Below are 126353 nucleotides of genomic sequence, written 5' to 3' on the forward strand. Positions count from 1 at the left end.
ATGTTTAAAAACCAATGTCTCTAGTCTGCACCTATCAGAATGAGGAAGAAGTTTTGCTGAAGAATGTGATGGACAAAGAAGTGAACCCTTGGAAAGATGACCATGACATACTCAGAATACGGACAAGCCGTGCTTGCAAGACGTACAGCAGAGCGATTTCAGGACAGATGGAAGATCACCCAAGTTTGCCTTTGCATACTTTATAAAAGAAAGATCTCTGGGTGACTGGTCCCACAACACTGACCAATGAAATACCTACCCCACAATCCCCAAAATTTGCAACTTTATTTTTTGGCAGATATATTCAAAGTGATCATCATGGATTTAAACAGAAGCCACTGAGTTGTGTGTTTTGGTTGAAGCAAGGCATGTACGTTCAGGATGGAGGGATGTCAGAGCGAGGTCTCGCCAGGACTCTGCTCTCACTACTCTTCCCACAAATGCTGCTGGTTGCACTTGGTTCTCTTTAGCATTCTGGTTTCCTGGCAGTAAGAAAGTTCTTGGCTGCTAGTGATCCTGATCCAATGGGCAGAGGTGTGGGAATCTATAAATACTTTGTATTTTGCACATAAAACCAAACCCAACAAAGAGAGACACGGACACTGTTCCTGGTTTGTTAAGTTTCATTTAGGTTCCAGGACCCAGTGCAATGGAATTTGCTCCCTGTTGTGAAGTGTCTCCATTCTCCTCCCATCTGCCTTCTCAGGAGTCTTGGTAAACTTCCACTTTATTTTTTCCTTCAATGTACTCAATCTCACCTTTCCAAACGAACCCTTCTCTCCCACAGCCGACCCATCTTCTGTGGGAGCTATTTGCGGAAATTGAAGACCTCCCGTGTTTTCGGTCCCCTCTTGCCTTCAGTTCCCGGTTTGGGAGAAGGCATTTCCACCATCCCTCCGTAAGGGCAGCTCTCAGATTCAGGGTGGTGTCCAGAACACTCCACAGCAGGGATGTAGCCACTGTCCCACATGCCAGTCCCACACAGCTTACACAGGTCATGCAGGCTACAGGGAATCCGGGGTAACAGGCGAAACTGATAAAGCAAACTCCTCGCCTGCCGTGGGAGAGAAGGATATAACCCGTTAGAAATACAGCCAGAGCTTGGGCTACCCAATGGCCAGCCTGTGTAACACTCACATAAAGCTACACTGGAAGTGTTAAATATTTTCAAGATCTACAATAACCCAGCCATGAGAGGAACACAAATCCTAGGCTCATGCATGAAAGCTAAAAGTGGCTTAGGGAGAGTTTCCAGCCTGGGAATTCAGGATTCGTCAGCAGCACCAGGCTCCTGGCCCTGGATGCTGAAATACTGTCCTTAACCACAGAACTGGTCCAGCCTGGGTTGCAGTTCAAGACTCCCTCAGACTGCCTGCCACCATGCCTCAGCCCTGTTCTGAGGGATGCAAAGCTAAGAGGAATTTCAGTCTCCCCATCTTATTTACTCCCCAGCCTTTCTGCAGAAGCTGCCAACAGCAAGCGGGGGGGGGGGGAGGGAGGAGGAGGATGGATGCATGGGAGGGAGGGTAATTAGTCCCAACTGTGTTGCTGTTTACTGATCACTAGGAACTGACCTGAACCCATCACCCCATTTTACATCCTCCCTCTCTCCCCCGCCCCCCCCCACCCCGATCAGTGTCACGTGATCTGCAGTCACTTCTGGTTGAGCTAGACTGGGAGCCAAGACACCAAGATGAGCAGCAGGGGCCCCCATTTCTACACCCTTGAGTTTGTGTTAATTAAGCTCTCTTGTACAGGGCTGGTGCCTCGCAGACCCCCCTGAAACGATCAATGGACTCCCAACCAAGTCAGTCTAAGGATGGACTCCAAGCTAACCCCACCATCCCACCCTCAATGTCTGCAAGTACTGCAGGGCGAGCGGAAGGAATGGGAGAGAGCTGTAGTGTCAACCCTTGGTGCTCCTGAAAGGCTGACGTGTCTCTGTGGCTACTGGTTCAGCTGACATCAGCACGTTGGCATTTACCTTCCTGAGTACAAGTTCCCCATTCATGTGCATGGCCAGGTTACCGAAATGCAGCAGCATCTGGTCAGTGGCCAGCTGCTGCTCAATGACATCATCTCCGTAAATCACCACGATGGCCACACAGATAAAGAGGTGGAAATAGTCCGTCTGCAAGGAGAAAGCAGGAGTTGGGGATTACAGGAGGGGAAGGTGGAGGACTGGCTAGACTAGAGCTCCTGCTAGCTCCACACGGAGAGATTCCTCTTTCCAAAAGGAGCACCATTTGCTCTCATGCTTGCTCCATTTCCAGCTGTGGCACATCCAAATGGGGGAGCAGATGGAGGATCCTGCACTGTAACTGAGTCACTCACATCTGCTACCTTCAAAGGACAGAGGCGAAGTTTGGACCACGCTTTTCAGAAGTGCCCAGCTGGACATATCATCCAGGGGGCTGATTGTCAGAGTTGGGGTGCTCTGCCCCTTCTGATGAATCAGGCCCCTTTGCAGTGTCTCGAGTTAAGCGCCTGGAAGTTCAGGCATCCAAAATCACTAGTCATTTGTACAAGTTTGGGCCTTAATGCTCGCTTATTTTCTGCACAGATGGAAAGGGGAAAAATGCATCACGCACCACTGAAAGGTAATACAGGGGTGACAGTCACATGACTGCACCAGCCAACCAGCACCCAACAAGCTCCACAGTCCTGATGCTAAGAGTGAGTCTTGTAGAGTTGTCACCACTCTGTCCAAGAGGAACAGTTCCCTTAGGTAGATACTCCCCTAAACTCCCCTCCCTCTCACACACATGCCCTGCTCCTCTCTCCTGCAGGTAAAACAGAAATGAACACCCCGTAATGCAGCCTGCTGAAGAAACCAGTCCAGCTGTCAGTGTCCTCTCACTCCCAGGAGTGGGACAGAGAGGAGCTCAGTTTCATGCTCTCCCTGCCACTTGGTCCTCTGGCTAGTCTTGCAGGAAACCTGGAAACCAGCCTTTGCAAGTCCTCAGAGCTGCAATTCAGGACTTGAGGAAAACAGTCTGCAGCTGAACTTTCAGTGAATCATCGACTCTTCAAACTGCTCAGTTGTGACAGCAGCAAGATCAGCTCACGAACGCAGTAACGAGCCAATCCATGTGCGATTTGCTTTAATTTAAGTTACTTTTGAGGCAAGTGGCAGGGCATCAACCCAACAGATTGTCAAGACTGGAAAATCACGCTTTAAGTGCATCCCAGGCAGATGGGGGGGCGTGGAAGGGAGGCTGCATACCTGCAGCCACACCTACACAGGCTCCTTTTCTGCCCAGCATATAGCACGCCAGCAGCGAAAAGCAGCAGTACTCGGCAAAGGGAACACTCCCGCCCTATCATGTCCTGCACCCATCGTCTGTGGTCTGACCTGATAATGAGCCCAGCATGCTTCCCACATGCGCAAAGCCTCAGCATCCGGAAACTCGCGTTTAAAACAGAGGAGGATCCACCGATGACAGAAAAGCATCTGCAAGCCATCCTCCCCCAGGGAGACGAGGTGCTGATAGAAGCGCAGGTGCACGAGTCGCAACAGCTCTCGTAGGTACATCTGAAACCACAGGCTGTCACTCAGCGGAGCCACCACCTCACTCCCTGGACACTCCCTGGCACCCCCACCCCGTGAGCACAGCAGCAGCTGGCTCCTTCCCATTGGGAGTCACTCAACACTGCACTCTGGAAGTGGGCCCCACCCTTTCCCCTCCACGTCTGTATTTGGGACATTGCCTCTGCTGTTATAGGCCAGACTCGGTGATGCTGTCAGTGGAGACAGGCCTTGAGGCCACCGTGGAAGTTTAGGAAGGAATAGCAGAGAGAGAAGAAAATCTCCATGACTGGTTTTATCTTAATGATGCTAATGAAAAGGAAGCCTGGCAGCTGGGCTGAGGCAGGGAGCTTGGAGCTGGAAACCCAGGAAGGAGAAGCTGGTTTTGGTAGCTTCTTTTAGCTGAGACTAAACACTGGGAAAGTTACTTTACAAAATTAACCCATTCTGCATGTTAGCCATGCCTGGAGCTGTACAGTAACGAGTCACATGTCCCCAGTCACTTCCAGAGAAGTTTGGCGCAGTGAGATGGAAGCTGAATGGAGCCATGGTGACCTGGACGTCACTTCTTGGGTTGGGGAGAGAAATGGTGGGACTACCCAGGATGCGAACCAGAAAGGATTCAGCATTCCCTCTGCAGTCTGAGAAGTCAGAAGTGTCCAGAGGCTCTCGTTTTCAAAAGGAACCATTATGTAGATTAGGCCCAATACTTAGACTTTTGTTTAAAAAAAAAGGGGGGGGCGGTTTATACAACCTTCAAGTTAAAAGAAATGTTTTCCTGGCAGATTTAAAACAAGTGACCAGTGAGAAAGTTTGTGATTTGTACTGAATCTTTCTTCTGCCATGTTTGAAACCTAGAATTCCTTATGGGTAAGGAATGGTGTCCCTAGCCTCTGTTTGTCAGAGGGTGGAGCTGGATGGCAGGAGAGAGATCACTAGATCATTATTTGTTAGGTTCACTCCCTCTGGGACACCTGGCGTTGGCCACTGTCAGAAGACAGGATACTGGGTTGGATGGACCTTTGGTCTGACCCAGTGTGGCCATTCTTATGTTCTTACCTGAATGCTTCAGAATTATGCTACCATCCCGGAACCAGGAAGTGAAACTGACTGGTGGGTTTCCATTGTCCAAGCTGAGTGAAGTGCAAAGGGTAAGAGACCAGTAGCCCCAGAGCAGAGTATGTTAGAGTGTAAAAGATAAATTGAGTAAGAACCATTTACGGTTTACAGGGAATCTGGGATTTAAATTTTTTTTTTTTTTTAATCTGACAATGTCCTGTTAATAGTTGCCACTTACTCAGCTCAGTTCACCCAGGTCGCCTATCACCCTCAGTGCATTTGCTCTCCCTGGACTATGGCTTGGCAAGCTGGGGGCCACAGTAGCTGCCTCGCAAATGGTTTTGTGCATTTGTTTTATGGCATTTTTTGAGGAGGCTCGGAGGGTGTTAAGGAAGGGAACAGAGAACCCACTGCTCAGAGCTCACCAGTTGTTTCTCCATATCTTCATCCCGGGGGGAACTGATGAAGATAGTGTTCTGCATCAAACCCACGAAGCACCAGAAAGTGTCTGACTCATCCAAGACCTCTGCCAGAATGGGGGCAACTAGGTCGGACATCCCCTGGGAGTAGCCAATGGTAGGGTTATACACTGCATAGTTCAGCAAGATTCTCCTAGAGGAGACATTCAATAGGAAACGGTGAGATCCAGGCGGTGCCAGTCACAGCTGACCTCAGTCACCCTCCCCTCTCTACCCCCCCTCAAATAGAGTCAGACAAGATGCAAAAGATCAATAAATCTCTTGCCATTTAAGGACACAACTGGAATCTGGAAAACAAGTGACCCTTTGAGCAGCTCCACAAGACATGGCATCCCATACAGATGCATCTAATGGTGTCTGGGGCGTGCTTTTCTAGTGAAAGCACCATGTCTAAGGCACTGACCTAGGGGATTAGGTTATCTTGGGCTGGTTCAGAAGAGGTCTCTGGTTAGCTGACAGGGATTCTGAATGGCACACAGTAATTGGAGATCAGAATCTAGGCAGAACTCCGAGTCCCCATTTCCCAAGCTGGGGGCTGGCTTCATTAGAGAAGTGGGACAGAGGAGAGGCACATTCAGGATGGGGAAAGCAACACGAGGTGGCTCAGCTGTGAAAGCATTCATGGCCTGGCTCCAAGAAAACTCCAGCGGACAGAGACCCCTTGCCCCACGCAGCTGTGGAGTGACAGAGAACGGGAGCACACGTGAGGGCATGTGTGTGTAGCAACAATGTAAGAGAGAGAGAAGGTCAGAACAGGAGCGGAAATTGTAAAGAACAGAGGAGCCCGAGGGACAAGGGTGCCCTCATGCCCATCTGTGATGCTCAGATCCACTGTGTTCAGCCACAAAACCAACTAGTTACTAAGCACACTCAAAAGCCAGGGTGAGGCATACACAGGACCACATGCCCATGCTCGGGTATTAGAGTGCTTGGCCTTCCACTGGTCAGTGAGAAGCTGGGCACTACATACAACCTGCCACCCGCAACAATCTAATCTCCTGTCACACTCCAGCAGCAGCAGCAATTCAATTCCCAGGCTGCCTTCACCTTTCAGCTCCCACCTCTTGGCTTCTCTGTCCAAATGGGTGCAGGCAGGGTCAACATGGCCAGAAAGAGGTGGTGAGGGTAGGGGAAGTAGGGACGGGGCTGAATGGGGCCCCATGTGCATCACTGGGGGTAGGCTGCCCTATGCATGGTATTTCTTAGCACCCCCAAGGCAGGTGCTCTCCCTAGGCTACAGCGCTCCTTACAGAGTTTTCTCTATATTCAGTTAGATCCCTTGCTTAGGGTAATGGGGAAAGACATTGTCCAGCTTAAAGCAGCATCACCTCATGGTTTCCACATTTGGGTTGTCCTCGCCGCGGAAGAACTGATTGCTGCGGTCAGTCCTCACCACGTCTTTGTCAACCGTGAATTGCACGTTACGCCAAAACTCTTTGTGTTCATCTGGAGTCATCGAAAGCCTGAAAATTAAGCAGCGACTGAGTGCATCAGATAGCCACAAGTGAACAAGGAACAAAGGGCCCAATCAGGAAAGACTCTGGGCATTACACTGGGGGCAGAGACCAGTCCCTCCCTCTCCAGACATCTCTCACCACTCCCAAATCTGCTTGAAACAGCGGCTCATCTGAGCAATGCCCAGGCGATTACAACTGCCACTTTGGGCAAGCCTGCTTCAAAGAATTTGAATGACCTGACATGAACAAGATGGCACCAGCTCCATGTGCTCAGAAAGTCAGCCATGGCAGAGAAGGTCCCATTACCCATCACTCTTAGTCCCGCCTCCCTAGCAGGTGCCCCTTGAGGGCCGGAGGGCAGGGCTGTCATTCAGTATTGGTACATTTTTGATCAGGATCAGAGAGAGGAGATGAGAGAGTAGGGTGGGGCCTCTCTCTGGTCACCTCTTCTGCTGGATCTCAAAGTATTCCCTCCTCTTCTGCACCCTCAGCGCCTCCCTCTCCTCCGATGTGGACTCGTGGCTGTAATACCGCAGCATGAAGGGCCAGACCTCACCTCGGATAGACACATCAATCCCGCCAAAGAAAATGGCCTGGAGGAAGGTGCAAAAGTGGCAATAAATACAATTTTTAAATTTCCAAACACTGCATCGAGAAACCGCCAGCCCTTGAACTGAGGAGAGCAGCAAAGCCGCCAGACAAGTGATGCCTTGATTCAAACTTCTGCAATTTGCACACGTTTAGAGGGAAAGCATTGGCCTTCTATTCCCATCCGAGACACAAATCGGGCTCATTTCAATGTCAATACCCCACCCCCAGAGCAGCTCTACGATTAACATGTCGCTCTCATGTCAAGGCTTAATCCCCAATCCTGGGGACGCTGCATTTCTCTGCACACTTTTCTCTAAGGAGTTGGACACAGTACTCCCCCAAACCCTTGAATTATTTTACACAGGAGCCTTGATTGCTTTCTTTGGTTTGTTCACACTGCATTGTACAAGCATGTCTGGGACTGGACACTAGTCCACTTATTCCAGCAGGCAGAAGGCAGAGGCAGGACAGCAAACCCTCTCTGCTCAGAAAGATGTTCCATTATTTTGCCTCTAGCTGAACTGATTGCAGTCCCAGCGAGACCTCCAACCAAGCAGTATAAATAATAGTCTCACAGTATAAAGACAACCAGTGCCTGCCACAGCAGGAAGCAAACTGCTTCAGCTTCTACTTGGGGCCTTTTCCTCGAAGAAAGAGCAAGCAGACCAAAGCAGCAGCTGCCAAACCCCTCACCTTGCGCAGCTTGTACTCCTCTTCCACCTGTCCAGATTCATTCAGGTGATTGAGCCAGGCAGTGACATCAAGACGCTTGTACGTGTTCTCCTCTGGATGTGTCTCGGAGGACGGCAGCTTGGGGCGGCGGATTGAGAACTGCATACATGTCTTCTCATCAGTAAGCTGCTGAATGGGAGACAGAAGAGCAGCAAAGTTCCTAAACCAACTGCTTTTAAAGCAGGAGACCCAGTTAGCACAGCTCCCTTAGGATTAACAGCCAAGACCCGACGTTCAGGAGGGAAGGTCTGTAGAACACCAGCCATTAAAACAGCAAGAGTAATTGGAGCCATTAAAAATCAGAGAGCCCCAAAACAGCTTCACTTAGAAAAACAGTTTCTTTCCACTCCTCCCCCAGCCATATCCCGAATTAATGCTGCTTACAGCAAAACTTCACTCTGCCAGGAATGGCTGCGATAAATTACATACGATTGGCCAGACAAAGGACTGCTGTTAGGCAAGCCAGAGCTGCACTGCCAGGCTCTTGCTAAGGGCACTCATGATCCCAGTGCAAAACTGCAGCTGACATTTAATTTAAAAATCAAAGGCTGATCACTGCAAAAGTGAGCCCATGCTACTGTAATAAGGAAAGCAGCAGGGGGCTCAGTGAGAAGGAAGGAATTTAAAAAATCACTTTCTAATAAGCACATACACTATCTTAAACAGATAATTAAAGAGCTCTTATCACATATGTATGTAGATTGAGCAAAATATGGCAAGGTGACTTGTCAAAACATTGTTTTCAAATGCAGCATGCCAGGCTTCACAAAATGGATGGGAGACGCAGAGAACTGCAGATTGAATATTGCTGATTTCCCAGCCATCTAGTGGTCTAACACCACCAGCCCCTCTAGCTATGGCATCAAGCAAAGCAGACACCTAAACAGGCCTTTTGGCTAATCACCTCCCTCTCCACAGGAGCAGCAGGAATGGGAGAGAACAGACAGGTGCATCAGAGAGTGGCGATTTGGTCTGCACTTGCATCTCCTAAAATTGTCCAAGTATACCAGAAAGCAACAATGGGTTTGTTGCATTAATACAACACTTTAATCAGCTCTAACCCACCCCTGCCTAAAAACACAAGTCTCACAGATAGACCCTGCATCTTTTGGGACATCTGTGCCTCACCAGGCCTGGTCTTTACCTGGTCTTTGAGATGGGTCTCCGTGCAGTATTTCCATTGCTGAAACACCTCAGACAGTTTATCCAGGCCACCATGGTGAAAGTGGAAGATCTTGTATTGACTCTCCCTGCTAGCAACAACCAGCTGCCCACTGGTGCATGCCTCATCGCTGAAGAGCAATCAAAGGGGGAGAACAATGCACATTTAAGAGCTGGTTTTATGCCCTAGAAGAACTTGGGGTAAGGGTAGACAGCAGGCTAGACTAGAAAACAACGCAGAGAAATGAGAGAGAGAAGAGCACAAACACCCAGCTGCCTCTTGCTGACGGAGGCAGAATGTTTCTGCAGCACAGGGAATGATGTTTCATATGGCCCCAGTGACAGCAGGGGATGTGCCCTCGCCCCTTAAAGAGTGACTCTGTCTATGCCTGGGTAGCATTGCTCCCAACCCTTCCCCTTCCAGTTCAAAACACTTTGACTACATGAAGGAACTAAATTCCTGCCAGGTGCTAAGGGACAGAACCCAGTCTAGCAACACTCAGACAGTATGCACAGAACTGCTTCCTAGGGATGGGGGATCTCTGATTGCAAATGACACCCTCTGAGGGTCCAACACAAAAGGCTTGGGGAGAGGAAAGCCATGCATTTATAATTAGGAAGACGACAGAAGAGGGAAGAGAAGTGAGAGCACAGAGGAGATGGGGGAGGGGAGGTACTGAAGAGATAGCTGTTCCCTCACTCTCAAGCTATTCTTGATCTTCTGTAGACAAGTAACACCAGCACTGGGCACCTTCAAAGATTTCCTAAAGGGCCAGAAAGGATTCTGCATGGAGGTAAGCTAGTTCAGCAGGCTGCCACTTGGATTCAGATGGAGAACATTACTGGAGAAAGGCTCCAGAAGAAACTTTCTGAAACAATTGGTCTCCAGACAACCTAGCTCCCACTGCCCTGACAAGTCTCACACACACACACGTCACTGTGATGGGTGGAGGCAACAACAAGGACAGAAGATCTAGAACTACCTTTCTTACCTAAAGAAAAGGCGAAGGGACCTCATTTGTCCAAGGTCCACTCTGAAGACCCCACAGATCTGCTCTAGGGCAAACACCTTCTGCTGTTCGTCCCATCTGGTGTTCTGAGCTTGCATGTTGTTCTCCTGGAATTGGGCACTGGTGTCAAGGCTGGAAGTGGAGCTGTTTGAGCAGGTCATGTGATTGTCACATGTCTCCCTACACAACAGAGAGGGGTAAAACCAGCAGTACGTTAACCAGAGACCTAGGTTCTGCAATCACTTGACAGTAACTTTAGTTTCTCCTGGCAGACAAATGGCTTTTGCTAACAGAGCTACAAAGTCAGAACACTATGCAGTGCTGAGAAGTCACTAAATGTTACTCCAGATAGAATGGATTTTAAAGTGCATCATCCAGAAGATCACTCCCAGCAGAGCCACCCTACTTGCAGCCAGTGCTCAAAGAGCATGTAGGCTTTGGGAAGGTGGTGGAGACTGTCCACGTCTCCCAGAAATACAGCACTATTGAATGGCAAAATTAAGACAGAGGCTTAACCCTTTAAGATAGAGGCAGTTCAAACCCTTGGAGGGAAATCCTGCCCGTTCTCTGCAGAGAGACAGATGTCTATCGTAGCGTGAAAGGTGCAGTTTGGAGAGCCAATCCAGGGGCACTTGCCTCGCCTCCCCTCCCCATCATGTGTCATAGAACTCAGATCTGCAGGTGCCCCTCATACCACTGTGCATGGCGGCTGATGGCTCCCCTGTTTTTCCATCCCGGGTAACAGGAGCAAAGATGCTTGGCAGGTGACTGCAGCAGCTGCACTAGCACAGAGCGGATAATGTATGAGGGGGAAGGACTTTTTGCCCCACAGGCCTAGAGAAGTCCTCAGTACCGTGTCCAGCTGCTCAGGGCCCTGACCGGGACAGGATCTGTGGGCACACTGAGAAGGCATCACTGATTGGAGACCTCATTTGTTATGGTTTCTCTGTAGCCAGAATGATGAAGAAAAAAAAGTAACAAATGCATACACCTCTGGGGCAGTGCCTCCCTTGCGAGGGCATATTTCCTGATACCCACTTACAAGGGGGCCCACCAAGCCTACTTTCATGTATGCAGACTTTGGAAAATGGTTTCCACGTCCATGCTTGAAACTTTGCCTAGTGAAGTGGTAAATTATAGACAAGCCCTTTAAACCAATAAATAGTAGAGAAAGTGAGTCAGACTATGCTTTCCCACAAGTGAAGAGGCTAGCTGGGTCAACAATACATTTGGCCTAAAGACAGCCTGGGTTTAGATTAACCCTCCCCCCCTCCAACCATGCCCAGCCCCAAAGAAAAACATCACTGCTCTGGGAATTAAGTGAATCTGAAGCTGTGACCCTTGGCTCTTAAATGGCCAATACATCTGAACAGGCTTTGAGGGAGCCCTGAATGGGTTCCACTGTGAAATCATGGTGTGCAAACCAAGGCAAGTGGCAGGTATAAAGCCGCCCCCTGCCATGCCACTTAATGCAATGTTTTCTAATCCACTTCTTTACAATGTAGGCGCCCACTCGGCATGCGTCTGCAGTACACTTCATCAGTCAGCTTCCCAAGCCCAGCTCCACCGCCCCTTACACAGGGGCCATCGGGCCAGTCTTATCACCACCAATGGTTCAGGTCACTGCATTCCAGTGCACAGGTCTTTGAACATCTCAGTTAGTTGTGGGTTAAATTTTGAACAGAGTCCTAATGAGCAGCCTAGTTCAACTGTATGGCTCAAAACCTCAGTGCCCACACACATGGGAAAGAAATCCCCAGCTTCTTCGCTCGTCTTATACTTAAATAAGGCTACAGAATAAAATCTGTTCCATTTTAGCCAGAAGAGTGAGCTTCCCTACTTAGTTCATGTACGTTCTGCAGCTCAATACTTCTGGAGAGAGTATTCCAAACAGAAGTACCAACCGGCCCAATCTAGGGTTTTTTGATCTTAGGACAAGACACAGCAATATCATTACGTGAGCAGAGATAACATGTCTTCGCTGAAGTAAATAGGACAAATGCCTATTTACTGAAAGAAGTCACTTTTCAGGAGCTAGCACTGTTTCTGAGAAAGGCATCTGGCTCCTTCCAGATTTACCTTAAATATGTTAGTCATTAAGGTGCCACCGGACCCCTCATTGTTTTTGTGGATACAGACTAACAAGGCTACCCCCAACACTTAAAAGTAGAGACAGATTGTCACCTTTGCTGCATGCAGCTTTCCCTGATTTAATGGTATTTGGTTTTGTGAAAATCCAGTGTTATTTTATCTGATAAATCTGTGGCATGGACTGCTTCTCAGAAATACAATACCAAACATTAATGCAAAGAAATCCAGGCATAAGACACCCTGCACTGGACTGCCTGCAACAAGCAGCTGGTGTTTATGGAGCAACTCAGTTAAAGCCACAGCTGATTACATAGGATTTTCCTGGAAGAAATGAGACAAACCAGTTTAAAAACTAAGGAGAGCTTAGTTCTGAAACCCTTGCGAAGATGAACTGGTCAGTAAGACAAGAGGATGGAGCCTGCTACTATGAAGACACTTTCCAGTGTGGCTTTCTTATTGCAGAAGCAACAACCCCCAACATTCAAAACACATCAGCACCAAAGAATCAACGCTTAGTACTCCAATGCTGAGACGCAGCATTTACTATGTGTACTGGGCATCATGTTTGCTCCTAAACTGGAGAAACGTCATAAGTCACATATAAAAAGCATGGCACTGCCAGTTGCCGTTACCCACACTATTCAAAACCTGCTGTGACAGGCATCCAATTAACTGTTCCCAAACTTACCACCTGGAGACCTTATTTACAAATATAGCTATTGGCACCACCACATTTGCTGGCATGGTTTCTGAGACACAGCATTTACAAATACAATTAGTCACTGGTTTTTAAGAAGGCATTTCAGCTGGAAACAACCTTGAACATGCAACCAACTTCAGTCAAGGAGAACCGAAGCAGAGAGCATGTATGGATTTACCACTTCTGGACTCCAAAAACCAAGAAGCAACAACTTAGAGCCTCGACATGCAGCAAGAGTGCAGTCCAGGGAGACTCAAATGTTTTTACTGTTTTAGAATACGAATGGTAAGGAGGACACATACTCACACACTGTCCCTTTTATGAAGGGAGAACAGAGGAGCTGGTAAATGCACACATTAATAGACATGACAGATTATGTACTGTATATAAAATACCAAAAATATTCAACAATGATTCAGATTATACATGACTAGTAATTAAGAAAAAACAATTCCATGTTTTATGTTTAGAAGCATAAATGCTCTCCCCTTTATACATCCCAATGATGAATGCATCTAAAAAGACGTCACAGTTTGGTAACGTAATTTTAACAGTGATCTAATATTCAGACTGCTTTTTCCCTTTGCAGTGACTGAATATTAGAGGTACAGTAAGTGTTAGTTTAGTTTGTTTTTTGGGAATCATATAGAACTACTCCATAAAAGCCATGGACATCAGGAGAGAATTTCCAGATTTGTTAGATATGAGCCTTGCACCAGACTGTCCTCTTCAAGAACAGCACAAGCAAGTAGCTGAAGAAACATTCCAGGGAGATATTAGCTTATAGGATCCAATGATTATAGAGACACACCTGATTTTCACACACTGTAATCAAAACAAGTCACAACCAGTGCTATGGTCCCTGAGATGTAAGTGACTTGGAGAAAAAAAAACAACACTTTATCAGCAGCATTAGCAAAACCTAAGGCAGGAAACCCACTGGGACAGATACATTCGTGATTTCACTTAAGCTTCTTCTCCTTATTTAAGTCTCTTTGCTCCTTTGCCTCAGAACAAGCCTCCTTCTTGTTAGTTAGAAACAGCAGGTGGTGATGCACTGCCACAAGTATTTTCTCTTGAGTAATTAGTGATCAACTATGTACACATTCCACCATTTCGGTGTCCAAAACCCTTAGAGAGAGACTATGCAAAGCAACCACCCAGTCACTAGAAGTTTCTAGTGTCCAAAGCTATGCGTCAGCTATTTTTGGGCGCATGATGTCAGCAGAACATACCACTACTACTGCAGCAGTAGCATCTAACTCATTGTCTCATAAAGCACTCAGACACCGACAGTGTAGTGTGATATAAAGCCAGATTTATTTCTGTTGTGGTAACACCCAAAGTTCCTAACCAGGATCAGGGCCCCATTGTGCAAGTCCTTGCACAAACACACAGGAAGGTAGTTCATAAGCTTTTTGAGGCAGGGGCTAACTTGAAGGTGTAACACGTGTAACAGAGAGGGAAAGGTGACAGAGGTTACAGTAATATGATTGTGTGGTTGCAGAGGCTGACACAATGCACCACTGGATTCCAATCTATTCTCTTGTTACAACCAAACCCTGGAGGCTGGTTTCTTGTAGGCATCCAACCCATTGCCACCCCTCTAGCCTGAAACTTTCCTTGTGGAATGTCAGCTCCAAACATGAGGGGAGTATCATGATAGATGAGTGGCTAGTGGAAGGTCTGAGTAACCTCCCTCTCCCCCTGGCTTCTCCACCAAGAGCCCTAATTCCCTCCAAGGTGTCTGGTGGCTCTGCCTACCGGCTCCTCTCCCTACCCAGCCTGCTCTCTAAGTCCTTCTAATGAGGTGAAGAATCTCATGGCAGTATCACTGGCTGCAGTGTCTATGGTACATATAGTTGCAAATCAGAAAGCTACTAGTAATAGCCCCAAGACATCCTGAACCAACTTCCAGAGACTGGATGTAGTAACTCTCAAGCCCAGGTAAAATGGCCTCAGACAAGAGCAAGAGCAGCTGTTCTGATAAAACAGGTCTTTTTTGAATGATACAGTGGCAAGTTGGTGAAAATTGTTAATGAAATTATAAATGTAAGATATGCAGTGGGGACAGATTAGTCATCAGAAATGAAACAGACCTGACTTCATACTTTTGCTTGTTGGGAACAGTGGTCAGAGGAAGGACTCCAGAACTCTGATGGGCACACTGTTCTGGAAACGCTAAAACAGCTGTCACAAAACTTTCTCACTGAAACAGAACCACAAGATGGTATTTCCACAATATTTTAAAATTCATTCAGACTTGGTTGGCACGGAGTAGTAACTAGGTTAAAACTTGCACTAAGGTCACCCTTAGGCTCATAAGATCTGGAACAGATGCAAAAAGCTTTGCATAATCTTAACATACTTATGCAGATTCAGTCCACACTGATCTCTGCAAATGGTTAAAATAAATAATGACTTTCTTTACTGTGATTTTTAAGTTTATGTCAAAATAAACATACACAGACCACAAGGACAACATGTGAGCATGTGGGAACACAGCAGACTGTCAGTCTCTCACTTACTAGGTAAATCCACATTGTCTTTGGTAGAGAGACTTCATAAGATGTCACAGCAAAGTGCTCAAGTGCCAACGTGGATTTTCTGAAACCTTGTTCCATGAGCTATCCTTGATCTGTTGCTTTCAAAACAAATTTCCCCACACTGAACTGCACTAAATGCTATTTAGTAGCTAATTAACGTTCTGTGCTGGAAACCTCCTGTAATTGCACTTTTTTCACCTTTTTAGCCTTTGTTCTCGAGGGAGCTGAAGCTGTCCTATGGCATTTGTTCTGCTCAATCCTAGCTTACAAGCATAAGTTCTTTCCTGACAAGAGAGACTGCCAGTCACAGATGCAGGGGTCATCACAGACCAAGTTGGAGCACTATACTACTGACAAACAGGCTTTGCTTAGCTCAGCGTAAAGGGAAAATAAATTATGAAAATAATTTTACCATTGAAACTCAATTTTACCCATTGAACAATACTTTTAAAAGCTGTGTTATTATTAAACACGTTCAGTGCATGAGCTGTTTGTATTTTGACTGCACTGGCATCGGTTCCTCACTAAACAGGGAGAGAAACAGAGAATGGCACCTTGCAACTAGCACTTGTGTAAGTGGCGATCACTTCATCTGCACAGAGCACAGGAGAAGGCAGCAGCTTTTACAGTCTCCCTTCCCTTTCCTCTGCCCATGAGGACACTAAGGCTATGTCTACACTGGCAATTGAGCGACAAAACTTTTGTCGTTCAGAGGTGCTTTTGTCTTTTGGGGGGCATAAGTTTTGTTGTGGCAAGTGTCAGTGTGAACAGTGCGCTGTCTGCAGGAGCGCTCTCCTGTCGACAACACAAACTCTGCTTGTTGGGGGTGGAAGTATTTGTTGGCAAAAGTGCCGACAAACAGGCGGCTACGTTGCCCGACTTTTAGCAACATGGCCATGTAGTATAGACAAAGCCTAGCAGTAAGATCAGGGATGGGGTTTTGCCTTAGCATTGAAGGCCATGAACACAAGCATGACAAAGCATGTGTCAGTACAGTGCAGCAAAAAGGACTAAAGGAAACCTGACTGTGCCACTCTGCCTTTTGATCAGCACAATATGTTTGTTCTGGAGGAGCAAAGATCAAACAGTTTGGTTTGGTCTAACTGCCCATTTCTCTCCATTAGCTTTTCCTCTCTGAACACACAGAATGCCCAGAGCTCGGGAGAACACACACTGCAGCCAGTGATGTTATCACCAAGAATCTTTTTATGTAAAAAAATCTGCAAGGCTGAGAAAGCAGCTCCCTCCACTCAGTACAGGGGTGCTCCTTTCCTGCCCAAGCTCAATATAAACAGTTGAGCAAGAGGGCTAACTACACTGGAGACTTTGATGCCTACTAATTCCTACCATGATGAAACAGTCGTGACCTGGAGGGAAGGAGTGGTTTTGGCTGGCAATAAGGGCATTATGAGACCAGCCAGGGCTATCTTTCATGAGGGCTCCTAGCTAGTATAACAATAAACAGAAGGAAACAACAAATTGACAATTCTTGAGTTAATGGTTTTGAATTTAAATGAGAAGGAAAAGCCATCAGGGAGTTTGTAGTGGATCCAATCAAATTGGCAGAATTTAATATACACATACACACTCTTAAACACAGGTAAACTTTTCCAAAGATCAGACTGATAAACAGGTGACGTCTGCTTAGGTAAAACCAAAGCAAAGACTTTCTCCGTAGTGGGTAATAGCGGCAGGACTAACAGCTTGATGCTTAGGAATAAAAACACACAGTACCTGAAAAACCAAACATAACAAATCATTTGTGCCATTCAATGATGCAAACTTTACCTTTGTTTTCAAAGAAAGTATTTCAAAAGCTGAATGACAGATTTTGACAACATTTCATACAGAAAAGGGGCACCTCAGGCCAGGACTTTAACTCATTAATAATTTAATCAAAATGTAACACTTAAAGTTCCTGAGATGGAAAAGGTGATTTCTCAGCAAAGCCCAAAGAAGAATGTTTACCTTTCAGCCCACTGCAGCCTGAGAAAGGGGAGTATTCTTAGCAATGTGGTTTTTTTTGTTTGTTTTTTAAAATCAATGGATTATTCTGGTGTTGTTTTTTTCGCAGTTCCATCCAGGTTAAAATAAATTGTCAACTAATTATGCTAATTATAAACAAGCCTTCAAAACCCCAGTCCCTTGAAAGCTCAGAAGATTATCTTTGTTCTTATATTTTTAGCTCCAAGCAATGAAATGGGACTTTCTACTGACAGACCAACTCTCCAGGCTCTGTGCTGCTGCTGACCCAAAGTTAGCACAGCCAGCATCACCCGGAGAGAATTTTACTGCCATTACAAAACAGACTTCCCAGGGGGAAAAGTTTCTCTGAGGTGGCAGAAGAGAGAGGGGAAAGAGGACAGCTGACTAAAAGGTTGTTTTGGAGGGCTCTTGTAAGTGCTTAATATTGTTATTATTGCAAGGACTGAGCCAAGGTGATAGCTACATAGATTTCTTTGCATACCACTGTAGCTGTACATTTAGAAAGGATCCTTGTTGTTCTGACTGAGGTAAAGCAATCCTCCCTCAGAAGACAGAGTACCTGCAAGACCAGTTTATCTCCAGTCTGGATTAGGGTCTCTGGGTGTTACCATGACATAACTAACAAACACTCATAATATCACCAATTACCTGAAAAAACTCATTTTATTGTAAAGCCTCTTACAACAAGCTGGTACAACTGTCCTGTCCTCTAATCCCACTTAATAGGCTTGGCTTCTCAAAGCGCACCTTTGTGGGATCCAATGGCATCACATGGTTTCCCCTCCTATGGGCAACTGTGAGCATGGCCCCATTGGATCCCTCAAAGGGATCCAATTTTGGGCCTTTTGCTGTCAAACTTGGATCTGCTTCATTAAGGGGTAGTCTACACACTGTTTTTGTACTGCTATATCATTTTAGAAATGGATACAGCTGAAGTGGTGCAGTTCCCTAGTGTGGATGAAGTTATAGCAGTATGCAAGTGCTTATAACTTATTCTCATTATGGGAATGTGTTTCTAAGCCAGTATAGTTATAGCAGCACAAAAGCTGTATGTAGACAAGCCCAAAGTTTCATTATCTGCATCCGATGAAGTGAGCTGTAGCTCACGAAAGCTTATGCTCAAATAAATTTGTTAGTCTCTAAGGTGCCACAAGTACTCCTTTTCTATTAGGTAAAGTGGGATACCACCTATGACTCCTCCAGACTAGCTGTTTGTTGAAGAAAGCACCCAGAGAGTGAATGGCTTGGAGTCCAGAAGACCTGCACATCTCCCTGAGCCTGGTCAGACGTTTGCAGGAAACCACCATCTCTTTTGCCCCCGGGGAAAGGTTATTTTGCCAGAAGGCAAAGCAGGAAAAGCAAAGCTTCTTAAGTGGTTCTCACTTCCTAGGATATGTCGCTCAGATGACATGGGGCTTTAGAACACAAATACTGGAACTCAATATTTCAGTTGTACTATGGAAGTGAATAATTTGGTCATTTGTCCATAACACTGTGAGGCCAAAGTGGCCGTTTCTACTCAGGACCGGAATAGCAGCAGGTGCTGCACATCAGACACAAGGGGTAAGAACTGCACTTTAAGACGAGTACACTGTACTCATTCAAAATGTACCATGGTACCTAACTGCATATTTAACACTTCTAAAAGTCAAGACCTTTAGATGTGTCCTGGGTGTCCTCCCACTGTGCCTTATGGGAGAGAAACGAAGCAAATGTTTTTCCCTTGTCCTTGAGCTGAAGGCAGCCAGAGGCTCCAGATCTCTCAATCCTGGTTTCTCAGAAGGGGAAAAGTCAGAGGCCACGTCCCCCAAGATGTGGTTCTGCAGCAGCAGCACCATGCTAGGCGCTTTATGCAAGGTTTTCTTTGATCCACCACGATATGGCGTGTGCAGGCGATCTTCCTGATGGAGAGGCAGGGCCATCTCTCTGCATTAGTCTGAAGGTGGATGTGAGCAGCAGTAATGGTTACACAGAGAGTGAGACATGCTGGACAGCTCTGACGTTCCTCCAGCTGCTGAGAACAAAGGTAAGCCGCAGACGGGCCATGCTGGAAGGTAGCTAAAACTTGGAGCCTAATTTTGACAGGCGCCTGCTTGGCCACATCATTTTCTTGCCTCTCAAGTGATCATATTGGTTACGTTTCCATGTATGAGAGAAGCAGGCGTGGGAGGAGCTAAGCAGATCCTCGTCCTCTGGGGCACATCTCAGGCAGAAGCCAGCTCACCTTGCTTTGGCTGCCCATCGCTCTGCTGGGAAAAGTCTGCCATCTGCTGGTCACACAAAGACCTCTGCTTGCTGACTTCTACAGCCAGCCTACCGGGGCAGTATTTGTTTTTTTAAAAGGGCCATTAAAAATAAAGTGCTAGTTTTCATTATTTTAGGGACAGGCTGGCACTTGCTGCCAAACTCTGGGCAGGCAGGCATTATAGTGCAGGGCAACAGAACAACATGCCCCCCCTGCACCAAAGAGAACTCGCCAGCTTGCTCGCCAACACGCAATGTGCATTCAGCTCTCTGGGACTGGTGATGGACCCTTTGAATTCCCTCCATCCGTCAGGGATAACCGCCAAGGCCAAAGGAACGTTAGAGCCCAGGGTTGGGGCAGAGTCTGGTTGGTTTCCAGAGATGCCCTCAGCGAATCAAGTGTCTCCTTGGGAACTGCCTCTCAGCAGAGCATGTGGGACAAAGATGGCAGAGGGAAAACACAACAGGGGTTGAAAACCTGGTCACCACACAATCTGCTCTTTCAAAGCAAGTGCGTTAATTGTGAAGAGACAAAGTTAATTTTAAAAGCAAGAGTTAGAGCTATTTTTAAAAGAGCTGCTGACATCTCCGGAAAAGCTTTGGAAGGCATGCCAGGCAGTCCGCTGGCAGCTCCTCAGAGTTCTGTTTTTGCCCCGATGCTTTATTAAGGCGTTTGGCATGTGCACAGGACCTGTATTTCTTAGGAGCTCATCTGCTCTTGCTGCATATTCCTTAACTAAAGTCCCAAGCTAAGAGTCCCTCCGCCTCTCTCAATGATGCTCAGTTAGAAGTTGTCAATCTATTCTCTTCCATAGAAATCCAGCAGCAAATCCAAGTGAAGAAAGGCCTGCCCAAATTAATCCTCCTGCTGTTTAAATATTTATACAGGGCAAGATGAAGCCGCCTAGCCTTTCACTCTCTTGGTTTTGTCCCACCTTTTTTGCCTGGAGCACCACCACCTGACTACACAGCACACTAATGGCTTCAGGTTAGCCAGTGAGGAGGCAGTGTGGCCTAGTGGCTAGAACACTGGACTGGGACTTGGGAGACCTGGGTTATACTTCCAGTTCTGCTGTTCACCTTCTGGGTGACCGGACGTAAGTCATGTCACAACCTCGTACCTCAGTTTCCCCTTCTGTAAAACGGGGATAATGAGACTGACCCTTTTAAAGGGTTTGAGATTTATGGAGGAAATGCGCTATAAGAGCTGGTATTATAATTAGCCAAACTCTTCCAAGCACTTGACTCTGTTCGACACCTCTCCAAGCTGTTCCTTACACCTAGGCCACAACCCTGATGCCCCCAGATCAAAGGGAAGGAAAAACAAAAAGGCTGTAATTTCAGTGGAGCAAGAGCTTCTGGATATTTCTGCAGAGGTCCTGAGTGGGGATGGAGCTACTTGTCTTCAGATGGAGGTTTTACTTGTAAACTACAGTAAGTTTCAGGGTGACATGCTGGGGAATGAGAAGAGCCCAAAGCAAGGGAAGCTTGGCAGCCAACGGCCCTTCCCCACAGGCTCATCCCCACGGCTTACATCATTAGAAAGGAAGACGGCATGACACAAGATGCTGCAATAGGTTGCAGGAGGGTTTGAATAGAGAGATCAGTTCCCACAATTGTAAGAAAGAATTTAATCACTTCTGCTGTGGCAGTGATGCTGGGGCTCTCAGCCAGGAAGATGAATCCCAGCCCCCTGCAGACTTCAGAGACTCTGCCAGTTCTCATTCATTTCAGCTCATTTGTCCTGTAATTTTTGCCTTTGCTTTATTCTGCAGAGGCCTAAACAGCAACAAGCCTCTCAGGTGAGCTGCCAAAACAACATGATGCAACAGTGTGCACTCTGTTACCACCAGCTCCAGCAGCTGTCCTCGGTCACTTGGCAGCTCCCCCTGCTCACCAATAACATATTGATTAAATCCCAGGGAAGAGGGTTAACAACAGGATGTGCAACAAATCTGTAAAAATTGCATCAAGCAGGACTCCAGAGGAGCCTTTTCCTTGCATTGTGTGTTCCCCTGAGACTGTCTGAGAGAAGAGTTTTGTTTCCTCTCTGAACTGATGTCTGTTTAGGTCCACCAAGAACTAAGCTACAGCGCAGTTCTACTATAAAAAGTGGCTGTGTAAAAATGGCAGCTTTTTACAGATGTACTCTGAGGTGTGTGTATCAGAGTCAGATCTGCTGCTTTCAGTGGCTAACATATAATACTAGATATTTTTGCCAGCCCTGCACAGCAAACATAGCTAGGGAAGCGTGAGCTGGAGTATATTCTGGCTCATGCATCAGCAGAATTGGTAACTGAGTTTTAACAGCACAGCTAAATGTTGCCTTTAATTCCACCTGTGTTATCCACTGGAGTCAAATCCATGATATTCCACTCCATCTTGAAGTCAGTGGGAGAACTGAGGCCAACAACTGTCCCCACAAGCAGTTTCAGGTTCCTTTGCAAACTCCAGTGACTGCAGCTCATCACAAGTGTGGAGATTTTCTAGTAGTGCTGCCATCCATTACTAGGGGAAACTGCCGTTAACTGGGAGTTATTGTGATAAGGCACAGAAAATCCTAGTTACAATACACAGCACAAAATCCAGTAAACTCAACAGTCCAGATCTGGCCTAACCGTCAGTTAAAGCAACATTGAGAACTTTGGCTAAAAGATATTGTATAGAAGAGTCAAATGCTACTCACCCCTGAGGATGAAGGGAGGTACAATAAACCCATCTTTATTGCCAGGGAAATGGAGGCGAAATAACTTGTCCATGGCCACACAATAAGTCGGGGCAAAGTTCAGATCAGAATCTGACTCAGTTCCCTTTGAAATATGAGACAACATTCCCTGACATCTAACCCAAGAATAATGGTGGAGTGGCAGGGAATGAGGAACAGGGGAGAAAAGGAAGAAGAGAACTAGTTAAAAACAATTATTTCCAACTCTGCCACCACCAAATGAAATCCCTTAAAGAGCTACCATTATTTCTGGCAGCTCATGCACTGAACATCTCCCTGTAGGCATGTGAATATGGAGAGCACTGGCAGTCTTAGCAGAAAGCAGCTCCCCAAATTCACAAGAGCACCCCACACAGGAGCAGGTGCCAGGCTCCACCAAAAGGGAGCTGAGAACGTGTACAGAAATGATTCCACTCTCCCCTTCACTATTAGCCTTTGGAATTTTGCAACTCAGGTGAAAACATCAACCACTACATGGGATTCCTGACAGCCCTGCAAACTGATAAGCAAACAGTTTATTTAACACTTGGCACTTTTCCTAATTTACAGTCATTTAAAAAAATTAGTTTGCTGTTTAAGGGTTCACACTGAAGCTAAAATGCCTCTAACCTATTCCTTTCCCTCCCTACCCCCATTCTGCACACACCAGCATGTTACTGTAGTGTCTTCCTTAGCATGAGGCTGTGTGTTATCACAGGGATGCACCAGGCTGCATGCTTTAAGGTTGCTGCATTTGAAAGATGCACCGTACTCCTTATGTGAAACGTGTTCTGCCCAGCCTCTGCAATGACTTGGAGATTCCATCTCTTATGTTAAATCTTCACTTCAATGAAACCTACTGAAGCTATCCTTGCACAGAATGTATCCAGCAGCTGGAACAGTCTGTGCATGTTATACATTCTGAGACTCCCCCACTCCCGCCCTTTCTGGTTTTCATAGATTTTAAGGCCCAAATGGATCACTGTGATCTCCCAGTCCAATTCCCTGTACAACACAGACCAGAGAACCTCACCCAGTAATTCCTGCACAGGCCGTAGACTTTTACCCAATAATTCTGGCATCAAGCCGATCACTTCTGGATGAACAAATGTTTCGCCTAGTTCATAGGAGTTCTAAGGAGTTTGGGGGCATCTGCTGCTTATTCTCAACACCTCACCTAAGCAATATCACATTCCTCTCAGTCACTGGCTGCTGTGGGGGGACTGTGATTGGACAGAATCTGTTAAATGTATCCCTTTGGCTTTGTGAAGTGATCTCAGGGAAGGCACAGAATCTTCGTGACCCAAAACTAAGGGAAGAAAAAAAAAAGAAGATAATGGGAGACATTTATTCCTCTTCAGAAAAGAATGAGTCTGCCAGCAATGGAAATTTTATCTACACTCTCATTCTGACTCAGATAGGGAACAGCAAGCGGAGGAAATTCAGAAACAAGGAGCCCATTTTCATCCATGTGACTCTAGGAATAAAAACAGGGAGCGAATGCAGGAAGCACACAGGAGAATGTTGCCTAACAAGATTTTAGAAAAGTTTCCCATGGAAAATTTCAGTTAGTTAGCAGTTTTCAGGGAGTGTGCTTTACAATGCCCTGTAAAACAGTGCCATGGTGAGAAGCAAGGTGCCATACAAACTCATCGATTAGGCAGAAGCCTATCAACCCCAAACAATGAAATATCCATGTTTTATTGATCTGCTGCAAGTCACCTGCCACTGCCACTTGCGCAAAAGGTTTCTTAAATCAGTGCCAGATAAGGAAACATGCCTGTTTCAAAAGTGTCTTTAAAAGGTCGCCACTGCTTTTTTGACTGAATGGCAGAAGTACTTTAGGTTAGTCACCAGATGGCTCACGCGAGCTAGATTAATTGACACGCCTGTAAGGAAATGCTGTAGCAATTCAGAGGTAAAACAAAGTTAAAATAAATCATGTTTCCTTCCTTATCACTATCTCTGCCTGAGATTACGAATGCTGAACGGATTTTAAAACTCTGACTTTTCACTATTTGTTTATTTTTTGAATTTCAGTTGGGAGGTGAAATTTTAACTGTTTGTGGGCTCCGTCTAGTCAATTTCACTCTCAGGGTCTGGAGCCCTAGCAAAATGCTGCTCTGTTTAGAAAATACAGTCTTGCAGCTAAGGCACTTGATTGGGGTTTCTGAGATGTGGGCTCAGAGTTCGGGTGCAACATGATTTCACTGTACTTCTGTCCTCATCTGTAAAACGGGGATAATTCATTCCCACTTCAATCTGTGGGATTAAGTCAATAGTTTTTGGAAGACATATTGTAGTGATAAGTGTTACAGAAGAGCATATACATTAAACAAATAAAATTGGAGAAATATTTTTTGTTTTTAAAACTTTCCACTGAAACTGAGAAGTATTAATGGATGTATTTTCATTGCACTTAGGTTTTGTGATAACCTGCTTTTAAGAGGCCTAAATTTTAGGCCAAATTCAACCCAAGATTGGGCACTTTACAACATGAAGTTTCTTTGCAACAGTTCTACGTAATGCCAGGAGCAGACATGTCATTACCCAGTGACTACAAGCACTGAAAATAAATCCAAATTCCTCATAGGTTTATTTAGACATTGTCCTGATAGAAAACCGCTTTCTAAAAAAGAAACTGGAATGTCATCTTAGTAGCGTCACTTCTTTCAAAGGAGCAGAGCCAGTTCCTATATGGCTCCAGCTGACAACTGTAGGCTTTGTTTAAAGTCTAAGACTAACTGAGGTGTTTCCATTTTTTAAAATCCATCAAGACTACAGAACTTTAAAGCACCACTACCCTCTGTGGAAGAAAATGCAATAAAGCATGTAAAATCCTACACATTGCAGCACTGTGCTAGTGTGAGAGAACTTGAACATGAAAATAACTAGAAACCTCCTGATAACAAGTGCAGCCAGCTAATCTATTTTCATCATTCAAGCTGAGGGAAGGACATGGAGTAAACATAAAGAATGAAGTTAGATTAATAAAAATGGTGATATTTAATAATCCAAAGCGTCGTAGGTGTTATTAATAGGGAAGTGTTTTTCAAAATCTGTTTAACAGCTTCCCTTTAATCCCAAATACCATATGTAGCATAAGAAATCCAACAATGTGCTGACTGTCAAAAGGGGCAAGGGCCAGTGTTTGATACCATGTGAAGATGCACAAGTTTTCAGACTAACATTGTTCTTCCATGTGACCTGAAGAACCATGCTAAATCTGCTCTGGGCATGTCATGTGCCTGCATGCAGTACAACCCTGTGGCCACATGAAGGTGCCCTCACCAGCAGGATGGATCACACACATGCCAGGCAGCTGTATGCTGCTGCACTATTCTGGAGCTTTTATTTAATCACATTCCATTGATCCCCTCTACAGCTCCATCCCGGACAACCTTGGAGGCCTGCAGTTACTTACAGTACAGACCAACTGCAGAAAGCGTCTGAACTGCTCAGAGCACTGGATCTTTATGCAGTGGCTCGGAGAGTGCAGCTCGACATACAATTGACGTGGCATTTCCTTTATAAGCCCTGGCTGTTTTCAGGGTTTCATATCATCCCATAAAGGAAAGTGGCAAAATCTGTCCAACCTACAAGGTTTCATAAATTCTGGGCATTTTTGAGACACAAAGGATGACTTGAACCCAGTTTCAAATCACAGCAGTATCCTTACATTAGCCTAGTTGTGCCTAGGGACTGCGGCACATACAGCCCCCACCACAGCTGAAGGATGGGAGCAACTACAGAGAATACAGGCCAGACAGACATGAAATATTGTCCAGTGCTTGTGCAATGTGCAGCAAGGATGCAGGTGCATTCAAGTCATTAACTTATTGCCAAGGTGTCGTTCTCATCCCCAAACAGAGCCTACTGCAGGCACCCCCGAGGAGGACCAGATCCCATCTAGATCAAAATTTCTCAAATGCAGCCACCATGACTGCATGTGGCCACCAGGGGCTTATCGTCCACCCATGACAGCCTCCTGGGTGGCAATGGGGTGGGGGAAGGACATCGGACCTTCCCCCTCCCTCCTTGTTGCTCCTGGATGCACTGCCTCTGGAGAGAGGTGGGGCACAACGCTGCAGGAGCAAGGTGAGTTCTTGACCCATGTTGGGGGAGGGAGTTTAGGTGGCAGGCTCCAGCAGCAGGATTTCAGGAACCTGCCCGTGCGGCCCCGGGTTCCAACCACAGGGCAGCGGGTAGTGACGACCCCCGCCCCTGGCCACGCGACCATGGCCTCCGGCTGCGAGGCTTCAGCCTCCGGCCCCTGGTTCCAACCCCAGACCCCAGCCGCACAGTGGCAAGTGCTGGCCACGGGCGCCGACCCCCAGTCTCAGCCATATGACAGTGGGCTCCAAACACGGGGCTTTGGGCGCCAACCCCTGGCTCTGGCCGCAGGTGCTGACCCCCTGGCTCCAGCTGCAGAGCTTCAGTAGGCCTCTGGCCTCCAGTTCCGGGCGCTGGCCCCAGACTCCAACCACGCGGCTCTAGCCCCTGGTGCTGATCCCCTGCAGCTCTGGTCCTGGGCTCCGGCCACGCAGTGGTGGGAACTGGCCTTGGGTGCTGACCCCTCACCCTAGCCACACAGCAGTGAGCGTTGTCTCCAGCCACACAGTGGCAGGTGCTGACTCCTGGCTCCAGCCATGCACTCTTGGGCTCTGGCACCCAGGTCAGGGCTCTGGCCATGCGGTGGCAGGCACCAGCCCTGGGCACTGACCCATCTCTCCAGCTGCATTGCAGCGGGCTCTGATCCCTGGCTCCAGTCACGCAGTTCCTGTCCCCAGCTCCGGGTTCTGGCCGCGGGCACTGAGCCCAGTCCTGGCCGCATGGCAGCAGACACTAGGCCCCGACTCTGGCCATGCAACAGTGGGACTCATCACCCACTCCCATCACCCAGGTCCCTGCTGCCTCCCCTGACCCCGCATCCATCCCACCATGAATCAGCCTCGCATCACCTCCCCTGGCCCCGCATCCATCCCACCATGGCCCGGGTCCTCGTTGCCTCCCCCGGCCCCGCATCCATCCCACCATGGCCCGGGCCCTCGTTGCCTCCCCTGGCCCCGCATCCATCCCACCATGGCCCGGGCCCTCGTTGCCTCCCCTGGCCCCGCATCCATCCCACCATGGCCCGGGCCCTCGTTGCCTCCCCTGGCCCCGCATCCATCCCACCATCAGCCCAGGCCTCCGCTGCCTCCCCCTTTTCCCCCCCATCCAGGGCTTAATGGGTCCTGGGGCTTGCTGAGAAAAGTGATATTAACAATCATGCAATTATCACTTTTCACAGCAGACTTGCTGGCCATCTGTGAAAAGCGATACTTGTATGTTGGTTAACAACACTTTTCATAGCCTCCCAGGTAGCTACTAAGTGTGCTGTGATATAAACAAATATACAAATATCACTTTTCACAGCAAGCCCCAGGACCCACTAGACCTTGGATGAAAGGGCTGAATGAGGAGGCAGCATTATTTTTGCTACCGAGTCTGCCAAAAAAACCCTATAAATATACATTACAGTGACTGGGATGTGAATCTGTGCATATTTAATTGTTTTGCCTAAAGTTAATGAAGTATTTTAGGAAAGCGTCAGTGCAGCCACCGGTGAGAGTTGGTGGCTGCACTCCGAGGCCATCACAAAATTTGCTGGGACAACCTCTTACCATAGCGACACACATGCTAAAAGTGCCCACAACAGACAGGCAGGTTCACGTTCCAGGTGACTCAGTGTGAGCCTGCAGAATGAGTTTATGGGCACATAAGGGTGGAAGAGTCTGAAGGGTTCCAGTCAGCAGAACGGGGAATGGCTAACTCAGGGAATTTTCCCAAAAGCTTTTCAAGTTAGATTTCAAGCAAGGGAATGAAACAATGAGAAGGGGAATTAAAGCAAACCCAATGCAAGAGCAACTAAACTGAGCTCAGTGCAGCTTTTAAGCCCATTAGCATCCTTACGTTCTTAAGCCTTCAGCCTCCTTTCACCTCCACCCCACCCCATCCACCAGGAAGCTGTAAAAATGTGACAAACTCACCTGCTTTCATTATCCAGAAACACAGAGCTGCTGCCTTCCCCAAGGGCTTCACTGATGGGAGAGAGGCAGAATGGGGAGGAGAAGGCATCAGAATCAGAGTCAAAAGTACTATCCCTGCTCACATCATCAGCAGACAGCTCCAAGGAGCCCTCGTCCTCCCCCTGCTCTAGCCTGCACTCCAGCCCTTCCTCTGTCCCCTCCACTGACAACTCCGATCTGTTCTGCTCCTCCAGAGAGCCGATTGTCGATAAGATTCCTGAGTCACTGTGGGCAGGCTGTGTGGAATTGTGGGTACCGTGAGTTGCCAGGCAACACCGAGACAGCTTCTCCCCCTCTTCAGAAGGGGAGCCGAGGAGAGCCACATCTCTGACAAGCTGAGATACAGCCAAGATCTCGTCGTCTTTTGGGATTACTGCTCGTTTCTGATCAGTTGGGGAAGCCTGCAGGACGGTGCCAAAGCCCCGAGTGTGGCGGCCATGCTTGCGGGGAGCTTTACGGACCGGGGAGCTCTCAGGGGTCATATAGCGCAGGGCTTCTTCATCCTGCCTCTGAATACGAGAGTTTGGGACCCAGGCAAGGATAAGTGTAGTACCAAGTAGCTCATCTTTCTCCATGTACAAGCATAAATAGCCTTCAAGAGAGCACAGGACCAACAAGTTAGGACTTAAACATTTATCAGCCATATTTAGCCCCTGCCCCCCTCCATTCCCAATACCACTGGGCTAAAGCAATCCAGTCATTTGGCAGATTTTCTCCTCCGCAAACAGACTGTGAAATTCTCAAATATTCATTATTTGCAAATAATCCCTTTGAATCTGCATATGGTTTATGAATAAGTAGATAAAAAAGGCTATACTGGGTCAGATCAAAGGTCCATCTAGGCCAGTATCCTGTCTTCAGACAGTGGCCAGTGCCAGGTGCCCCAGAGGGAATGAACAGAACAGGCAATCACCAAGTGATCCATCCCCGGTCACTTGATGGACCTATCCTCCATGAGCATATCTTGTTCTTTTTTGAAGCCTGTTATAGTCTTGGTCTTCGCAACCTCCTCTGGCAAAGAGTTCCACAGACTGACTGCACTGTGTGAAAAAAATACTTCCTTTTGTTTGTTTTAAATCAGCTGCCTATTAATTTCATTGGTTGTGGTGTTAGGAGAAGGAGTAAATAACACTCCCTTATCGACGTTCTCCACACCAGCCATGACCATACGGACCTCAATTACATCCCCCTTGATCGTCTCTTTTCCAAGCTGAACAGTCCCAGCCTCATTTCTCTCGCCCCATACGGCAGCCATTCCAGACCCCTCTTCATTTTTGTTGCACTTTTCTGAACCTTTCCCAATTCCAATAGATCTTTTTTGAGATGGGGCGACCACATCTGCACTCAGTATTCAAGATGTGGGCGTACCATGGATTTCTATAGGGGCAATAGGATGTTTTCTGTCTTATTATCTATCCCTTTCTTAATGATCCCTAACATTCTGTTCGCTTTTTAAACCGTCGCTGCAAAAACACTGAGTGGATGTTTTCAGAGAATTATCCACAATGACTCCAAGATCTTTCTTGAGTGGTAACAGCTAATTTAGACCCCAATTGTATGTATAGTTGGGATGATGTTTTCCAGTGTGCTTTACTTTGTATTTATCAACATTGAATTTCATCTGCCAAATACCTACTGGGCTGAGTAGCTACAGAAATCACGCCATCATTTCAGTCCCCTGATTGGACGAGTTATGCAACTAATCAAGAGTGAATTTTGAATTACAGACTTTTATGTCAGATTTGCACTGTTGTTTATTTATCCCCAGTCTACGTGGGCACTAAACACTAGTTACTCCCGAGTATTTGGTCTAGAAGGTTCCTGGAAAGCCAACCCAAAATAATCACACACACACACACACACACACACACAAGTCTAATGCAAACCAATATTTGCAAAATAATTATTTTGCAATATTAAGCCAGTAGCTGGTGTCCATTTACAAGGATACACAGGGTCCCACTAGCAGACAAGAATGGGGAGAAAGCAGCATTTGTCTTAAAGAAAAGCCCTATATCGACTCCAGAGAAGCCAGTATCAGGGTTTTCCTTGTCCCCAGATGCCTGCAGTGGCTGCTTGTTCCATCAAGGTGGTGTGATGGCACTTGACATGCCGGAGTTTAGCTGAGGGAGGGATGGACCAAGTGTTACACATTAAATGACAACTCTGACCCTCTCTAGAGATCTCAAAGCACTTTACAGACATTAACGATAAACCTCATTACCCAACTGCCCCGGGAACCAAGGCAAGTACCATTTGGACTGGTTTATAGCTGGGGACACTGATGCCCCGAGACGTGACGTGATCAGTGCATTGTCACACAGGGAGGCAGTGGCAGAACCAGGAATCCAACTGCTCCATCCCCTGCTCAAACCACCAAAGGGCTCCTTGGAAAACAACAGATACATTGATGAGAACAAGTGGCGGCTCAGCTCAGCGGATGCCTTTCCTCAGTCCCTCCGGAATGCTGCCTGTATTGGGTGGCAGAAGCTCTCACCTCCCACACCCCACGGTAACACCCCTGAAGTGCTCAGACTCAGATGCATGCCAAACCCATGCAGACATGGACATGCAGACGCTCCCAGAGATAGAAAGAAGAGTGAGCAGCAAGTGCAGCACCACATCACCTGGGTGATGCTCCCCGACACCTGGCAGCACCTCAGCAGGGTGGACGCATACATTGTTCTTGGAGTAGATAATCTCCCCATCCAGTATGGAGGACGAACCACTGCCACCACCGGGGTTTAAGGTCAGGAGGTCAGAGGCTTTTGAAGAGGCACGTCGGAGGAGTCGCCCCAGAGACATTGCCAGGGGAATGTTTCCATTATCCGTCAACTTCAATCAGGAGCCAAATTCAGACAAAAGATCTGCCAAGAGGGAAGAAACAGTATTAGGAGAAATGCAACATGACAGCTGCAAGACAGGAGCAAGAACTTCCTGATGCGGCCCGCCACCAACAGAGGACAACATTGCTACCCCTCACAGAGAGGCAAGTTTCCCGTCTACTGCCACCTCATCCCCACGACTCATCCATGAATCTTCAACTACTCAGAATCAGTCTTATCATCCCACACCACAGATGGGAAAACTGAGGCACAGAGAAGGGAAGAGACTCGTCCAGTGCCACAACAGGTCTGGAGAGACTCAAAGCAGGTCAGACTGACATGGTACTTAAGCCGCGGCACCAGCTGGTGAGCCATGCACCCTAGGCCACCCTCCACTGGTGGGGCTCCACTGGTGATAGCAAGTGAGAGACCAGAGAAGCTTGCCTGCTGTAGGCAGGGCCTGCACTACAGCAATGGAGACCAAGGTTTAAGTTCTGGTCCTGGGCTTTTGCTCCCTGGGGGGCCAGAAGAGCGAAGTATTGTTATTATGATGGGGGAGGAGAGGAGAAGGAGCAACTCATGTCATTCAAAAACCCCAACTACAAGTGACCCGGAGGTCTCAGAAAGAGGTCTGATGTATTCCTCCTAGGAAGCCACGTGGCAGGCCAGGGAATCCTGCAGGGTCTACCCAAATCAAAGTAAACAAAAGCTGTGAGGTGAAGCAACATGAGGCAGGGGAATGAAAGTGGAAGCAGAAGCCCCATCCTTGGTACAGGGCCTCAGCTTGGTCCATTGATGGTAGAACAGCTTAAAAGGCATTTGCCTGGATTTCCTGACTTTTGACATAACCTTGACATGATTTAAACAGGGCTTTTGGGAGGATGGGAAGAGGGGAGAAAACATTCAACACACAGCAGGCAAATGGATTCTGGAACAGAATATGGAATGCCATCCCTGGGCCACATGGGGGATGTCTCAGCCGTCAATAGGTAACTTAAGCTAGCTGTGAAATATGATCCCCCTGTAACCACCGAGTAAGCTTTGTATTGAAAATGAGATGCGTTCTTGTGTGGGGCTATTAATGAGAAGCCAGATCCCAAATCCAGATGGGATGTTCAGGCCATACATAAACAAACAGCTAGGCCAGGTAGAGCACTTGATGTGCTGCAACATGGTGTGGAGCAGGCACAAAGCAATCCCACTAACAACCCGAAACACAAAGGCAAGGCAGTAATCGCTCTCCACGAGGCAGAGCTCCAGCTTCTGTTCCACCTAAAGTACAGGGGAAAGAAGCTACCTCCGTGAAGTTCTCTCTGAGACAAAGCTGTTCCTTTCTGTTGACTCCTCTTTATTCCCTAATGGACAGGCCAACCTGACCCAGCACGCACCAGCGATTTCCATGGGCCCAAGTGCAGCACCTGGAGAGATCAGCTAGTGCATTCCACATGCCAGCAGAACAAGCAGAGGATGTAGCCGGGAACAGAAAGAAAAAAACGTTACGGGTCAGTGAGAACCCTGCCTCCACCTTACTTGCAGAGACACTCTGTACTCTAGAAACACCACTGGGGCCTGAAGGGTTCACAGCTCCTAATACCGAACAGCCCTAGCCCTTCTGAACAGCAGCTTCACTGTTAATGCCCTAAAAAGCGCATTACCTGAAAAGAAGGCATAGAAGCTGGCCTGTCTGCAATGATTTAACCTACCATGCCTGCTGGAGACATCAGTCCAAATCCCACCTGGGCCAGCAGGAGCTGGGAGAACTGCCAAGATAAAACTGGGGGTTTAGTGGCCACGCAGGAGACTGATGTTCAATTCCCAGTCTGGGTAGACAAGGCAGCAGAGCAGTGGGATGCTACATTGGCATCACCAGCAATGCTGGTTTATTGACAGAAGTGAACAAAAGGGAGCAGCTTGTTCTCTGCACTGGAAACACAGAGGCAAAAGAAAAATGAGCATTTCTCAAACGGGAGGGTAAATGCTGCAGGGATGGAAATACAGTTTTCCAGCTTCTAAGAGCTCGTCACAGAAACAGTAAACAAGGCTCCGAAGAGTGGCAGATAGTGCCTTTTCCACAGGAAAAGCCATAAGCCTCAACTGCAAGTTTCCTGGTTTGTGTCTGCTTGAATCATCACCTCAGCAAAGGCAGTTTGTGCTCATCAGTGGGACTTGACCGAGATGGATCGACTCTGCTCTGTGCTGAGCCCACTTGGCTCTGAAGGTGATCGGTTTGCAAGCTGTTCCTTACTTTTTTGCCTCCTCGTAGGCTCTCTCCTGATCCTAGTGCTGCACACACCTTTAGAAAAGCACCTGTCAGGCACAAGAGACAACACAGCCTGGGGCTCTCAGTACTGATTCTTCTCCAGGCGGTCTTAGAACACAGTACTGTAAGCTCAGACTCTATATAGGTGGAAGAGCCTTTCGCAACAATTGTCAACAAAAAATAGTCCCTCCGCAGCCCAGAATAGAAAGTAGAGGGATGTCTGGAGCAATTTCCCCTACCGTCTCTGTAAGAAGTTACAAAATAACATTTCAACAAAAGACGCTGAGGGAATTCACAGCAATGGCGATTGGCGACACTGAGCAACCTGCCTGTTTATCACAGGACCCGAAGCTCCAACACCTCTGGAGTGGAGACACTTAACCTGTATCACATCAATGTAATAGTCCACACAGCTTGTATCCTGACTTGGGGCGGATAGGCTGCCCCTCGCTGTGTATGCTATACAGAGAATGGACTTTAGCTGCATCAGTCATCTCACCAAAACCTTAAATATCAACTTAAAGATTCAGAATCTGTTTGAGCAAGATACGAGATCAAGGCAGAAGCAGCTATGAGTCAGTGAAAGCATCTGAGAAATACAGGGAGAGGATTCCCACTGGAGGCAACAGACACAGAGAGACTTCTCCAGGCGCAGAGCAGGAGGTCCCATCTAGCACCACTGCAGCTCTCAAGGGGGCCCCAGGAACATCGGAAGAGGCCCAGACCTTCTCCCAATAAAAAGCAGCAGCAGCTGCATTTAGTTAGCTTCCATCTAGCTCAGAAAGAATAAAGCATCAGCCAAAGATCAAAAGTTGCTCCCTGGGAAGTGAAAAGGATCTAAAACAGAAAGAGCTGCTTTGATCCTAGGCTGTGGCTATTGCTCCAGCTCTGTCTGCACACAGGAGTCTGCTGGGAGTGGAAGGCTCAAGAACATGAAGCACTGGCTCCTAAGGAAATCTGGGCTGGTGCACTGGGCACGCATTGCTGAAGTGCTGCGTTTCAGATACAGCGAGTGGATGGTTCAGGGGACTGGGAAGGAGAGAGATTATTTCACTTCCAGGTTGCTGGCGCGATTCTAGCCCATGCTGGCAGCGATCAAGCGTTATCCACCGACTGTTCCGTGGCCTACATGAAATGACATTGGGGAGTCTCAGTCTCATTCCTAGCAGACAGATGCTGCCATCACCAAAATTAACAAGCAGCACAATCGTTATCAGCCTCAGCAAAGAGGTCTAGGACTGAATGCACCATGGAGACTGACCTCTCCTCCCCTTGTGAGGATCTGCCCACAATGGTGGGGTAGTACAGTACTACTGCTCCTTGCCTTGCACAATCCAGGGGATGCAAAGATGAATTCCATCTCCATGGCTGGAAAGTCAACATTAGAGTTGTACCTTTTTTTTAAGTGGTACATTTCAGATTAAGCTTGTGTTTTTTGTGACTGCGGGGATTATTCCAACGTAGCAGCAGCTAACACTCCAACAGGAACTAGATCACCCACCCTGCCCTCTGGAAGCTGGAGAACTGAGTTAGCTGATAAGACCTCGCTGCCTGCCAATTTTTATTACGTACACACAGAAAAGATTTGTTTGTTCCACTCAGCAACTATTGTCAGACCCCATTCATGCAGCCATTAATTCCTTTCTTAGCCAATGCCAGGGCTCCCCAGTTAGCAGAGAGCCCCAGAGAAACATCATGCAGCCAGCAGTCATTCAGTTGCTAACCCCCTGAATCCTACTTCTGTTGTCCTCTTCACTAGAAGCCAAGCACAGCTGCAGCCAGCAGCGTCTCAGATAGCTCTGACAGCCAGCCATCTTGTTTAGAAAGGCCCTTCCCCTTTCACAAACTTAAACAAGATCCTGTTGAGGGTTTGCAGATCACACCCTCAACTTGGCAGATATTCCTGGACCAACTTCTGCTGGCTCCATTTGCACAAGCTTTCAGTTCTCTGATAAAGAAGAGAAGTGCAGGGTTTCTGCCTGGCCCTGGCAGGGGTTCAGCATGTATTTTTGGGTTTGCGCAGTATCATACAGCTGTGCTTTACAGACACACAAGGCAACAAAGCTCGATATCACAGAACTTAGTCTAGATAGACAAATTCAGACCAAACTCGGGAGCAGGGAGGCTGCAGCTTGAAAGCCAAGCTGCTGAGCAGTTGTGTGCACAGCAATGGATCTTGTTGGATCCGAGGAGTGATTGTTAATCAAAGAAAACAATACAATACTTAAAAGTAATACGAGCCAAACAAAGGGTTTGGAAACGAGATTAGGCTGTCCTGTGGATAAACGGGATAAACCAGCACTAGAGTCACACTTGAATCAGATTATCTACCTATCAATCTATTTATAAATTAATTTTGCATTTTCCTGATCAAGGCAATCTCTTCCAATTGACTTGAATTTGACTTTAATACTATGTCAGCACAACACCTTATTCCACAGGAGCGATCCCAGGGCTACTCTCAAATGCCCAGGGAGAGAGGAGTGTTACTTTGTGTTGGACAAAGGCAACACTGAGCAGGGAGACTGACCCAGTCCCACCACAAACAGGAACCTGGGAACCCTGACTACCACCCTATTCCCAGCCCATGTGTATGACCTTGAGTAAGTCACTGTCATTCTCTGACCCTCGGGGTCCCCATGTGTCAAATGGGGATAATGCTGACAGTGACCACTCCTTTGTGCTTTGAGATCTGTGTGTGAAAAAAGCAGATTACTAGCAACTTGTTTGAGCTATTTAAAATTAGACTAGCCAAAGCCATGGAAAGCTATACTGTAGAGAACCATCTGAACTAGTCCTGGATTGTGGGGAGAATGAATTAGGGTCCGTCCCCGAAAAATCTTTAATTTCTATCTATTGGCAGCAGCAGTGTGCCAAGCACACAGTTAAGGAGAAGGGCAGGAACTGTTATTAGCATCAGAGTGAAATCCTGGGCTCACTTATGTCAAGAGTGGAGCTCGCCCAAAGTGACAAAGCATCTCAGCCCAGAAGAACGAGGGGGAAAGAGGTTTGGCACCCTACTTGGACAGGCCCAGCATCCCAGGTCTGAGAGTCAGCTACAAGAGAAGTGAGAAGCTATCACCAGAGCCCATTCTTCACTCCCTGGCTCCAGTATTCACCTGCCTTGGCACAAAAGGCAAACATTAAAACACCCCATTCCTTCTGCATTAGAGCCAAATTTTCCAATAGTAGCACAGTAACTGAATCATCATTTGTAACGCATTCTCCTCTCCACACATGCACACACCCTCCGCCCACAGGCTGGGCGTCATTTCATGCAGCGCTCGTACAATGTGCTGTTAATGTTTGATGGCTTCTTTTTTTTTTTTAAGTGCCTGCCAGCCATATCCTTATAACTGCTCCAGTACTGCTCTTCTGTCCTAACCATTAACATCTAAAAAATTCCAGCAATGTGTTCTGATCACTAGACGAATAAGCCAATTTCAAAGCTCTTCCCCATATGCTACGCACATCAGACCAAAGGACAGAAGCCAAACAGTAGCTGTTTGAACGTCATATTCTTATCACATGACAGGCTGAGAGAAGACAGGGACAGGGCTAGCAAGATCCTACTCCCCTAGTGAATAGGGAAGGCAATCTTTTTCCCCAGGCTGGCTCTCAGACATTAGATTGTTCACACAGTGAGATGTTGAATGAATGGAATCAAAGATCTTTGTCAAACCCTCCAGTGGTCAAAATCAGCCCTTGATTAAGCCCTCTGATTTCAAAGGAGTTACCCAAAATTACATTAGATCTGAATCTGACCCTAAACTAATTACTAAGACAATCTTCCTCACAGCCCATATTGAAACATAATAAGGGAACCTCATCCTAGCTACAGAAATTCACCATCAGTAGAGTAACCAACTACCAGCGCATTCTTCAGGCACTCAAACATTAATGCCGTTTGGGAGAGGACTGCATACACAGATGGACTCTTCCCATTATCAGTCTTAATCACTGTATGTAGACAGCAGCCCAATAGCTCAGGACAAAACCAATTAATCACATGACCCAAACGCTAAGAGGTCTACCAAAATTACTTCACTGGGGTGTGGGCGGGACCCTACACGGGGGCTGACAGATGTGCAGTCACTCACTTTTGATAAGTGGAGAGAGAAACTCAGAAGCCACCTTTCTGTCCACCTTCAGTAGGTCTTGACCAAATAGATTTGCCACTTCCTCTCAATTTCCTGCAACTGAACATCTCAAAGACACAAGTGCCTTCCTTACCAAGATGAGCATCCTGAGACAACATTTTCCTCCCTGATTCAGGCCTCCCACTTGTCCTCCTTCCTCCCACTATCTGTAACCTTGGCTTGATTCTTAATGTTTCTTCCACACCTACAAAATACTCAGCACTTATGCTCAAAGCATTCCTCAAACATTAATCTACACAATCCCCCTTGGATGGAGGCAAGCTTCACCCCCATTTTACAGATGAGGAAACTGAGGCAGAGAGGTTAACTCATGAACTCAAGGCCACAAGGAAGTAGTAGAAGCAGCATTAAATCTCAGGAGCTCCTGATTGCTAGTCCCACGTTCAGACCACAATGCCTTGTATGGTTACATTCTACTCTCCATGTTCCCTATGGACTTGATTCCACCCAAGCTAAAATTCTCATCCATGCCTCCATCTTGCCCTGCCTAAGCTATTGCAATTAATTTTTTTTTTTTTAAAAAAACACTCTCTCCAAATTCAGACTCCAGTATTCAAAGAACACTGCTACGTGTAATGAATGATGTTTACACAACTTCACTGGCTGTCCTCTCCTTTCAGGAGACTGGTCAAAACTGTCATCCTCCATAGACTGCTCTAGTCTTACTTCTCTCACATCAGTCTTCTCTCTTTACACAATCTCAGCCCAGTGGGAGCAAGAGTCTTCTTCTCTGCTGCATCTATCTCTCTGGATCTGGCCATCTCATCAACTCTCCACTTTCAACTGTCATCTCAAAAAGAGGAGTAACGTGGCACCTTAGAGACTAACAAATTTATTAGAGCATAAGCTTTCGTGAGCTACAGCTCACTTCATCGGATGCATTTGGTGGAAAAAACAGAGGAGAGATTTATATACACACACACAGAGAACATGAAACAATGGGTTTATCATACACACTGTAAGAGAGTGATCACTTAAGATAAGCCATCACCAGCAGCAGGGGGGGGGAAAAGGAGGAAAACCTTTCATGGTGACAAGCAAGGTAGGCTAATTCCAGCAGTTAACAAGAATATCAGAGGAACAGTGGGGGGTTGAGTGGGAGGAGAAATACCATGGGGAAATAGTTTTACTTTGTGTAATGACTCATCCATTCCCAGTCTCTATTCAAGCCTAAGTTAATTGTATCCAGTTTGCAAATTAATTCCAATTCAGCAGTCTCTCGTTGGAGTCTGTTTTTGAAGCTTTTTTGTTGAAGTATAGCCACTCTTAGGTCTGTGATCGAGTGACCAGAGAGATTGAAGTGTTCTCCAACTGGTTTTTGAATGTTATAATTCTTGACGTCTGATTTATGTCCATTCATTCTTTTACGTAGAGACTGTCCATATGGCCAATGTACATGGCAGAGGGGCATTGCTGGCACATGATGGCATATATCACATTGGTAGATGCGCAGGTGAACGAGCCTCTGATTGTGTGGCTGATGTGATTAGGCCCTATGATGGTATCTCCTGAATATATGTGGACAGAGTTGGCAACGGGCTTTGTTGCAAGGATAGTTCCTAGGTTAGTGGTTCTGTTGTGTGGTGGTGGTTGCTGGTGAGTATTTGCTTCAGGTTGGGGGCTGTCTGTAAGCAAGGACTGGCCTGTCTCCCAAGATCTGTGAGAGTGATGGCTTGTCCTTCAGGATAGGTTGTAGATCCTTGATGATGCGTTGGAGAGGTTTTAGTTGGGGCTGAAGGTGATGGCTAGTGGCGTTCTGTTGTTTTCTTTGTTGGGCCTGTCCTGTAGTAGGTGACTTCTGGGTACTCTTCTGGCTCTGTCAATCTGTTTCTTCACTTCAGCAGGTGGGTATTGTAGTTGTAGGAATGCATGATAGAGATCTTGTAGGTGTTTGTCTCTGTCTGAGGGGTTGGAGCAAATGCGGTTATATCGTAGCGCTTGGCTGTAGACAATGGATCGAGTGGTATGATCTGATGAAAGCTAGAGGCATGTAGGTAGGAATAGCAGTCAGTAGGTTTCCGATATAGGGTGGTGGTTATGTGACCATCGCTTATTAGCACCGTAGTGTCCAGGAAGTGGATCTCTTGTGTGGACTGGTCCAGGCTGAGGTTGATGGTGGGATGGAAATTGTTGAAATCATGGTGGAATTCCTCAAGAGCTTCTTTTCCATGGGTCCAGATGATGAAGATGTCATCAATGTAGCGCAAGTAGAGTAGGGCATTAGGGGACAGAGCTGAGGAAGCGTTGTTCTAAGTCAGCCATAAAAATGTTGGCATACTGTGGGGCCATGCGGGTACCCATCGCAGTGCCGCTGATTTGAAGGTATACATTGTCACCAAATGTGAAATAGTTATGGGTCAGGACAAAGTCACAAAGTTCAGCCACCAGGTTAGCCGTGACAGTATCGGGATACTGTTCCTGACGGCTCGTAGTCCATCTTTGTGTGGAGTGTTGATGTAGAGGCTTCTACATCCATAGTGGCTAGGATGGTGTTTTTAGGAAGATCACCAATGGACTGTAGATTCCTCAGGAAATCGGTGGTGTCTCGAAGATAGCTGGGAGTGCTGGTAACGAAGGGCCTGAGGAGGGAGTCTACATAGCCAGACAATCCTGCTGTCAGGGTGCCAATGCCTGAGATGATGGTGCGTCCAGGATTTCCAGGTTTATCGATCTTGGGTAGCAGATAGAATACCCCGGTCGGGCTCCAGGGGTGTGTCTGTGCGGATTTGTTCTTGTGCTTTTTCAGGGAGTTTCTTGAGCAAATGCTGTAGTTTTTTTTGGTAACTCTCAGTGGGATCAGAGGGTAATGGCTTGTAGAAAGTGGTGTTGGAGAGCTGCCTAGTAGCCTCTTGTTCATACTCCGACCTATGCATGATGACGACAGCACCTCCTTTGTCAGCCTTTTTGATTATGATGTCAGAGTTGTTTCTGAGGCTGTGGATGGCACTGTGTTCTGCATGGCTGAGGTTATGGGGTAAGCGATGCTGCTTTTCCACAATTTCAGCTTGTGCACGTCGGCGGAAGCAGTCTATGTAGAAATCCAGGCTGCTGTTTCGACCTTCAGGAGGAGTCCACCCAGAATCCTTCTTTTTGTAGTGTTGGCAGGAAGGTCTCTGTGGGTTAATATGTTGGTCAGAGGTGTGTTGGAAATATTCCTTGAGTCTGAGACGTCGAAAATAGGATTCTAGGTCACCACAGAACTGTATCATGTTCGTGGGGGTGGAGGGGCAAAAGGAGAGGCCCCGAGATAGGACAGATTCTTCTGCTGGGCTAAGAGTATAGTTGGATAGATTAACAATATTGCTGGGTGGGTTACGGGAACCATTGTTGTGGCCCCTTGTGGCATATAGTAGTTTAGATAGCTTAGTGTCCTTTTTCTTTTGTAGAGAAGCAAAGTGTGTTATCCCTGCCCCCCTCCCACATCCTTGCCTACCTCTCAATTTTTCTCTTCCTTGGCTATTACTTTTTCATTGTATAACTATTCTAGGTAGATCTAGAGAGTACTTGGGAATGCAGTCTGTAAGAAAGACACTATAAAGCATAATACCATAGGAATGAGCTAGGTTTAGTCCTTACAAACATTTTCTTCCTAAAGGAAATTTTCCCCAAGTAGAACATAAATGCTTCATCAAAAACCACAACTTGGATAAACTTCACTGATTCACACCAATGACATTTGAAACAATGTGGGTTTAACACAACAGTTATCTTTCTCTTACCCAATTTTTTTTAAATTTACTTATTTGTTTGTGCTAGCAGCTAGATTTTGCCCTGACACTCAAGAAGGCATGGCCCCTGCCCTGAGATGCTCACAATTTGAGGAAAGACACACAGGTAGATGGAGAATAGGGTACTGAGTGCCAAAACTATGACAAGCAGTATATCCACACACAGTCCCTGCCCCAAGAAGCTTGCAAACCATACGGATTTTTTATGATACTAGACTAAAGCACTTATATTAATTTGTATATTTATTCCTTAAAACAATCTTCGTATATTAGTTGATGATAAAATTGCAGCAACTAAAATTGCAGTGTGCTGAGATCACTGCCTATCATGCTGACCAGTACCATTTCATACTCCTTCATCTGTATCCATCTGTTATCTCGTCTTAGATTGTAAGCTATTTGGTGCAGGAACCATTTTTTATTGTGTGTTTGTACAGTGCCTATCACAACAGAGTCCTGGTCCACAACCAGGGCTCCTAAGCACTACAGTAATACAAAGATTAATAAAGTCAAGTCACAAGTATTGTGACTATTCAGAGGAAAACAATGTTGTTCAAGTTAACTTAAAAGGGAATTTCAGTGATTGGCAGTGGTTAGTTACTACTCGAAACTGCCATGGGAGAGGGTCTAAGTATTATTCCCAGTTCAGCTTCTGCTAAGAATGCAGGGACAGCACATTCTACTCCTGGGGGAATTCTGCATTACTGCATGTGCACAGAATTCATGTCCCCCACACATTTCTTTGCTTCCTTGCAGAAAAATGACTTCTGACAGGGAAGCCGTGAGAACGGGCATGTGCCCTTGCCTGGCAGCCCAGATGGGTCGGTTTGGATGCCTGGAGCAGCTGGTAGAAACATAAATCACCGAGTGCAAGGGGCAGTCATGCATGTGAGAGAAAGCGACACATTCCCTCTTGCTCACTATGGCGGTATGTTCAGTATGGAGGGGCAGGGCTTCGGGTGTTTTCTGAGGAGGTAGGAGTGGGGGAGGCTCTGTCTCCTCAGGCAGAACAGAATATACTCCTGGGGAATTCTGCGCTACTGCACAACACAGAATTTTGCAGAAATTAACGTGCACCCAAAATTTCCTTTGCCCCACAGAAATAGGCTGCACTGCTGCTGGCCGTCACTAGGGGCCACTGGACCTGGCAGAGCCCAGCTCCCACACAGAAGACACTGCTGGGGGAGGGAGAGAACCGGGGGGAGCCTGGCAGCCCGCAATTCCCAGCACACTCCGCGGGACGGAGATGGAAACTCCTTGCAAGTCTGGGACCCAGCATCCGGCTGTTTCTCCCTCTGCATCCCTGGGCTCTGGGAAGGAGGGGGCTGGTGTCTGACCCCCTGGCTGAACTCGGGGGGGAGGAGAGGGAGGAAGGGGCAGAGATACAGGAAGGGGGTTGTCAAGTGATTTCTTCAACTCTCTACTACTGAGGGAATTTAGGTATGTGCCTGTATTGTTACAGACATACTAGCTAACAGTATTTTGAAATAAATTACCAAAATAATTGAAACTGAAATGATTATGTAGTATTATTTTGACAAATAAATATTGTGTACAGAATTTTTAATTTTTTGGGGCAGAATGCCCCCAGAAGTAACATTCACACCTTTTGAGGGCAGCACAAGGGACAGGAAGGCATCTTGCTTAGTTATCCTGAGACCCTCTGGAGGACTCCGGAATCGTGTTGCTGAATTCACAGTGGAGTGGATCAGCTAGCCAGTGGGAGGACAGCAAATGTGAAGTGTAGGGGACAGAATGGGGAGGGAAGGAGAAAGAACAGGATAAAATGGACACATATTCAAGGTCCCAGGTAGAACACAGTGCTCACTTCTTGTCCCCTCCCATCCCCACTAAGAACAAATGGGGGTAGGAGAACATGTAATTAATATGCATTTTAACATCTGGCTTCCGAGCCCAGAGACCTAAATGTACATTAAAAGGATCTCAAAATGCTGACACCACGGTATAATTACAAGATTAATGTTTTATAGATTCTGGAGCTAACATTCATTATTCATCACATACAAATTACAAAAACAGTAATAAATAATAATAATACCCTCCTTCAGCACTGATGGCATTGCTACATTAAAAAAAACAAGTGGGCAGAAAAAACTGCTAGTTTATTAGCTACAATGTTACATTTACAGATTGCTGTGAAAGGTTTGATACTGTCATGTCATTATAGTGTAGTCATAATAAAGACAAGTTTTAAAAAGAATGTGTGTTAGAAATTCATACACACAGAAATAACTAGAAATTAACAGAATTGTATCCTCAGAAAAGTTCCAGGCACTGGCACCTACTACATATTGCCAACTATTTTGGAAGCAGAGACTCTCATTTAACCACTCAGAGATGGGACAGAGTCCCAAATTCATTCCAACCCAAAGTTTTTGTTTTCAAATAGAACTGTTTTAATTAACTCATTTTTGAACTTGTAAAAAACAGAATTTACAAATTGCTTGAAAGAAAAGGAGGACTTGTGGCACCTTAGAGACTAACAAATTTATTTGAGCATAAGCTTTCGTGAGCTACAGCTCACTTCATCGGATGCAAATTGCTTAGTACCTGGTAGGCACCCGAGATTGTTTCTAGCAATCTTAATTGCTTATTCTATTAAAAAAAACACCCAAAAATCCATACATAGCAAAAAGAGAAGCAGACAAGGAAATAATCATAAGTACAGTACTGTTTAAAATGTGCACCTGGTAATGGGACAGAAGGACAAGTGTTCAGAAATCCCCAGGGCAGAGACCACACTAAGTGTAGGTAGAAGATAGACTCCAGGATTAAGAGAACCACAAGAAGAATCTCAGTGGGATTTAAGAAGCAACCGCATGACAAACCCAAGCCACATATATTAGAACATTAGCCCCAGAGCCTAGGCACCCGTTAAACACACATTCCTTGTGCTCCTTAATGGCCAAAGGAAGACAGAAGCTGAGAGCATCTGGATCAGGCATGCTTATGGAGGAGACATGTTTATACAGGGTTGCCAGTGAGATCCTTCCTCAGTCTAGAAAATACTATTCCCTTGGTGCAACCACCAGTATCCCCCCAAGTCCAAACCTCACCCCCATCCAGCATACAGCTCCCCCTCCTCCTGCAGCCCTCCCCCATCCAGCTCCCCCTCCCCCTGCACCCCTCCCCCATCCCGCATACAGCTCCCCCTCCTCCTGCACCCTCCCCCATCCCGCATACAGCTCCCCCTCCCCCTGCACCCCTCCCCCATCCAGCATCCAGCTCCCCCTCCCCCTGCACCCCCCCCATCCAGCATCCAGCTCCCCCTCCCCCTGCACCCTCCCCCATCCAGCATACAGCTCCCCCTCCTCCTGCACCCTCCCCCATCCAGCATACAGCTCCCCCTCCTCCTGCAGCCCTCCCCCATCCAGCATCCAGCTCCCCCTCCCCCTGCACCCCTCCCCCATCCAGCTCCCCCCGCACCCCTCCCCCATCCAGCTCCCCCTCCTCCTGCACCCCTCCCCCATCCCGCATACAGCTCCCCCTCCTCCTGCACCCTCCCCCATCCAGCATACAGCTCCCCCTCCTCCTGCACCCCTCCCCATCCAGCATCCAGCTCCCCCTCCCCCTGCACCCCTCCCCCATCCAGCATACAGCTCCCCTCCCCTGCACCCTCCCCCATCCAGCATACAGCTCCCCCTCCTCCTGCACCCTCCCCCATCCAGCATACAGCTCCCCCTCCTCCTGCACCCTCCCCCATCCAGCATACAGCTCCCCCTCCTCCTGCACCCCTCCCCCATCCAGCATACAGCTCCCCCTCCTCCTGCACCCCTCCCCCATCCAGCATACCGCTCCCCCTCCTCCTGCACCCCTCCCCCATCCAGCATACCCCTCCCCCTCCTCCTGCACCCTCCCCCATCCAGCATACCCCTCCCCCCTCCTCCTGCACCCTCCCCCATCCAGCATACCCCTCCCCCTCCTCCTGCACCCTCCCCCATCCAGCATACAGCTCCCCCTCCTCCTGCACCCTCCCCCATCCAGCATACAGCTCCCCCTCCTCCTGCACCCCTCCCCCATCCAGCATACAGCTCCCCCTCCTCCTGCACCCCTCCCCCATCCAGCATACAGCTCCCCCTCCTCCTGCACCCCTCCCCCATCCAGCATACCCCTGCCCCCTCCCCGCACCCTCCCCCATCCAGCATACCCCTCCCCCTCCTCCTGCACCCTCCCCCATCCAGCATACAGCTCCCCCCTCCTCCTGCACCCCTCCCCCATCCAGCTCCCCCTCCTCCTGCAGCCCTCCCCCATCCAGCATACAGCCCCCGGATGCAGCCCCACCCCCACAGTGCAATCCCCTCCTCCCAGATGCAACCACCCCCAGCTAAGCCCCCGCTCAGACATGCGGCCCCAGGTGGCAGCCTCACCCCAGCACTGGGTTGCACAAGGGCCGGGACTAGCGGCTCCCTCCTGCTCCTGCCGCCTTCGCCACCGCGTTTAGGAACTTGAGGCCGGGCCGGGCGCAGGGGGTGAGGGAGGGGCGACGGGGGCGGGGACATGGGAAGCCCCGCCCCCTCCCCCATCAGCCCCGCCCCCTCCCGGCTCGGCGCGAGGATACGGGGCGCGCTCGGCCCGGGCGTCGCCCATCCCGCGGGGATCGGCGAGAAACGGGGAGCGGGAGGGAGGGACACGCGCCGCTCCTCCTACTTCCGGTGACTGTTCCGCTTCCGCGTCAACGAGACAGCCCCTCCGGCGGGCAAGAGGGACCCCGCGCTCCCCTCCCCGGAGCAGGTGTCCCGCTGCAGGGGCAGCCCCTCTGAGCGACCCCTGGGCAGTTCCAGCTGCGGCCCGTCCCGGGGCCTCCACCGTCGGCCCCAGCGGGCGCCTGAGCAGGGCCGCTGGAGCAGTTGTGCAGTGGGGGTGCTGGGGGCAGTAGCAGCCCGAGTCCCAGCCCTATGGGGCCCAGCTACCTTCCTACACCCTGCCCGCCTGAGGGTCCGGCCCTCACACCTGGCTGTTACCCCGCTGAAAGCTGCCTCAGCGGGCCCAGGGGGGTCCTGTGCCAGCCCCAGCCCAAGGAGCCTCAGCCCTGGGCAGATCCCCAGCTTCCAGCATGGGGGTCCCAGGAGTGGCAGCGTGGGGCAGGGGTCCACCTGGCCGCCTGCATGCTCCAGACAAGCGAGGCCCCTTTAACACTGATGGCAGAGAGGTGCCAGATGGGAAAAATGTCTTATCATCAACTAATGAGGGCAGGGGTGCCAGGACAACGTTTACTGCGTGTATGCTGAGAGCCCTTGAACCCAGCTGTAAACCCTGCAGATAGTGGAGAGCACTTCAAGACTGGGGGTGCAGCAGCACCCCTAGTTCCTGCACGAATGAATGAGGGGACATCTTTTGGCACAGACCACTTAGTTTCAGTGATCTCAATGCAGACATTTCAGGTGTGGGGGGGAAATTCTGGTCCCACCCAGCACAGACTCCATTTTTCCACCAAATGCATCCGATGAAGTGAGCTGTAGCTCACGAAAGCTTATGCTCTAATAAATGTGTTAGTCTCTAAGGTGCCACAAGTCCTCCTTTTCTTTTTGCGAATACAGACTAACACGGCTGCTACTCTGAAAAAAGCAGACTCCATTACAGTCTGCACTCTTCCCCTCCCCCCCCACTCTTCCTGCAGGGACCCTGGGCCTCCTTGATCGGGGAGTCTCCCCTCTCTTATCTACAAAGTGCAGAAGCTGGTGGCCTGAAGAGTCAAGTTTACAGCAGACTCCTCTGAGCTCCATTGTACAGGTGCAGAGAGACCCTGTGCACCAGCTCGCAACACCACTTGGCCCGGCTGTTCCTCCTCTGCGTGTACACGGGTGGCTGGGTCACATTTTGATGGTGGTGCAACCATGCAGCTGGAGCAGGATGGCTCTGGCAGCAGCCACGCTGATTTACTGTGGCACCACTGCTTAAAACCAGTGGGGACATGGCCTGGGTGATCAGGAAGCAGATAATATTCCTTTTCTGGAACTTTGAGCAAGTGCAAAAACCCGCAGGAGGGTCATTTGTCATCCCCCCGACTCCTCCCTAATTGGCACCATGGTGTTAGTGATGTTGGTCAGGTCAGCGGGAGTATTCAGCAGAGAGAGGGCAGGAGGGAAGGTCCAGGGGAAGAGTGAGTGGAAGGAGGAAGCAAAAATAAGTCACCGTTTAATGCTGCTGTTGGGGTCGCTTTGCACCCATTAATTACTTTGCACTAAAATTTTTACAAATTGAATCCAATTGACTGGATTTTAACAAATTGAATCCCGCCCCCCTCGCACCAGTCTCTGGGGATCCAACGCCCATCATCGAGCCCCCCCATCCAACCCCCACCATCGCCCCCCTGGGGCTCTCCCCGGGAGGAGCCACGGCGGGCGGGGTGAGGGGGAGGGGCGAGGAGACCCGGCCCCGCTACCCCCCAGCTCCGCGGCGACTGACCCTCCCCGGCCCGGGCGAAGGGATGGTTCAGTCCGGCTTCCCCCTCCCCCGTGGTACCTCCCGGATGTTGATGGTGTCGCCTGGCAACGGGAAGATGGAGTCGGGCAGCGGGTGAGCGAGAGGGGGGCGCCCCAAAGGGCCCCGCACGGGGAAAGATCCTGTGCCAGGCCCCCCTCCCTCCCCCCCCCGATCCTCTTCCCCGCCCCTCCTCATCCTCACCCTGCCCCCTCCCTGCCCCTCCCCCCTCCAGCCCCTCCTCATCCTCGCCCTGCCCCCTCCCCGCCCCCCCAACCCCTCCTCATCCTCGCCCCTTCCTTCCTCCAGCCCCTCCTCATCCTCACCCTGCCCCCTCCCCGCCCCTCCTCACCCTGCCCCCTCCCCGCCCCTCCAACCCCTCCTCACCCTGCCCCCTCCAGCCCCTCCTCATCCTCGCCCCTTCCTTCCTCCAGCCCCTCCTCATCCTCGCCCTCACCCTGCTCCCCCCTCCTCACCCTGCCCTCCTCATCCTCACCCTGCCCCCTCCCCGCCCCTCCTCACCCTGCCCCCTCCAACCCCTCCTCACCCTGCCCCCTCCAGCCCCTCCTCATCCTCGCCCCCTTCCTCCTCCAGCCCCCCTCATCCTCACCTGCCCCTCCCCGCCCCTCCTCACCCTGCCCCCTCCCCCCCCTCCAACCCCTCCTCACCCTGCCCCCTCCAGCCCCTCCTCACCCTGCCCCCTCCCTGCCCCCCCAACCCCTCCTCATCCTGCCCCCTCCAGCCCCTCCTCACCCTGCCCCTTCCTTCCTCCAGCCCCTCCTCATCCTCACCCCTGCCCCCTCCCCGCCCCTCCTCACCCTGCCCCCTCCCAGCCCCTCCCACCCTGCCCCCTCCCTGCCCCTCCTCATCCTCGCCCCTTCCTTCCTCCAGCCCCTCCTCATCCTCGCCCCTTCCTTCCTCCAGCCCCTCCTCATCCTCGCCCTCACCCTGCTCCCCCCTCCTCACCCTGCCCCTCCTCATCCTCACCCTGCCCCCTCCCCGCCCCTCCTCACCCTGCCCCCTCCCCGCCCCTCCAGCCCCTCCTCATCCTCGCCCCTTCCTTCCTCCAGCCCCTCCTCATCCTCACCCTGCCCCCTCCCCGCCCCTCCTCATCCTCACCCTGCCCCCCCAACCCCTCCTCACCCTGCCCCCTCCAGCCCCTCCTCACCCTGCCCCCCCCACCCCCTCCTCATCCTGCCCCCTCCAGCCCCTCCTCATCCTCGCCCCTTCCTTCCTCCAGCCCCTCCTCATCCTCGCCCCTTCCTTCCTCCAGCCCCTCCTCATCCTCACCCTGCCCCCTCCCCGCCCCTCCTCACCCTGCCCCCTCCAGCCCCTCCTCACCCTGCCCCCTCCCTGCCCCCCCAACCCCTCCTCATCCTGCCCCCTCCAGCCCCTCCTCATCCTCGCCCCTTCCTTCCTCCAGCCCCTCCTCATCCTCACCCTGCCCCCTCCCCGCCCCTCCTCACCCTGCCCCCTCCAGCCCCTCCTCATCCTCGCCCCTTCCTTCCTCCAGCCCCTCCTCATCCTCGCCCTCACCCTGCTCCCCCCTCCTCACCCTGCCCCCTCCCCGCCCCTCCTCATCCTCACCCTGCCCCCTCCCTGCCCCTCCCAACCCCTCCTCACCCTGCCCCCTCCAGCCCCTCCTCATCCTCACCCTCACCCTGCTCCCCCCTCCTCACCCTGCCCCCTCCCCCACCTCCTCATCCTCACCCTGCCCCCCCCCTGCCCCCCCACCCCTACCCCCTCACCATCACCACTCCCTCCTCCCCTCCTCATCCTCGCCCCTTCCTTCCTCCAGCCCCCTCTCATCCTCACTCCTCACCCTTCCTGCCCCCTCCCTTCCCCCCCCGCCCCCCCAACCCTCCTCATCATCCTGGCCCCTCCCCCGCCCCTCCTCCGTATCCTCACCCCTTCCTTCCTCCATCCCCTCCTCATCCTCACCGGCCCCCTCCCTAGCCCCTCCGTTCATCCTCACCCTTCCCCCCCCACCCCTCCTCATCCTGCCCCCTCCCGCCCCTCCTCATCCTCACCCCTTCCTTCCTCCAGCCCCTCCTCATCCTCACCCTGCCCCCTCCCTGCCCCCCCAACCCCTCCTCACCCTGCCCCCTCCAGCCCCTCCTCATCCTCACCCCTTCCTTCCTCCAGCCCCTCCTCATCCTCACCCTGCCCCCTCCCCGCCCCTCCTCATCCTCACCCCTTCCTTCCTCCAGCCCCTCCTCATCCTCACCCTGCCCCCTCCCTGCCCCCCCAACCCCTCCTCACCCTGCCCCCTCCAGCCCCTCCTCATCCTCACCCCTTCCTTCCTCCAGCCCCTCCTCATCCTCACCCTGCCCCCTCCCCGCCCCTCCTCATCCTCACCCCTTCCTTCCTCCAGCCCCTCCTCATCCTCACCCTGCCCCCTCCCTGCCCCTCCCAACCCCTCCTCACCCTGCCCCTCCTCATCCTCACCCTGCCCCCTCCCTGCCCCCCAACCCCTCCTCATCCTGCCCCCTCCCCGCCCCTCCTCATCCTCACCCCTTCCTTCCTCCAGCCCCTCCTCATCCTCACCCTGCCCCCTCCCAACCCCTCCTCACCCTGCCCCTCCTCATCCTCACCCTGCCCCCTCCCTGCCCCTCCCAACCCCTCCTCACCCTGCCCCCTCCAGCCCCTCCTCATCCTCACCCCTTCCTTCCTCCAGCCCCTCCTCATCCTCACCCTGCCCCCTCCCTGCCCCTCCCAACCCCTCCACATCCTCACCCTGACCCCCTGCCTCCCTGCCCCCTCCAGCCCCTCATCATCCTCACCCTGACCCCCTGACCCCCTGCCCCCGCCAGCCCCTCATCATCCTCACCCCAACCCCATTCCTTCCTCCAGCCCACATCCTCATCTGTTCAAAAGAGGAGAAAGAGTGGGGAGGGGGAGCAGGATGAGGTTGGAGGTGACAGGAATGGAAGAAGAAAAGCCCAGCCCCCCACCATGGTCTGATCCAGGACAGTGCGTAGGAAAGAAGGAGAGGCATCTGTGAGAGAAGGCAGCTGCAGAAGCAGAGTCAAACAAAGGGATCCAGGTCTCTCTGGGAGCTGGAAGGAGTGGGAGAGGAAGAGGTTGTGGATGGAACGGGCATTCCAGAGACAGCAAGAGCTGGGGAAAAGGAATGGGAGATGGGCATGAGCTTAGGAATGACGGAACAAAGGGGTGGAGGTGGTGGCAGGTCAGGTGTGGGGATGGGGGAGAGCCAGTGTTGGGGCCAATGTCACCAGAGGGGATGAGGCAGAAGCAGAGGAGGATGTGGGATCTGTATCTGTGCCGGTGGGAGGAGGGGGGAAATTGGGATGGGGAGAGGAGCAGATTAAGCTAGTGGGAACTGTAGAGGGGTGAGAGTAACAAGGATGGGGGAAAGAGCCAGCGAGGGAAAGGGACAAGGAAGGAGGATCCTTCCCTTACCTCTCCAGACTAGCCCCAGCCCCCAAATTGTAGCTCACTTCCAGACTCTGTCTTCTCCAGCTGCACCAGCTTTCTATTTGTTTTCATTCCATGTCCGTTTCTGGTTCTCAGGCACTTGCAGAAGGCTGCAGTGTCTGTGTTGCAAATACAGAAATTCCAAGTAATAAACTGTCTTCACTCACACTGAAACAGACCATGCAAGTGTTCCTGATGGCATTAGGTTCTGAATGTTTACAAACTCCTACATTTGGTTCTGATCCCTGTTAATGCTCCAGGAGGCAGTGCTAGTATTTGACCAAAAGCCAAGCTTTCAATGTTTGTATGTTGTTGTTCTGTTTAAAATTGTTCAATAATTTTGTTCAATTTAATTAAGCCCTGAATCAGGTGTTGGACAAATTTCAGAAGAGGAGGAGGAAGAGGAGGAGGAGCTGCATCCAGAAGGCAATGGGGTAAAGTTGCAAATATGAAAGACTTTATGCATCTTGGGAATTAGAATCACATGGGAATTAGTGCATATTTTGGTGCCCAGATACTATGTGGGTGGGTTCACTAGAAATGCAACTAATATTGAAATATAGGATTTCCCAAGAAATGCTTAAACAAAACATTCAAAAAACAAAAACATTCAAAACACGAAAAGAAATGTTTCTCCAAGAAATGTTAGAGATCAGAGTGCCTTTGTCCTGAAAAGGATTAGCTAGAATATTCAGATCAGATTTTGGAAAATTTTCTAACTATAAGGATAGTTTAGTACTGGAATACGTTACTGAGGGAGAATCCCCACTGGAAGATTTTAAGAAGAAGGTTAGACAAACACCTGTCAGAGATAGGCTAGGTTTACTTGGTCCTGGCTCAGGGCAGCGTTTAGACTAGATGACCTCTTGAGGTCCTTTCCAGCCCTACATTTCTGTGATTCTTTTGGGATTTTTTTTGTACACCTCACTTTACTAATAAGGATGTACAAAAGATGTGTGGGAACACATTTACTTTGGAGCCAGAAAAGCATAAAAATAGTTAATACATTAAAAATATCCTAAATTTTCAAAAAATTGTGAATACAGAAACTTCCTCCATCTGACAGGTTTCAGAGTAGCAGCCGTGTTAGTCTGTATTCGCAAAAAGAAAAGGAGTACTTGTGGCACCTTAGAAACTAATAAATTTATTAGAGCATAAGCTTTTGTGAGCTACAGCTCACTTCATCGGTCCACCAAATGCATCTGATGAAGTGAGCTGTAGCTCACAAAAGCTTATGCTCTAATAAATTTGTTAGTCTCTAAGGTGCCACAAGTACTCCTTTTCTTTTTTCCTCCATCTGAGACATTGTGGTGACCTATTGGTATAATACGTTTAATATTCAGAACGGTCTCCTCCTAAATAAAATTCTAACATTTATTGGGAAATATTGTGTCTGCAAACAAGTCAAATCATAATCTTAACACAGAATAAGACTTTACAGATTTTGAGTTATGGACTTGGATGTTGAATTTTTATAATCATTTCAAATTGCTTCTGAGTTAGGGATTTTGTTTTTGTGCTACATTTTAAAACAACCAAACCATTTTTTTAAAAATCTCTGTAGAGTCTGGGAGGAATTTAAGGGTTTATTACCACATCTCTAATGACTGCAGCACTAGCAGATGCTTCAATATTAAGAGCATTTCCTTATACTAGATGTAAAGTGCTGTGTAGTAGTAGTACAGTACATAATGGGGAACTTTGATTGGAGTCAGTCAGTTGTTACACTGTTGTTTTCTGCTGTATGCTAGGTGGAGCAACCAGAGAGTAGCCATAACAGAAAGAAAGAGGCAGATGGTGTTTCAGCAGAGGAGCCAGGAATGGAACTCAACCCAGCAGAACATAATGCATCTGAGTCCCCAGAGCCTCCCATTGTAGAGGTGGATGTTTATGAATTCTCTCTAGGAGAGCGTGGTATTTACAGAACAATCAATCCAATGCTTTGACATCACAAATCATTAAAGAAGCAATTCCAGTGTAGCAAAAAATTGAGAAACTATTGCTATCTTATCTTGGATATGAAAGGGAGGCCTCAGGAAGCTTAATTTGGCTACAGTCCAGTTTCCAGGAGAGTCTTGTAAAACTTAGCTCTTACTCGTCTCTGACATGGCACTTTTCATCTGTAGATCTTGGAGCACTTTTAAAGGAAAGATAAACACCATTATCCCTAATTTCTCAATGGGGAAATTGGTTCACATGCTCTGATCCTGTCTGCTCGGTGGATGTTGGGTGAAAGTTGAGTTTCCCACTGAATATAGATTTTGCCTTTTCATTTTCAAAGTTCTCATAGTAAAGAAAGATAAGTCTCTGCATGGAGCTTTCTTATTTAGTAAAGGCCTCATCCTGTGAGGTGCTGAGCAGCCTCTAACTTTATTAAATTGATGACCTCAAGCACCTCGGTGCTTGGGAATTTTCAGGACTTGGACCTAAGAGTTATATTCTGGTATTATGGAAATCTGAATGCTCATTACTGTAATATAGTAATTAAAGAACTTACATCCACAATCCATTCAAAGTAGGAGACTTATAGGAAGCCTGAATTCATGTGGAGTCCATGTATTGATTATTTGAAGTACAACAGGCTCATTGCATATGTATAGCTTACAATGTTACAAACATGCATAATAAATAGACTGCAACAAAATAAATTTAAATATTAACTTATGGAGGAGATAGAATGTACAGATTATTCATATTTGTATTCTGGGCTAAACAATATTTTACACTAGACATTTTACTGTGCTGTCTCAGTCCACATAAGAATCCTCCTATTTGTTTTCTCTTATTTTCAAAACCACTCCAAAAGGGCCTGATTTTCAGAAGTACTGAGCATCTTTGATGCAAGTGAAAGTGAATGCAAGCTGCAGGCACTAAGCAGTTATGAAAATCAGGCCCCAACTGTTTAAGTAGGTTATCTGTTTGTAAGAGTAATTAGGTTGCATCTATCCAAGACTCTAAGTACCCTAATACATAATTAATAGTACAACAAAATCCCAGCAGTACTAAAATAATCATTTAAACCGGAACTCAGCTAGCCAGCCACCTACAAAAGAATCCTTCCCACTCTTTCATAGTTCTTGGAAAAATATCCTCTCCAAACCAACCTGTCAAACAGGTGCTTTCTCAGTGGGCCCAGATGGTCACCATATTTGGGCTATTTTGGACTGGGGGCAGCAAGTTCCATAGTCCTGAACACTCAAAGAAAATGCCCTGATAGCTGCCACCTCTTCTATAACCAGAAGGATCCAGTTTGGGCTCCCTGCTGATTACAGCTGCTGTGGAAGTTTGGCCCAGGGAGAGAGGCGATCTCTCAGACAGACTGGTCCCAAGCTATTTAGGGCTTTATAAATCATAACCCACACCTCAAATTCTACCCAGAGATCAACAAGCAGCCAGTGCAAATGCTTCCAGTAAGATGCCCCACTTGGTAAGTGAGCCACTGTCTGTACCAGCTTCAGTCTAGGATGGATCTAAAGTGTATCCTCAGATATAGCAAACTGTAGTAGTCTCGTTTTGAAATAACAAAGGCATGGGCAACAATCTGAGACATAATGGTAATTTCTAATTACATTAATAGAACCCTACAATATTAGAACCTAGTAACTTACAGCATTAGTTAAAAGGAACAGTTTGAAAAGAGACAGACAGAAAGAAAACAAAGCAAATTGGTCGGGTATAACGTGGCTTTGAAAACCACCTTCGGTAAAATTTAAAGAGAGATTTTTCACTTCTGAGTTATAAATATGGGAAATTAAAAGCTTCTCATGGAAATTTTGAGAGGGCCTTAGCCACTGTAGTCCTAGCAGGAGCTGCTGTTATACTAAATGTGGTCAGATGTGCAAAGCAGCTGTAAAGCACTGTAGTAATAGCCCTTAGTAAAGAACATGGACCATTATAATATTGTTTTGTTGTGTTCTGCTTTCTGGTTTTGCTAGGGAATGCAGCCAGAGAACAATGATGACAAGGAAGAGGGAGAAGCTTTGCCTACAGAGGACCCAGGAGAGAGACTCATACCAAAAGAGCAGGAGGTCGCGGGGGCCACGGAGCAGGAGGTCTCTGAGATCACCTTTGTAGAGGTGACTGGTTATGAAGTTAAACTAGGGGAGCGTCTCATTCACAAGACCCACAATCCAGTGTTTGTGACATTACATTCCCAAATTGTTGAAGCAATTCTAGTACTGTAAACACAAACCACTGGATGAATCATGCAAAAGAGAGGCTAATTGGAAAGGAGACAATTGGTAACCAGCCATGGTGGATAAAGAGCTCCTGACAAAATTCAAGGGGTTAGTTTATTATTGCATGCATTTCTAACGTGCCCATCACCATGAGTGATACAGCCTTGCTGGTATATCTGGGATAACTTTAGAGCCTTTTAATTGCTTTCTGGCTTCCTCAAGAAGCAGCAAGACTGTTTTTATAGCTGACTATATTTCTACATTGTTCCTGTCTTGTGATGACAAAGATAAGCAGAATTTTAGCAGCAAACTGTGTTAAATTGTAGATCCTTTCACAGCCCTAATTTTATATGATGGCCTTTATGTTCCAGGAAAAATCTGATGAGGTTTCCTCAGACCAAGTAGAAGTGGATAATCTTCCCAAACTGCCTGACATGGAGCAGCCAGTGATAGACAGCTGGAGCAGATCCCACATGTCCTCAGGAGCTAGCACCCAGAAGTCTGCATTATCAATGCACATGGAGATTCATGCTGAGTCAGGTATCAGTTAGTGTCTTACTAATAGTACTATCCTTGCAGCCAGCTTTCAAATACAGTATCCAGTTTTTTCTCCCCTCCCAATAAATGTGAATCTAGTTGGACATTCAATCTAAGGGCTTGTCTACACAGGGAACTCAGAAAAATTAATCTGAATTAAGTAAAGGTGTGAATTTAAAGTGTATTAATTACATAGCATTAAGCCCCCATATGGACACTCGTATTCAGAATTAAAGTGGCCTTAATTTGGTTTATTTTAATTCACACTTTAAACTCACAACTTTAGTTAATTCAGATTCATTTTTCTGCATGTCCCCATGTAGACAAGCCTTAATCCTTGTTTAACCTCTGCATGATGCTACTACTAAGCCTGTCCTTAAATATTTTCCATAATAACTTTCCTCCTCACTATTAGAATTACTGTATATTTTTATTATGATTTATTTTCTGTGTGCTAGTGACATTGTGAGGCAATCTAAAATTCCAAAGAAAGCTGGCTCTGTTAGGTATATTTTCCCCCATCAGGACATCTGCTAATCTTAAAATACCTTTAAATGCATTGAATTCTCATTCTGTGATGCCTACTCTTTGTTGTCCGAGCACAGGTGACATTGGGGTAGCCATCTCCTCTCCCTATTCAGACTCTGCATTTCAGCTGTTTAACCAGGACCTCAGCAGGCTTGGGAGTGAGGAAAAGAATGCAAGTCTACATTATGCAGATGAGCAAGCTGAAACAGAGGGCAGTGAGGAAATGGAGGAGGAAACACAGCTGATTGTCTTGGAACCGGAACATGTAAGAAAAGTCGAAATTCAAGACTTGTCACTGGTATTGAGGATTCCATGAACTGGGAGGCAAACTGGTCTGGCCATGGTTTAGCTGTATTCTACATTAAATATGTTATACATCCTTTTTACAAAAGTTCTGACTCCTGTATGGTATCTGCTCCCTCTGTAATAAATTAGAATTGCAGGTTAGAGCAATGGGAAAATCTGGTGAACTTCAGTTCTCATGAAAATGAAGGACCTATAGTTGGTGGGAAAATGCTATGCAAGCTTCCCTCGCACAGCTCTGCCATTCATTTCACTTCTGATCTCCAAAGACTCTGGGCCTCTCCTAAACAGAAATGACTAGTGATGCCAAACTAGGTGGTAGTTTTATGATATGAACAAATGTCCACGAGGCTCAAGGCTGAATCTGCACAACCCATTTCACTTGCAGCCTGCTCAGGACAGGAACCCAAGTCTCCAGAGGTGAAAATGCAGTGTTGTACCTGACATATGTTCCTTGATAACTTATTCATGCAGGTGTTATAAGGATGCTATCATCATCTTCCTTCCCTCTCTAGCCCCTGATGAAAAGATTCCAAGCTGCCCTAAAGAATTACCTTAGTAAACAGATGGAAAAAGTGACCATGGAGCTTCGGGAGCTGGTATAGTAGTCTTCCGTGCACTTCCCACAGCATTCCAGCCCTTTCCAAGTTGGTGTGAATTGACCCATCTCCTCTTCTGTCTGCAGACAGTGGCCACAAAGCAGGGTAAGGTGCAGAGAGAGGAGCTGGGAATGGTCCTTTATGGGGTCCAGCAGCAGCTGGCCCGGCTGCAGATGGAACTGGAGAAGAACCAGGACCGATATTCTCAGATAGCCATGGTGCGTCGGCAGCTAGAGGAGGAGCTGCAGGACATCAGAAATTTGTACAAGAAAACATGTCAGAGCACTGAGGATGAACGTAAGAAAGGTGACTAAGGCGCTCTTGCTTAGTCTTTCCTCATTCTAGTCATGTAAAGACAAATGAGGTTGAGCGTAAGTCAAACAATGGTTTGAAGAACATCAGCCCAAGCATTCAGGAATGGCTCGCTGACTGGAAAGATCAACTCAAGCATATCTGGTATGCCTTGCCAGTTAGGCCTCCTGTAGCATAGCTCGGCAATTGTATTGGTTAGTTGGTAATCTCTTTAGGGGGTGGACCATATTTTATTCTATATCTGTAAAGCACCATGTATATTCAAAGCATTATAGATGTACCTAATGCTTGTCTTGGTTTTGATATAATTTCTACCAGTATAACTCACATCTTTGTCATAAGACAAATACTTTTCTGTCCCTTTAAGGGGTTCCTTTGAACAAAGGCCACTCCTGGCAAGTAGGCTTTCATAGATTCTAAGGCCACATTGTGATTATCTAACCTGACTTCCTGTATAGCACAGGCGAGAGAACTTCCCCAAAAGAAATCTTAGAGCAGATCTCTTAGAACATAAGAACGGCCACACTGGGTCAGACCAAAGGTCCATCTTACCCAGTATCCTGTTTTCCGACAGTGGCCAATGCCAGGTGCCCCAGAGGGAATGAACAGAACAGGTAATCATCAGGTGATCCATGCTTGATCAAGTGATCCATGCCCTGTCACCCATTCCCAGAAAAACATCCATTCTTGATTTAAAAATTGGCAGTGAGCGAGAATTCACCAGAACCTTTGGTAAGTTGTTCCAATGGCTTTCCAATATTCGACACAACTCATTTCCCACCATTTGGCTATTTATACTTGTCTGAGGTCTCTGTCAGGGACTGTTGAGGCTTTGCTGAAGATTGCATATCCTTAGTTGATGAGACAGCCTGGTGCATCAGACGAGGATCTTCTGCTTGGCAACCCTTTACAGTCAAGGCAGTGAACTTAGCTGGGCTATTTCAGTATTGTGGAGATACAGGATATACTGGGAATTGAAGGCACTTATCTGGTCTCTTGGGCAGCTTCTCCTCAGGAATTCTGCTCCAGGAACTGATGTCCATGCCCACCTCAGAGAGGGTCATATGACTTGGGTGGGTTTTTTTATGGGTTTTGCTCTGCCCACATCCTAATTACTTTCTCTTTTAGCTATGGTATGGTACATGCTGCAGAAATCCTCTTCTGTATCTAACCTTTCCACCTATCTCCCCAGTTTCTGTAATGCAGACCGAGGTGGAAAACCTGGCCTTGCGTCTGTTCTATATGCAGAACATGGACCAGGATGTGCGTGATGACATCTCTGTGATGAAACGGGCAGTGAAGAAGGCTGAGGCAGACAGGAACCAGGCTGAGGTGGAGAAGAAAAAACAGGTATAGGGCAAATATCAAGTCTGACAAAGAGGCTTTGAATTATGTCATTGGAGTTCAGAGTCCCTTGGGAAAATACTGTCTTGTCATACAGAATGCTAAAAGAATATATTCTAGGAAGATTGATACAAAATGTGGTCTACCCTCTTCCATTCGTAGATTGTACATGTTTGCAAATGGCAAGTAGTTCCTTAGATATGCATTTTAACATAAGAACATACGAATGGCCATACTGGGTCAGACCAAAGGTCCATCCAGCCCAGTATCTTGTCTACCGACAGTGGCCAATGACAGGTGCCCCAGAGAGAGTGAACCTAACAGGTAATCTAGTGATCTCTCTCCTGCCATCCATCTCCACCCTCTGACAAATAGAGGCTGGGGACACCATTCCTTTTTCTAAATCAAATCATTCATAAGAACATAAGAACGGCCATACTGGTTCAGACCAAAGGTCCATCTAGCTCAGAATCCTGTCTTCTGACAGTGGCCAATGTCAAGTGCTGCAGGGGGAATAAACAGAACAGGTAATCATCAAGTGATCCACCCTCTGTCGCCCATTCCCAGCTTCTGGCAAACAAAGGCTAGGGACACCATCCTGGCTAATAGCCATTGATAGACCTATCCTCCAGGAACTTATCTAGTTCTTTTTTGAAGCCTGTTATATATAGTCTTGGCCTTCACAACATCCTCTGGAAAGGAGTTCCACAGGTTGACTGTGCATTGTGTGAAAAAAATGCTTCCTTTTGTTTGCTTTAAATCTGCTGCCTATTAATTTCATTTGGTGATCCCTAGTTCTTGTGTTATGTGAAGGAGTAAATAACACTTCCTTATTTATTTTCTCCACACCAGTCATGATTGTATAGACGTCTATCATATCCCCCCTTAGTCGTCTCTTTTCCAAGCTGAAAAGTCCCGGTTTTATTAATCTCTCCTCATATGGCAACTGTTCCATACCCCTTATCCTTTTTGTTATCCTTTTCTGAACTTTTTTGAATTCCAATATATCTTTTTTGAGATGGGGCGACCACATCGGCATGCAGTATTCAAGATGTGGCGTACCATGGATTTATATAGAGGCAATATGATATTTTCTGTCTTATTATCTATCCCTTTCCTAATGATTCCCAACATTCTGTTTGCCTATTTTCCCCTCCAAATTTAAAAAAAAAAAATCACAGAAACCTTCCTGACAGCAAAAAAACATTAGAAAAACGCAGCACAGCTTCTTTGAGCAACTCTATACTAACAACCCAGTATCCAGACATGCAAAGGAGGAAGGAGAGGTTTAGTGAGGAGACACCTTATTTTCAAGCCCCAGGGGGATTATTCTGAACAATGATGAATTTAGAAAAGTGATTTTACAACACAAAATATAGCTGGCCAGTTTGTTTTAACTCATGCTCCCTCTGCTGGTTAGATGGCTGCCTCTTGCAGCAGCATAAATATTGTAGCATTATGTCAACAGTGGCAATGGAGTATGGATTTTTGATAGCTATTTAGAGGGCATTTTCTTCTAAATTATTACCTTTTAAGATAGTCAGATGCCATCGTGAAGAGCACAGTATAATAACCTAGATAGATAGAAGTTAGGTGACATATTGGACCTGATGCTCTTCCTTGATATGAGACTGAATAATATAAATGGACTAAATGAAAATGAATCCTCTGCAGCATGGTGCAATGGACTGAGCAATCTTGTCCACTCAGCAGAAATGGAGATGACTGTCATCACATGGCACTGCACTCATTAGTGAGGATGGTGAAGACCTGATAGCCACCAAATCTAATGCAACTCCCTCACTTGACCTTGCTTCCCCCATGTGTCTCTTGCTGAATCCATGTTGTCAGGGCTGGGATTGTTTGCAGTATTTGTGCTGATCTGTTGTGGTCTGATTTTTGTAGGATCTGCTTGTAGACCGCTTAACAAGGAAGTTCAATGAACTGCAGGAGCAGATTGGTCTGTATGAAGCTCAATTTATTGCCCAGGCTGAAGACACAAAAATAACACGAAAAGCAGTGAGTGAGGTAGGAGATGATAATATTTTTCATGTGTGGTTAATATTACATTTTGTGATGGGCCAGAGTCCTCCACCTTGCACTTAACACAGTACACACCCCCTCGGTTTGAGTCCAAATTCTCAGACCCCTGCCCTTTATGTGAATAAAGGGGTTCCTATGTTCTTAAGAACAACAACAAATAAAACTTATCCTGAATTGGCTGTTTCTAGGGTTTTCCCTTTCCTCTTCTCTTACCCCCTTAGTTCCTTTACCTTGAAGGGAGAGACACACCTCTTCTGTGCTCCTGGACTGGAGCTAATCAGACCCATCTGATGTGACTGACAGGATGAATCTTCAGCAGAGCAACTCCATGCCAGGTCCAATCTCTGACATCCATTCTCCTACATATTAATAACATATATTTCTCCTGTACATCATAGTATCATGATATCCAAGTATTACATAGTAATTATATTTAGGTGTGACCGCAGTGTAAATAATAGCTTGATAGTGCTACCATCACAATACACTGCACAGATGCACTGACCCAACTGTGCTAGCACAAAACCCCTTTTCTGGTCTGGATTTTCATGTTAAATCTGTAGCTTTATATATTACCATTTATAGTAAATTGCATCCCATAAGACACACAGGATGTGAGACAAGCCTGAGTTAATGTTGCTGTGGGGGCCTTGTCTTTTGCATTGCATTTCCTTTCCTTTCTGCGGTTTTTGTCTGTGACCTTAATGTTGTAAAAAATGTTCATGTACATAATGATATAAATTGCACTTTTGATTACAGTGACGTTGTTAGAGTAACTGAAAACAAGATGTACACCAGTGCGTTTAATTCACTAACTCTACAAGGGTAAAGGTAAAAAGAGCCAAAGAAAGAGCAGGGGACATAGAAAAACAAGAGAAGACAAAGCAAGAATATTTTGAGCTGTTTCTTCTCAGCTGTATTGTGAAATGAAGTGGGCAATGAGGATGGAATGCAGGTGTGAGACCCCAGCCCAGTGTTGATTCAGTATCTCAGAGTGGTCTCTCTCTGCAGGCTTGTATGGAGATACAAACTATTAACATGGAGAAGAAGCAACTGATGCATCAGTGGAATAGCAGCTTGACTGGGATGAAGCGACGAGATGAGGCCTACTCTGCCATGCAGGAGGCACTAAGGTATAGCATCTGAAAGTGGGCCAACAAAAAGAATAGCTACACTTTGGATGGGAGTTATTGGAAGAGAGAAAAGAGTGCTGTCAAGGTTATTGTTAATATAGTGTTGTATGTATACCGTGCGCTAAACAAAGAATAAATCTGTTGCTTTGAAGAGCTTAGAATGGCAAAGGGTCATTAGGGTCAGGAGTATCATTTTTTGTTAGTGTTTTCTTCCTTCACAGCATGATCTTCCTTCAAAGGTATGAAATAGATAACTAGGCAGAGTTACCTGGTTTGCATTTGACTCTATCCCTTGAAGGACTTCCCAGGACAAAAGAACAGTCATCAGGAAAGATTTACCTAGGTAATTTGCAGTCATGATTTTGTGACATTTGGCAAGAATCCATTCCTCAGAAAATCCCGACCTTGGGTGCCGAAGGGAACGTGCATTCTTTCCTAAAGCCCTAAAGCTTGCCCAATGGTGCATGAATCTGCAAAATACTTTTCTACTCTGATTTCCTGGGGAGAACAGGGAGAAGAACTGAAATAAATTCATTTTCTGTAGACACATTTCCTCTTGACTTTTGGTTTCTCCATCCATCTGCCAAGAGCTCTGTGCTGTCGCATTCACACTGCAGCAAAGGAGACATGATGACACAGTCTGCTTTCCCTTAATCTCTACATAAGGGTTGGGAGAAGGATGTTTCCATTGTCAAACATCCATCTCTGCCAGCCACTTATAAGGCTCCATCTTGACTACTCCATCTTGGTTATTCTGCTAGTTTCAGTAGTTTGGTACCTGTGTAATGAAATGTGCCTGTGGGAAGACATTGTGTGGCGCTGGACAGGTGATGGCAAGGAAATGATGGCTGAACTTGAGAAACAGAGAGGGCTTCTGAAGTGGAATACATTATATCCCCAACTCACAATGCTCAGATACCATCATGAGGGAAGCGGTATTAAAACATGGAATGGAAGTGGAAATAAAAGGGAATTTATTGCTGAGTATTTGGATCCTACTAAGATTGAAAGGTCAGCCAGCTGTTACCCAGCTGTTCATCCAGCAGCTAGGTGAAGGTAGAGAGAAACTTTGTGAAACATTATTTTATTTATCACAAGCCTGTGGGCTACTATTGGGATTGCAAGCAGTTTGTTTTAACTGCAGAGTTGCATGACTTGCATCCATATGACTGTGGAGGGGGAAATTAGTGAGGAATTCAACAGGAGATCAGGGCAGACGAGAGAAATACTGTCACCAAGTTAATTACTTCCAGGTACTCAGATAGAACCCACCCAGAAACAGAATATGTTTTTCACATAGTATGTGGTAAAGTATTTCATAAAATGTACTAAATGTATATTAAAAACACTCCTGATGATATACAAAATTGGTTAGTTTTCATGTAGTCAAATAGGTGCAATCTGTAGTAAATTCGTATGATGTCTCTCTCACAATCACACACTGCTGTTTCCTGTGAGAATACAGCTTTGCTGAAGCAGTTCACTCCACTCTAAGCAGAGAAGAAAAACCCTCACTTCTCAGATACTGAAATCTGTGATTCCCACCTCTTCCAACTCCCCATAAGTGAGAGAGCTGCATGCATCTCTGCATACACTGGCATCTTCTTTGTTTTCTCTCTCCTTAGTGTAACTTCCCAGCATGGTGATCCACCCATTCCCAGTGTATCCAGGCTGTGATCTCCTTCACCCTTCCCATAAGGACATCCTCTGGAATGTAGACTATTGGCAAGGAAATGACATGATGCCACCAATAACGGTTGTGTCATCACAGCATGGGCTTGTTGAAAAGAGGGGGGAAAATAGCATGAAAAAGAGCGTACCCATTCCAATACAAATGGGTACCTGAGGGCCTGAAAGGACCCCTCCCCCAACAGAACCTATGTTATGCCTCTCCTTTTGGTCAGGCAGGACTGAAGGCAGTTCCTCACATCAGTGTCCCTTCTGGGCCAATTGGAGCGTGGTGCTAGAGAGCCATGCAAGGAGCTTCTATCCTCTCACTCCTAGAGCTAGTGCCCCAGTAGTTCTGTGTTCCCATCTGAACTGGCCCTGGGAGTTTTGGGCTGAGATCAAGCCCTGAGGTCTCATCCCCTGAACTGCAGTGTAACAAGACTGGGAGATCTAGAGCACAAGGAGCTATTCAAAATTATCCAAAAAATTAGGTGCCTTAGTTTTATTTCCAGTAGGGTGATTTTAATGAACACAGATAGCCCCAGTGCTGAATGAACTTGTCTGATTTTCTTGCTCTTCACTTACTCATTTCTGCAGCAGCCTGTTTGAAAGCAGGAATTTGGAGTTGACTATCCAGTGCATAAATCAATCCCCATGACACTCTCCTGTCTTCTCCTTGCCCTTGCAGGCAGTCCAAGCACCAGCTCAGGTCCTTAGAGACAGAGATCCAAGTCTACAAGAAGTCAGTCACAAAGGAGGAAGAGAGGAACGAGCTGCTTGCCAGCATCTTGAACCGCTCGGAGAATGATGCCAACATGAGCAAGAAGCTGATTGCCCAGTGCACAGCCAAACAGGATGCCCTGAAAGTTGAATACAGCACCTACACCCGCACGCTGCATGAGACAGAGCAAGCCCTCAGCAGGGCCAACTCGGTGAGACCAGATACCCGTGAAGAAGAGGCTTTTTTAATCAGATGTTGATATTTTGTCACCTGTAGATTCTATCCACTTTCCCAAATCCCAACAGCCTACACTTTTTAACAGCCCTGTTTCTGGGTCTTTCCTCTCAGGACCGAGCTGCTCGGATGAATGAGCTGCAGGCCATCAGTAAGGAAACAGAGAAAGAGACTGAAGCCAGACAGGAATTGGAGAATCAGATCATGGCAAAGCTGCAGGATCAGCTGATGTCCAGCAAAGCAGCAAAATATTTTTCACAACTGGCTGCTAAACTTCATAAGAGAAAGCTGGATCTGGTATGGCATCTGCTTCTGTGTGACTGATGGTAGCTGACATGCAGGAGAGAGAGAGAGACACACACATTCTGTGTTTATTCCCTCCAGGATACTGCAAGCATGGCCCAAAGGCCATTGCCAGCAGTAGATAGCCTCCCCTGCCAAAAAAAGAGGACCCCCTCTAAAGCAAGCTCCATCACATTCCCTGTGTTCCTAGTGCTCCAGCTACTTGTCCTTGATTATGTAGCATTCTAGCCAAATTCCATGTTGGGTCATTCCCTTTGCCCTATTAAATTTCTTGTACAGGTTCAAATGGCTAGGATTCTTCTTCACTTACTGTCCTAAGCTATTGCATTATGTTACCATGTGCTGTTAAATTGCTATGTTTCACCCTACAAGTGGCTGTATTTCAGTGGCGGGTGAAGGGACTCCCTTGTAAACCGTAGGCTGAGTTTGTACAATACTTTAGGACTCTTCAGGATGATGGGTACTACAGAAATATGAGATATCTCTGTTACTGTTAATCAAGTTTTCAGGTCTTGTGGAAAGGGCAGGGGACACTCCTATTAAGCATAAAAGCAGAAGGGCCTGCAAAGCAAAATGCAGCTTCTCTGAATTCACCTCCAGGTGCAGATGTGCCTAAGAGCTCTTCCCTTCCCAGCTGCCTTTTGAGGATCATATTGCAGGGTTTCAGAAGATAATTTAGCCAAAGAAAGTATGACAGAAATATTAGCGCCATCTTGTACAGCAGGTACCGGCTTCATGTTCTGCTTAGAGAATGGCATAGAGTGATGCACCCTGGGCATGTTCAGACTCAGTGCTGCATGCTTTCACATGTGGAAAGGAATACTACAGACCCACTCTCTAAATGAAGCGAACCAGAGACTGCCAAACACAGACCATGACATTTTACAATGTGGCTGCCCTCATCAGCATACAGAGGTGCAGCTCACAGACGCTACAAGTTCCAGCAAGAAGTGTGCCATCCTGAGTTGTGACCTACTGGTCACGTCAAGAATGTAACAGCGAGTGCTCAGACCTGTATTTCTATGGGCCCCGTTTCTCTGTTCAATATTCAGGTGACTTCACTCTTCTCCATTTTCTATAAATCAGGTGCAGTCCTTGGGCTCCTGGCAAGCTGTTAATGCTGCCTTTGATTGTGAAATATGCAGGTAACTCTGAGATAGATGCAGGGCAAGTGGCTCTTCTGTAGTTATTTGCATCTCTGTCTGTCTGGCCAGATGTAACTGAGGCATATAGGTTGGGAAAATAACTTCAGGGATGAGGATGATGATAAAACTTTGCCTTCTCTAGCATCTTCCCTCAAAGGACTTCAGGATTACTGCCTCCCATCATCCCTAGGAAGTAAGTAAATATCATTATCCCCATTGTACTGATGGGGGAAGAGAGGTGCAGAGAGTTACTTAACTAGCCCAAAGCCCCATAGCCCATATGACAGAGCTGGAAATAGACTCCAGGTCTCCTGACTCCCAGTCCCATTCTTTACGTACTAGATGTGCTCCTCTCTTAGCCATATTTCGTTGACAGGATTGCAAACCTATTTACAACACTAAGAAGTGGATTACTGCTGAATGACCATGCTTTTTTTGTTGTTGATGTTATTAGGAGCTGCATTTTTCCAAAGTTGAGAATGACACAGCCCAGGTCATTCTGGACACAACTCACACCAACTGCAGGCTCTCTATGCTCCAAAAGACATTCTCTGCGCTGGACAAGGAAATGAAAAATATCAATGACCTGATCAACCGCAGTGAGAATGAGATCAGCAAGCGCAATCTCCTGATCGAGCGCAAGCAGGGGGTCATCAACCTGTTCAACAAGAAAATGGAGATGATGATTTCCCAGTTGGGGGTACGTCTCTTATACTTGAGAGACCCCCCAAACCTGATTTCATTCTTTGATGAGATTACAAGTTTGGTTCATAAAGGTAACTGTGTAGAGGTAATAGACATGGGTGAGGTAATGAGAGGAGGTGTCTATCCTGTACAGTGCACTCAGAATGCCTGTCATGCTGATTTTTGTGTTCCTCTCTGTAGCCATAAAACACTATCAAAGAAGCAGCCGTGGCCAATACCTCTCCTAGGAGGCCAGACTAAATGTAAATGGGGATAATCCCAGTTCTGGCTGCTGAATTCTGCTGTTGATGTGAGCAAGTCCCCAGTTTAGACTCATGATTAGTTTTAATGCAAAAATTAAATCCCAACTTCACAGTGTGTCATTTTAAGAAATAATCCAACAATTGATTAAGAGCAAATCTATGGGATGAAGATTTTTCTTGGTGAATTTAGGGACTTCCATTCAGGGTGTGCACTTACAATCTAAACACAAGAAAGGGGATGGAGGAGGGTAAAGATGAGGAAAGCCATACACAGTTCTCTCTGGTTACGCATGACAGAAAGGAATGCCAGCAGCAACACCCAAACCTGTTCACATGATCCCAGAACTCAGATAGCAGCACTGCTGATGCAGCCATGAGCTGGCTACCAACATGCAAAATGACCATTTCAGGCATCCCTGAGCTGAGCTTCAAAAGGTCTAGGGATGCCACAGTAAGTAGCGTCTCTGTTTGACTAATACTAAACTTCTTTCCTTTACAGGGTCAAGAACTGGGACCCTTGGAAGTTGAGATCAACAGGCTGACCAAGCAGATAGATGAATACAACTCAGAGGTGATGACACTGCAGAAGTACTGGCTCAGGCTGCAGAAAGAGCTGGTCAAACTGACCCAGGAGCGGGAAGAGCAGCTGGCCTCCTTGGATATGTTAAAGAAACAGATCACCATCATGCAACAAAAGAAAGTGCGCACTGAAAGTAAGTGTTTCCCTCAATCCTCCTGGCGGTGTTAATCAATGAGTGGGCATGCGCTGCCAGAGAACAAAGGGAGAGAAGGTTCAATAACTTGTAATTTTAGAACCTTGCAACCAAGAAAATTTTCAGTATCTGCAAGCATAGTGCCTCTGTATGCATATACAGTGTGACGTGTGGTTCTATTGTATCCCTGGGTGTACTCAGGGGCTACATGCCAGGCACCTTCTGCCACTTGAGCAGCCTGGTATCCCTTCTAAGGGCTGCATCTTGCAGCCTTTACTTATGTAAGAGGAAGGGTTGCAGGATCGCATCACAGGTGACCATCTTGATATGTTACGGTTCTTAGGAAATAGTCATAAAGGTTAAGGCCAGAAGGGACAACCAGATCATCTAGTCCATGGGTTCTCAAACTTTTGTGCTGGTGACCCCTTTCACATAGCAAGCCTCTGAGTGCGACCCCCCCCATAAATTAAAAACACTTTTTTATATCTTTAACACTATTATAAATGTTGGAGGCAAAGCGGGGTTTGGGGTGGAGGCTGACAGCTTGCGACCCCCCCATGTAATAGCCTTGTGACCCCCTGAGGGGTCCCAACCCCCAGTTTGAGAATCCCTGATCTAGTCTGATTTCTTGTGTATCACAGGCCACCAGCATCTGCACACTAGACCCAGCAACCAAATTAGACCAAAGTATCACGGCTTACTGGAGCCTAGACTATTATGTGCCACGGGCAGAGAACAGAAGGGGACTGAGGTGCACCAGTGCCCTAGTCCCCAACAATGTCAAGGAAGTGAGATATGTGACGGGTTACCCCCCACTCTGGGGTATTACTGAGCCTGCCTGGGCTCCCTTACACTGTCCTTCTGAGCCAGGCCCTCAAGCCTCCTCCAGCACACACACAGGTAGGGTTTCATCATAACCATTTTCAAAACATGGATTTGATTTTGGCTTTATGGAAAGGCTTGTGGCTTTGTCAGTGTCCATGGAGACCTTCAGAGTGGGTAGCTACAAGTGCAGCTTTGTCTACGCTGTTGAAATCCCCCCATCTCCCTCCCAGCTCCAATGCCCTGGTGAGTATTCTCTGCTTTCGCTTTTTAAAATCTTTTCCATCTCTTTCTTATTCTCCTGTAGATGAAATCCAGCAGGAGAAGAATGAACAGAAAGACATTGAACGCCACATGAGGAACATGGCCAATGACTTGATGAAACTCAACATGTTAATCAACAAGAATAGCCACAACTCGGTGGAGCTGCAGCATGGCAACACCATCATGGAGAATGAGTTTGTGCGCTCGCTTAAGGTAGGGAAGGCTTTGCTCCGCGTCTCCAAGACACAGCCTGACAAACAGCAATCTTGCTGAGCTCTCACTGGCACTGTGTTGCACAAGACAGAGATTGCTAACTGCTGCCCCTATGGTACAAAACTATGTAACCAGATGGAAATGTACAGCTATGCACAGAAAGGCTATCCCAACTTGGTTCCTATGCAGAGACAATGATTCCCTTTACATAGCCCAGGAGGGTTAGACATTCTACCTGTGTTGTGGGGAGGGCTGTCAGCCAAAAGAGGCAGGAAGATAAGAGGCAAGCAGTGAGCCTGCCAGCGCCTCTCAGTCTGACACAGTGATGTTGATTTCTGCTTCCTAACTCCAGGCAGCAGAGAGAGAGTCGATTGAGATGCAGGAGAAGCTGGACCGACTGCATGAGGAGAAAGAGAGACTCCTAAATAGCCTGGTGGAAGCAGAGTGAGACCCAGACCCCTTGTTTTATGCCACAGTGTTTGAACTCTCTTGTCATGCAACTGCATTACCCTTCCTTGCCCTAATGCTGGAGGGGAAAATGTGTTCTGTCACATCCTGTCCGATTGATGTGCTCCTTTCCTGGCTCCCCTCTACCTTTGATGGGAAGGTGGGATGAGTTCTAGAACTTTTTGTAACCCAGAAGATTAAGAGTCTATCATTTATTTTCTGCAGGCCAGATACAGTCACAGTAACTGCTGTTCAGTCTTCCCCATACTGCTGCACCAGCAGCCTGTTTCTGTAGATGAATGAGAAGTAATGCGGCCTCCACCCTCACTCAGTGCTTGGCCTCTAGACAGCAGAAGGCTGCCAGCGTTGAGTGTGTGGGGGAGAGAGGGAAACTCAGTATGGAGTGGTGTGATGTAAGCCCAATGGCTGTCCCGAGGAAGGTAGCTACATGATCCAAAATTCTCAAACTTGGGACTTCACAGGAGGCCCCTAAATAAAGGGCCTGATTTTTCAGAGCTGCTGAGTTAACAAATGTTGGCTTTAATCCTTTATGCTGCAATCCGAACCCCGATTTCTACCATTATCATGGCACTTCTGACCTGCAGAACCCTGACTGATTCTCATATTGAGGGCACCAATGTGTCATGTTCCATACAGTGAACTCTCTGTTTCCTGCTGGGCTGTTGAGCTTTGGACTCAGAATGGGGGTCCATAGTGTGACATTACTTATACAGGGGAATCATGTGGCTGGATGACCCCTTCTTTTTCAATAGAAAGGCATCCCCTCCCATTCTGTCCTTGAAGGCATCAGATCATGCTATGGGAGAAAAAGATCCAGCTGGCCAAGGAGATGCGTGCTGCAGTGGACTCAGAGACAGGGCAAGGCGAGATCCGAGCCATGAGAACAGAGATCCATAGGATGCAGGTGAGCCAAGGTGGGAGGGGAAAGAGGAGATTCCCAAGGAGATTACCCAGCCTTGCAGGAGATGCTGAAACATCAGATAGTTGATAGGAGATAACTCCAAGGTTCCTGGCAGTGTCAGGGATAGGTGTCTTCCTTTGACCTGTCCAGCAATTGACCTAGCTCAGTATGCTGTTACACCTCTTTACGTATTCCTTGTGTTAGCCTAGCAATGGGGGAGCTCAGCAAAAGGTAGACCTGACTGGGAAGGAAACTTACAGGACAGCGTTTATCTTACTACGTGGTGGCCCAGGATGTAACCAAAGCACCACTTATGGAATACTACATCCACCAATGCACTGATTCAGAGAAGTGTTTCTCTCTCTGCCAAAGCAACCTCCTCTCCCACCTACAGGATACTTCTACCTTCCTTCCCTTATTATTGCGTTTAGATGAATTTATTGCATTGAAATCTTTAGAAGACTGTGTTGGGCAAGCGGATAGGGAGTCAGTTATTAGTCTGATGCCCCCCAGATCCATGCTGTACAAACCTGGTTCATGATTTAGTTGAAAAATTTGGGCTGCCAAGGCCTGTGTGTCAAATGTGTCCTGTCTCTGTAGCTGGAATTTGTCACGCTGAAAGTCTTCTATCAGATGCAATTTGTGACCACTGGGTATCTTCAGAGTTTCTCTCTCTTCACACATGGCAGGTCCGCTACAGCCAGCTGACAAAGCAGCAGGAGAAGATGATTCGAGATATGGAGGCAGCTGTCTCCCGCAGAGAGACCATCATGATTCGGGGGGAGGGTCAGAGCAAAATGGGTAAGAAACATTTCACCAAGAGTGACTTCCACCACAAGACACAGGAGCTGCGGAAGAAGATCAAGGAAACCCAAAAGGTGAGCATGTAGAGAGGGGCCATAAGAACTCATATTTTCTGCACTTGCTTTATAACTAGAAATAAGTCAGATATTGCTTGACATCAACTTTGCTTTATGACCTACTACCAGACTATGCAAGGAGGATGTCATGCAAGATTCACTGAGCCAACCTTTCTCCCAGATGGCAAGGAAAGTGCTGTGGACATATGTCACTGGGGATAAGCCATGGTGAAACTCATGTTGATCTCCAGAATTCTATGGTATTTCTCATGTAGCTCTGAAGATCATCTACTTTTTGCCATGCCAGACCCACTAACCTTCTGTCTTAGAAGAACTTGACAGGACTTTTATTCAAACCCTTCAACGCTGCTCCTCATTCCCCAGTTATCCTATTTTATTTAATTGCTTGGAGTTGGGATATGAAGTGCTTGGAAGGAAAATGCCTGGTGCATATTCTGTGCCATCTGCCTCTCTTCATGATAGTGTAGAGAAAAGTGCAGTAATGTGCCCCCAGGCATGGAGACACACTCACTGTATGGCAATGCAGTGACACACCAGTGGATTGTCACATTTCCTGGCACAACATTAGAATGCCCAGTGTGCCCAATGGGCATCTAGCAGTGTGAGTGCCTATGCCTTTAGGCCACAAAGAATACTTACTAAATACTTACTTTAAATGTCCAAGAAAGAGAGAAGTTCTCAGGTGATAATTTGGCAATGCAGTTGGCAGACAGAGGCAGAATCTCAAATTTCCTTCCTTTCCTTTCATTAGAATGCTCAAGACTGCAACAGAACCATCACCGAGCTGGAGAACGCCCAGAAATCTCTCAGCATCGGCCTTCTGGAAAAGCAGCAGCAGGTCTCCAGCTTGCAGGCTGAGACTGATGTCCTTGATGCAGACATAGAGAGGCTTCAGGACAAGAAACGTTGGGTAAGATGTCTTTAATATGTATGCACTGCATGTATTATTTTCCTGTGCTGCCAGCCCACACGGCTTTTCTACCTCATCCCAAACCACATGTACCGAGCTCAGGCTGGTTATTTGAGCACCATTATGTTCCGTTCTAGAACTGGCAGTCTCAACAATAAGACCAAAGCTCATCTGTGTGGGAGACAGAACTTTCTCTGGGGATGGTGTGACCCGACAGATCTCCCTTGTCTTTTAAAATTCACAGAATTGCTCTATCTTTGAAAGATTTTTCTTCTATGCATGTGTCTGATTTGGAGATTCACTAAGCTATGTTGTGATCATTTATATATATAACTCAAAATGGGGGATGCCCACTTTAGTAGTTAGAATAGGACTTCACTGAGTTCTCCCTCTTCATAATCCTCCATTTCAAGATGCGATAATCGCGTTTCCTCCCCCATTTAATTAAGTCCTCCTTACTCTCATAGCTCTTTTTTATTCAGTCAGATGTCCTTAATGTAGTTTTCACTGTTGCTCTTCTAAGAACCTTTCAGAAATTGTGGCCTATCAGACTCGTCAGAAGCATCTGCAGGCAGTGAAGGACGGGAAGTATACCCCACTGTGCCGCACCCAGCAAGTCCTGCAGCAGGAGCAGCGGAAACAGCAGGACCGGCTGCACACCATTAATGTCATCATCCATCAGATTCAGCAGGAGTATCCTCAGTACCAGAGGGTGTTGTCCTGGCTCAGCCAAGCCCTGGACTCCAGGCTTGGTTCACAGGAAGCAGAATAGGCAGAAGCACAGAGCCAGATCGGAATAAAGTATCTTTTGACAGATATTTTCACAAATAAATACAGTATAAGCTTTTACTGCTCTTGCCACTCTCCTGGAGGCTGAATAACAGAAAAATGAGCAGTGGTGGGAAACTGACACACATACTAGTAAAACTGCTTCTGTGATCTTAGGTTCCAGCCGTGTGTGCCCTGCTCCAATCTCTGGCTTTTCTGTCTGCTTCAGGACAGCAGGCTGGTTTAGGTCCAACCACTCAGATAATTGTGTATTGTGTTAGAACATGGGAAAGAGGTGCACATCCACCTTTGGGGGGTTAAGTCGCACAGTCTTCTCCATGGACAGAGAGATGGGTCCTAGAACACTTTCTGCCAAATCTGGGGAGCTCACCAGCTTTGAGCTGCATCAGAGTTGAAGATGGAATATGAATGCTTCTGGAATGGGAAGATGAGTGCAGACAGGGCCTAGAAAGACATTCCAGAATGAAGTGGAAAATCCTCTAATCTTGTTCATACTTCCCTTCTATACAGAATACTATTCTTCAGTGAATGGCCAAGTCTTTCCCCTCAGTGTGAGCACTTCACTTAAGAGCTCCAATTGCAAAAACAAATCCACATGATTTTGTTTAGTGGCAGTGCCCCTAAATTAGGGAGTATAGGACAGGGTGAAACAGTGAGGTATGGTCTCTGCTGATCAGAATAAGCAGAGGGACAGCAGAGGGGAAATGCACGTTTTTCTAAGCAGACTGGGCTTGTGTTTAACAGCCGCTTATTTCATAACCTTGTGTAGGATAAAGAGGAAATGAACCTCCCATCTTTAGCAATTTCAGATTTCCGTTTCTTTCATTTCAGCGGGTGGCTTGGCCTCTCTGTGTTGTGTTTGTTTTACTGACTCGCTGCTTGGCAGTGAAGAAATCACTACCGCTCTGGGCCCGTTTCCTCGCTTGTACCCCGTGGATCGTGCCCACCACCTTCGATAACGTGCTTTTGAGCTCCGCGCGTGGGAGCGGCTACCCGGTGCTGAACCGCGTGCAGTTAGCGCCAGCCGCCCTTGGGTGCGCAGAGGGGACGGGCCGGGGCAGGCGGCGGCAGGAGCAAGGTCCCGGTCCCGGGAGCGCAGCAGGCGGCGGGGGGAGCCAGCCTGTCCCGCTTGGAGCGCCGGCCTGCCACGTGCTGCGCTGGGCGCCAGCCCCTCGCGTAACTCGTGGCCGGGGATCAGCTGACTGGCTGCTCACGTGATCGCCAGGGCGCGCCGGCCCGGAGCCCAGCGAGGCGCTGCAGCTGGGCGAGGTGGGGGCGGAGCCAGGTACGGGGCTGGGAGAAGCGGGGTCTCCCCCCCCAGCCGGCCTCGGGGCCATCTTCTCTCCCCCTCCCCCCCCCAGCAGAGTGTGGGGCTCGGGGGCATCGTCTCTCCCCCTCCCCCCCAGCAGAGTGTGGGGCTCGGGGCAGGGGCTCGGGGGCATCTTCTCTCACCCACCCCCCAGCCGGTTGTGGGGCTCAGGGCAGGGGATGGGGGGCATCTTCTCTCCCCCTCCCCCCCCAGCAGAGTGTGGGGCTCGGGGGCATCGTCTCTCCCCCTCCCCCCCAGCAGAGTGTGGGGCTCGGGGCAGGGGCTCGGGGGCATCTTCTCTCACCCACCCCCCAGCCGGTTGTGGGGCTCAGGGCAGGGGATGGGGGGCATCTTCTCTCCCCCTCCCCCCCCAGCAGAGTGTGGGGCTCGGGGGCATCGTCTCTCCCCCTCCCCCCCAGCAGAGTGTGGGGCTCGGGGCAGGGGCTCGGGGGCATCTTCTCTCACCCACCCCCCAGCCGGTTGTGGGGCTCAGGGCAGGGGATGGGGGGCATCTTCTCTCCCCCTCCCCCCCCAGCAGAGTGTGGGGCTCGGGGGCATCTTCTCTCCCCCTCCCCCCCAGCAGAGTGTGGGGCTCGGGGCAGGGGATCGGGGGCATCTTCTCTCCCCCTCCCCCCCCCAGCAGAGTGTGGGGCTCGGGGGCATCTTCTCTCCCCCTCCCCCCCAGCAGAGTGTGGGGCTCAGGGCAGGGGATCGGGGACATCTTCTCTCACCCACCCCCCAGCCGGTTGTGGGGCTCAGGGCAGGGGATCGGGGGCATCTTCTCTCCCCCTCCCCCCCCAGCAGAGTGTGGGGCTCGGGGGCATCTTCTCTCCCCCTCCCCCCCAGCAGAGTGTGGGGCTCGGGGCAGGGGATCGGGGGCATCTTCTCTCCCCCTCCCCCCCCAGCAGAGTGTGGGGCTCGGGGCAGGGGATCGGGGGCATCTTCTCTCCCCCTCCCCCCCCAGCAGAGTGTGGGGCTCGGGGCAGGGGATCGGGGGCATCTTCTCTCCCACTCCCCCCCAGCAGAGTGTGGGGCTCGGGGGCATCTTCTCTCCCCCTCCCCCCCAGCAGAGTGTGGGGCTCGGGGCAGGGGATCGGGGACATCTTCTCTCACCCACCCCCCAGCCGGTTGTGGGGCTCAGGGCAGGGGATGGGGGGCATCTTCTCTCCCCCTCCCCCCCAGCAGAGTGTGGGGCTCGGGGCAGGGGCTCGGGGGCATCTTCTCTCCCCCTCCCCCCCAGCAGAGTGTGGGGCTCGGGGGCATCTTCTCTCCCCCTCCCCCCCAGCAGAGTGTGGGGCTCGGGGCAGGGGATCGGGGGCATCTTCTCTCCCCCTCCCCCCCCAGCAGAGTGTGGGGCTCGGGGCAGGGGATCGGGGGCATCTTCTCTCCCACTCCCCCCCAGCAGAGTGTGGGGCTCGGGGGCATCTTCTCTCCCCCTACCCCACAAGTGTGGGGCTCGGGGCAGGGGATCTGGGACATCTTCTCTCACCCACCCCCCAGCCGGTTGTGGGGCTCAGGGATCGGGAGGGGAGCGCCTCCACTGATCTTCCCTATCCTGCTGGGCATGGGGTGCACCTGGTGCAGGGCCCCTTGGCATCCCTCACAATGTGGTGGGTCTTGATCTGTTCACTCGGAGGCTCCCACTCGACCTTCATGTGTAAAAACTGACCACAGGCTCCTCCCTGTCCCCATCCAGCTGGCTGCCTGGGCAGGCTCTCCCGTGCTGGAGGGACACTTGCTCATCGGCCCCACAATGCCCCCAGTGAGACTGAAGGAGGCAGAGAATTTTCCCGTCTGCAAAAAGGCTTCTTGCACCGTGCTGCAGGTGTCTGTCATCAGTATTGCTGCTCTGCTCACAACAGTTGCCCTACACATCATATTCAGTGTCCATGAAGTCACTGTGGCTGCTGTGAGCATCAGAGACCCCCCAGGGCCAGAGACTAACCACAGATCCAGTAGTGCTAATGGAGAAGGGCGAACATGGTATCGGAAGTGGACAGGGCAACTGGAGACCCCAGGCACTGCTGCATCAGGGCCCTTGCACTGTGACATCTCTCCAGATAGCCAGTTTGACTGTGCACCTGAGAAGCTTCTCTCCAGAGCAGAGTGTGAGGCTCGCGGTTGCTGCTACGTTCCAGTTTCCATTAGGGGCTCTGCGATTTGGCAGCCCTGGTGTTTCTTCCTGCCCACCTACCCCAGTTACAAGATGGAGAACCTGAGTGCCACAGAGACAGGCTACACTGCCAGCCTGACCCGCACCGTTCCCTCGTTCTTCCCAGAAGACATAATGGTTCTGCGGCTGGATGTGGTGTTTGAGACGGAGGGCAGGCTCCACTTCACGGTCAGTAGGTGCATTAGCCAGCCATAACGGGGCTTGGGTGGCAGGAGTCGCTAGCCATGGTACTGGGTGAGGGATGTGTGCAGAACAATGAGTTTCTGCCTAGAGTCCATATATATTACTTCCCTTGCTGAGCAGTTCTCGGAGCTGGGTTTTCTGCTCTTCAGGATGACTGGTGACCTACAAGGCGTTATGTCAATCCCAGAGTTTACTATAATGAAATGTCACTTGCTCCAGCCTGTACAGCTCTCATGGTCTCTCCCTTTATTACAGCTCAGGGATCCAGCAAACAAACGCTATGAAGTGCCACTTGAAACCCCCAAAGCTAGAGGCCAAATAGCCTCCAAACTGTATAGTGTGCAGTTCTCAGCAGATCCCTTTGGCCTGATGGTCTTCAGGGAATCCAGCGGGCAGGTTCTGTAAGTGCTTCCCCGTCCTGTAACCAAATATTCCCCTCTGACTTACCCCCTTCCGGAGCCTGGGCCCAGCCACTGCCGAAGATGGGGATGGAGCTACAAGTGGGAAGTGTCATTACTACCCACCTCTAATCAAAATAACCTTCTCTTCCCACCCCCACCCCCCGGTCCTTGGCTTTGTGTTGTCACTACCTCACTTGACTTACTCTCCCTCAAGAGACAGAAAGGCAGCTGCAGCCGTACCTGCCTCTTATGCCACAGCTGCCCTGAGAAGAAGCAGTTCCACTGGAATCAGGAGCTGGCCAAGCCCTCAGGGCAGTTACCTGGGTTTTGTGGACCAGGTGCCAGTATAAAGTGATGGAAGCGGAGGCAGCATCTTGCTGTCAGTGAGTTTCCTGTTTTCAGGATACCTAAATCCATAGCTTGTGTTGATCAAGGCACCAGGTGACTCAATGCCTTGCCCAGGGTGAAGCAGTGATTCTAGGCCTTATCTGGGGTATGGGGCCCTGGGTTCCCACTCCCTTGCTGCTCCCCCGCCCCCTGTTAGTTCACAGCTGAGGAAAAGGCTGCACTTTCTGTGACAACTAACGCTTCCAGCTGGAATCGTGTGTGTTCTTCTTTCCCAAGTAGCTGCCATTTCTCTGGCTTAGAGGCTCCTTCCTCTGCCTGGTATCTAGTATGTGACGGGTTGAAGGTCTGTCTGGGTGGAAGAGCAGCTTCTAAGCAAGCTTTCTGAGCTCAGCTCCCCATGGGATTTGCTGTCTGCCTTCTGGGAGTCTCCATTTCTCTTTGGCAGGTTGAACACCACAGTTGCTCCCCTCTTCTTTGCTGACCAGTTCCTCCAGATCTCCACCTCCTTGCCATCCCGTTTCATCTCTGGCTTGGGGGAGCACCTGACCTCACTCGCCCTCAACATCAATTGGACCAAAGTCACCCTTTGGAATCGGGACATGGCGCCCACGGTAAGGGATAAGAGTGAAGTCCTGCTTAGTAATTACTCCGTTTTGCATGCAGGGCCTGGCAGGAAGGACAGAGGCCCATCTTAAGTGTCCCTGCGATGTTAATATGGGCAGTTCCAGATCTCTTGCTCTCAAATGAACGTTAAGTTTTTGAGGTTTCTCTCAAGCCTGAGCTCTCAAGAGCTCTCTGGGGGTGGGCTTGGTGCCTCACCTGGCAGTGGGATGCTGGTGCTCTTGTTCCCACAGTTAGGGTTTAGGGTCCCTGGATTCAGCTCTTGGACACTCAGGGGTCTCTTTTCTCCTGCAAATGCAGGTGTGCTTGGCTCCATCAGCCTAATGCTTCTCACAGCTGGTTGGGGGCCCCGGTTCCAGTCCCTCGGGAGATCTCTCCCTGGGCAAGCTCATTTCTCTGCGCCACCTACCAGCAACCCAGGTGTGTACAATAGGGATCCAGGGGACTGTCCTGCGTGTCACAAGCTCCCTGATCCCCACCCTGATGCCAGGGCTAAGAGCATATTTTTATAGCCAGCAGGGAGAGTTCGGGGCTGTAGGAGAACTAGCTGCATCACCACAGGGTGCTTGCTTGTGTTTCTATAAATCCCCATTGCTGCCTGCTATTAAAGAGCAGCAAGAATCAAAGGCAGGATGATGTGGCTGGCGCCATGGGAGTGCCCAGACTTTGTCACCACTATGTGAATGCCCAGCATGGCTGTCAAAGCAGAGGTGAGCCCTGAAAATTGGGTGTGTGAAGCTACCCAGCTGTGTACCCAGCCCTGTGCTGGCCGGGAGGATGGGCTGGCTGCTGCATTGCTTCATGTGAACTATGCCTTGCCCAAGTATCACTGACATGATACGCTCTACTGTACTTTAGCCGTATGTCAATCTCTATGGCTCTCACCCGTTCTATCTGGTGATGGAGGATGGCGGCTTGGCCCATGGAGTCTTCCTGCTGAACAGCAACGCGATGGGTATGTGCCTGGCTACCAGTCACTCCTGCCTTTATTGTGAACGTCTCTGGGGAAGCCAGCCAGTTGACAAGCCCTCAGAGGGGTTTGAGGTCAACAGCTTGGATTCAGGGATGCACTTCTTCCTGTGTCGGGGGAGGTGTCATTGCACTTGCCTGCGGCTAGTGCAGATGAACAGAGACATCCAGCAGAGACTTGTGGAAGTTGCTCCACGTGTGGTTGGCTGCTGGTCTCAGCAGCTTGTGTGGTTGTAGGGGGAAGGCACCTGTTGTTGGATGTGGCTGGACCGATGCTCCCAGGCTGTGTTCTCAGCCAGCTTGCTTTACCTTTGCTCCTGTTTGTCTTGCAGATGTGGTGCTGCAGCCAAGCCCAGCCCTGACTTGGAGAACAACAGGCGGCATTCTGGATTTCTACGTCTTCCTAGGCCCTGACCCCAAGAGTGTGGTCCGGCAGTACCTGGATGTCATCGGTAGGGTGTTCGGAGGAGCCGCCTTCCTGCTCCTCTAGCCTCTGGGAGAGGAACTGGGCCTTGCCCTGATGCTGCTTGTGTTGGGAGCGAACAGTAGAGCTGGTTGGGCTGGGCAGCCTTTACAGGGCATGAGCGGCTTCACAGCTGGCAAACAGTTTGTTTCCTCCTTTGCCCAGTGCATAAGGACTGTCTGTGTTGGAGCCTTGGCTTCTAAAGCAAAGTCAGGCTCCGTCCCGACTGCTATTCTCCCGAGCACGCCGGGGAGGGCAAGGGGCCATATCATTGGCTCTGAAGGCCACTGTGTCCCTTCTGCTGCCTGCTGATTGCTGGGTGTGGAGGCAGGTGCCAGTGAGTGGCCTTCAGTCAGGACCCTGCTCTCAGGGTAGCAGGAGAGGAGGCTGCTGAGTGAATTGGGTTTAATCAGTTTCCACATCTTTGGGCTACTCTCTAATCTGCTTCCTTCTATCTTCTAGGGTACCCGTTCATGCCCCCCTACTGGGGCCTGGGATTCCACTTGTGCCGCTGGGGTTACTCCTCCACCACTGCAACTCGGCAGGCTGTGAAGAACATGACAGCAGCCCGGTTCCCCCTGGTAGGTCTTGGTCTCTCCTGGGACAGGCTGCGTACCCCGGAAGCAGCACCTCTTGCTACGGAGCCTTGAAATGAGCCAACCCTGAGCCCGCTCAAGGCAACCAACGCAGGTGCTGAGCCAGACAGCCAGGGGGAGGGGAGTAGGGAGACTACACAGAGTGGCCACGGTGGGTGGGTCACCTGGCTGGGGGGTGTCCCAGTCCCTCTCTGACACTGGGGTCTCGGCCCTTCCAGGATGTGCAATGGAACGACCTAGATTATACAGATTCCAAGAGAGACTTCACCTTCAACAAGAACAACTTTAAGGACTATCCAGACATGGTGCAGGAGTTCCACCAAAGCGGCCGGAGGTACATCATGATCGTGGTAAGTGAAGCCCTGAATGCCAGTCCCCTGTTCTCTTACCTCTGGATGGTTGGTCCCAGGACTCTGCTCTTTGCCCCGCCATGCTGTGTCCTCCATATTCCACCTTCCCCTTCAGTTGTGGAGATTTGAGAATCAAACGTGCCGCAGCCCGAGTGGTGACTTGGGTTTGGTTGCCAGGGCTCAGTCTGGTGCATCACCAACCCTAACGATTTGATGGTTGAATGCCCCTGGAGAGGGGACCAGTGGAACCTCAGAACGTGGAGTAAACCAGCTCTGAAGTACCCCTTCTTCTCCCCATGCCCGGTTGAGAGTTAGTTTCCCTTGCTGCTTATTCTCATCCATGGCACTGAGTGCCCTGCGGTGGGTTGGATTTAGCTGGCAGGAGTTCGCTTTGGTTGTTGGTCTGATCCTGTTTCTGAAGACCAGGCCCAAAGTGGCCAAGGCAAAGAAAACAGACGATGGGACTGTGGTGGTGTTTCGCTTGCAGAGAAGTTGCTGATTCGGCATGTGAGTCACTTAGCGACCCTGGCAACGCAAAGAACTTGGTAACCTCCCTGAAACCTGCTGCTCAGCAGTTCCTTGCGTTCACTTTGCACCACGTTCACAGGCTCCACCCTGGCCTTCTGATGCCAAGCGCCTCTCACCCTTCTCACTGCTTTTCCCGCCCTTCGGCGCTGTGCAGTAACCAAGGGTTGGGTTCAGCCCGGGGACTTACGCGCAGGCTCTGGGGAATCACATTTGTCTCTCTCCGATACTGTGATGTTTCTCTCGTTCCCCTTCTCACTGATCAGTTCGCTGCTCATGTTTCTTCTATCAGGATCCAGCAATCAGCAGTTCTGGGCCCCCCGGCAGCTACAAACCCTACGATGACGGGCTGAAGCGAGGGGTGTTCATCCGAAATGCAACAGGGCAGCCTCTGGTTGGGAAAGTGAGTTCTAGGCCTGGAGCGGGAGATGAGTCAGTGTCGGAGTTGAAACCAGGGGGGCTCCAGGGGTGGGTGAAGATGTTAAAGCCCAGAGCCCACGTCCCACTGGTGTCAAACCTCCCAGTCTGTGTTCTGGGCTGAGTGGAGCCCTGGCTACCTCCCAGTGTCCCCTGCCAAAGCAGAGACCTTCTCCCCCAGGGAGGAGGAGTCTCTCTCTCACAGAACTCATGGGAAATGTCCCCTGCCATCACTGGAGGCCCTTGATCCTGCCCCACAGCCCATTTTGCTCTCCTTAGCATGTGCATGAGTTACTGAGGGCAGCAGCCAGTGAGCGGAGAGGGAGAGGACTGGAGACTGACTAGATGACCAGAGTCATGCTGACAAGTGTGGCTCCAATGACATCCAAGTCCAGGAACATGGTGTGAGGAGGGGGTGAGTAACTGGAGCCCCCTCGTTTGCTTCTTCCGTTGCCTCCCAGGTATGGCCTGGCCCGACCGTCTTCCCAGACTTCACTAACCCAGAGACTCACCAGTGGTGGCACGACATGGTGAAGGAGTTCCATGACCAGGTGCCCTTCGATGGCATGTGGATTGTGAGTGGCTTCCCTCTCTCTGCCCTGCTGGGACCCAGGGCACCTGGAACAGGCTGGGGATTTGGAGCTGGAGCGCTCGGGGGGTGTGGGGGTGTGGTGCTGTATCCACAATACTTCTGATTCCCTGCACGTCTGCCAGCATCCTGGTCCAGAGACGAGAGTCCCTTCTCTTGCCAGGACATGAATGAGCCATCCAACTTTGTGGCGGGCTCCTTGGACGGCTGCCCAAACAACAAACTGGAAAACCCACCCTATGTGCCAGGTAAGGAACTGCAGGCAAAGAGCTTTCTGCTGGCAAATGCGGGGGCAAGAGAACCAGTGGGGAAGAGAGCTTTGAGTCCCTCACGCCAGGAGCAGCTGGCCTTGCTATTGAACTAATGTCCTGGAGGACTCCAAGCACGCAGCCCGCCACTCTCTGGCACTGCATGAAGCCTGTGTGTGAATGAGACGCAGGGGTCCATTGCAGAAGAGCAGGGAAGGAGCTGGAGGCTGCACAATGAAGCAAACCTGATTTGAGTCTTGGGGAGGCTGAGCTGGGAGACTCGCAGAGTCTGGGCTAGTTCCTGTTCTCTCTGCTCAGGCAGCTGGAGGCTGAGTCCAGAGACCTGGGGCAGTAATTGCAAAGGTGCCGCTGTAGCCCTAGGAGTGCTGATGTCAATTCCTCTTTCCCTGGTGGTGACGTGCCCATCTGCAGGAGAACGGGACGCCAGAGAAGCCTTCAGCTGCCCCCAGGAGTTGCCAGGAGCCCCTGAGGCCCCATGGTGCTGGCACCCCTGAAGCAGCATGGGGGCTGAGGACTCAGCCCGCCAGGGTGTGTTCCCTGCAGGCCCAGCACTGCTCCGGCCAGGCTGCATGGCGCCCTATGACTCACCCATTCCCTCTCTCCTTGCAGGTGTCATGGGGGGCAGCCTGCAGGCAGGGACCATCTGTGCCTCCAGCCAGCAGTATCTGTCCTCACACTACAACCTCCATAGTCTGTACGGGCTGACCGAGGCCATAGCTTCCCACCGGTACGCCTGGCATGGACCGCAGGCTCCTGAAGAGGGGACAACGCGGTGGGCGGGCGGCTGGCCCCTAGGAATCTGCTCAGTGCCGGGGGCCAGCCCTTGGGAAACCTCGGGGAGGGGGGTTCCCGGGGCTGCTGCTGCAGGGGCAAGCTGACTCCGGAGGCTGTGGCAGCCTGCCGTACCTCAGCGTGTGATATGCCCCCAGCTGGCCCAGGAGAGACACTTCACCGCAGCCTTGCGCGAGTGGCCAGACGCATTATGGGTGCTTCCCCATCCCATGGCAGTGTCCGCTGCCGGCCACTCCAGGATGCAGAAGCAGACTGTGGCCCGTTGCTCTGGCCTTGTGTGGCAGGAGGCTGGATGGGCAGAGGTATGGCAGGTCCACAGGTCTCTGGAATCCTGGTCCATTTACTGGGAGAGTTTCCACCAGTGTCTGAAGTCCTCGTTTTAACTGTGCAGATTTTCTGCTGATCTGCTTCCCCCGAAGCCTGCCCTGAGATGTGCCCAAGCCCCTGTGTCGCTCCTGGCATGACAGCAGGCTCTGAAATGCCCTGTGCAGTCTGAGTCACCAACGCTAGGGGGGCATGTTAACTGCTTCAAGCCTCTCAGGTGCTGTGGAACTCGATCTCCTGAGTCCTGAGCTGGTGGCTGGTGAGCTGTCTCTGAGCTGACATGCGTCCGCAGGAGCCAGCGGGCTCAGGCTGCACCCCCTACAGGGCTCTTATCCTGCGCGCAGGGCTGGGGAGCTGTGCTCTTAAAGGTGCCTTCAGCTGAATTCCTGAGATAGGCAGAAGGGCGTGTGAAGGGCCCAGCTTGTGAAGGGCACCGCTGGCCAGCATCCCCTGCCCCTAGTAAGGCTGGCTCCAGTGTCTTGGGCTGAGAGCTGCTAGCAAGCAGCTGCCCCGTTTGCTGGCTTCCACGTTGCTTGGGCAGGTTTATAAGAGGTGATTCCCTTGCAAGCCCTGCGCAGGGCGTCTGCCTGGGTGTGTTTCGAGTTTGTTGCATTGGCAGAGGCTTATGCTGTAGGTGGCTGAATCCCTGTTCCCCTCTGGCTGAGCAGCGCTGGGTGCTGGGAGGGGACGGATGCTTGCACTGAGCTGGGGAGACTCCTGCTGCTGGCCTGACTCATGTGTTTCCTTTCCCCAAGTGCACTGGTGAGGGTGCGAGGGAAGCGCCCTTTCGTGGTCTCGCGTTCAACCTTTGCAGGTCACGGCCGCTTCGCTGGTCACTGGACTGGGGATGTCCAGAGCAGCTGGGAGCAGCTGTATTACTCTATCCCAGGTACCCTCATCACTGCCGTTGTTCAGGTGTCCTGTGCCACAGCCCTGTCCTGATCCCTCTAGGACCCTTCCCTTCCCCGCAACGTCGGCTAACGCCCCCCCAGAAGCGTCTGGGAGCCCTTGCTCCTCCTGTCCTGTGCAGTGAGCTCTGCAGTAATTTAATTGTCTTGGTGTTGCCTAGCACCAATCTCTAGGTGCCTTCCTGCTGCATTTCAGGTGCAGTCATCCAGGCCCAGTAAACCTCCACAGGGCACCCCACCCCAAAGCATAATCCCCTTGTGCCGCCTCCTACAATCAGCTGCCTGCCCCAGAAAGGCTGGGGGAAATGGAGGATACTTGTGGCATGTCCTGGGGCTCAGCGGATGGGGCTGTGTCAGGCCAAGAGAATAAGTGAGGCCAAGCCAAGGCCTCTTGCCGAGAGCACCATTCGAGCCGCTCCCTCCGTTTAAACAGGGATGGGAGTGTGGTGAAATCACATGCCACAGCAGAGCTAAATGGCAGAGGTAAGTCCCAGGGGAAGCCTGTCTCCTAGAATACAGGTTGCAGACTGCACTGGGTTCATAAATCTGCACTGGTCACTGGGATTTCCTAGCACTGATCTGACCCTGACGTGGTCCCGAGAACCTCCCCTCTCTGGGGTCTGCTGCACTGGGTCATGTGCAGTCTTTATTCCTTTCCCTCCCACCCCTCGGTCAGGGGTATTGTCCCTGGTCCATTCACTCTGCTCCCATTGAACTGGGCAACCTGCCCCAGTGGTGCATGGCAGAGCGGCAGCGACATGCCCTGTGGATTTGGTGCTAACGTAGCAATGGCAGAGCCCACAGAGGACTCACACAAGCGGGATGTGTTCCCAGAGCCAAGGAGGAGATGGGGGTAAAGGGCCCTGCCATCCCAGCTCCTCCCAGGCTGTGATGTGATATGTCCCTTTGGAGAGTCAACGCAGCATGGTGGATCCCCTCTATCTTGTTCAGGGAAGGAGGATGTGGAAGGAGCTGTGTATCCCAGAGCTGGGTCAGAGAGAGGATGTGTATAATGGATACCATCTGGACCTGATGTTTGCCCTGGGCATGGTGACCTGGGGCTGTATGCAGTAAACCCAGCTGCAGGGGAATTTGCCTGATGAAAGGTTTTTCCTCTGAGGCTGCAGGGAGGAGAGGAACTACTTGGTATTGCGACTTTCTCTCCTTACTCTGGACCCTCCAATAATCCTCATCTCTCCCTGTGCCCCATGATGTGTCTCATGCCAGAGACGGCCAGCCCAGAGACCCAGCATGTTGTCTCCCGCGGCACAATCTTCTGCTAGAGCAGTGAGCTTGGGGCTCTGTCTGCAGCTTCTCCATCTCCTTCTCTGTCTTCCCCTCACCCCTTCCTGGGACTGTGGGTCGCTCCTCAGCAGCCCCCCCATCAGACCAGCGAGACAGGCAGTTCCACTGATGATCTTCCCTGGGTTAATAGACTGGCAGCTGGGAGAGCTGCATGGTGACTGAGAGCAGCCACTTTCCACAGCTGATGTGCCACAACCACAGGTGTCATCTCTGGTTCTGTCCCATGGGCACGAGTCAGCTCCAGTCCCCCTGTGGGAAGTGGGGGAGAGGGCATTCTCACCAGTCCCCTCCAGCCTGCCCGGGATCACGGTGTTGTTCTCCATGCTTCAGAGGCTTTGTGTCCCTCCCCCGCCCCCCTTTTCCAGAGGTGCTGCTCTTCAACCTGTATGGGGTGCCGCTGGTCGGGGCGGACATCTGCGGCTTTCTGGGTGACACCTCTGAGGAGCTGTGCGTACGCTGGACCCAGCTGGGTGCCTTCTATCCCTTCATGCGGAACCACAACGACCACGGCAACAAGGTGAGGGCAAGCAGGAGCCCAGTGCCTGTACAGGGAGCGCTGGAGGGAATCTTGTGGCCAAGCTGGACTCGTCTGGCAAAGCCCTGTTCTTCCTTCTCAGCCACTGGTGATTCCAGAGAGCTGGAGGGATGTGACCGGGGAGGGGGACAGAACAGCCCTGGCAAGGTGTGTGGTGTGGATGTAATGCTGTGTGGCCTAAAGGAGACCTGGAGGGATGGGGTACAGGTCTGTGCCCTGCGTGGCTCCTTTGCTGGATAAAGGCGCCCGGAAGGGCTCCTCCACAGAGCGTTTCCATGTTAGTTTTACGGTAAATGTTGGGAAGCCGATAGGGACTGATGTTGATCTCAAGAGGTCTGGGTCCTGCTGCTGACCTGGTTACTGACGTGCTGTGACCTTTGAGGCTCTGCCCCTTGTTACCTGCACAAAATTCTCTGTTACTCGCACGCTCTAGGGCACACCCCCCTTACCCTTCTGTGGGCTCGGGGTGTAACCTTACACTCTAGAGCACCCCCCCTTGCCCTTCTGTGGGCTCGGGGTGTAACCTTACACTCTAGGGCACCCCCCCTTACCCTGTTCCTAGGGCTCAGGGTGTAACCTTACATGCTGCAGGTTTGCGGGGTCTTTTACCAGTGACAGAGCCTTACACAGTATTATTCTACTTAACCTCTCTTTATTAACAATCTCCAAAACAGACTGCACCCGGTACACGTACAATGCCCACCCCCTCCCAATAAGGCAAATGAACTTTGCCCTGCTGGCCCGTCAGGATCAGGTCATCTGGGGACTCCAGCATCGCATGGTGTGGCTAGCAGGGTGCTGAGGTCTGGCAGCTCTGATCTTTGGGGCTGTATCCTGGAGTTGGTTCCCAAAGAACTTCCTTTTGGACCCCAGTTTATATAGTGAAACTTGAGTCCTGCTTAGCTCTACCATAACCAATCATTTTATTACAATTTTACTAAGCAATCCTACCCCACCACCTTAATTAATTTACACCTAGCAAAATTAATTATGTAACGGACAGAAACAAAGAAGCGGACAGAGACCATACAGACAGGCCATAGATAGTGGGAATAAAACAATAAAGAAATGAGGATTTCACAACCACAACTATTGATAGGAGCATTCTGTCTGGCAAGAAATCAATCAAGCTAAGTTTTCCTTAACCACTGTAAGATCGGCTTCTCTGTCTGGTGATGGTGGGTGCCATTAGTACAGGGTCTCCTTAACAGCCCAATATTGTGTTGTTTTAGTGTAATTTAGATGGAATGTGAGGATATGACTTCCTGCTTCTCGGCTAATGGCTGCTGCTCTCCTAACATGGTTCAGACAAAGGCCTTAGGCCTCACAATATGGCTACAGGAAAAGGCCTGATCCTTAGAGTGGGATCTGCCTGCACCCTCCTGGTTTCTCAGCTGGACTCCTCCTCTCTCGTAGCCCCAGGAGCCGTACGCCTTCAGCCCTGCAGCCCAGGAGGCCATGAGGAAGGCCCTCTTCCTGCGATACTCGCTGCTGCCGTATCTCTACACCCTCTTCCACAAGGCCCACTCTGCGGGGGAGACAGTAGCACGACCCCTCTTCCTGGAGTGAGCATCCTACTGGGCCCACAGCAGGGAGGATGGGTTTGTCAGGTGTCTGATCTGGGGATGGGGGCATGGCACGGGGATTGGCATTGCCAGTATTCAGTCCAGTGCATGGGTTGACTTAGCACAGTTGCCACTGTTCCAGTCCTCCCCCTGCCACAGCAGGAGGTGCATGGGCAGTGGGGGGCTCTGAAGGGGCAGTGTACTCGGTGTTAGAATATATGCTTCATCCAGATCCATTCTGCAGGTTTCCCACAGACCCGAACACCCTGAGTGTTGACCGCCAGTTCATGTGGGGAGCGGGGCTCCTCATCACGCCAGTGCTAGAGGCAGGGAAGACCAAAGTCAGCGGCTACTTCCCCATAGAGACTTGGTATAACCTGATGGCAGTAAGTACATGGTACAGCCGGTGCTCTTTGGAATAAAGTGGGTTCTTGGCCTTACCCCAGCAAACAGCTGGGAGTGTAGTCTGCACCGTGAGCAGACAGCAAAGCACAAGCGGTGCCTAACTCTGGTCTGGTCTCATCTCCCCTCCACTCCTAAATGCACAGCTCCCCCATCGCATCCCAGCAGGTGTCTGTTAGTGCGGTTCCTGGTTGGCCTGGCTTCCTGCTGCATGCTGCTGGCTTCCCAGAACCTCCGTCCCCACGCGAATGCTGGGAGCCTGGTACCTCACTGTTCAGAGCTGGGTCTCTTCATAGTGTTTGCAAGGCCTCTGATGTTTGGTTTGATTGGGCTTAGCTGATGGGCTGTGCCATGGGGTGTAATGGCTTCCTCTCTCTATCTTCAGGGCTCCGTCATCCACAGCAAGGGCCAGTGGGTTCTCTTACCAGCTCCACTGGACACCATTAATGTCCATGTGCGGGCAGGACACATCCTGCCTCTGCAAGTGAGTTTCTTCTGAACCATTGCCGTGGGGCACAAGTAGCCATTTCCTCCTCCAGTGTAATCCCGGTTCCCCCAATCCCTTCACTGAGGCACCAGCCACAGGTGGTGTGACTTCCATCCCATGTTTGCACCTCATGTCCGAGGTTTTCTGGCGAAGGTGCGCGCAGTGCGGAGCGTCAATCAGCTTATGAACTGCAGGGATGGGGATGTTTGCAGAAGATGAGGAAGCTGAATAGTGTCAGAAAAAGGGCCTTACTGCTGGAGGGATTCTTATGATAAGGATAAGAGTTAAATCTGAGGGGTCCTGCTATAATGTGAACATCCCAGCATGTAAGAAATGGAGAAAAGGGAGGAATTATTTAGTATCGTAAAGGGCAGTGTGGCGAAAATAGCCAAGGCTTCCTTGCTAAAATGAACCTTAATGAAATAGATAAGCTTTTGCATGGCAGTCATCCTTAGGTTTCAGAGTCAACACCCTGTTGAGATGAATGGGGCAGCTAACAACTCTCAGCTGTTGTTTCAATCTGTCTTCACTCAGGCTTTCTGTTTCACATTTTGAAAACTCTTTGCAACCATGAAGGCTAGAACTTTGAACTGAAAGCTTAGGTTCTGGTGCTGATTCCATGGTGGCAGAATGCATGAGGCCTGAGCGTGACTGGGGCTAAGAGAGAAGGGATGGACGACGAAAGACTGGCCATCTGCAAGAGGTTCCAGACTGGGGACAGAGTGTCCCCAGGGCTTTCCTTTGGCTTGAAGGGACGGTGGGCTCTTGCCTGGGAATGCTCCTTCAGGTCCATGTCATGCTGCTTATTGGTACCCAAGTGAGGAAAATCACAGTTATTCAGAGAACCTCACACACTTGGCGATATGACACGACTACCCTGCGCCAGCTTCTAAAATGTACCCTGATGAAAGGGCCTGTTAGTTGTTTAGCCTGGTGCCAGCTCAGGGTAGAGATGCTGCTTCGTGTCAGCCATGTGACAAGCTGAAGGTTGCAGAATAAGCTGCGCAAACACAGATCTTTAGTTCCTCGCACAAGCGTGAGTTGCTAAATTGGCCAGGATTGTGGTTCGATAGGTTCTTGCCGCATGGGCTGTGCCTGGTGCCCTGGGCAGGATGTGTCTGCCTGAGGGTGAACCTGCGGGCTATCAGCCTTGCTGCAGGATTCAGCTTCTTAATGACACCCATCCAGCCAGTGTGTCATGGTTTCAGTACTGGGTGCCCATCTGCTGGTGAGCAGCACCCCCCTTATTGGCTGTTCCCTCCATTGCGTTTCTGCCTTTGTGCGGTTGAAGCTCTGAACTCCTCCAGAGGGACAATGCCGTGGGTTCTGTAGGAGGGGATGCAGTTTGGGTGATGCCCCACGGACCTCCTGCCTACCAAATTGCTAAGTATATTGGCCCTGATCTTCAGGACCTGCCCTGCTTGCTTAGGCTGGGAGTCCCGATGTGGCTGTTACATACAGGGGAAAGAGGGTTAGATGTTATAAACTGGGGCGGTTGCTACACTGGCCCCGTCTGATGAGTTGGGGTCCGGCAGTGAGGGATCTCACATCTAGCAGGTGACTGGCAGGAGATGTACCATTTATATCAGGGACCCTGCCAGCAGCTGCTGAAGCCATCCCTGGGAAGTACTTTGCATAAACCTCTCCGCCTGCTGGCTGCATCTCCCCAGGAACCTGGCTTCACGACCACAGAGAGCCGAAAGAAGGGCATGACCCTGGTAGTGGCCCTGACAGTGGCTGGGGTTGCCAGAGGCGATCTGTTCTGGGATGACGGTGAGAGCCTGCTGACATTTGAGAAGGGCGACTACACTCAAATCCTCTTCCTGGCCACGAATGTGAGTCGAGTGGGGGAGGGATGCTAAGAGTGACATCTGTCTGTGCTGGGGGATGCGGATGGTGCCCTGCCGCAAGCTAGAACCAGGGAGTTTTCCAGGGCCTCCTGGGGTGTACGGCAGAGGTGCGGCCTGGTGAGACTGAAGCCCCACCGTGAAGTGCTCAATCTCAAGCCTTGGCTTGCCTGCTGGGAGCTGGGCTTTCTGCACAAGTTGCTGCAGTCTAGTCTCTTGGGCAAGCGAGATTCAGCTTTTGTTCAGGACAGTGGGAGCCTCCCAGCTGTACCTGGGAAGAGTTGGGGGGCCAGTTCCTGACAGGGGCTGTCCCTCCCGAAGCACTCAGCGCAGCCAAGCAGAACATGATTTCTCTCGAGTTTTCCCGGAGAGCGCGTGCCCTTGCTCGTCCCCTCTCCCCAACCCGGGTGCTGAACCTCACTGGCTGTCCCGGCAATGCGGCTGTTGAATGGCACCACAGGGGCGCGGGCGCTGCCTGTCTCCTCACTCTGATGAAGGACTCTGCCACTCCCTAATGGCTGCAGAGCCCAGAACATTCTGTGCCCGGTGGTGCTGTCTGTGCCCTGCAGACTAGAAAAACCAAAGGAAGCGGCTGAGGCTGGACTCAGGTCTGGGATTTTCCCACAGCCGGAGGCAGGCTCTGTGGATGTGGCTACTTTAGACCTTGGCTTCCATTTCTGGCCAGCACTGTAGGTTAGTGAGATGCTTGGAAAGTACCTGGTGACAGAGCTTCCTTCTGCTTGGCTCATCCCTGGGACGTCCCTGTCCTGCAGAATGAGGCCCCCTTCAGCAAGCTGTATAAATAGGGTATCTTGTGTACCAGGTGTCTGGCTCTGGGGCAGGGCCGCAAACCGTGTGACGGGGGGGGGGGAACAGAACAAGGTTACCCCAGTGGGAGACGACATATGGCATAGCTGCTGAGACTGTCCCTCCCTCTCCGGCCGGGTGTGGGCCTGCCTCCCTTTCCCAGGAGGGTCTGTGCCCAGGAGAAGGTGGACCCTGCTGAGTGACATAGCACAGATCCGGGCATGATCGTTATGGTACGGCTCCTCCTGCCTGACTCTCTAGAGAAATTGGCCAGGGTTTGATGTCGCACTGTCACCTGGGCAGGAGTCCAGCTGTAGCGTCAGAGGGGAGGAGCAGGTGGGCTGAGGCGGGCGTCCTGGTACAAGCCAGCCTGGCTGGAGGAGGAATGTCAACTGGCTTGGAGACCTTACCTGGGGGAACAACCTCTCCCTTCGTTTGCAGGGTGTGCTGCTGAGTGAGCTGGTGCGGGTGAACAGCCAGGTAGACGGGCTGTTGCTGCAGGAAGTGACAGTGCTGGGTGTCCCCAGCCCGCCCCAGAGGGTTCTAGCTAACGGCGTCCCTGTCTCCAATTTCTCCTATCACGCGGACACCAAGGTAAAGACACCTGCGCTTCCTGCCTCATTGCTCTTGTGCTTATTCTGAGGGCTGCAAAATGGGCATCTTGTTCCTGCCCTTGGAAAGGGGAGACCTGCCTGCTCTGGCAGGGGGACCCCAGGGATCACTGCCCCCAGGGAGAACAGTCACAGAGGAGCATCCTGCCCTGGCAGTTGGCGCTGGAGCTGCTGCTGTGGGGAGAGGAACAAGGAGAGAGGTCAGCCTGGATTCTGAGGGTGCAGTGAGGGAGAGTTATTTAAAAGTGGCCTGAACAGAGCTCAGGAGAATAGAACAATCCAGGGCCCCATCAGCTCTGAGTTCCTGGATTCTCTGTGGAGGGGAGGGGCATGGAAAGGGTTGGAGGAGATGTGGAGACCCCAGGGAGTGTGTAGCGGAGTCGGTCTTGATGCTGTGTCGTTATTGGGGGTCAAACGTGCTGCTGCTGTTTGTGGTGGGCTGTGGGGATCCTTGTGGGGGGGACTCGAGAGCTGAGTGTGGATGAGATCAAGGGTTCTCTGGGAATCACTCTGAAGATCTCGGCAGCGAATGAGATGTCGTCTCTAGGGCATCTGCGTTTAATGGAGCTGGAAGTGTGCCGCGGAGAGAGTTCTGTAGAACTCTATAGGAAGATTACATCCCCTGCACCCCATAGATAGAGCATCTCCAGGCAGTGTTCAGGGTGTGCTCACCTGGGGGGCAGAGGGTATTCACATTGCCTTGATGCAGTTGGTGCTGATGGAGAGCAGGTCCCCAGACAATCTGTTGTCACCCACCCTGTCCCCAGAGGCTGTCACTGACATGGAGCTCCCCTCTTGTCTTCTCAGATCCTGAGTATCCCGCTCTCTCTCCCAATGGGGGAGCAGTTCATGGTCATCTGGTCCTGAGGCACGATGGGACGCCTGCCTAGTTCTGCTCCTCTGCACTCCGGTGAAAGAAAGAAGTCATCAGTCAATGCAATGCAATTGCTCCATGCTGCCTTCCCTGCAGGAGCAGATTGTGTCCTGTGACCTCCAGGAGTGGAGGGAGGTTGTCCGGGGAAGCTGTGCTTTAGGAACCGAGCAGCATTTCTCGCTTAACTCCGGTGTTCTGGGGTTGAAAGTTCTTGGCTCTTGGGTGCTTAGGGGCAGACTGTGGATCTGCAGAACCAGCCAAGAGCTCCTTGCCACAGCTGTCCCCAGTAATGCTGCACAGGTGTATTGGCTGCTTCCGAATCTGATTTAAGCTGCTGATTAACCCAATGGCCGAACTCCCATTCACTTCACTGGAGCAGGGCTGGGTCCTGGGGGTGGGGAGGAACCAAACTTTAAATCACTTCGCAAGTGGGCAGCACAGTCACTAGGGGAAGGAATCAGAGGGCTCAGTGTCTGCAAAGATAATCAGCTGCAGTTTCTAAAGCCATGAACCTTCCCAAGGCTCAGACACGCTGGCCGAGGCTCCAGCTGCATTTGGCAGCGACAGTGCGTCCTGTGATGGTAGCAGAACTGGGACCCTTGTTACTACGAGACTTGCACTTTTATTTCCTGTGCCAAATGGGTGCGCAGCTCGGGGCTAGCTGGGGGCAGGTGGAGGGTCTGTCTCCTGGTCTGAAAGCAAAGGAGACATCTTGGTTTAAGGCTTGAGAGTGGCAAGGCCTGCCCCAGAATGTGCTTGTGAGGATGCTTGCTGGGGTGCAGTAGTTCTTAACGTAGTCACCATTGTGGGCTGCATCCAGTACTACCTGTATGGCCCTGAGGATGTCCCGTGGGCCGCAGGCTGAGAACCACTGCTGGGGTGAAGGGGTGGGGGGACGTGCCTTCCCCTGCTGTGTCTGTGCGTTGGGCGTGCCCTGGATGTGAGGAGTCGTCAGCCTGGCCTAGACAAGCGCAGAGGGACGGGCTGTGGATGGCTGTGGATCCTCACTGCAGTGGAGCTTCCCGCTCTTCTTGGGGGATTTATTGCTAATAAAGGGCCACCGTGAATGTTCTTTTGACCTTGGCTTGTGCGGACTTTGTGTGCAGAGTAAGACGGTTCATTGGTGCCAGGAGGTTACTGGGTCCCCAGGTTCCCTGGTGGCAGATGCTGGGCTTCTCCCCAGGACTGTCCTCTCCTAGCTGGCCCCACGTATGACATTTTTTTCAACTTACCCGAGGTGCCTATTGTGAATCCCTGTCCCATGCTCACAGGGGGAGGGAGCCCTGTCTGTGCCCACCAGGGGAAGCTCTCCCCAGCCCCTGGCTGCTGGCAGCACAAGGCTCTCCGCTCCGGGCTCCGCGAGCTCGCTCTTTCCCTCTGCAGGCTACCAAGTTACACCCCCCACGTTGTTACACTGGCGGGCCCCATCCGCTATCTTCTGGGACACCTGCAGTGTGCATTGGTCTGCTGCTTCCATGGAACAGTGCAGCTCAGCTTTCTGTTTTCACCTCAATTCAGCACCCTCCTTAGCACAAGGCACTTAGACGGGGTTATGGTAAAAACCAAATAGAAGTGCATTTCACAAAGCTTGGGATAAAGATTTAAATAAAAGCAAGCGTTGGGGTTTGGCAACAGAAGGTTACAGGTAAAAGGTAAACGTAAATGCTGTCTGTAGCCCATGCTTGTTAACACAAGCCTGGTAAGGTGCTTTCCTTTCCTGCCTGGTAAGGTGTTTCTCACCGAATGGTCCGTTCCTGCAGCGCTTGTCCAGGCCAGAGAGCTGACGCACAGTGGGACGTTAGGATCAAAAGCCCAGAAGATGCTTTGCTCTGACAGTGAAGAACTGGAATTCATTGCTTATGTAAATCCCCCCAGCTCGCTGCATTCCTGACCCACATTCACCCAGAGTCTGCGCTGAACTTTGTGTGGCAGCTGGCAGCACCGTGCATCTGAGATTTCAAAGCCAAATGTGGATCAGGCTGTAAGCTCCTAATATTTGGTTAAATATTCCCTTAAGCTCTCCCCTGTGCTGTTGGAGCCTTACGTGGTTCCTGTTCGTTTGTCAGAGCAGACGTGCACAGCACGGTGTAGATGGAGGGAAAAACCAGTCCCTACCCCAAGGGCCATATCATCTACAAGACAAACACCCTGCGGTGCAGCGGATGGAAGTTGCTGGAACGTGGGGTTCTTCGCTGGGAGGGTGACAGCATGGTGCTGGGGGTGCATGTGTAATAACGGAGGCGAATTTGCATCATGATTCACAGCTAGGTAATAAGCATGAGGTTACTGAACTAACAGCCACCTGTGCCTATGGTGCGGCAGAGCACGTGCCGTCTGTTCCCAAAATCCTTCAGGTGCAGCCAGTCATCTTCCTGCAGTTGCCCTTGTGCAGAAGCACTAAAGAACGTAAAAGAAACTGACCACCTTTCTCTGGGGCTGCTTGGCTCCCTGCCCTAGCTTTTCAGAGATTATATCCCCGCTCTAGCGTTCTATTGTTTCACTCCAAACCCCTGGAGATGGGATCGTCTCCTCTCTCCGGCTGGTTAGGAGAGTACTAAAGCCCCTCTTACCTTCATCCCTCCTATAGGGAGAGGGCAAAGATGGCTCCAGCCGAGCTGTTGGAAATGCTGTACTGAGCTGGAGAAGGCGGGGGGGGGGGGAGGCTGGAGTGACGCCCAGTGAACTTTTTATTGGTCCAGAGTAAAATCCACAGCAAACAGACCTTGTTCCTCAAAAGCAATCCCACTGGACCCTGCCTGGGAGCCCATGCTCACCAGGTAACAGCCTAAATGACTCTGCCAAGGCGCCAGGACAGGCAGGACTATTCTGGTCTGCTTTGATGGGAAGATACCTCTAAGAAACCAATTGCTCTGGATCCCTTCTGGCAGGTTTCAATGAACAACTCTAGGTGCCTGTGTTATTCTTGGGTTGCTGGCATGGATTCCACCCTGGCACGGTGCCATCTCTTTTGTCTGTCACAACCCTGGATTTCCAGTAAGTAACTTGACCTGCCCTTCTATGCACGGGGGAGGAGCAACTGGGATTTCCCCACCTGCCCGGCATTCCTAGTGTCGGGGCAAGTCTGGCTGGAATGGGCTGTTCTCACCCCCTCTTCTTGTTCTTCACAGTGGGCTGCTTTGGTTAAACCCATTCTCTCTGGCATAGGAGTGAGGGAAATGATTATTCCAGAAGGGAGTCGGTGACTTGAAAATCAAGTTTCTGTCTACAAATTCTCCGCCTAGAGCGAGGAGTGCTGAGCTGCCATTGCCAGGCTGGCGCCCATTGAGCAAGGTACAACTGTGCAGCAAGTGGCAGCCCTTGTTTTCGGTGAGATTCCTCTCTGAGGCAGAGCAGAGACGCCTCTCTCACGCACTCGCTTCCTGTGCGTTGGGCAGGGCTTTGTGCAGAGTCAGTTTCGCTGTGGTGGCGATGGTTGGATGCACTTCCTGTCTCATGCCATGGCAGCGTGACACCATGGGAGCTCACGGGCAGGCTCTGACTCGGGCCGTTTACCTCCAGCACCAGCAGAGCTGAGCTGTGTGTGCACGGGCAAGCACCAGCCGGCAGGTTGGGTGGTGGTGCTCTCAGGCATTGAACACAGCAGCTGGGAGGGGAAGGGGCCACAAACAGCTGAAGCCCTAGAATCCTACGGCAAGGGAGCTTCCCCCTCCCACCAAAATAGAATTTTTTTTCAAGTAGTTTTAAAAAAAAAAAAAATCACAGGGAGAGTCCCATCCCCGAAGCTGTGCGGGATGAGATGCTTCCGGCCGTGCCTCAGTAATTCCAGAAGGGGAGCAGTGTCACCTGGGCCAAGTACAGAGCTTGCTGGATAAGCGGGGGATGGCGACAGGCCCAAAAATGTGTGACGCGCACTGTAGCGGAATGGGGGAAGTGACCCTGAATGTAGCCCTGGGAGTCCCATACATGGCTGCTGCCCCAGTGCCCACGGGGCTGGGACTGGATGAACTGTGGTGTCATGTGGGGGCTATCGTGGAACCTGTTTTAAAGTCCCAGCCAGCTCAGGCCTTGTTGCTGCCCCAGCATCATCTGCCTGCTGTAATCACTGGGGAGAGAACCTACCATCTCTAACTGGGGCAGCAAAGCCTACACTCCTGTCCTTAACCCTGGAGTGCTGCATCGTCCAAGCTAACAGCCAGAGGCAGACACCTGGGCTCGGTGCTCAAAGGGTTATATTCTTCCCCACCCCTTCTCCCTTTATGGCGTGTAGCTGATCAGCAGGTGAGGATGGAGACTGGGACTGAGAGAGCTCCCCCAGGCACTGTTAAATGCACCTCCTGGCTGAGCTGCGGGATCTAGCTGTAGTTTTCCCACCAAGGTGCGTCATACCCACCTGATGCCTGTTGTCCCCGAATCCCACATGCCATGGTGTTGCCTATTCCCTTAGCAATGGGAGGTCCAGCACAAGTTCCCCCCAGGCATACGGCGCGAGGGACACAGCCCAGCAGGAGATCTCCCAGAGCCTGCTGGAGAAGGATTCCCTCCGCAGGAAACTCTGAGCTGACGGACCAGATCTGTGAGCTGAGGAAGGAGGCCAGTCAGCAGCAGGTAGAGCTGGGCAGCAGGGTGCACGGGGTGAGAGGCTGGGGCCCTGGCACAGCTCCTGGGGAGCTCTTTGTACTGTGAAATCCACCTGGTGCCAGCTGTTCCTGTGCCCAGCCCAGAGGCCAAATTAGGGCTTTTTGGCCACCAGCCAAGACCCTCCAGGAGACATGAATCTGAGAGCAAAGGGCACAAGCTGGGATCCCATGTCAGCCCATCTGGTAACACCTGTCCCACACCCTCTTCCCACGTGGGAGTGCAGCCCTCATGGGCGGTGGGTAAAAACCACGGGCTTGGGGAGGCTAGCCCCTGGCCTGGCCCACCTCTTTCACCTGAGGGGGAGGGCAGGCCTAGATCCTCATTCCCCAGAGCTCCAGCAGCCTCCAGGAAGCAGGAGCCATTTGCCCTTGGGGGCCGCACGGGCCCGTCTCCACCCAGAGTGCTAATACGTACTCGAGCTTCTTGGCGTTTTTCTCACTGATGGAGACGAGGAGGAGGATAGGATAGATCCCCGCGGCGTGCAGGGCTTGCACGCACTCCAGCCCCACGTCCAGCAGGCTGTGCACGTCCTAGAGAGAACCAGGGAGAGAACAAGAGGGGCTGACACCAAGCGGGCTCACCATGTAGTAGGGACAAGTGCTGGCCAGGGCTGGGGAAAACACCCTGGCAAGAGCCAAAAAGTCTGCAGCCCGGGAGCATTACGGAGTCATTGTTCTGCTCTGGATACAGATTCACCCTTTCTGCTCCCCAGCAGGAGTCCGGGCTCCCAGCTGCCCACTACTGTTATGTGTATTGTGCAGTCACTAAGTCATGCTTCCCAGCAGGAGGCAGGCCTTGAACCCAGGAGTCCTGATTCCATCCCCTTCTCTAGCCGCTGGACAAACAGTGAAATCCTGGCTCTAAAGTCAATGGGAGTTTTTCAAACACTGCCTCTTCAGTCACTAGCCAGCTCTGTGCTCGTCACACAGCTCGGGGCATCCCCTCATGGAGTCTCCCGGTGGCTCTGTTTCAGGAAGGCACTGCAGCACCTTGGAGTGACAGATGAGCAGCTTCTGGACGGTGTGCGGAGAGAGGAGGTCCAGCTGAGAAAGAGCCCTGCCTGTACGGCACCATCGCCCCTGACACCTGGAGTGACCTGGATGCGCTTGTCAGGGCCGTGCGAGCAGCCGTCGCTGACGAGCAGAAGACGACTGTGTGGATAGAACAAGATCTTCACTGATCTCCCTGGACACAGGGTGGGGCGGAGGGGAACAGTCACTTTGGCAACTCTGCAAATGTCACCTATTTAAACCGAGAGGTTTTGGTTTGGGGTGTGGGGAGGGGGAGGTTTGAAAGACCCTCTTACCTAAAGGGTTAATAGACTTTGCAGCGCTGGGTGAGCCTCTTGCTCAAGCTGTAGCGGCTAGTGCTGTCAGCTCTGCAGGTCCCTGGTTCAGACCCTGGTGCTGAAGAAGATATCCGCAAGATGTCCTCCTGCCACCCGTCATCGTGTGAAAGGGCAGCTAGGGGTGAGCCGGGGCTGCCTTTGAACGGTGTCTATGGTGCCAGGGCGGGTCTCAGGGTGGGCAGGGCACCTCCACCTGTTCTCCTAGCCTGGCACTAGCTGCTCGGAAGTGCAGTCGCCAGCCTGCTTGCGCAGGGAGGGAGCACCAACTCTTCTAGGCCTTGCCATGTGCCCCGCCATGCAGGCTCCTCCCTGCCTGGAGCTGCCCCCACTGGTCTGCCCTGCTGTACTGGGTACCCCAGCTCCCTCTGGATCTCTTCGCACCCCACTCTGAGCCCTGTGGATAGCAGGTATCCAGGCCTGAACAGGGTGTGCTCATTCCAGGGACTGTAAATTCTGTACATTTTGCTAAATTAAACCTTCTTGTTACTGACTGTCACTGCGTGTTCAGACCCCTCCTGGCCCTCCCTGATGTGGTGACGCCAACTCCAATGTATCGGCCCTATGGAGAGTGGGCTCTCAGCTCCTCCATGACTAGTTGGAGACTGCCTGGCAAACGGGACAAAAGTCCCAATGTGGGGAGCTCCCAACAGCACAAGTCCCCACCTCTGGCTGCAGGAGGTGCTGTGGGAGCCACCGCAGGAAGAGCTACAGTGAGAAGTGGCTTCAGCACGAGATCGGCACAGACGTTAGCTTGTGAGTAAGCCGAGGACGTTCTCTTGGCGACTTTATTGAGACCATGTATTTGACAGCTTTCTGGTTGGCTGCAGTCCAGCGCTGCCTGTTGCCGGGTGCAAAGACACCCCACTGGAGGAGGAAAATGTCCGTTTGAGCTTCAGGGGCAGATGCTGTTTTGACACACAAAGCACATGCCATTTGTGTGAATGGGGGAGTGGGACCAGCCCATCTCTGGTTGCTGCCCCGCCCTGTGCTAGAGGGCGGGTGAATGGAGCTCTGGAGTGGCTGTGGGGTTGCTCTGTGGACCCTGGAGCCCAGGGGCTGCATGTTTAGGCACTTGATGTCTCATCTGGCAGACAAGCTAGCTGTTCCCTGGGGGTTCTGGGGCTGCATCAGGATTTGGGGAGGAGCCGAGGGCCAAGCAGGACCTGGGGCTGGGCTGGTGTAAGGAATGCAGACTCCAGCAAGGTGAGGTGGTGACTCACAGTTCATTGTAAAGTGGCTGGCACTGGGGGCTCAGTTTTTCTTCTAAAACGCCATCTGGGGCACACACCCAAGGGTCATTAGTGTCCCACTGCCACTTCAACAGATGGGCTTTGAGCAGCTCCAAGACCTCGGCGTACTGGGAGTCGGAAGCCAGATTCCGGTTCTCGGTAGGATCGCTGCTCCGGTCAAACAGCTCCCAGCGGTCCCGGTAATAGTACTGATGCAGGGTCTTGTTCCAATGGGTCGGCTGCCTGGCTCTGGTCCGGTTGAGCAGATCCTGGAAGGTTGGCGAGAGGTAGAAGTCCTGGTCAATAGGGAAAGGCATCCTGAAGTTGAGGTTATGGATCAGGTGGAACTGCTGGTGCTGGATAGCCCGCATGGGGTAGTACATGGTGACCTCATGGTGGCTCTGGCTGCTGAAGGCTGTGATCCAGGGCTGCTCTGACAGCAGGGCTGGCAGGAGTGATTTCCCAGTGAGCTGGACTGTCTTGGTGCCAAAGATGCTGTAGCTGGGATAGGGGATGGCGAACCAGTCCAAGATGGTGGGCGTGAGATCTGGAGAGGGGAAAAGAGGGTGACGTCCACAACTGGCAAGTGAAGTGGGACAGAACAACCACTGAAAAGAGACTCAGTCCCTGAGACAGGAGGGGGCAGAACCCAGTGGGAGGATGGAGGCCGCCCCGGGAATTGCAGCTGGGGCCTGCGGGAGTGATGGGTGCTCCCTGCCATTCTGGTGGGTTCGTCAGGGAGAGTCAGTCACCAGCAGGAGCTGCTGGAGGACAGGGCTCCTGGGCCTCTCTTACTGCCCCTTTCGTCTCTTTACACACTCACCCTCACTCCTTTGTTCCCCCACAAGAGGAGCCGAGCAGCCTCCTGCTTCCAGCCCCATGCCCTTTTCTCCTTCACACCCACTTCCTCCAGGCATCCCTCCCGCACTGATCTGCCCACCTTGCTGCAGCCCTGAGCCATTGTCCCCTGTTGGCTTGTGAGCCCTCTGGAGCTGGGGCCGGCCCTGTACATCCATGGGGTCACCCACCTATCCCACAGTCCCCTCTCCCTGAGGGCAGGGCACCTTCATGCTCTCAAACTCCGTCCTCCTCTTTCCGGCACCAGACTCGTTCCCGTGGATTGGGGATTACACAGCTCTCTCTCTTTGGGAAAGACAAGCAAATCCATCCAGTGGGGAGAGAGTCGCCTTTTGGGCTGTGGAGCCAGGGCTTCATCCCCAGCCATGCCCATGGTGTGAGCATAGGCAGGGGGATGACGACCCATGATTTGCATCGCTCTACTCAGCACTCTATGGGGGCCCCCCAGCCCAACTCCCCTAATGACCCCTGCCTCTGCCTCGGCCACAGAGGGAAAGTGACCGCTCTTACCCAACAGGCTGGCATAAGCCTGGCTGACCTGCCCCCAGCGCTCGGTGTGTTCGGGGGAGGAGACCAGCATGGGCTCCGCAGTGCCCGACCAGTACAGGTTGGTCCTGCCGCTGGGGAAGGGGATGCCATTGTCGGAGGTGTAAATCACCAGCGTGGAGTTGTGCAAGCCGGTGCTGCGCAGCTCCTCCAGGACCAGCCCAATCCCTGCGTGCAGAGAGAAGAGCAGAGCTGTGCGGCTGCTGGGGGGCACCTGAACGTTCACCCAGCAGGACGGCTGCCTCCATCCCAGCCCCCACCCCAGCTGAGGAAGGATTTTCTCCCCGCACCCAGCAAGACCCTGCGCTGGGGGCTCAGGCCCCCATGTCCTGCTGCCCGACCCCAGCTGGTACTTGCCTTGGTCCATGCGCCCGATTGTTGTGTACTGGGCGGCCAGGTCAGCGCGAGCGGCTGGAGTGTCTGGAACGAAGTATGGGAGCTGCAGGGGGAGGAAAAGCAGCAACTAGTCAGCGCTGGAGGCTCCAAGAGCCGTGGGGGTGGGAGACAGGAGGCGTCAGAGCTGAACTGAGGACCGAGCCCCTGCCAGTGACTGTGGCTCCATCTCTGTGCTCAGGGCTGCTCCCCTCCTAACCCCACTCACCTCCCAGAACTCCTTGCCAGGGGGAAGGGCCAGGGTCATCCCGAGACACCCCACACCTTTGCCTGCAGGAGCCTTCTTCCCCGCTCTGCTGCCCAGCTCTGGCCTGGAGCTTGGGGAGCTGGTTCCCTACAGACCTGTCCTACCTGCACATGCTCTGGGCTGTACGTCTGGGGCTTCCAGTCAGGGATCCAGCCCATGCCGCTCTCGCCATTGCCAAACTTCTCACAGAAGGCCCCGTACTGGGGCTGGGAGTGGCCACAGCGATGGGGGTCATGGAAGGCGATGTACAAGAAGAATGGCCTGGAAATCCCGAGAGGAGAGCTTGTGACTGCCGCGCTCGGAGGGGCTGACAGCACGGCTGAGCAGGAAAGGGCTGCTCAATCATTGCTTGATGCCTCCCACGGACCCCAATCCTAACCCTAGCTCTGGGCCACCATCCAGACCCGGTGAGAACACTAGCTCATGGCCAACAATGGGCTCCAACCAAAGCCTGGGGCTACCTGCACAGAGAAACGTCAGCTCATTTCACTTGTGATGAATTGAGACTTGAAGACAAGCCTTCAGAGCTGCAAAGCTGGTTCCCATAGAGCCCCTGAGGGTCCCCCAGATGAGCTGGTAACCCGATGGAAGGTGCTGACTGCTACATCTCCCTGTAACGCAGGCACGGGGGTACCCTGTGCATCAGGACAAGGGTGCTAGGAGGCAAGGTTGCTCAGTCCCAGAGAGAATCCTGCGGTGGCTGTGCAGGGCCTCACCTCTTATCCTGGCTCTGCAGGAATTTCCGGACAAGCAGTTTGATCCGGGTGATGTTTCTGCCCACCTGCAGCACAGAGCTATTCTCCTCAGTATACGCGAAATCAAAGGGATAAACCGTCTCTGGCCCAATGTGCTTCTTCCCAATTATCCCTGCAGGAGAAAGAGCCCCAGCAGGTCAGGAGCAAGCATGTGAGCAGGCAGTTAGAGCAGAGGATGCTGCTTCGGTCTTTCCATGCTTCCCCAGGGCGTGGTTAGAATTGCCCTGCTCTGATGCTTGAGGCAGCAGGGAAACACCAGCTTGCACAACCAAATGTGGCCTATAGATGCCAGATACAGAAGTGAAAGTGACTAGTCCGGGCAGAAGTGCAGACTCCACGCCCCAACTGGGGGGTGGGAGCAGGGGCTATAAAAATTGACGAATTAAAAAAAAATAATTTTTTAAATTGGATTTTTAAAATTTAAATTAAATCCAGGTTTAATTTAAAAAACAGACATATTTAAAATTAAATTTGATATTGACAATCTATGTTAAGGCCTAAACTTATTGTCTATTAAAATAATTTAAATTAAATTTAAAAAGTAGTATTTAGCAATACGTTTGCATCCTTCTGATTAGCAAAATGAAGCACCAAATGTAGTATAAAGGCTGAACATTTAGCTGCAAATTGACATGTTTGAATGGTTACCAACCAATGAAAATCAACCTCTCTTTAGGAACATGAGAGAAGGACAAATGCAAAGCAAGGTTAAAATTGTGATTTAAATCAAGGTTTCCTGCTTGCTGATTTAAATCATGACTAAATCGGTGATGTCAATCACTTTGATTTAAATCGTGTGTGTGTGTGTCTCTCTCTCTCTCTCTTAATGAAACCTGTGTAGTGGGGCAGTATCTTGGCACACGTTTAACTGCCCAGCTCTCACAAGAGAGGGGTTCAGTGAGATCAGTGTGGGAAGGGAAGGGAAGGGGAATGGCTTTGCACACTCTTCCCCTCCCCTGTCTTCCCAGCACCCTGGCTGTTTACCTGTCCGGATATGTGCCTGGCTGAGCAGCAGGGGAAGACTCTGCACCTTGTCAAAGGAGTTGAAATGGTGCACGTCCTGGTGCAGCCCATACATCCCATTTTGGTGCTGCAAAACAGAGACAAATAATGAAACAAATTGGCCAGGAATGCACGTCCCTGCACCGGCCGCCCTGTAGAGCCAAACCACGTCCGTCTTCAGGTGCCATGGGCAGAGCGTGTGCTACCACTGAGGCACCAGACACTGGGACTGGGCAACAGGCCATCAAGGGAAAGTGGGAGAAGACCCATCACTTAAGCTATGGACAAAGCCCCAGAGCAGGGAGTGTAGGGAACGATCCTTGATGAGCCTAGGGAAGGACTAGCTGAGCTATGCTACTGGATGCCTCACAAATGCGGATAGCCAGTGTCCTCTCCTGGCCGCTAGGATGGGCCCAGCAAATGCCTGAGGCAGCAGAACCACCGGCAGAACAGTGGCTCGGGAAGGCCCTACCTGGGGTAAGCCGGTCAGGATGCTGGCCCTGCTGGGGGAGCAGCTGCTGACGGAGGTGAAGGCGTTCCGGAAGATGAGGCTGCGCCTGGCCAAGGCGTCCAGGTTGGGGGTATTGATGGCCGAGTTGTTGTACACGCCGCTCTCAAAGCCGCCATCGTCCGCTGTGCCCCAGGGAGAAGCAGGGCAGGCTGTGAGCTCAGGGACCACGTGGGGAGGCCCAACTGCAGGGGCTCTGATGCCCCAGGGGCTCTGTAACTGGCACTAGAAAAGAGGGGGTATTTGTCCCCCCGGCTGGTCCACAGGAGAGGTTACTGAGTCTGCTACAGGTGCCAGCGGGGAGACTGTCCTCTAGCTCACGGGGCTGATGCTCATGCGCCTGTTCTGCGAGCCCGAGTTCAAATCCTGCCATGGGCCCTGCAGTGTCCAGGCCTTAGCAGTGCACTAGTTGTAGTGAACCAGGCAGCAGAGCCCCTCACTGCTCATGGCTCCCAGCTGCTCAGGCAGTTCCTGTCCCAGGGGCTGCAACAGGGACCCTGCAGTTAGTCAGAGCAGTGACTCCGGAATCCCCTTCTTGCAGCTGCTCCCATGGGTGAGAGTCACGGCTAATGATTTCATGGCCACTAGGAGCTTCTCTAGGGGGCTCCCCACGGTCTGGCTGCCTGTGTCCAGGTGACTGGGGAGTCTGGTCTAGGGGCTGGTTGCTGTTCTCAGGGTGTGGGTGCCAGGAGAGTCTAGCTTTGGGTGCCAGGTCCCCGTGCCCAGTCCAGGAGCCATCCCTAGGGCCTGGGTGCCAGTGGGCCCGGTCCAGTGGTGGCCCTGCTCCCCCGGTGCCAGGGTGTCCGGTCCGGGGGCTGGTCCCGCTCCCCAGGGGCCAGGGTGTCCGGTCATGGGGCTGGCCCCGGCCCCGCTCCCCAGAGGTCAGGGGGTCCGGTCCGGGGGCTCTCCCCCCTCCTTAGAGGTCGGGTTGTCCGGTCCGGGGGCTGGCCCCGCTCGCCAGGGGTCCGGTCCGGGGGCTCTCCCCCCTCCCCAGGGGTCCGGTTGTCCGGTCCGGGGGCCGGCCCCGCTCCCCAGGGGTCCGGTCATGGGGCCGCCCCGCTCCCGGGCGCCCCCCGGGCCGCACTCACCCACGATGAGCAGCACGTGGCGAGCTCGGCCCCGGCCGGCCCAGCCCAGCGGCAGGGCGAGCAGCAGCAGCAGCGGCGGCGCCCAGCGCAGGCCCATGGCGACCTGCAGCCCGGGCCCCTCCCGCAGGCCCGGCCGCCCCGCTGCGGCTCCGCCCCGGGCGCGTCACGGGAGCCGGGCCGGGGTCCGGGCTGGCGGCGGCGGCGGCTGGCGCGGGTGAGTGCGGGGCGGACACAAGCGGGGCGACCCTCGAGGGCCGGGGCAGCCCGAGCTCTGCGGGGCCCCCGGGCGCCTCCTGTCCTGCCCTCCACCCGGCCGTTCTGTTCCGCAGGGCAGCCCCTGTCCCGGGGCTCCCGGCTGGAGGTGCTGGACCTTGGGGTGCTGCCGCCGCACCCCCTGACTTGAAGCGGTTCCATCATAGCCAGGGTTTGACCGTGTGCTTCAGTGGCTCTTAGCCCCCCCCCATACAAAATTGCTCCACTGTCGCGGGCAGGAGCCTCGCCCTGCTCGGGGTCTCAGACGGACACGGGGTTGGGCCGATGATCCGTCTAGCCCAGATCCTGTCTCCCACACTGGCCACTGCCAGGGGCTTCAGAGGGAGTGAACAGAACAATCATCCAGGGATCCCTCAGTCCCCGGGGTCCAGTCCCAGCCTCTGGCAGTCAGAGGCTTAGGGACACCCAGAGAATGGGGTTGCGTCCCTGACTGTCTTGGCTCATAGCTATTGATGGACCTGTCCTCCATGCACTTACCTAATTTTTTTAACCCAGTTGTACTTTTGGCCTTCATCACATGCCCTGGCAAAAGTCCTACTGGGTGGCGGTGTGTGGTGTGAAGCAGTGCTTCCTTTTGTTTTCAACCTGCTGCCTATGTATTTCATCAGGTGACCCCTGCTTCTTGTGTTATGTGAAGGAGTAAATAACACATCCCTATTCACTTTCTCCATCATAACGTTCATGACTTTATAGATCTCTATCGTATCCCCTTTAGTCACTTCTTTTCTCAACTGTACACTTCTAGTCTTTTTGATCGCTCCTCCTATGGAAGCTGTTCCAGATTGCTGGTCATTTTTGTTGCCCTTCTCTGTACCTTTTCCAATTCTAATGTATCTTTGTTGATATTCCTGTGTGAAATGAAGTTTATTGTGTCCCTCAGCGTGGGTCTTTGTCACCTTGGCCCTGCATAGGTGGAGAGGTGTATGCAGCCTGTCCCTGCCATGGATCCAGCTAGCACTGACTGTTCTTCCTCTGTTCTTGGCCCTTGGCTTTGTAAAATAATCAGAGCAAACTAGCCCCTGCTGGGTGACTTACTGCCCAGACCCATGTGCTGGGCATTTCTGGGAACAGGGCGGAGGCTCGCTCTTTCTTTCTTTGCAGCCCCATGTAAAAACTCTATTTCCTTCTCTTTGCCAAAGAGAGAGAGAGAGAGAGAAACCAGTTGAGCAGCACTCTGCCCAGGCCAGCTCCTTGGGACCCACTCCCTGCCCTGGAGTGCAGCTCACCAGTGTCCCTCTGGGATACTGTTCCAGGAGAGGGAGCCAGAGTCCATTCTCGGCGGGGGGGCAGAAAAACTCCACCGAGCAAGTTCTCTGCACTTGCCCCCAGGGCCAAGGCTCTGCCTGAGGAGACCTCACCAGGTGAATGGAGGAGGTGGAGGTGTCCCTCAGTCTGGGCCTTGATAGGAGACTGGAAGGAGAGGAGTCCATTGGTTGGTCTATAAATGGAAAGACAGTGCCCCGTGCATCCCTGCCCAGCCTCGGCTGAGTCTCTGACCCTCCTTCCCATGCAGGTCAGTTGGCGAACCAGAGAACTCTACTGAACAGTGCTGCTGAGGAGACTGTCTTCTCCCGGTCACCATGTCCCCTGAGATCGTTGCAGGGGATTCTAGCGGTGCCCTGACAGACCCAGCTGAGCCTGGAGCATGTTACACACTGGCCTGAATCCCCAAGAAAGCTGCCATGGCAGAGTGGGACCGAGAGGCCCCCGAGCGATGCTGCTCCTACCACACAGTGCAGAGGAGGCTCCCTGTCCTCAGGTGGCTGCCCCAGTATTCTCTGCAGTGGCTGCAGCTCGATCTCATCGCTGGCGTGACCGTGGGCCTGACTGTCGTGCCACAAGCGCTGGCCTATGCCGAGGTGGCCGGCCTGCCAGTTCAGGTGGGTTGCTTGATTCTAGAGCCGGAGGGTTGTGCCGGGGTGGGTGGAAGCAGCTGTTGCAAGTTCCTTTGCAGAGTCATCTTGAGGCAACCAATAAGTATTGTTTCCCCTCCTCTTTTCACAAAGGGACCCCAATGCCTCAGTGCTGGGGACACTGAGAAGTACATCCCTTGGGCTGTCCCTGGCATAGGCGTGTGCTGATCTGATCAATGCAGGCTCCTCACTTGGCCGTACATACAGCCAAGCTTAGAGCTCACTCTTTCCATGTGTGAGTAAGTCCACAGTGTCCTCTTTATAGCACCTACCCCAAATGCCACTACAGGCTGGATGTTCCCCAGCTGCAGTAGCTAAATGTCCAGTGGTATTGGAGGAGTTTCCCAGTCACAGCACAGAGGATATTGTAAATACTGCCACACAGTAAACCTCAATGTTTTAATGGTAGCCACTGCAAAAATGCAGAGTTTTGAGCATTATAAAGGGGGCACTGTTCACAGTGGGGGCGATTACAGTGGAGGGAGGTGCTTGCATATCCTGGCAGAATGCTGAAGATTGCAACAGCAGGGGGGCTGAGTGGGTGTTAGCGAGGCAGTAACACACGGCAAGGTGAGTGGCAGGGCACATTGGGGGGCTGAAGGCAGGCCATGTTCCTCTTTCAGAAAGTGTGTGGTACAGATATCAGGGTGACAAACATGTGACAGACATTTCTTCCAAAGATTGCCCAGTATGTTCCCCTGGGATACTTCCCTGGCCAGACCCTTTGCTAACCAATCACAGCCATCCTTTCAGAATGCCCAGTTCCTGGCATGATCAGAGCAGGTTCCCAGGTCACTGTGATTCTGGCGCTGAAGGCTCTGTTTGTTCCTGTGCAGTACGGTCTTTATTCCTCCTTCATGGGCTGCTTTGTCTACTGCCTTCTGGGGACCTCAAAAGATGTGACGCTGGGTCCAACGGCCATTATGTCGCTGATGGTCTCTTCCTATGCGTTCCATGACCCTGCCTATGCCATTCTGCTGACCTTCCTGTCAGGCTGTATCCAGCTAGCCATGGGTCTCCTGAACCTCGGTGAGATGCTGCGGCCATGTTAGGCCTTATTTTTGTATGACGCTTCTCATTCTAGCAACTTGTCTCCGCAAGAAATGTCTCTGCTGTTGTCCAGCTCTGACTTGTAAAGCCTTGCATTCTGCATGTGTGTGCATGCTGCAGTCTGTACCTAGGAGAGCAGCTTCCTTATAGCAACTTCCATCCTTTGCAGGTTTCCTACTAGACTTTGTTTCCTGCCCCGTCATTAAAGGGTTTACCTCGGCCGCTTCAGTCACCATTAGCTTCAACCAGGTCAAGGTAGGACCTTCTCCTCTGTATGGCCTTCTCTGTCTCTTTAGTTTAACTTGCCGAGTGGCCTAATGCAGCCTTGGAAAATTGTCAAATAAATTCACTGGCCCAGCTGCACAGTCCATCGAGCTCGGCGCAGTGATATCAGTGGAAACATGAAGGATACTTCACTGGCCCCTCAAACAAACAAGCAAACAGAGTTGCGCCAGATGAATGCACTAGAAGGATTTTGCAAGGTTGGTGTGATGGGGTGAGTGCCCCGCACTGCCATGCTGGTGACCCATAGTGGGTTCCTCGCTCACTCCCAGAGCTGAGATCATGCTCAGTGCTGGGGCAAGTGGAGGTGATGTTCTGCCCATTGGCTGGGCTTCCTGGGTGACCTGGTCATTACGCTGTGTGGACTAAGCTTTGTTTGCTTCCCTTGTAAATACACTGTCCTCCTCTCGGCTGATGTGGGGGCTATGGGGGTGCTGCGGAGACAATCAGTATCCTCTGTGTGCTGTGCTGTGTGATTTTTCTCTACAGGGAGGGATGTGGGGGGCTGAGATTGGCTGTGAGGTTTGACTGGTCCATGGCTTGGCCAATCCTCTTCATTCCTTGTGGTGATTTTAGGTATTGCCACATTTCCTTTGTGGTTGACTGTAATCAGAATGGGATGTGGGTCAGCATATGCTTTGCAAGGCGCCAAACAACAGAAATCATCAGCTAATCTCTTATGGTTTTATCAAGTGCTCTTTCTGGGAGGAACCTCCGAGTTCTTTTAGCCACATTCGCTGTCAGCCTCTGGTGACATGTGAGAACTCGAGAGGAGGCAGCTGGACAGTCGTGGGTCAAGGAAAGCACCCCAGTTTGAATACCATGTTTGGGAGAGCCTCTCTGCTTGCATAGGAAGCAGGACTCTGTCTCCATGGGGCTGGGGCTGCCTCAGCACCAGACATCTGGGAGAATGGGAACTGTCTCCCCACTGAGCCGCCAAAGTTGCCTAGGGGCGGGGGAAGGATCTGGATAAAATTCCTTGGCCAGAGGTTTGCACACAGCTACGTGGTCTGGTCCCTGATGAAAGCTCCCAGGTAGCAGACACAAAAGACACTGCATGGGCCAGCGCCATGGGGAAGGGAAGGGTCCAATCCCATGCAGCTGTGGTCTTTCATTGGGGGTACCTGTCAGGTGCATTTGGGAGCTCGGGCTATGCTGGTCTTTCACGGGGCATTTGTTTGTTTGCACAGAACATCCTGGGGCTGCACAACATTCCACGACAGTTTTTCCTGCAGGTGTATCACACCTTCCAAAGAATCGGGGAGACCAGGTCAGCAGACATCTCTGTGCTCTTCCTTGATCATTCCTTCTACCAACATCCTGGCGTGGCTGGTGTGGAGGTGGGGGGAATGCAGGGCTGGGAAAGGCACCGTGAGAATAAGGTGCAGCTGCCTGCTGCATCCTCTGTCAGGTCACACCGGGCACAAGCAGACTCTGCCCAGTGCCCTGTGCCAACATGAAGCTATACTCCATGCCCTCCATCATGTTGGATTGGTTTGGGGCATGAGGACGTATGGGATAAGCCTGACTGTTCGTGGCCTCTCCAGTTGCCGGGGTGGGGGAGGATGGAGCAGAAAATGGAGCTATGAATTCTCTCCCCGCCCAGTCCCATCAGTAGAGCAGGGCACTGAGCCCGTCGGCGAGTTGCCAGTCCAAAAGTGCTGAGCACCAAGCAGTTACTTGCATGGCTCCCAGTTCAAACCAGCCCTGGGACCGTCTGTGCCTCACACTGCCCAGGCAGCCCAAGCTTGTGAGCTCAGTTGTCTCTGTGCCCCACCTTGTCCTGCCTCTGTTGGCTGCCCCTGTGGTGAGGAAATTACTGGGTGTAATGGGCACATGCTACTTACTGCTCAGCAGCACCTCCTTGTGGCTTATCTGGGGAATTAGCTCACCACTGTCTGCGCCCCATTCTGCAGTCGGCCAGCACCTTGACTTGCTCTGTAGTCCCCATCTTGCTGGTCAGGAGCCGCAGTGCTTCTCCTTTGTGGGTTAGCCCACCAGCCAAGACCACTGTCCAGTGTCTCTCCCTGTCCATTGTGCTGACTGCACCACTCCCACAGTGCTTTGTACGGGAACCCAGGCCTCCCTTCTGTACCCGGTTCCAATCTGGGGATCTTCCAACCGGCAGCTCAGGTCTGTTCTCTCAGCCCTCAGTGCCCCTTCCCTGGGCTGCTTCCTTCCCCCAGTATCAGGGAGCAGGACTGACTGAGCCGCCCCGAGGCCAGCTCCCTGGCTGTAGAGCAGCCGTATTGGGATCCAGGCTGGCTGTAAAGCAGCCCTATTTGTTTCTGCCCATGTGAGCTTCATCCCCGATTAAGCCTCCTTGGGGTCTAGCTTCCCTCCAGGTGCAGCCGATAGCTAATTGGCCTCTCTTGCTTCTGTTAACCTTCCAGAGCTCATGTGGGGTGAATGCCCCATCACACAGGGTTTTCCCTGTGACTCCACACCCCGGCACAGCCCTGTCTATCCTTGATCCATTTTGGGCACTGAGGGCAGAGTACATGCCCTTTGCAGCAGTGGCGGTGAGGGGCTGAAACAGGGGGAGGGAATGGTTGTCCCTGGCCAGTTCCGGTTGGAAGTGGATCCTGCTCCACTGATTCCTGTCAGGTTTCTGACCTGGGTCCTTCTCCCTGTTCCCTGATAACTGATCTGATTGTGGCAGAGACGAGTCTTCTCGCTCAGAACTGGAGCCTGGGCTGGGCTGGGCCCTTCCCATGAGAGAAAACCTTTGCAGCTGTGATTGCAGTATGTTGCGACACATCCCGGATTTGGTCTGTTTGCAGGGCTGGGGATGCTCTCTTGGGGCTGGTCTGCCTGGCAGTGCTTATGGGGCTCAGGGCAATGAAAGGCCACATCCCCAGGATCCGTCGGGTGGAGCTGTTGTCCGTCAGGATCAGTCGTCTTATCATCTGGGCCACAGCAACAGGTTAGTTGACTGCCCTGCCCAACTCTGACTTGCTCTTCCCCATGGCAGCTCCTGTAAGGTCCAGGAGTTGTGCCAGGGTCACAGGGTGATCAGGAGAAATGAGGACCCTGCAAAGAGGAAGAAACAGGACGTTGTGTGGTTGCAGCAAATGCCTGCTGGGAGAGTGCTCTGGCCCAGGCTGGCTGTGGGGGGATGTGATGGGCTGTGGGGCCGTTCACCACTAGGCCCAAATCTGGCCCATGCTGGCAGGGCCCACAAGTTGTTCCAATAGGATGGCTGCTCAGGGGCCCTTGTGTGAGATGGGTCTGTCCCCTGGAGAGGCAGTGGTCCAAACCACTGTCCTGACCGGCAGTGCCTGGCCCTTTGTGGGCAGCCCCTACAGAAAGGGCCAGGACTGAGTGGAGACTGAACGCCCCTTGCACAGTCGGTCTCTCCAGGGCAGGGCTGAGGCCTGCTGGTGGGAAGTTCGTTCTGCTGCTGCCCCTGCTCTTATGGACAGCAGGCATCCACCTGAGCTGGAAAAAGTCCCCAGTGCATGTCCCTCCACTATGCCCATCCCCACTGGGCTTGGAGCGATGCTTTCACCCTGGTAATTTCCTCTCTGATGTAGCTCGCAATGCACTTGTGGTCCTGTTTGCTGGCCTGGTCGCCTACTCCTTCCAGGGGATGGGCTCCCAGCCGTTCACCCTCACTGGGGCGACACCCCAGGGGCTCCCTCCCTTCCAGCTGCCGCCTTTCTCCAAGGCCGAAGCCAACAGCACCGTGCCCTTCAGCGAGATGGTGCAGGTGAGTGGTGATGGGAGCGGATGGGATCGTGCCAGGTTGGTGCTCTAATTCTGTACCGTACCTTTAAATGGCTGAGCAAGCTTGAGAGAGATGGGATTCCAATGGGAATTGGGGGTTCTCCCCTTTGCCCCTTTCCCTCCAGTTGGGGAGCAGACAGGGCTGGATGCATGGAGCCTTGGGGTGACCTGCCCTCCAGCATGTATGTGCACAGGGTTGGTGGAGCGAGGGGTCCTGTCTACCCTCGTCCGGCTGAGCTGCATCATGGGAGATTTCCTCTTGAGACTCGCACTTCCTGCTGCCCTCAGAGATGGGGGGACAGTGCAGAGGGCACCATCTCCTGCGTCTGCAGCGCTCTCTGCCATGATATTCATGCTGGCCTCTTCCATCCCCTCCCCAGGACCTGGGAGCTGGACTGGCTGTGGTGCCGCTCATGGGTCTGATGGAGACCGTCGCTATTGCCAAGGCCTTCGGTATGGTGTCGGTTCTGTCGTGCTGTGTTTCAGGCTCCCTCAGCCTTCGCCCCTCACATGGGGAAGGGTCTGGAGTCAGCTGCCACTGGGCAGCAGTGGGGAAGGCCCCTGGGGTGCGATCTTCCACATGTCAAAGAAAAGCACTGGCGGTGCAGGAAGGAAGTGCTTGGGGGCTGTCCCTTGGAGTGTAGGGTCAGCGGATGGGGCAGGAGGATCACATGAAACATTCCCCCACAACTCGGCATTTCCCCCTGTAGTTTATTGTCCTGGTGAGGCAACTCCTGGATACCAGAAAGGGGTAGGGAGGTTCCCCACACCCCAAGGTAAGAGGTCAGTGTTGGTAAGGCCTGTTATTGCTCTCCAGGTGAGGGGAATGTGACCTGCAGGATGAAGGTGGTGAAATGAGCCACTTCTCAGGGGTCCCGTGGAGCCTGTGACACACGTCATTCCCCCGCAAAGGCTGACTCACACCTCCATGCGCCCTGCTGCCCCCGCGCCCGCTGGGTTCTGGCACAGGGTTCGTGGGAAGCTCTGGGATAAAGGGGTGGGGAATTCTGCCCAGTCACCTCCTTCTTCTTTCAGCGTCGCAGAACAATTACAGAATCGACCCCAATCAGGAGCTGCTGGCGATGGGTAAGAGCTCAGCCAGGGTGGCGGGGGATTGCCAGTACATGGTGTTCAGGGTTGGGGGAGCCTCGCTCCAGCCTGGCTGAGGCGGGGTTGGGAGTCCAGCCTGGGGACTGAACTTGGGGGGACCCTTGTCTGCTAATTGGAAGGGGCCTTGGTGGTGGCTGCCCCTCACCGAGCTGGAACTGATGGGATGGAGGGCCCACTCTGCCCCCCCACCCCAGGCAGTATCTTGACTCCCCTCCTGACTGCATGGTTCACAACATCCCGTCTCTCCCCCCACAACAGGCCTCACCAACCTCCTGGGCTCCTTCGTCTCCTCCTACCCCGTCACTGGCAGCTTTGGGCGGTGAGTAGCACCATTGAGGCTGGCAGCCAGTTCGGCAGGCAGGCCGGCCTTGTCAGGGCACGGGGGATCCTTGATAAGGGGCTGGGTGAACCCAGTCAGGGCCTGGGTTTGGATCCCAGCCAGTGGAGAGGGGCCCTTTTCCCTCTGCCCCATGTCAGTGGGCCATGTGTGCCGTAGCTTTGCCCTCAGTCCTGCCCCTCATGCCCCCTGCCTGGACCCTCAGGGTTTGCTTTTGTTCCTACCTGGATAATGTATTGGGGTGGGGGGCAGGGGGGAAATGGGCCTTCCCCAGTGTACTGCATGCCCTGGGGAGGGGCTAGTCTCCAGACAGACTGCAGCTCAGAGTAGGACCTGTCCCCAGTCCTGCCTCTTATGACACTGAGTCCATCCAGCAGCTCCCCCATCACACTGGGGAGCTGGAAGGAGCTGGCCTTCGCACAGCCTGTAACGGTGCATTTGGTTTGTGTTCCAGGACAGCGGTGAATGCACAGACGGGCGTGTGCACCCCAGCAGGGGGGCTGATAACAGGTAGGTGCCCCGCTTTCACCCAGGAACTCCATTGGTGCTTCCCCTGCCATTCCAAGGGCCACCTCTGGGCTCGTCCCTCCCCAGGGCTTTACATCCTGTTCTCCTCACCCGTGTGAGGCTGGGCTGAGTGTCTGTGTATGGGGAGGGAAGCTGGAGTGTCCCTGCCCTGCCGTGGCTTGGGGTCTGGTGGCCGTGTTTCACCATCTGCCTTGTGTCTCCCCAGGGACCCTGGTCCTGCTCTCTCTGGCCTACCTGACCTCGTTCTTCTATTACATTCCCAAAGCGGCTCTGGCTGCTGTCATCATTTGTGCCGTGGCTCCTATGTTTGACGCCAGGATCTTCAGGACACTGTGGCGGGTTAAACGTACGGGCACCACGAGCAACCTGCTTTGCATGCCTGCCTGGGGCTCCATCTCATCCCCGCAGAGGGCGAATTCCTGCTCTTTTCATGGTTTCACTATAGGGGAAAGTTCAAAGGGATACCGTGCCACCTGCAGGCCGTTATTGGGGATACTCAGAAAAGGGTGGGATTTGGTATAACCCCACCTGGTTAAAATATCCGTGAGGATGGTAATATCTGTCATTGGACCAACTTCAGTGGTGGGGAGAGACAAGCTTCCGAGCTACACAGAGCTCTTCTTCTCGGGCAAGACACTGCCTCTGTTGGACCCGTGCCAGTTATGCAGGGATCTGAGAGTGCCATTTGATTGTGTGTGCTCCTCACCTGAATGTAGCGTAGTTCCTTCCCTCCCCTGAGTGCTCTGTGCCCTGGTGTACAGAAAGACAGACACCTGGGGGGTGCCCTGGACCAAGAGGGGACAGTTTACATGATAATATTCAGTGCCGAGGCAGCACGTCACGTTTCCAGACTGCTGTAAAACATCCCATGTCCCAGCCTGGGGATTCTGGCTGGGTGTTCTCCCACTCACTGACCCAGCTCCAGACTCTGCCCTTCATGAGATGAGGCCTTTGAGTATCCCCTCCCCTCCCCGCATCTCTGGTAGCCCTCATTTGGTACTCGCCCAGATGTTGGGATTGAAGCACACAGGGAGCCCCAAGATGTTTGGATGTGGTGTTAGCACTGAACCCTGACTTCCTGCCCCCCAGTCTGAACCCTCTCCCACCACCGGCAGCCTCCGGCCTGTGATGTGCCATGCACAAAGGCATCTCTGCTCCTCCTCTACAGATGCAAATGGGTGTCTGTTCCCTCATCCATTCCCCTTCCCCTGGCTCCACAGGCTGCTGGCTGACGCTGGGGGGCTTCGCGGCACAGCTGCCATGTGGGAGGGTGAACGGATGGGACGAGGCAATGACTGGGGTCTCACTCTCAGGGTTGGACCTTGTGCCGCTGTGTGTGACGTTTCTGCTCTGCTTCTGGGAGGTTCAGTATGGCATCATGGCCGGCATGCTGGTCTCCGGCGTTCTCCTGCTCTATACCATTGCCAGGCCCCGGATCAAGGTGCGGCTCAGACCTCCTTGTGTGGGGTTCAGCTTCAGTGGGGTTCCCTGAGATGTGGGAGGATGTCACTATTTCCATAGGCTTCTACCTGGAGCAATAGCTGGGTGCATTGTGTGGCTTCCTCTTCTCCTGATCCTGCCCCATCCCTACTTAACACCCCCATGGCCTTCATCTGCCCTAGCTGTGGTGCAGAGAGACATTCCAAGAGACACAAGGAAATGGTTAATGCAGGCAGCTGAGAATGATGTGGGCAGCATTTCTTAGCATTAATGGTGTTTGATCCCCTCCATTTCCAGTGTACACACACGCACCAGCCTGTCTGTGTGTGGTTGGGGGAGTCATGGGTGTGTGGTGAGAGATGGGGTGAAGGCTCCATCACATGCCCCTTTAGCATGAGGGACAATGGCTGGCTGTGTTACCTACGCACCTGCCTCCATTGTGAGGGGGACACTGGCTCTGGGCTGAGAATTTGGAGCATGTTACATTACCCAGCACAGCCACCTCTCATCTTTCCCCTCTTGGTTCTCCTGCAGCTATCAGAGCAGGGGGTGCTTCTCATGCAGCCTGCGAGTGGTCTGCATTTTCCCGCTGTTGAGTCCCTCCGAGATGCCATGCACAGATGGGCTCTGGCAGGTACGGTGCAGTCTATCCTGATTATCAGCCCATCTGGTACAAGCCAAACACACCCTTGTTTCAATGCTGTAGCTTGTGGACAGCGCTGGTCTCACTGATGCAGCCTCTGAATATAAACAAGGCCAGAAAGGCTGCTCCTCAGTGGGGTCTTTGTCAGCCTTGGAGCTCCTGGATAAATACAACCCCAAATTCAGATCAACTCCTCAGGTAAATGCCCATGAAGCTGATTCTGAACCTCCTGTGATCAGCCAGCTGGCCCCTGAGAGCTCTCCCCCTGCGGCTTGTAGGGAAGAGAACTTGGGGAAAGCCTTAGTTGGAATTGGACTGGGATTCACCCTGCCTGGGAAGGACCCGTTGATGCAGCTATCAAGGCTTTATCCTTCACGCTCTCTCAGGCTTGTCTGGCCTTCAGCATCATCCCAATGTAAATGGCTGGCTGGGTGGGGCAGGATCAGCAGAGGTTTGGCTAAACTTGTGCCAACACTCCAAACTGCCAGGTTCAGAAAGATCAATTCCTGCTTTAAGTTTCCTGCCCAGGTGGCTGGTGAATGTTCTGCTAGAAATGCCAGTGAGGTGACTACATGGTGTTCTCGCCCTCAGTGTCTCCACCACGCTGTGTCATCCTGGACTGCACCCATGTCAGCAGCATGGATTATACTGTGGTGATGGGATTGGCAGACCTGCTGCAGGAGTTCCAGAAGAGGGGCGTCACCCTGACCTTCTTTGGCTTGCAGGTGTGTCTGGAAAGTGGGGGTGGGCACTGGCTGTCAGGTTTGGACCAGGGACATGGGCACTTGTTATGCAGCTGCTTCCAAAATCAAGGCTGCTGCCATATTCTCCAGTGGGCTGGTCACCAGATTAGCTCAGCCAAATTTCCTTCCCCAGAGGGAGTTTGAGAACTTGGGGCTGCACTTGCAATTTACCAAGAACCTGAAGCTTGTACTTAACATGCCACTAACACAGCTGCTGTCAGTGCCCATCATCTCAGATGCAAAATTATGGCCCAGCATGCATTGCAGCCTGCTGCTCAGGTCAAGATGGAGCATGGCATCTTGAGACCTGCTGTCCTCATGGGCTGCACCTGTCCGCTCAAGAGGGGGGAGGCTGCTCCGACAGTGGCTGCAGAATCTGGGGTTCACTCATATGGATCAAGCAGTGGGGAGGGGCTGCAGCTGTCATCTGTGCTGCTCCTACCTAGGGACTGAGCTCTTGGGGTCAACTCTGCCCAGCCTCCCTTCCTGAGCCTCCCAGGATACACGTCTGGAAGTCTTTGCTGTCTCTGTGAACAATGGAAGCTGGAATGTCACAACCACACTCATCCTGTCCCCTCTCCTCAGGGCCATGTTCTCCAAGTCTTGCTGTCTGCAGATCTGGAGGGATTCCAACATTTCCCCAGCCTGGAGGAGGCGGGTAAGTGAGGCCAAGGCCCTGTTCTCTGTGGGGCTGGGAGGCTAATATGTCAATGGCATGGGACCAGCAACCGGGGTAACCTCCAGAGAAATGCCCCAAGTGTTCAGACTAGGAGCTGCTGCTGCCTGGGGCAATGGTTGAATTGAATCCCTCTGGTGGTTATCAGAGGAAGCGCTTATGGGGTTAGGTTTCAGAGTAGCAGCCCTGTTAGTCTGTATTCGCAAAAAGAACAGGAGGACTTGTGCACCTTAGAGACTAATACATTTATTTGAGCATAAGCTTTCATGAGCTACAGCTCACTTCATCGGAAAGTGAGCTGTAGCTCACGAAAGCTTATGCTCAAATAAATTTGTTAGTCTCTAAGGTGCCACAAGTCCTCCTTTTCTTTATGGGATAAGATAGATCTGGAGACTCCTTTTGTAGTGATAATCAAGGTGGGCTACCGTTCCTCAGACGTTCTTGTCAACTGCTGGAAATGGCCCACCTTGATTATCACTACAAAAGGTTCTCCCCCTTCCTCCCCCCTGCTCTCCTGCTGGTAATAGCTCACCTTACCTGATCACTCTTGTAACAGTGTATAACACCCATTGTTGCATGTTCTCTATGTATATAAATCTCCCCACTGCATTTTCCACTGCATGCATCCGATGAAGTGAGCTGTAGCTCACGAAAGCTTATGCTCAAATAAATTTGTTAGTCTCTAAGGTGCCACAAGTACTCCTTTTCTTTTTGCCCTAAGAGAGACTCCTTCTATTTCTTCAGAGCTGGAATTCAGCCTCTGGAAAGTTAGATGCCCCTGAGTCTGTCATGGCATTTCGGTGGAGCCTAGGCCTTTGCTTTAAATATCCCGTTTTTTGCCTTCCTCTCTCCTTCCCCACCCCTGCCTCTCCTGCAGAGAAGGGCCATGGAGCAGAACTGGATGACAGGAGCCGAGTCCTGCTTCACAGCACCAGCGAGAACATGCTGCCAGCGTCAGGGCTCATCCAGTGAGGATTGGCAACCTCTGCCCTTTTGCCCTCCTTGCCTCAGACTGGCATCTCCTGGATGCTCTGGAGAATGGACATGTGCCACCACCTCTCCCCTGCCCTGTGTAGTTCCTAGTGCACTTTAAGGCAATACAGCTGTGGAGAGGGGGACACTCTCACTGGTGATGCTATCTGGTGAGGGGATGAAAAGCCCACTGGGCTTGTTTCTCCATTGCTGTGTCCCAGGGAGCACTGAGCCATCTGACGTTGTAGGAGCAGGTTGTTAGCTGGTGGTGGGAAGCTTAGTGTTTCCTGGGGATAGCACTGCCCCCCCCAGGGGAAGGGGACATTGCCTTTTAGGGCCCCTTGTGGCCTCCATGGTTTAGGTTTCCACTGAATCGCCCTGGCTTTTGGGGAAGGTGGTGGTGGCAGCGGGATGGGGTGGAGGGCATTTGAATATCAGGGGACAATTGGAGCAGGGATTGGCAGTGGAGAATCCAGCCAAGCCCCCGATGGTCTATGCAGGCTGCACGGGGAATATGGGCATTACGGATGCTGGGTCAGATTGAGACCTGGCATGAGCGGATGCAGCCATGCTGTGGCCCAATGCCTGTCGAGTCTGGCTGGGCTCTCTGGCCAGAGCTGATCTAGGGGGCTTAGTGAGGGCTCTAGAACTTGAGTGACATTATGGACAAGGAAATCAAGAAAGGGAATTATGGGGGTGACATGGTCTGCAAAGGAGTGGAGGAAGCCCAGCAGCGTCTGGGTGGGAGAACTGGGCTTTGTAGGAGGTGCTTTGGGGCACCAGGATGCAGATTCCTCAGTTTACAGGTAGCTTTTAGCTATCACCAGCAATAGGAAACAAGCTGCCCACTCCATGCACTGCACCCTCTGCAGTGCTCATCATCCCACCTGCCTGATATCCCACACACCATCCCGGTTCCAGACACAACTCCGCACATTCCTGAGTCTGCAGGCATTGCACGCTGGATCAGCCCCAAGGTCCGTCCCGACGAGTATCCCATCTCCAGCAGTGGCCAGTACCAGACGCTTCAGAGGAAGGTGTGGGATAATCTGCCCCCCTTGGGAAATCTCCTGACTCCCGATGGAGGTTGGCTGGTGGAGGTTCTCTTCCCAAACTCTGCTTTTAGTATTTATTGTTACAACCCTGCATCTTGTTGTTGTTCATATCAATGTCCAACACCCCTTTGAATTATAGCCTTTCTCTGTTAACGCAGCATTTCAAGGATACAGTAGCTGTCCTCCGTGACCAAGGACATGTCTCTCAGCTCTAGGAATCAGGGTGATACCTGTTCAGGCCACTGGGAGGAGAGTTTTGAGAATTTCATTTGTAACCTAGGTTTCAGAGTAGCAGCTGTGTTAGTCTGTATTCACAAAAAGAAAAGGAGTACTTGTGGCACCTTAGAGACTAACAAATTTATTAGAGCATAAGCTTTCGTGAGCTACAGCTCATCCGATGAAGTGCATCCGATGCATCCGATGAAGTGAGTTGTAGCTCACGAAAGCTTATGCTCTAATAAATTTGTTAGTCTCTAAGGTGCCACAAGTACTCCTTTTCTATTTGTAACCTAGACCTCTTGGTTTAGGATTTTTCTATAAAGCTGCCGCATTCAGCCCACCAGCGTTGGGGCTGAGCTGGTATGCTGCCCTAGCATGGCTTTGAAGCTGCTATCCAAGGCTTCAGAATCTAATTTCCTTTGAAAAGTAAGTCTCTAGCTGCTGCAGTTGGGGGAAAACCTCACCAATGTGAGATTAGTGTAACTGAATCTGCAAAGAGCCTTCCTGGAACACTAGCTCTGAGGGGTGAACTGCTCTGCTCAGCTGGGAGCGGCTGTTAACTCGGGTGTCAGGTGAGGATAATTTAAATGTCACCATTGTTAACTATTCCAGTCCCCGTGTAAGGAAGGAGGTGGAGGGGCAAAGCTCTGCACAATGCACTGGGGGTGAATTGTGGTGCATTGGGGAGAGTCTGTCACTTATTGTTCTTCCCCAATCCAGAATGAGCTGAGCCCAGCAGAGCCTCTCGGCACCTACAAGCCGGAGGAGCCCAGCTGAAATGTTAAGTGTTTGCACAATCTGCTGTGCATGCTGTCTTCTTCTGGCCACTCATGTGGGAGCAGCTTATTTTTTGGGTGCAGCTTTCCCTCCCTTTCCCAGTCTGCAGCCAGCCCAAGTGCTCCTGACTCAGTTCTGAAGGACAATGGAGCGATGGGGGAGGGAATGGCTTTAGTTTTGCAGAGCTGAACTTGCCTCCTCCTGCCCCGGGGTCCAGATTGGGTGCAGCTGACCCCGTGAAATACACATTATGCAATGAAAACAGTTACACCCTGGCTGGGTGCACAATCCTCCTTTCCTCTCAGCTGAACCCCCCCCACCCCCAATGCCCCTCTGCTCCCCATTTAAAAAAAAAAAAGCCTTTAAGGCAGGGACAAGTCTAGCACCTTACTCCAGGATCCATCAAGGAGGTCTGTACCAGCTATGGTTGCCCCAGGGCAGATCTATTCCTGTGCCAGCCTTGGCTGCAGTCTCAGGGGCACTGATCTCTCTGCCTCCAGCTTGGCTGGAGAGGGGGCAGCTGGACTATTTTGCTGCTGTGCGGTTCAAAGCTTTTGTTATACACTGACCCTTCTCTGGACACTCACCTGATTTCCCTCCTACCTGGCACCCGGTGGTGTCATTTACACTTGTACAAAGCAGGTGTGCAATGCCGCTGAATCAGAATTCTCCACTCAAACCGGCAGTTGCATTTGCTGTGCCATGGATCAGGTGTAAATTACAACACCAGGTGCCCAGCAGTGGGGAGTCAGGCCCACTGCCTGCTTATAGAGGATGAAACCTTTCTGAACTAGCACCTGCTCTGCTCTTCCGTTACGGAGGGTGTGTTTCCAAGGGGAACGCTCTGTACTACGAACAATAAAAGTGTACGATTCCCAATCACTCAGCCTGTGGCTCTTCCATTCATTGGAGAAATGGTTTCTCTTTTCAGCTTGCAGGAATGACTAAACCTCAAGCCTTGCCTGTGACGGAGGAGCCCTATAGGGGCAAGAGATGGAGGGTTCACGGTTACAAGTCTGTACCCAGGGACTTGCCTAGACATGACATGTCTCCCCGTGAATTTAAGTTCAGTGAAGGGGGCCATGTGCAGTCTGTGCCGAAAGCTAAGAACTTGCTGGTTGCCCTGGTTATTGGGGGAAGTGTGAATGGAAAATATTGTAGGAGTGATGGAACATGGGATGTTGTGTTCCAAAGCTGCTGGAGGGGAAACTGCTCACCTAGGCTGAGGTGATTTTCAGAGCAAACTCAGTGAAGAGGGAGAACAACTGGCATCTCTCAGCCCAGCCAAGCTTTTACAGTCTAGACAAGGGGCAGGCTCGGGCCCTTTACAGAGCACAAAAGGGGGGAACCTCGGGGCAAACAGCAGGTGACAAAATGTCTCAGGTTAGGAAAAGAGACAAAAGATCTGGAACTGTATAATAGAACACAGAATAATATACAAATATTATAATAGAATACAAAAACTAGACAAGTCATTTACAACACACACTTTGCTTCTCTACAAAAGAAAAAGGACACTAAGCTATCTAAACTACTACATGCCACAAGGGGCCACAACAGTGGTTCCCATAACCCACCCAGCAATATTGTTAATCTGTCGAACTATACTCTTAGCCCAGCAGAAGAATCTGTCCTATCTCGGGGCCTCTCCTTTTGCCCCTCCACCCCCACAAACATGCTACAGTTCTGTGGTGATCTAGAATCCTATTTTCGACGCCTCCGACTCAAGGAATATTTCCAACGCACCTCTGATCAACATACTAACCCACAGAGAGCTTCCTACAAGACTACAGAAGAAGGATTCTGGGTGGACTTCTCCTGAAGGTCGAAACAACAGACTGGACTTTACATAGAGTGCTTCCGCCGACGTGCACGAGCTGAAATTGTGGAAAAGCAGCATCACTTGCCCCATAACCTCAGCCGTGCAGAACACAATGCCATCCACAGCCTCAGAAACAACTCTGACATCATAATCAAAAAGGCTGACAAAGGAGGTGCTGTCGTCATCATGAATAGGTCGGAGTATGAACAAGAGGCTACTAGGCAGCTCTCCAACACCACTTTCTACAAGCCATTACCCTCTGATCCCACTGAGGGTTACCACAAGAAACTACAGCATTTGCTCAAGAAACTCCCTGAAAAAGCACAAGAACAAATCCGCACAGACACACCCCTAGAACCCCGACCTGGGGTATTCTATCTGCTACCCAAGATCCATAAACCTGGAAATCCTGGACGCCCCATCATCTCAGGCATTGGCACCCTGACAGCAGGATTGTCTGGCTATGTAGACTCCCTCCTCAGGCCCTACGTTACCAGCACTCCCAGCTATCTTCGAGACACCACTGACTTCCTGAGGAAACTACAATCCATTGGTGAACTTCCTAAAAACACCATCCTAGCCACGATGGATGTAGAAGCCTCTACATCGACATTCCACACAAAGATGGACTGCAAGCCGTCAGGAATAGTATCCCCGATTAATGTCACAGCTAACCTGATGGCTGAACTTTGTGACTTTGTACTCACCCATAACTATTTCACATTTGGGGACAACGTATACCTTCAAATCAGCGGCACTGCGATGGGTACCCGCATGGCCCCACAGGATGCCAACATTTTTATGGCTGACTTAGAACAACGCTTCCTCAGCTCTCGTCCCCTAATGCCCCTACTCTACTTGCGCTACATTGATGACATCTTCATCATCTGGACCCATGGAAAAGAAGCTCTTGAGGAATTCCACCATGATTTCAACAATTTCCATCCCACCATCAACCTCAGCCTGGACCAGTCCACACAAGAGATCCACTTCCTGGACACTACTGTGCTAATAAGCGATGGTCACATAAACACCACCCTATATCGGAAACCTACTGACCGCTATTCCTACCTACATGCCTCTAGCTTTCACCCAGATCATACCACACGATCCATTGTCTACAGCCAAGCTCTACGATATAACCACATTTGCTCCAACCCCTCAGACAGAGACAAACACCTACAAGATCTCTCTCATGCATTCCTACAACTACAATACCCACCTGCTGAAGAGAAGAAACAGATTGACAGAGCCAGAAGAGTACCCAGAAGTCACCTACTACAGGACAGGCCCAACAAAGAAAATAACAGAACGCCACTAGCCATCACCTTCAGCCCCCAACTAAAACCTCTCCAACGCATCATCAAGGATCTACAACCTATCCTGAAGGACGACCCATCACTCTCACACATCTTGGGAGATAGGCCAGTCCTTGCTTACAGACAGCCCCCCAATCTGAAGCAAATACTCACCAGCAACCACACACCACACAACAGAACCACTAACCCAGGAACCTATCCTTGCAACAAAGCCCGTTGCCAACTCTGCCCACATATCTATTCAGGGGACACCATCATAGGGCCTAATCACATCAGCCACACTATCAGAGGCTCGTTCACCTGCACATCTACCAATGTGATATATGCCATCATGTGCCAGCAATGCCCCTCTGCAATGTACATTGGTCAAACTAGACAGTCTCTATGTAAAAGAATAAATGGACACAAATCAGACACCAAGAATTATAACATTCAAAGACCAGTTGGAGAACACTTCAATCTCTCTGGTGACTTGATTACAGACTTGAGGGTGGCTATCCTTCAACAAAAAAATTTCAAAAACAGACTCCAACGAGAGACTGCTGAATTGGAATTAATTTGCAAACTGGATATAATTAATTTAGGCTTGAATAGAGACTGGGAATGGATGAGTCATTACACAAAGTAAAACTATTTCCCCATGTTATTTCTCCCCCCCCACCCCACCCCACCCCGCCCCGCCCCGCACTGTTCCTCAGATGTTCTTGTTCACTGCTGGAAATAGCCTACCTTGCTTGTCACCATGAAAGTTTTTCCTCCCTCCCCCCCTGCTGCTGGTGATGGCTCATCTTAAGTGATTGCTCTCCTTACAGTGTGTTTGATAAACCCATTGTTTCATGTTCTCTGTGTGTATATCAATCTCCCCTCTGTATTTTCCACCAAATGCATCCGATGAAGTGAGCTGTAGCTCACGAAAGCTTATGCTCAAATAAATTTGTTAGTCTCTAAGGTGCCACAAGTACTCCTTTTCTTTTTGCGAATACAGACTAACACGGCTGCTCCTCTGAAACCTGTCAGAATACAGAAGGCCACAGATGGCATCCATTACAGAGGGGACGCTCTGCCAGAGTGGCTGTTTCAAGAAATGTGGACGCCAGCTCTCGACTGGCCAAGTGCTATATGGACTGACTATTGGGTGAGAATTATTTCATGAGACAGGAAAGGAACTCAGTCATAAGTACAGGTTTCAGAGTAGCAGCCATGTTAGTCTGTATTCGCAAAAAGAAAAGGAGTACTTGTGGCACCTTAGAGACTAACAAATTTATTTGAGCATAAGCTTTTGTGAGCTACAGCTCACAAGTAGTCATAAGTAGTGGCTCTAGATTGCATTTAAGATTTTTCTTTTATCGGTAACCAGGAGTTTTCAATCCTTAGACTTGCTTCTATTTGACTCTCTGACTTAAACTTTGTCAGATAAACGTGTTTATCAACTACATGCCAGGTGCTAAGGAGAGTGTTGAGCGGAGGCAAAGCTAGTGAACTGGGGGACTCTGCTTCCTTGGAGGCAGCAAATCTGTGTGCACTGTGTCCAGAAGTTGAGGGCCTGGGCACTCAAGTATAAGGAAGTGGGGTGTACAGACAGGTGGGAGGAATCTGAACCCCAGAATCAGAGCTTAACTGTGGGGACTATTTCCAGAAATATAGCCACAGGTTAATTCTACTCTGTCCCCTGACTCACTTAAGGAGCCTAAGGGTTGGTATATGCATAATACCAGCCTGCAGAGGGAAAGAGTGGTCCTTGTGCAGGTTTCCTTTGAGGATGAGGACTGATAAGTTAGGTATAGAGTGATCGCTTTGTGGAAAGTGTTCTCCCTCCCGTCTTTTATCATTTTCCCATCTAAGCTCATTCAAGAGTGTTGTGATTGTCTGGTTTCACCCCCGCCGTTGTTATTGGGATGTTTAGTGCGCCGGATGAGGGACACTGCATTTGCTGTGATGCTCGAAGGACCTTTCCCAGACCTGGAGAAGAGCTGTGTGTGGCTGGAACACTTCTTTCTCTCACCAACAGGAGTTGGTCCCATAAAAGATATGACCTCCCCCCCTTGTCCCTCTCATAT

The 126353-nt window shown here is 50.9% G+C and overlaps 5 protein-coding genes and 1 long non-coding RNA gene across 18 annotated transcripts; 4 read left to right on the plus strand and 2 right to left on the minus strand.

The window, feature by feature from the left end:
• Positions 1–271: 271 nt before the first annotated feature.
• TBC1D16 (TBC1 domain family member 16) lies at positions 272–46001 on the minus strand. 5 transcript variants are annotated; one of them, XM_038371605.2, is made up of 13 exons: positions 45719–45781; positions 42937–43042; positions 30985–31224; positions 28319–28949; positions 10001–10198; positions 8992–9139; positions 7809–7976; positions 6969–7117; positions 6396–6530; positions 5014–5200; positions 3356–3535; positions 1985–2131; positions 272–1054 (listed from the first exon to the last, which is right to left on the minus strand). In XM_038371605.2, the coding sequence occupies exons 3-13, from the start codon at positions 31160–31162 to the stop codon at positions 809–811; spliced, it is 2367 nt and encodes a 788-aa protein (XP_038227533.1). In that variant the 5' UTR covers positions 31163–31224; positions 42937–43042; positions 45719–45781; the 3' UTR covers positions 272–808. The 5 variants fall into 5 exon arrangements, with proteins under 5 accessions (XP_038227533.1, XP_038227532.1, XP_038227534.1 ...); XM_038371604.2 differs by lacking the exon at positions 42937–43042 and having other exon boundaries at positions 45719–46001; XM_038371606.2 differs by lacking the exon at positions 42937–43042 and having other exon boundaries at positions 7809–7973; positions 45719–45970.
• A 937-nt stretch (positions 46002–46938) lies between these two features.
• On the plus strand, positions 46939–74036 carry CCDC40 (coiled-coil domain containing 40). Of its 6 annotated transcripts, none has more exons than XM_043497496.1 (21): positions 46939–47451; positions 51568–51643; positions 52961–53089; positions 55145–55285; positions 55759–55927; positions 56530–56717; positions 57271–57354; positions 57441–57660; positions 58859–59016; positions 60916–61038; positions 62065–62186; positions 64543–64786; positions 64924–65106; positions 66712–66957; positions 67704–67917; positions 69047–69216; positions 69569–69660; positions 70468–70588; positions 71275–71463; positions 72218–72376; positions 72900–74036. In XM_043497496.1, exons 3-21 carry the CDS (start codon positions 53030–53032, stop codon positions 73146–73148), a joined length of 3132 nt encoding a protein of 1043 aa, XP_043353431.1. In that variant the 5' UTR covers positions 46939–47451; positions 51568–51643; positions 52961–53029; the 3' UTR covers positions 73149–74036. The 6 variants fall into 6 exon arrangements, with proteins under 6 accessions (XP_043353431.1, XP_043353430.1, XP_038227521.1 ...); XM_038371593.2 differs by lacking the exon at positions 46939–47451 and adding an exon at positions 47704–47867; XM_038371592.2 differs by lacking the exon at positions 46939–47451 and adding an exon at positions 50608–50771.
• Positions 74037–74299: 263 nt separating this feature from the next.
• Positions 74300–93913, plus strand: GAA (alpha glucosidase). The gene is made up of 20 exons (XM_038371598.2): positions 74300–74450; positions 76171–76815; positions 77086–77231; positions 78025–78190; positions 79059–79155; positions 79502–79621; positions 80095–80213; positions 80447–80578; positions 81396–81506; positions 81982–82095; positions 82273–82357; positions 82988–83105; positions 84250–84383; positions 86073–86224; positions 87659–87807; positions 88052–88193; positions 88595–88693; positions 90367–90531; positions 91792–91944; positions 92769–93913. The coding sequence occupies exons 2-20, from the start codon at positions 76228–76230 to the stop codon at positions 92826–92828; spliced, it is 2850 nt and encodes a 949-aa protein (XP_038227526.1). The 5' UTR covers positions 74300–74450; positions 76171–76227; the 3' UTR covers positions 92829–93913.
• Positions 93914–96078: 2165 nt separating this feature from the next.
• LOC122456726 lies at positions 96079–98519 on the plus strand. Its single transcript, XR_006275745.1, has 3 exons — positions 96079–96126; positions 97241–97401; positions 98408–98519. It is a non-coding gene; the product is annotated as an uncharacterized LOC122456726 (long non-coding RNA).
• A 1009-nt stretch (positions 98520–99528) lies between these two features.
• Positions 99529–105559, minus strand: SGSH (N-sulfoglucosamine sulfohydrolase). 2 transcript variants are annotated; one of them, XM_038371611.2, is made up of 8 exons: positions 105409–105559; positions 104285–104445; positions 103795–103900; positions 102772–102922; positions 102160–102316; positions 101773–101854; positions 101380–101583; positions 99529–100558 (listed from the first exon to the last, which is right to left on the minus strand). In XM_038371611.2, the coding sequence occupies exons 1-8, from the start codon at positions 105503–105505 to the stop codon at positions 99999–100001; spliced, it is 1518 nt and encodes a 505-aa protein (XP_038227539.1). In that variant the 5' UTR covers positions 105506–105559; the 3' UTR covers positions 99529–99998. The 2 variants fall into 2 exon arrangements, with proteins under 2 accessions (XP_038227539.1, XP_043353438.1); XM_043497503.1 differs by having other exon boundaries at positions 101380–101854.
• SLC26A11 (solute carrier family 26 member 11) lies at positions 105531–126030 on the plus strand. Of its 3 annotated transcripts, none has more exons than XM_043497500.1 (18): positions 105531–105622; positions 107195–107561; positions 108431–108623; positions 108814–108899; positions 110117–110196; positions 111710–111852; positions 112463–112638; positions 113036–113108; positions 113691–113741; positions 114024–114084; positions 114557–114612; positions 114836–115063; positions 115944–116071; positions 116605–116704; positions 117305–117438; positions 118042–118114; positions 119010–120439; positions 120673–121233. In XM_043497500.1, exons 2-17 carry the CDS (start codon positions 107364–107366, stop codon positions 119102–119104), a joined length of 1875 nt encoding a protein of 624 aa, XP_043353435.1. In that variant the 5' UTR covers positions 105531–105622; positions 107195–107363; the 3' UTR covers positions 119105–120439; positions 120673–121233. The 3 variants fall into 3 exon arrangements, with proteins under 3 accessions (XP_043353435.1, XP_043353436.1, XP_043353437.1); XM_043497501.1 differs by having other exon boundaries at positions 114836–114976; XM_043497502.1 differs by lacking the exons at positions 118042–118114; positions 119010–120439; positions 120673–121233 and adding an exon at positions 126019–126030 and having other exon boundaries at positions 117305–117442.
• The last annotated feature ends 323 nt before the right edge of the window (positions 126031–126353 follow it).

Source organism: Dermochelys coriacea, chromosome 14 (assembly GCF_009764565.3).
Source record: "Dermochelys coriacea isolate rDerCor1 chromosome 14, rDerCor1.pri.v4, whole genome shotgun sequence".
Taxonomy (NCBI): domain Eukaryota; kingdom Metazoa; phylum Chordata; order Testudines; family Dermochelyidae; genus Dermochelys; species Dermochelys coriacea.

Excerpts from the sequence above, each read along its gene's own strand:
- TBC1D16 (XM_038371604.2), bottom strand. The coding sequence starts at position 31,162 with ATGTCTCTGGGGCGACTCCTCCGACGTGCCTCTTCAAAAGCCTCTGAC. Across the intron at positions 3,536-5,013 it reads AAGATATGGAGAAACAACTG|ATGTACCTACGAGAGCTGTT; the intron begins GTGAGCTCTGAG and ends CTGTGGTTTCAG. Across the intron at positions 1,055-1,984 it reads GGGAACTTGTACTCAGGAAG|GCGAGGAGTTTGCTTTATCA; the intron begins GTAAATGCCAAC and ends CTCCCACGGCAG.
- CCDC40 (XM_038371592.2), top strand. The coding sequence starts at position 50,677 with ATGAGGTTGGAGGTGACAGGAATGGAAGAAGAAAAGCCCAGCCCCCCA. Across the intron at positions 51,644-52,960 it reads TGCATCCAGAAGGCAATGGG|GTGGAGCAACCAGAGAGTAG; the intron begins GTAAAGTTGCAA and ends GCTGTATGCTAG. Across the intron at positions 57,355-57,440 it reads CCATGGAGCTTCGGGAGCTG|ACAGTGGCCACAAAGCAGGG; the intron begins GTATAGTAGTCT and ends TTCTGTCTGCAG.
- GAA (XM_038371598.2), top strand. The coding sequence starts at position 76,228 with ATGCCCCCAGTGAGACTGAAGGAGGCAGAGAATTTTCCCGTCTGCAAA. Across the intron at positions 88,194-88,594 it reads CTTGGTATAACCTGATGGCA|GGCTCCGTCATCCACAGCAA; the intron begins GTAAGTACATGG and ends CTCTATCTTCAG. Across the intron at positions 90,532-91,791 it reads TCCTCTTCCTGGCCACGAAT|GGTGTGCTGCTGAGTGAGCT; the intron begins GTGAGTCGAGTG and ends CTTCGTTTGCAG.
- SGSH (XM_043497503.1), bottom strand. The coding sequence starts at position 105,505 with ATGGGCCTGCGCTGGGCGCCGCCGCTGCTGCTGCTGCTCGCCCTGCCG. Across the intron at positions 102,923-103,794 it reads CCAGGCACATATCCGGACAG|GGATAATTGGGAAGAAGCAC; the intron begins GTAAACAGCCAG and ends TTTCTCCTGCAG. Across the intron at positions 100,559-101,379 it reads GGCTTATGCCAGCCTGTTGG|ATCTCACGCCCACCATCTTG; the intron begins GTAAGAGCGGTC and ends TCCCCTCTCCAG.
- SLC26A11 (XM_043497500.1), top strand. The coding sequence starts at position 107,364 with ATGGCAGAGTGGGACCGAGAGGCCCCCGAGCGATGCTGCTCCTACCAC. Across the intron at positions 108,900-110,116 it reads TTAGCTTCAACCAGGTCAAG|AACATCCTGGGGCTGCACAA; the intron begins GTAGGACCTTCT and ends TTGTTTGCACAG. Across the intron at positions 116,072-116,604 it reads TTGCCAGGCCCCGGATCAAG|CTATCAGAGCAGGGGGTGCT; the intron begins GTGCGGCTCAGA and ends GTTCTCCTGCAG.